Source organism: Pelodiscus sinensis, chromosome Z, assembly GCF_052426305.1.
Source record: "Pelodiscus sinensis isolate ZL-2025 chromosome Z, ASM5242630v1, whole genome shotgun sequence".
Classification (NCBI taxonomy): Eukaryota; Metazoa; Chordata; order Testudines; family Trionychidae; genus Pelodiscus; species Pelodiscus sinensis.
The window spans coordinates 34,175,113-34,318,475 of NC_143085.1; the positions used below are offsets into that span (position 1 = coordinate 34,175,113).

Sequence of the window (143,363 nt, forward strand, 5' to 3'; positions counted from 1 at the left end):
GATGGACCAAAGACAGTGACCAAGCCATTTGTCTCGTACCATCCCTCTCCAGCCTTCCACAAACTTCAGGCAGGGACACCACTCCTACCCCCTGGCTAATACCACTCCATGGACCCAACCTCCATGAATTGATCTCACTTCTCTTTAAACTCTGTTCTAGTTCTAGCCTTCACAGCCTCCTGCAGCAAGGAGTTCCACAGGTTGACTCTTTGCTTTGTGAAGAACAACTTTCTGTTATTAGTTTGAAGCCTACTACCCATTCCTTTCCTTTGGTGTCCTCTAGTCCTTCTATTATGGGAACTAATGAAGAACTTTTCTGTATGCACTCTCTCCACCCCACTCCTGCTTTTAGAGACCTCTATCCTGTCCCCCCTCCGTCTCCTCTTTTCTAAGCTGAAAAGTCCCAGTCTCTTTAGCCTCTCTTCATATGGGACCTGTTCCAATCCCCTCATCATTGTAGTTGCCCTCCCCTTTCCCAGCCTCTCTCTTCCCCTCTCCCACCTCTTTTTCCCAGTCTCCCCCAGTTTTGTTCAATAAAGAGAGATTCTATTTTTGAACACACGTGTCCTTTATTTTGTACATCAGGAAGGAGGGCTAGGGAAGGGTAAGTGGAAGGAGGTGAGGGAGGAATGGGGTACGAGCCCCCGATGGGGAGGACTGGGCTGGCTCTGCGGGCTTCTGGGGGTGGAACCTCTCTTGCAGCCCCCCAATTGCCCCCTCTCCCCAGATGGCAGCCTGCGGCAAGTGCAGCCGGTCTGATGGCCGAGTACTGTGATGTGCCCAGTGTGGGTACTCCGGGCACTCCAAGCCAGGTCTGCTTTGCAAGCGGGGCACCCCTGAGAACTGTCTGTCCAGGGTGGGGATCGGGTGCCTTTAAGCACAGCCCTCGGCTAGCCTGAGACAGCAGCTCCACACTCTAAGTCCTCCTCTGATGCCCTGCTGGCACTGCTTCCAGCCATCCTTAACCGCGGTTCAGGGTCCACTCTGTGTGGACATGCTAGTTCGAATTAGCAAAATGCTAATTCGAACTAGTTTTTTAGTCTGGATGCATTAGTTCGAATTAGCTTAGTTTGAATTAACTAATTCGAACTAAGTTCGAATTAGCGCTGTAGTGTAGACATACCCTAAGATACAATAATAGACTTTGCAACTAGGGGCTAAAATGAATCTTACTTGGGTACAGCATGGCTCATTTGACACACACTTCGGCAGTGGTATCAGAAGATTTTAGCCAGGCATGTGTTCCTTTCCACAGCATTTTACCTTCTGAATTTCTTGCTCTCCATAAACACCCACAAAACTAACTCTTTAGCCTCCTTTCAAACTCTCCTTTTCCATTCTGCCTACAAAAAAAGAGACAAAGTTTAGGCTGCCGATGTTCTGAAACAATTACCTAGTGCATTGACCAATATCATCTCATTGCTTCCTGGTATTTCCTCATTCAGCTACATGCAGCCCTTTGTTGTCTCCTATCTTGAATCTGGATTGCAAACTCTTTGGGGCTGTACAGCTCTGACCCCAGTGGTACTGGCTCCAGCCCTAGTAATACAAACAATATGTATTTTAAAAAACACAATAACCCTGGCACCAATCAAAGTGTTTTACTTGAGATGCAAACCCCAGTGCTGAGCAGATGTGGTTAAAGTGCAATGGCAATAAAAACAATGCAGGATTAATGATTTAGCTCAAGGCAAATTACACTTTGTATAGTCCTGTGTCTCAATTAGTAGCTTCTGTTTGCTAGGAAGCATACGCTCTGCAGTTCCTTAAGGAGCTGGCTGCTGCCGACCACACTCTAGAGATTAAATCCATCTTGAAATGGAATGAATTTGGCATAGCTGGGCTCCAGAGGTCAAAGGGAGAAACATGGCAGCTAACTGGATTACAGGAGGGGAGCAATCACTACAACAGAGCTGGCTGCATCTGCAGCCAAGAAGATTTAGCATTGCTCTTTGACTGTGTGCAGTGGAGAAGGCACCTCCACTATGACCTTTCCTTTTTGACTTCCTCCCTACCAACAAGGGTGGGAGAAAGGAAAAGTGGGTGCTCCCACGGGGTTTGCAGCTCAAATTCGATGCACTTGACCGGTGTAGACACTCTTTTTTGGAAAAAGTTTCTCCAGAAGATTTCTTCTGGAAAAGCTACTTCTGAAAGAAGCCTGAAGTCTAGACATAGCCAGAGTTCCAGCCCCTCTGGCAGGACTTAAGCAGTTTTGCTTCTGCTCCTGGATGAAACTAGAGCAGCACAAAACTGCAAGACAAGGAAGGGGGAAGAAGATGCCTTGGAAAGAAATCAGTCCAGGCAGGGGACATGTGAATAGCAGGACAGCTCAGCTGTGGTGATAATGCAAAGGTACTCAAAATGGCCTCCAACGTGATCAAATTAAGTGCATTTTGAAACAAGTGTCAGCCAAATAAACATGGGCTGCCCCATTCCCCAGTCATTTTGGGAAGAGAAGGTGAATTGCAGGTGAATTCCTTGATCACATCTTGTGCCCAGCATTGGGATACAAAGAAATAGCAGAGTGTTCTGTGCTGCCTGTAGAATATTTTTGTCTGATAAAACAGGTCCGTGATCCCAGCCACTTGTGGACTGGAGGAGCAACACCAAGAAAAGTACAGCCTCTTCCCGACTTACAAACCAGTTATGGACCAAGCAATTGGTTGTAACTTGGTTCATTCATAACTCGGACCCCATAGAGTTACACGCGACCGCGCTGTTCATAAACACAGACCGCGTTCATAACTTGGGGTCTGCCATTTACGACAGCTTCGGTTGCAACTGCGAATGGTCATAAGTTGACCGTTCGCAACTCGGGGACCAGCTGTATTGTGAAACACCTTACAACAAAAGTATGTCTGTGTGCTCAATTTTTACACATTTGTGGTGAACAAGCAACGTCCATAAATAGCACTTTGCATAAAGTCCCCTACCAGGAATATGAAGACTGTAATAAGTCAGCTTAGAGAGTAGTTGAGGATTTGGTAGCTGTCTGTGGTCAGCACCAGGCCACACTAGGTACCATGGCCACACAGTATAGAATGAAATTACCGACCTGTGCAACAAGTCAATGTCTGATGGCATCCTACTTAAAAGCAGTAATGTTAAGCGGTTCTTGTTGGGAGGTGAAAGTATGTATATTAGTTGTACATGGAACAAATGTCTCTAATTCTTCATTATGTGGACCAGTCATCATCTGGATGGCTTTCCATAGGGAATAACTTTGTTGCTACTACTGATTGAACTTCTCTGGTCCAGCTACATCCGTGATCTAGCATGATTTTAATTAGCTAGATGTCCACTTGTCATGGGTGTGGCCAAGTTTCCCACAGTACTATAAAATTTGTTTACAGCCACTAGTCTTGGCTCCCAGTGTTCTGTGCTCTTTTCTAGCTCTAATTTACTCCTAAATGTCTTCTAAGAGTCCAGTAAATAGTGGAAGTGTTGGTAATACCGTTAGACAATATTGACTTCCTGTGGTCCCTCAAATTATCTGGTTTGGCACTGGTCAGGTCCCAAAGATATTGGACTAGAGAGGTTCAACCTGTAGCTACACGATGGGTGTGATGCTAACCCCACCACTTCTGGATCACTTGCAGCATTTTAGTTTGCACTCCTCCAAACTGGTAGAACAAAGGAACAGTGGTGCTTGAAATATGCATGCAGGATCCATGGAGTGCAAGCCTGCTTTGGAGAGCAATCCCCTACAGCATGGTACATGCACCTCAGAAACCACTCGCTGAACCTTGCAATCACATTCTTGAAGGCCATTCAAGAGACTGAGTCTTTTATGAGTGCATCTCCAGACCGGATGCAGAGGGCTTTCAGGTGAAAGTGACACCCAACAGAATATATAGGAGTTTCCTTGTACCTGCTGGTTTCCACATGAGACGTCATCATTTACAAACTGTGGATCATCTACAGACATGCCATGGCTACAGGTGCAATGACACACACATTTGCATCCATAGCCAGACCAAAGGAGTTATTTGACTTTGTGTTCTGTAGTCTTGTCTGCCAGCATAGCAGTATGTTGATCCATTGACAAGGAGTGTCAGAATTCATCTCCTCACCTCACAAAAGCTGGCCAACCAGCTGACAGGTTGATTTCATTGCTTGAGGTCAAAACAAGAGGCTGCACCTATAATAAACAATGGGGAAACTGCTGAGGCTCTAGCTGAGAGAGCTGAAATCACTGTGTTAATGCTTCGTATGGCTAGACTGCAAACCCAGAGACCGAATGTCCCGGCTTCAGCACTTCAGGAACTCTGGCAATTGATAACTATCCCATTTTCAGATTGCTTATCCGACTGATTGAGTATGAAGTCCCTTGACTGAAAGCCCAGTATCTCTTGTCCAGCAAGCTAACCACGCTGATAGGTGGAATGAGAAAAAGAATGAGGCCACACTGCTATGTCTAGAAACAGCCGATGCAGAGCTCTGGAGGCATTCTAGGACTGTCTCATGCAGCAGTGATGTGATGGATGTATTCGAAGACACTGTTATGCTCTTCCCCAACATCCCCAATGACCAAAAAGTGCTGCCTGTCACACCAGCATTCACTGAATCAGCTTTCTTCCTTTTCAGCTGTTTGAAAGGCTCCCTGGGCAGCACTGTGATGGAGACTCGCCTACCAGGGCCAGCCCTGGTGAGCATCACCATGATATGGCCATTGTCACCAATGAAGCATTGCTGGACTTTGATGCAAGAGGTATGCGAAAAACACAGCTGCTCTGTCAGGACCAACCACAGTAAGTGCACCTGTCAAGTGTCACTGGTATTTCCATGATGTCCGTATCTAGTATTAAAATATCTGAAATATTTTCCTGATCAGTAACATTAAATTTCTAATTGTGCTATTATCAGCATCTTGAGTTTGGGTTTTCAATGACCTGTTTTGCGGCTAAGTGTAAGATAACAAAAGGGCTGTGGGTACTAACTGGAAGTGAGAGGGGTTTGGTTGCTCACACTGTGTTAAAATTTTCTCCAGCCTCACCTCAGGGTTTGGTCCATTATGCATAATGCTGATGTGCCTTGATGTTGTTATCTCTCCCCATTCATTCCGTGCTGAGTTAATGACTTTACCCTTCCATTTATCATTACAAGCTGCTCAAATCAAATGGGGCTCCCAGAAATTGCTACTCGATGATTTCCTTGTTTATTCAGTAAAAGAATTTTGTGTATTTTGAAATGCCATCAGTTATTCCCCCCCCTTCCCATTTTCTAACACTCCAACCTCAGATCAATAAATTAATTCAAAATTATCTAACGAGCACTCAGCCTGTAATTTATTTTTCTAAGTGTTAATCTAATTCCTCCTGAACGTTGTGCCTTTGGGACTGTTGTGAATTAGGAAGCTATTCAAGACATTTCTCCAATGTTACTTAGGCAGAAAACAACATCATACTGAAAATAAAGTCAGGCTCTTTTTTTAAAAGATGGCTTTTGGAGACCCAGAACATGTTCCAGTTTAATTGATGTGCTGGATTCTATATTTACCAGTTTACTTTGGGGCCCATCCCTTTGCAACACACTTCTGTCTTTAATAACCATTATAAAACAAAGCTTACCCAAAGCCTTAATGCAATGTGGCTTTTATTGTGATCCAAAATCATACTTATCCGGGACCAACTTCCGTGTTAGCAGTGATAGACTCCAAAAATACCAACTGATTTCAATTTAATCATTAAGAAGCTGTGTACTTGCAATTTCTGCTAAGTCTGGAAAAGATTAAGAGTTTCAATAAATTGTTAAAAGTGGCTCAATTGGATGAGGACTCCAAAGCCACTGAGTTGCAGCTCGGCATGGCATGAAAGGATGCTCACCAAAGGAACACGGAACTATAATATTTTTAGTTATTGAAATCTGGAGTTTATAAAAGCTACAAACCAAGTAGTTCCAGATTGTTCTTCTTCCTTTTCTTTCCTGGAAAACTGTTATTAAATACATATAAATATGATGATGCACTCTCTCTCTGTCAGTGCAACGCAGAGATCTGATCTTTGGAGTAAATGAGTGCCTTGCCATTGGGCTTTATTTTGCCCTTAGAGGGTGCAGCAGGAATGGTGGCAGAGATACATCATAGCTGCTAGAACCTTGCTGCTCAAGAACACACAGGTAAGGAGCATGCCCCAGAAGTGGTAGGCCAGCATTCTGAGCCCCTCACCCCATAGCAGCTGCAGTTTCCTTGCTGATGCAAAAAGGGGTGGAACCATAGCTTAGCCCCACATCCTTTGGGGTCTCTAGCACTGACATTAGTACTATTTCTGCTCTGATCCCTGCATTCAACACTGGTGCTGTGAGGATGGTCAGGCCACTCTTTTCCTATCCCATGGAAATATTTGAGATTCGGGGGATTTTTTCCCCATCCCATGTCAGGATGAAAAGTCAAAGCCATGGAAATTTTTGCAAACTGAATTTCCCCAAAGAAGATCAGATTGGGCTATCTAAGATGGTTCTTTTCGATCATTTTTTTTGTTTTGACACCATCCGCCTTTTTTTTCCCCACACTTTCAGTTAACTTAAATTTCCAGTCATTTGAACCTGAAAAATGGAACTTTTTCATTTCAAAAATAGTTTCTGTAATTTTGAATTTTTTTTCAAAATGGGAAGTTAGTGAAAATGGACATCTTCTTCACAATTTCTTTCAACAAACCAGCAAGTCCTGATGAACAAATGTTACATCAGGAATTCTAGGACAGCTAGCACTCCCTGATCACTACCTAGCCCTGTCTTTGTCATAGAACCAGCACTATAAATCTCACAGGAAATATAGCCTGTGTAGGGGGATGTTGTCTAAAGGACTCCTGGCTTGTGCATTATTTAATTTGCTGCTGTTTCAGATTGCAATGTCTTGGCCCCATATAATGTTTGCTTCCATAAGTAGAACCAATGGGTAGCAGTTCTGTACCCAGCAGCTCAGAGCCCAAGGGCCAGACACGGTTCACTAAGGTTAGCCCGTGGAGAGCCACCAGACACTTTATTTAATGACATGTTCACAGATACAGCTACATCCAGCTCCTGTTGGCCATGGATCACCTTTCCCAGCCAGTGGGAGCTGCAGGAAGTAATGTAGAATGGGACACCACTTCCCACAACTCACATTGGCCAGGAATGGCAATCAGCAGCCAACAAGAGCTGCGAGTGGTTGTACCTGTGAATGTGCAGGTAAGTAAAGCATCTGGCAGTCTGCCCGGCGCTAATCCTGGCAAACTGCATCCAGCTCACACCTGCAAAAGATTATTTCAGCCCGAGTGGTACACAGTCTTTACGAGGACTGTCCTGGAATGGACAGCAAGCATTTCTCCAAGATATATGCACACTTAAACAGAATTCATAGCTCTCTGTAACAGCACCACCTGGTGACTCCCAATGGTATTACCAACTCGACAGATGTAATCGTTGATGAATATATTGTTCTGGGTTTTATTTTACATGGAGCTCAGTTCCACCTTCCCCAGGAAACACCGCAGCAGCTGTTTGACCGTGCACAGTAACACCATGCAAAGAGTGAAAGGAGTTTCTGAATCTGAGTGTTTCCCACCATTTGCTCTGGAATATTCTGCACTTTCATGGGACTCTACAGAGAACCTGGGTGGGTCATTTTCCCTTTTGTTTCATGAATCTCTATACTGCCAAACACCACCTAAATGCAGTGACACCTCCTCCTGTGCAGCCTAGAGAGATCACCCCCCGAGTGCTGATGAGAGCCCCCAAAGTCCCACTGTACTTTCCATTCTCTCCTCCTGTGCTGAGTTAACTGTGAACTCAATAAGAGGTTTTAGAGCACAGAGAAATGCTAAGGAACTCACAGCCAGTCACACCCCCATGCCTCCTCTGCACGGAGCCAAACGATTTACTGCCAGCTCTGGGACACCCCTGAGCTCATCTCAGTGGGTGCAGAGCTGGAGAAAGCTCCATCATAGACAGCTTCACCAGACAAGCCACGGAGAAATGAATCTCATCAGGCTCCCTCCTTACCCCTCCAGCATCTCCTGAACACAAGGAAACACCCGGAGAAACTCAAACGCTCTGTCCAAACCTGGGGGTGGTGAAACCTTGCACACCATGGGGCAGTGGGTATAAAAAAAGCGAAGGGAACTTTTTCAAGCCTCAAAACCAGTTTGGTGGGAGCAGGAAGGGAAGGGAGAGTGAGTATAAGTTCAAACTTGAGTGAAGGGTTTAAGCTGTTTCTTATTTTATCCAAAGATGGGTCCCCATCCCTAGTGGGAGGGAAGGACAGGGAAATCTGTCATGGCTGGGGATAGGACAATGTGGGGTTATAAGGGCACCATATAGAAGAGGGTTATTAGCTTGTTAATCATTAGTGCTGATAGATCTCTTGTGCACATACTGTCTCTCTGACGATCCAATGCAGGACCTACAGGCCATGCTTTACACTAGCAGGCTACTTAGCTGCGGAAGTGAAAGTAAGCAGGTGTGCCCTGGTGCGCAGCTCCAGCAAGAGCTGGCTGAGCTGTAGCAAAAACCAGCAGGGAGCTATTTAAAGTGCAGGCAGGGAGCCAGGTTGCAATAGGACAGAACCTGTAAGAAAATTTAAGTTACTTTCACCACTTATTAGCAGGTACTTGCATGTCAGATATGCATCTATGCCAAGTAAATTTTCCATGCTTGCAAAACTGAGACTCAATTTGCTGAACATAGCACATGCCGGGTGCTTTGCTGAGAGCATATCGGGGGCAGGGAGGAAGATGGGACCTGAAACACCCAGGGCATGTCTACACAGCAGCGTTGTTTCAGAATAATGTCAGTTATTCTGAAACAATGCAGTGTGTATCTACACTGCAAGCCCGTTATTTCAAAATAAATTCAAAATAATGGGCTTCTTACTCCAACTCCTGTAAATCTCATTGTACGAGGAGTAAAGGATGTCGGGGGAAGAGCGCTCTGCTTTGAAATGAGTGCTGTGCAGACGGGCCCAATGTAAAAAAAAAAAAGCTATTTCGACTTTATGCAATTGACGTTGCTCAAGTTGCATAGCTTATTTTGAGTTTAGCCCTGCTGTGTAGACATGCCCCCAGAGCATACAGCAGCAGAGAGAAGAAAGGTTCTTGCCAACCAGACTTACTCTCCCCCTTCTCATTATACCACTGACTTCCAAGAAGCTTCCACAAACACCCGGAGCTTAGCAAGCTGGCGTGCATGTGCACAGCTGGCTCTGGAATCCTGGTATTCTGGTTCCTCGGCCCTTCAGTTCCTTCTGAATGGTGGGTTCAGAAAGGAGGCTGGGCCAGTGACTGGCCAGTCCAGTGCCAGGAAGGGGAGATTCAGTATGCCTGGGCCAAAACAGGAGGGCAGGTAGGCAGGCAGCACAGGGATACTACGCAGCCTGAGTTTTCTGTAATACGTGTCTCCCTCGCTCAGTGGTGGCTGCGTGGCAAGCGCTGAGCAGACAGGCTGGATGGTCCCCGTGACATGGGGTAATGAACACTGAAGGGAAAAGATCCGAGAAGGAACTGGAAAGGGGCTCTATCCACCCAGTTCAAGGATGATGTTAAAATCTGGGCACTGGCAGGCAGATGGGCATGGCACTATCAGGCCTTACTCCTTGCGCTTCTGGGAGTGAATCCAACCCAGTGTGGCGGAGTCACAAGGCTGTTACCCCTCTCAGATTGGGGGAGGGGAGGATCTGAGGGAAATGAGCAGGGCAGGGGGGCCCAGTCCCACTGGTGTCCACCTTCCCCAAACTAGCCTGCTGAGTCCTGCCCAGTACAAGCTGTGCACCAGAAACAACACCTTTACTGCTGATAGCCCTCCCTACAGCCTGACCTCTCTGTCTCCAGAGGTCCACAGCTCTCCCGAGGCGGCCTCCAGGAGGCCAGCCACAGCGGAAGCCAAAGACCCAATGGGCCATGGGGCCCAGGGTGAAGGGCTGGGCTGCAGGGTCAGAGCCGAGGAAGTTCGCTGCGCTGCTTACCAGCGCTATTCGTACAGCACAGGTGCAGCGAGGGGTGTGCCAGGGGCAGACAGAGCTAGCAAGTCACATCCCTGCAAGGCGAGACCTACCCGCGATGCTCTTAGTGGCAGACTTCCCCCAGCTTTGTGCCGCGGGACTCCCCGAAGTCAGCAGGCTCACCGGGAGCTCTTTGGAGTGGGTTCTCTTCCGAACAGCATGGGAAGTGCTGCCGCATCATCTCTGCTGTCATGGAAACCGGGACATCGGGAACTTTGTGTGGGAGCGACGCACCTTTCTGCATCTCGCCGGAGGAAAGAGAAAGCACTCCTCCGCCTCAGAGGCAGAGAGAGGTTCTGTGGCACTTTGGGAGCAAGGGGCCCAGGGCAGAGGGCTCAGCCCAGGAGCCTGCTTCTCCAAAGCTCTGTGGGCCACAAATGGCAGAAACTAGACTGGCATTTTATCCTCCTAAGAAGGGCAGATCTTAGCTCGGCCAAGGACCATCAGGGGTCCAGTTCCTAGAGAGCAGGAGTGTGGAATCTAAGGCCCAGGGGCCAGAAGTGGCCCTCGGCTTGCCTGGATCCAGCCCCCAAGGCTTGGGACTCCCCTCAGCATTGGGGAGCCAGTGCTGATAAGCCAGCCCCCTGCCATCTCCGCATCGAGCTGGAACACACAAAATCTACTAGCGTGGCCCCCTTCGAGGCTCTGTGCAAGGGGAATGTGGGGAGTGTCTTTCTGCTTCTCAGTCAGGGGCCATGTCAACGAGGGAGGGTTTTTTTGTTTTGTTTGTTTTTGTTTTCTTTTCGTTTTTTTGATTTTGCTTCTCATGTGTGCAATCCACGACTGATTTTTCTGTGGGTCAGCAGCCCCTGACCCTAAAAATGTTCCCCAGCTCTGCTGCAGAATTAATGCTCAGTGAATTGCAAGTCACCACACAGCTTGATCTGTTCAGGGATCCATTCTCTAGAAAGGCTGGTGGGTGCTGGGCTTTGAGGTTGTTTTTGGAGACTGCCTTGTGTTGTTCAGAAATCCCAGGGCTTTCATGAAACAAGCTGCAGGACTGCAGAGAAAATCTCAGTGCCAACACCCAGAACATTCTTTGCTGCAAAAAGTAAGCCGTATTATTTCATGGAAATACAATGTCACCTGAAACCAAACTGCCACTAGTTGAGTCCCAAATTTTTGCCTTTTTTTTTTTACAGTTTTTATAAGAACTAAAGAGGAAGAATCATAGAATCAGACACCACTAGAACTGGAAGGAACCTTGAGAGGTCATCAAATCCAGTCTCCTGCATTCACGGCAGGGCCAAGCATCAGCTAGATCTTCCCTGATAGATGTGTATCCAACCTGCTCTTAAATATCCCCCGAGATGGAATTCCACAACCTCCCTAGGCAATGTATTCCAGTGGTTAACCATACTGACAGGAGTTTTTCCTACAGTCCAACCTAAACCTCTCTTGTTGCAATTTAAGCCCATTGCTTGTTGTACTGTCATCCAAAGCCAAAGAAAACAATGTTTCTCCTTCCTCTTTGTAACATCCTTTTAGTTACTTGAAAACTGTTATCATGTCCCCCTCTCAGTTTTCTATTTTCTAAACTAAACAAGCCCAATTCTTTCAGTCTTCCCTCATAGCTCATATTTTTTTAGACCTTTCATCATTTTTGTTACTCTTCTCTGGACATTCTCCAATTTCTTCACATCTTTCTTGAAACATGGTGCCCAGGACTGGACACAATACTCCAACTCAGGCCTAATCAGTGGAGAACCCACAGACCAGCCACACTGTCCGCCTGCTCTTGTGCAAGGAAATGTACAGTCCGGCGTGGTAAGGGAGGGCACAAGTGCTACGCTCTTTTCTAACAAGTATAAGCTTTCTTGCACAAGAGGGCAGTGTGGATGCTCGGCAGGGATTTCTTGCGCAAAAAACCCCTATGGCTAAAATGGCCATCGGAGCTTTCTTGCGCAAGACAGCATCCACACTGCCATGGATGATCTTGTGCAAAAGCACAGAGCGCACATGGCAGCGTGGACATGTTCTTGCACAAGAGTTCTTGTACAAGAAGCCACCAGTGTAGACATAGCCTAAGAGTTTCCTCATATGAGCAAAATGAATTTTGTGTTGTGCACCAGTACTGAGTTCATGGGGCTTGTTTGGATGTGCCATTGTGGCACCCAAGTTATTAATAAATATCTTATAAACCTTTACCTTTCCCTCTGCTGCCCTGTCTCCTCCCCTTGGTCCATCAACTCCCCTGGTGCCTGCTGCCCCCCAACCCCTCACCCTCCTCTGCTGTCCTGACTCCTGCCCTTCTCACTGTCTTCAGCCCTCCTGTGACCTGCCCCCCTCCACCAGCCCTTCTCTTCTCCCTGTGCCCACTCCTCCAGTAGCCCCACTCTGATCATGTGAGCTACCCCTCCTCGTCCCCTCTTCTAACACCTCCCTCTACACACCTGCCCTGCCTCTCTCCTCTGGTGCTGGTCCCTCCCCTGCAGGTGTCTTTCCTTCTGCTTCACCCCCAGAATCCCCTGGCACCTGCACCTTCCCTTACCCCTGCACCCTCCTGATGCCTCCCCCTTCCCTTACTGCCCCTGCTCCCTTTGCCCTTTATTCTGATGCCCACCCCCTCACCACTTTCTGCCCTCATTCCCCTCATGCCCCTGTGCCCTCACACATTACTTGTTCCATCCCCACCTTCCTCATGCCCACCTCTTCCTTAAAGCCTTTTCCCAGCACCTCCACCTCCCCCCACTAGTCCCCAATGTCCTTACCCCCACCTCTCCCAGCATCACCCTGTCCCCCTCCCACTGACACCTCCCCTCCTGCCCTTTTCCTCATTGTCTGGACTTGGCCCCCTGGCATTTGTCTCTCCTCCATCCTGTGTCTTGGTGCCTTCCCCTTTCTTCCTCCTCCCCACAAGCCCCCTCCCCCTCTGCACAAGCCCCTTCCTCTCCTGGCAGAGCTAGGGCAGAGACCCAGCTCCAAATATTGCTGGAGCAGGGCCCGCGGCTCTGAATATTGCTGGAGCATAACCCCATAACCCTGCCTCGCAGCACCAGGAGATGTCAGGCAAAAGTGGTCAGACATTTTGAAAAATCCCTGCTATGAGTGCCCCAGTTCTCAGCCTGTCCCTGCCAGCACACCCAAGGGAGGATGGTGACAATAATGTAGGCTCTGGCAGGTTGGAATGATGAGCACAATGACCCCAATGTAGGAGCAGCAGCCAGCACAGCCGAGCGGTAAGGGGCAAAGGGCCCTTTGGCTCCATAACACTCTCTTTTCACCACACAGCCAGAAGAAGCAGAATCCCTGCCTTGCACATGCCCACCCCTCCATCCAAGTTCAGCCCCTCCTCCGTCCGCCAGGTGAGTGCAAGACCACTGGCCGGTTGTATCCTGCTGCTCACCCAATAGTCACAATGCCCCAGTCCAGAGCTCCCTCACTCCGAGCGCCAGTGTGGCTGCCCCACGTGCAGGGCCAGGCTGGATCTCCACTCAGCACCAAAGGCAGCTGGTGTCCCACTGACTAGCTATCCCCATCTGGCTGCTGCTGCAGCCTCCAAGCACTCGGCCAAGTGGGAAACCACTGAACTGACATAGGGGGTTAAGCAAAAGGGACCAAAGAAATGCTTATCCCAAACCTTCCTGTGTAAAGTGAAAGGGGCTGGAACTTTGCAGCATAGTACTGGGAAGGGAAACATGTATGCCCATTCAACCATGGCACTGGGGAAGGCAATGCACACGCCCATCACACCATGACAGTGGTGAAGACAATGCACACATGCCCATCGTGCCACATCATTTAGAAGGGTGAGACACACCTGCATCATCTGCGGCTCCAAGGAAGGAGGGGTGTGTGTACATCTATCATGTTTCTGGAAAGTTCCTGTCTTGGCCCTGAAGTATCTTCACTGGGGAATGAGTTTGGCTCTTCTATGCTATTTTCAGTGTTGCTGTGGCTGTGGCTGTGCCCAAGCCAGGAAATCAGAGAGTAGGTGGGGAAGGGAATATCTTTTATTGGACCAACTTCTGTAGGGGAGAGAGACAAGCTTTCAATTTCACCATGCTCTTTGTAAGGAATCCCTGAGGCTCTGTGATGCACAAGAGGAGATGGTCCTATCTACCTCCCTCGCCTAGCATAGGCAAGAAGGAGGGTGACCTGGCAAACGCAGGTTTTGCCCCCACCTCTGGCAGTGAGTGCGGGGGCTATAATCTCCCTTTCCACTTTTCTGTCTGGGCCATGTATGCTGGGACAACCGCCCCTTCCAAAGCCAGAGCCTTTGTAATGAAAAGCTACAGTGCTAAATTACATGTCTCCATTCTTCGTCTCCTGACACAGTCCAGGCTCTAATGAGATTCTCCCAGGCTAACACATTTCAGCAGCAGCTGCACTGAAAACTCATATTCTGTTCCAGCAATGACTTACACTATGCAGACGACAAGAGGAGGGATGGCCCCCAAGAGAACTCAGCTCCATTTTCCCAGCACGGTGGGGAAAAGCAGACAATCGAATCAACGCAGGGACATTTCCCTAATGCCTGCTGTGAATGCAGCTGTCAAACACTTTTGCATTAGAATGATATTGATGATGGTGACACTGGCGTGCTGCAAAAAAGCAGAAGGTCCTTGAAATGGGAAGAGGTAGCGCAAGTTGCTCTTTGCTAGGTCCTTTAGCCTGTCTGAATAATATGCAGGATGCAGTCAGCATGGAACAGCGCTTCTGAACAAAGCCCTAGTTAATATCACCAGGTGACAGTCCTCGCTAGCAAACCATCCCAGTTCCATTCACCAGGGAGCCGACATTTTGTCATCCTACACTGACACCTGAGTATGCAGACATTTCTCTGCTGTGCTTTGGGTCTGGACGAGACTGGGACCAGGATTCCTGGGATCTGTTCCCAGCTCTTCTTCTTGAGCATGTCACCTTCCTACTCTGCATATCAGTTTTCCCACCTGGGAAATGAGAATAATACTTACCCTACTTTATAAAGCATTCTAAGATTTTTGGACAAAAGCTCTCGCTAGCCACCAAAAGTTTTTATGATCATGCCTAATGACTCCCATGGCTGGAAAGGAAAGAGCAAGAAGATTAGCCCTAGCCAACAGTACAGAGCTAGGTGCAGGGGAGATAGGTGGTAACAAAGGGAAACATCAGCCATTGCCAGAAGGTTTGCACAGGGAGCAAAGCCATAGTCAAGGTAGCGTTAACACCTAATAGAAAGCCTGTGATGTTCCCCGGGGGAGTAATGGTGGGGAAGGGCATCAAGGGCTTGAGAAGAGCAAAAGCATTCCATTAAAAGCATTTGCGGAAAATTATGCCAGTCTAGAGATAGCCGGAGAGTAAAAGGCTGATACATGCTGGGACATGTGGACACTCAGTCACTAGCAGTGAATGGGTTAAATGCACAGGGTCACTAAAAAAATCCTGATGGTTATTTTCTCCTCCTAGGCTGTGTTTACTCACCGAGGGAATGGCTACATTGCAGGAATAGACCTGTGGCCGGCCTGGCGCTGCTGACTTGGGGCTCGGGTCTGGGGCTATCTAATTGCAGGGTAGATGTTCAGGACCAAGCCCAGACATCTACATTGCAATTTTATATCCCTTTGAGCCAAGTCCGCTGATCTGGTCCAGCCAGGGTCATTTGATTGCAATGCAGTCCTACCCAGACTCCACCCAAATGGAGGGACCATAGCCTGGCATTGACATGCATTGTTTCTACCTGCATAGTGCATGTTAGTTATGCAAAGTTCTTAGGAAACACTTTGATCCCAATCGCCTAAGCACAGCTGTTGCGTCCCTGATTGGAGAGGAAGGAAAACAGGAGACGGGGGTATTAGACTCTCAGAAATGCCTGTTTTCCATTTATTCTTCAAGACATTCAGGCAGGTTGTGCTGCGGTGTGTGGGGGTGGTGGGAAACACATATGCTTTCCCCTCACTGCCTGCATAGCACATTGTTCCTTCCACTTCGCATCTAATGACACTTGCTCAGCACAGAGGAGAGACAAATTGCAGCAATACTTAGAAGCTAATTAGTCTGAGAACTTACTTGGAAATTATTTCAAAGGGGGAGCCATGTTAGTCTGTAAGTTTAAAAACAACACGTAGTCCTGTGGCAACTTAGAGACAAAAGCTCGTGATCCTATATATTTTTGTTAGTCTCTAGGGTGCCACAGGACTGCTGGTTGTTTTGAAAATTATTGTTAGAATTACATTGTTACAATGCAGATTTGTTTAAAAATTCTTGTCGATTTTAACATGGAAATAGTCACTGGAAATTCAGCTGTGAAAGGGATACAGATTATCTGGCTTTATTGCTTGGGCACTCTCTCATCCATAGGTAACTGGAACTAGGGCTGCAAGGCAATGTTCTCTCTAATGGCGTCCATCTATGTGCAGAATAAATTTTGTTCTGTGCACCAAGGTCTGTTCTCGGACAATCCTATGCCAGTCACTGACTGCACTGGGATTTCTTGTTAATGTGCATCAGGTCTCACTGGCTAAACTTTGCATGAACTAGAGAGAAATGGTCCCCTATTGTGATTTATGCTGGAAAGATCTCCACTAATCATAAGGAGGTGATCCAAATGCCCTGTCCTGCAGAGGGAATTCCACTGGATAGCCTGAGTTCTGGACACACTTTCTCTGCTGGGGGAGGGAGGGGGGAATTTAAAAGCCAGAGTAGTAAATGTGTGGTGCTGTCAACACCCAGATTTTGCATAAATCTCTGCAGTCGGACTGGCTTCACTGGTTTCATTTCTTCCCACCCCGAACTGCCAACGTACATATGGTCTCCCCCCTTCCCCACTCCAATTCTCATCTGAATAGTAAATATTATTTTAACTCAGTTTTGCAGCGATAGAGTCACTGGCCATTTCAATGTAATAATCACTCAATGGGGCTTCCTGCTAGCTCAGTAATCACCATATCGCGGGTTAGCAGCCCCTCTGTCTGCGAGCGGATTTAGCTCAGAGTACACAGATCCCTCCTAAGCCAGCCTCACCAAGTTGATGGCTGTGGATCCCAGCATCAGTGTGTTGGGTCTCTGCAAGCAGCAGTGACGCCTGGTGGGCCGTTGAAACACTGCACACTTTGCCCAGGAGTAGAACCAGGAGAACAATTCACTCAACGAAGGTCACCTCTCTTAAGGAGCTCACTGACCCTTTATGGGCTGAGGGCCAGATTCTCAGCTGGAGTAAACGGTCATGACTCTACTGATGCTAGGCTAATGCAGACCAGCGGAGAACCAGCCCTCTGACCTTCCCCAGCCAAGCTGCTGTCAGCAACAGGCCAGTGCGTGTTTTGTGAAAACCAATCGCAGCTCATGAACTTTTCGCTTCGACAACTAATCTGAGATCCCGGGAGCTACAAATCTGAGAGTCTCACTGCCCCATTGCTCATGTAAGTCACATGGCATTGCTCCTGCTCCCTGATTGGACACCCTAACCTTATCTAAGTAGGCCTGATTAATTCAAAGGAGAAGTGATTCCCTCCCAGAGTAGATGGGACACCATGCAGAGAAGCAGGGGTGATAGGCGACCACAACAGGCCAATAAGCAGGCTTAGAAAGGTCAGGATGCATCAAACTGGTTCCATTGTTGGCTTACATAAGGACGAGGATGAGGCTTGGCTCCATCCCTGGAGCTCAGACTCAGAAGTAGCCAGGCTCTTTACTGACTGAGAGGGAGAGGAATTCAGTTCATGAGCATCCTTGCAGGCTCAGTCTTACTGAATTGGTGCATGCATGGGGTGTCCTCATCCCTCCTCCAGTTCCTGTCCTCACTGCCCAGCACAATTCAGGCACAGAACTGGGTGTGAGATTCTGTGGCCCTCATCCAGATGGTTCCCAGTATTGTGTGCGCGCACACACACACTGTGACTCCTCCACTTTCTCACAGCTCCTACTTTCATCTCAATTTTCTCCCGGCCCCTCTGCCGACAGATCCTTCCTCTCTCTTACAGCTCCTCATCTCACAGACTGTGCTTGGGCAAATAGGCTGGTGAGCCAGATGTCACTCCCACAAGTGCTGACATAGAGCCCAGGAGAACAGCCCTGCATGGCACCAATGAAAACACGGGGTTGGCTCCAGGATGGGCACTCCCAATTCCCTTCCACAGTAGCCTCTCTCCTTAACCTCAAGGCTAGAGAAGGGTTCACACCTTGGGACTGCCATGGCCTGCATTACTGCTCTTATTGGTTATTCGGCTCACCGCCAGATGTGGCAGCCCCAGACAAGGACCAGGGCACTCGGTGCCTTACAGATACAGAACAGACAATCCCTGCACCAAAGAACTGCCCATCTACTTCTCTCTCACTGCCAGAATCAAGGCCTCAGGCAGCAGAAAGGAATCAATTCCCATGGGACTGGCATCGTTTTCCATCTGAGCATTGCTCCTTGAGTGGCCCAGTGCCCAAAGAAATGATGCCAGTGGAGAGTGCAACCCAGCCAGAGCAGCCAGGGTGCTCCTTTGACAGTCGCCCACCCCGGCCACCTTCTGTGCTCAGAGCAGCGGGTCATTTCCCTGGCGGTGTTGCTGTCCCAGAAGCACAATTTCATAGAATTATAGAACACTAGGACTGGAAGGGATCTCGAGAGGTCATCCAGTCCAGTCCCCTGCCCTCATGGCAGGATGCAGCACTGTCTAGACTATCCCTGGTAGATGTCTGTCTAACCTGCTCTTAAATATCTCCAGTGATAGAAATTCCACAACCTCCTCGGCAATTTATCCCAGTGTTTAACCACTTTGACAGGTAGGAAGTTTTTCTTAATGTCCAACATAAACCTCCCTTGTGAGAATTTCAGCCATTTGCTTCTTGTCCTATCCTCAGAGGCCAAGGAGAACAATTTTCCCCCTCCTCCTTGTGACACATGAAAACTGCTCTCATGTCCTCTCTCAGTCTTCTCTTTTCCAAACTAAACAAGCCCAGTTCCTTCAGTCTTCCCTCATAGCTCATGTTCTCTAGACCCTTCATCATTCTTGTTGATCTTCTCTGGACTGTATCCAATTTCTCCACATCTTTCTTGAAAAATGACACCCAGAATTGGACATTTCTGCTCATTCTGAGCTGATCTTGTGAGGAGGGGGCTGGAGCTGGCTCCCCAATAGCTACACCTCAGGCCAGTGTCATGCTGTTATGCAGGCGGCTTGTTCTGCAAAGACAGAGGCCCCAAAAACATTCCTGTCTTTTCCACATTTTGGTTCAGCTGCAAGAATATGCATTTGGCCTACGGAGCAGCGGCTGGTGGGGCTGGAGCACTCGGTGTGCAGCTATGAAATTGACCTGAGAAGAGCGAGGGAAGCCACCTGTCACGGAAGCTGGGGAAACACTCTTTGCTCCTTCGCACTGCAGGATAGAGCATGCCTTGAATTCATCTCCACAGGGAGTGTCACCAGAACCTTGTAACTGTTCAGCCCTCATCTGCTCCCAAAGGAGCACCAGGGGCAGCTTTACGGCACAGTCACAGGGGTATAACGTCAGTGGCTTCAGCAAAGCTCTCATTGATTGGCACTGGTATGAGTGCTAAGGAACTCTGCCACAAAACCACCCCCGTGGCTCTCATCTGCAGTATCAGCAGGATGCAGAGAGAATCCCACCTGGAACCAGCCTATACAAACCACAGTCTCAGAGGGCGGCTGGAAATCTATTATTTAAGGAAGGAAGAAGACGATGTCACTATAACTGCCGGAGAGGGGGACATAACCCTTTGATCCTGTCTAGTGCCTCATATCTGAGCAACTCAGAGCATTCAAAGCATCTTGTGTAGATGGAAAAACCAAAACATCGTGAAGTAACTTGCCTTGGAGCACTGAGTGAGTCAGAGACAGCACTCAGGAGTCCTGGGTCCCAGCTACCGCTTCACTTCCCTTCCCCCATACTGGAACTTCTTCCAGCAGCCTCATTAATAATGCTTTTATTAAGAACATAAGAACAGCCGTACTGGGTCAGACCAAAGGACCATCTAGCCCAGTGTCCTGTCTGCTGTCAGTGGCCAATGCCAGGTGTCCCAGAGGGAGTGAACAGAACAGGGAATCATCATGTGATCCTTCCCCTGTCATCCATTCCCCTAGCCTCTGACAAACAGAGGCTAGGGGCACCATTCCTACCCATCCTGGCTAATAGCCATTGATGGACCCACACTCCATGAATTTATCTAGGTTTTTTTTGAACTTGTTAAAGTCCTGGTCTTCACAACTTCCTCTAGCAAGGAGTTCCACAGGCCAACTGTGCACCGTGTGAAGAAAAACTTCCTTTTGTTTGTTTTAAACCTGCTACCTACTAATTTCCTTTGGTGACCCCTGGTTCTGATGCTATGGGAACAAGTAAATAACTTCTCCTTAGTCACTTTTTCCACACCAGCCATGATTTTATAGATCTCTGTCATATCCCCCCTTAGTCTCCTCTTTTCTAAAATGGCCAAATTCACTAGGAGATTGCGCACCAGGGTTGTTTGCCACTGCCCGATCCAGATTCATGGTCAGCAATGTTTGACTGGGACCACACCTGAGCATTGTAGGCAGGTGGGCCCATGCTGTCCAACCCAGAACCCACCCCCTTATGCCTGCAGCCCACACGTAAGCTCCGTTGTACTCCCAGGTCATGAACCAATTATTGACCAACGGGCAAGGGACAGGTTGGGCCATTCCCCAGCATTTTTCCTTCTCTACGAGCCACAATTAAACTGAAGTATCTCAGGGTTTTCCGGAGGAAAGCTGCTTCACTAAGACGTGCCAGACTGCAAGCTCTGGAGAAGAAAGCAACTCTTCCCTGGGACTGGAATGTGCCTCCCTTGACAGGGTGTACAAACACCGCACTGGGGCTGCAGGGGTTAAGCCTGGCTAGCAGGATGAGAAGGCCCCCTCCCCGCAGCCCTGCTTGGCGTGCTCCAGATGTCGGTTGCTTATAAAGGCCCATGGAGCGGCTCCCTCCGGGCTGACCACCAACAAGGAAGGAGGGGCCGCAGGAGCTCCTGAAGGAGAAGCACAGGCGCACCCAGATGCCATCGCCAGTCAGCTGGGAACTGCAGCAGAAGCCCTGGGAGTGGGGGAAAGAGACGGAGCAGATGACGAGGGAGAGACGGGTAGGAAGTAGCCCAAGGGGGGGAGTTGTACCCAGGGTGCACGACATGTTTCAGGCAGATTCCTCACCGAGCCAGTGGTGGGCTATTCCACCACTGACAGGGCCTTGGCCTGGGACCCAGAGGAGAGGATGGGGCCGAGTCCACCTACCCCCTCCTCACCAATTCCACAAGGGGTTCCAGGCTTCCCTGTCCTATTGACTCTGGCTGCTAGGGCACACTGCCCCATGGGAAGGGAACTGAACTAGTGACTCTAGCTGATAGGCCATGCTGCCTTGTGGGAAGGGAGCAGTACTATTGGCTCCAACTACTAGGTCATGCTGCCCTGTAGGAAGAGATCTGGAATATTGATTTTGAACATTAAGACACTCGTGGGGTTGAGCAGCCAGTGAGGGACCTCAGAGGACCAACACCCCCTACACACTCCCCCTGACCTGGAACAACCCCTCCACAAGGTCAAATGGATTTGGGTGTCCTTGACTCATTCCTTGTTCTCTCTGAGGAACAACATGTAATACTCAGAGCAGCGCTGTCATCTTCCCTGTGCTTCACAGACATTCACAGCCTGCTCCTTACCACACCCATCAAACAAATGTTATGGCCTGCTCTAACAGATGAGCAAATGGAGGCAGAAAGTATAAGTCATTGACTTAAAATAAGGGTAGGGAAGTGTTTTTCAGTCAGGACCCACTGACGCACAGTTGGGGACCACACACAAGCAAAACAGACAAAAACCCTTGTTACTCATTTGCTCCCAGTGCTCCCACGGAGGGGGGCAGGGAACCCTTACTCACTTTAACTTGTCTCAGAGGGGTAGTTGTATTAGTCTGTAACTGTAAAAGCAACAAGCTGTCTTGTGGCACTTTAAAGACTAACAAATATATTAAGTCGTAAACTTTCGTGGGTAAAACCCGCTTCATCATATGGTTTGGGGTAGAAATAACAGAATTTGGGGTATATATAACAGCAAAAGCAGTTACCTGTCAGTTGTAGGACCAGTGTTAATTGAGTCAGGCTATACAAGTCCCATTCATAGCTTTTGATGCATAGATGAGACTATCAAAGGCAGAGAAATTGCCTCTGTAATGCATTAACAGTTAAGATCTTTAGTCTAGCTTAAGGTGATAGTATTGGACTTCAGTTGAAGTATCAATACTATCGCCTTAGGCTTGACTAAAGATCTTAACTGGTTACGACACTACAAAGGCAATTTCCCCACCTTTGATATTCGCAACTCCACACCAAATACTGTGAATGAGACTTAATTAGGTGGACTTAATTAGCTTCATTAGCACTGGTCCCACAATTGCTGTTATCTATACCCCGAATTCTGTAGTTTCCAGTGATGAAGTGGGCTCTACCAAGGAAGGCTCATGACCTAATACACTTGTTAGTCTCTAACATTCCACAGGACTGCTCATTATTTTGCTTCAGTCCCACAGCATTGAGAATTGCCATGGGCTGGATCAAATTAAGCTGGGGGCCTATATCTGGCCAACAGCTTGAAGGTTCCCCACCCCCAACTCAAAGCCACACAAAGCAGCAGGGTCAGAGCCAGGCTTAACACAGCCCACTCCTGGCCTTGTGCTTAAGCCACCCCATCCCTGCTGAAACTGCCAACAAGCAACCCACTCCTGGCCCAGGTCTGGATGGCATAGGAGCCTGCCCACTAGGAAGTGTGTCTATAGACACCACGCAGCCCTTTGAGACAGATGGCCCACTAGTAAAATCACCAGTGTCCTGCCCACAATCCCCGGTGGAGTTGCAATGGCACTTCTGCTGCAGGTGCATCCCAGGGGACATATTCCAATGCTGAGAAGCACACATGCTTCACCCCCTCCCCCTATGTTAAAATATGGCTGTGGCCCCATTGCATTCTTCACTCTAAGCTACTAAGAACATCAGGGGCCCCAGGCATGATTGTTTGCCTTGGACATAGCAGAGCTGGGACCTAGATATGGCTACAGCCTAAGTCAGACTGAATCACACAACATTGCCATGGAAAAATGAATGAATAGAGACTGAGCATGCATGACCATGGGATAGGGCAATTGTGCATCTGAGGTATAATAAACAACAATAGATGTTAAGACCCATTACAGTCATCTACTCTGACCCTGCCTAACACAGGCCATAGATTTCACCCGGGGAAATCCTTGCACCCACCTAGGCCAAAGGTAAAGACATACTCCATGCAGGTATTGGCAGGTCACATAGAAACACATGCATCTCTCTCTAGAGGCCCCGGAGAAGCTGCTAGAAATGCAGGCCTACAAATGAGAAACAGTCCTCCCAAATCAATAAAGTGCTGACCTTCTCTGAGCATCAGTGTTTATACTGCTGTCATCATGCATCTTTTATACCAAAGCAAGGATGAAAACAGAGTTTCTGTATACAAAAGCCCCAGGGTAAAAGACTTTCTTGCTGGCCTGATAAAATTCACTGACATCCATAAATATTTCAAGGCAACTAGTTTTCATCTCCCCAGTTCAATAACCATAGCTCTTCATGCTGCAGAAAAGTTGGAGAAGATTAGAAAGAAGTTGTCGTTAAGGTACAGCAAATAATTCTGCTTATATCAGACTGGAAAGAGAATATAGGGATTTCTATGGATTATTTGACCCTATCTAGATGAGAAGCTTGTTAGAGTAAAAAATAATATTGTCAAATAACACTGGCCTATTCCTCCCATTCATCTTGTAATGCTATTACCTTGGAGATCTCTTTGAAATGCATAGCTGATTACCATGTGTATACAAGTTAATACTCCAGTGCCTCACAGCTAGGATATGCATCCAGCAAAAGGGCAGCGTATAGACACAGACTTGCATCTTGCATGAGACTTCCCACCCGACAAAATGCAACGGGGTGGATTCCACAGTCTTTGCACACAAAGGCCACCCTGAATGACTGAGGATTGAAGATTCATGTGTCCTGGTGCAAGAAGGCTACATGAGATTTGCCCTGAGTGGCTACAATAATCACATTGATGTTAGTGCTTTCAAAATCACCAATCATCCACTTCTGTTTGGGTGCGATTGTGCTTTAAAAACTCAAAGGCTGCGTCTAGACTGGCATGATTTTGCGCAAATACTTTTAACAGAAAAGTTTTTCCGTTAAAAGTATTTGCGAAAGAGAGTGTCAATAATGGCATGTGCCTTTGCGCAAAAGATTTGCTTTTGCGCAAAAGCATCTGTGCCAGTGTAGACGCTCTCTTGAGCAAGAAAGCTCCGATGGCCATTTTAGCCATAGGGCTTTCTTGCGCAAGAAATTAACGTTGCTGTCTACACTGTCCCTCTTGCACAAGAATACTTGCACAAGAGGGCTTATCCCTGAGCGGAAGCGTCAGAATATTTGAGCAAGAACCACTGATTTTGTACATTACAACGACAGTGTTCTTGCACAAATACTCGTGGCCAGTGTAGACAGGCGGCAAAATTTTGCACAAAAGCACCTGCTATTGCGCAAAATCTTGCCAATGCAGACACAGCCAAAGATTCTGGCCACAAATGTACATGAACACACAGTCATCTGTGCAGCCATAAATTTACACAGAGCTTTGCACTAAGACATCCAGACTCCAAACAACCTCCAGTCTAAAGCATATGGCCCAATCATTCACTGGGAACACAAGTCCAGGGGTGTCTCTGGATGCCGCTATTCTCCAGGGGGTGTCCAAAGTGCAAAGCCACCCAAGGACTGTGGTTGGACTCCATGATCCCAGAGGAAGACTGAAATCCTGAGCAGAGATATTCCACCTACAGCAGTGCCATTGTCTCTGCTAAGCAGATGTCGTGCTCTGCCACTCTCCCTCCCCTGTAGATGGATACTGAAACTCCATCCCCGTTGCCTTATAAAGGGATGAAAGTCAGAGGATGCTCTATGTTAAATGGGACGAGAGCAAAGGTGGGATTACCCCTTAGGGAGCTGTGCTGTGAGGAGCCCTTAGGGGCTGGCAGAAACTTATGTCACAATGGGAATCAGGGAGTTGGGAGCAGCTTTGACTCATTCTGGGGTCCCTTCACAGTGTCAGGGGCAGTGTCACCAGCAGCTGACACAATTTTCTACACTCTGGGTCCTAGTGGCATCCCCTCACTGTCTGGCACCTGAGGCGGCTGCCTCAGTTTGCCTCAAGGTAAGGCCCGCCCTGGTCAGGAGAAGCCAGCCCATGGCAGCATGTTGTCCAAAGAGGCTACTCATGTCTCCCCTGCTTTAAATCCACAGGGAGGAGGCTGCCTTTTTGAATCACAAACCTAGATCTAAATGTCTCCATCAAAGCCACTTCCACAATTTCCCTGCTGGGCGGGGGGAGGGATGCCTCCCCAGTTACACACTGTCCCTTCCCTTTTCCCCTCTCTCCCCCTGCCCCCCAGTAGAACCACTGAGGGTGCTCAGAACCCTGTGCTTATCCCCACGGCAGCAGGTCTGTGTCTCACCCTGAAGTCTTTGCAGGAAACAGACTTGTCCCTACAGAAAGGGGCAGCCCCTTCACACTGAGAGAAGCACAGAGTTTGCTCCGTTCCGCTGGAGAACTTTTTTCAAGGACACAAGAAGGCATCCATCAATCAGTGGCTTCAGCAGACTGTGTTCTCAAGACATTACGGTCTCATAAATACAGGCAGCCAGCATAATTAGCACTGAATTAGAACGAGGAGAATTTTAATGGAGGTGTCCCCTGCCTGGAGGGCACAGAAACCCCCCAGCCCACACCAAAAACCATTTATTATTGCAAGGCACAGAATAGGGGGTGTGGGGAAGGCTCTGTGATCTGCATCTCAGTGCTAAGGATACCTGCCACTCTCATATCTGGCTAATTTCAGAATCTGTCTAAAACTTGGTATAGCCAGAAAGTATGCAGTATGCAACTTTGGTGCATTCTACTACCACCACCTGCTAGGAAAAGGAAACAAGCCTTTCTACTAAGCCATTTAGATCTTCTAACTCCCTCCGCCAGATAAACGGAGTCCCCTTGTGGCATCAGCATTGAGATATCCACCTGCCCTAGAACCACAGAGTAAAATCCCCCAGGGATGGACTCAACCTCTCACTTTTTAGCTTGGAATGGATTCTATGAACTTTGCAGGATAGATCTGGCTCCCAGCTTCCTGCAGACTCTGTGTGCATGCTGCATGTGCCGGGACACTTTTGGTAATAGTATTAGGAGGCTTGCACCTGGCTCCTCAATGGACCGTCCTCGTTGCAGCATATGAATCTCCTGTTGCGTGGGAGAAGGGTGAGGTCCACTGATGTGTCCTCCCCCAGATTCTGGTGAGCAATTCAGAAAATAGGTGTTAAATGCACACAAGCTATAAAATCTCTTGAATGAAAAATGTTTGGGCTGGCCAGTGCCACCCACCCCCTGCCCTCTGTCTTTCTCTCTCTCAGATACACCATTCTCTGGAGTGAACAATTTTTCATAATCATGGTTGGACGGATATCATTCCATCCATCCACCGCCAAATGCAGCCACTTCTGGGATGGACCAAGCAGCACTATCCAACAGGAGAAGAGCCTATCCAAATGAAACTGCAATAGCTCTTAGGAGGCAAAATTTAATTTCCCACATTATGGAATCCTGTTCATTTTTTTTTAGTAATGGTGCCCAAACCATTGAGTTTATCCATAAGCCTATGGAATTATTGTTGGAAAGAGACTCTTCTTTTGGCCGCAGTGGAACAGGGTTTGAATTTCTTTGCTGGGAATTAGAGAGAAAGGAAAGCCATGAATGAAAAAGGAACCATTGCATTTTATTTATATTTATTTAACAGCTCCTTTTGTACCAATCTCAGCCAACCTGTAATTTACAATAATACATCACATTTTACCGTAAGTAAAACTCTTTGCACCTAGAGTGCAAACCTACAACGAGAAATCACTCACTCCTTCCACAAATTACTCCAGAATGGCACTCTTTTGAGCCTCGCCGTCAAAGGATTTCTGAGCATACACCAAGGAGGTTTTAGCTCAGTAGGCTGGAAGTGAGGCAATGAGTCTAGTGATGGGGGCACAGAGCAGACAGCATTCCATCTGGATACGTCAATTCCAATGCCAATGCCTCTCTGTGTTGGTCCAACAGGCCAGGTTTCCTGGCTGTGGCCAAGAAATACACGGCACTGCTCAAGGAGAGTGGAGGAGAAGTTGGCTTTAAGCCAGCTTTGTGCTCTGTGTCTTAGGCCTTTTGTGTCCATCTCATCTAAATTACAGCAGTCAGAGAGACAGTCAGTTTCTTCCTCTATCCTTGGGGGGATTTTGCCTGGAATTCTGTGTTCAGTTCTGGGCTCCACCTTTCAAGAAAATTATAGCTTGGTGAAAGGTCAAGAACTGGATCACGTGGCTAAGAGATGACTGGAGAGGGAAATGGGTTACATGATCAGATTCTACAATATTCCCAAGCGGCAAACCCCAATGAAGAGGAGGAGTTAATGTCATAATGGAACATTTAGGTGACGACGAGGGAAAGCTTCCCACCACTGAGATGTATTAGGTTGGAGTCTCCCAAAGGACACCTCATTTCTTAGATTGTTTAAAACAATGCCAGGCACAACTCTTGGAAGTCTGTAAGGTGACCTGCCAGGTCTTTTCCATTTCTAATACCTATGAGACAGGAAAGCTAGACAAAGTACAAGGGGCAGGAAATAAAACGGGGCTCAGAGGACCAGCATTAATGCGTTATTTAGAGAAAAAAGCAACTCCAGGGAGCAGGGTCAGAATCTGAGTAGAAAATAGTCTCAGAGGAAAATGGAAATGAAGGAGGGGAATTCTGCACAGCCTCAGAAGAGGACAGAAGTGGAAGCAAAAGCCTGATGCAAAAGACAGGAAATGATTTGCGTCCCAATCCAATTTCCTTTGAAGTCAAAGGGAGTTTTCCCTTTGCAACAGGGAATGACTGGAAGCCCTGTATTAGACATCAGGGGGAGAAAGCCACCCTCCCCTACTATGATGCACTATGTGGGTGCTAGTCACTCCCTCTTTTGAGAGAGTGAATGGTGCATAAGCCTTCACACGGGGCAATTTCACCAGAAAATCTAAACTCCCCGAGGAGGTGGTAGCAGTTCCAGACTGTGTTAGCCAGAGCTTTCACAAGGATGATCCAACATGCAGGGGGATCAGACGGTTACATCAAATGGGCTACTCAAGCCGTGCTCTGTACACTCCTCTGAATAATCACAGCACTCTGATACAATATTGTTCCTTCACCACGGTCTGGGATCCAAATGCTCTTTCTCTGAGGAAGTGGGAGGTGAAAGAGTCCAGCTCGGGTAGTTACCTTCACAGGACAGCCAGAACTTGCATTTGGCACCAGGGTGCATGTGTACCTGTTTCACACCCCTAGACACCAATACAAGTAAGCTCTGAATGTCCCACATTGGAAGAACCCTGCTCCCTTTAGACACACCATTTAGAAGCAATTAGGAAGCGTGGGATTTCTGTGACATCATAAGAGGGGTGCCATATTCAGAAGGGAGCACTTTCCAAAGCAGTAAGGAAAGGCAGCACTTGAATGTGAGCTGCCAGGACACAAATGAATGCAGATTCCACAGGGCCATCTAAGAGGTCTATGCCAGCTGCTCTGATTTACTGTTTGTCAGTCAGTGGCAGTGCTCCATGCCAAGAGATACGTGCACCCTTCCCTGACCCAGTTATCCATCAGAGAGCAGCTCGCTTTCAGAGCGGCAGTCCCCCATCACTCACGAATTATAGATATGCTCAGCAGAGTCACAGGGAAATCATTGCTGGTTTGCTGCTTGGGCCTCAGAAATTGAAAAACCAAAAGGAGACTGGCTTGTTTGCTTTAAGTCATGGATTTTTCCTCTTTGCTGAAGTGAGAGCATGTTTATTTTGAGTTCCTCATCCCACTTGAAACTCCCAGTGCTGCAGAGGAAGAAATGACCATATATTTCCATGTCTCTGGTGCTAAAAGGGAGTAAACTCAGGCTTTTGATGAAAGAAGAACTCCAAGCAGCCTGGCTTAGTGTAAGGGAAGGAGCAGATTGGACTTGAATAAAGGCTGATGTCCCTCTTTAGAGCCAAAATTTAGGGATTTTTTTTAATTCAAACAGAGATGGATTTACAGATTCTAATGAGTGAAATTCATCTCTGCGGGTTTTAAATGGTGCCTAGGTATATTGGGCTGCATCTACACAGCACCCTAAACTCCAAATAAGATACGTAATTTGAGCTACACAAATTGCATATCTTATCTCAAATCTATTTAGAAATAGGCTATTTTGAAATTTGGCGCGTCTATACAGCACCAGATTTTGAAATAACGTGCTCTTTCGAGCCATCCCTGATCCCTCGTGCAACAAGGTTTACCGGGATGGAGAAACAACACTCCTGTTATTTCAAAATATCAGGCAGCTTGTGAAGATGCGGGGTAGCTATTGCAGGATACCAAAATAGCTGTGCAGTATAGACGTACCCTTGTTGACCCTCTCAACAGGGTGAAAATTTCACTCTGGATTCACAGAAACAGTTAATTCCTTTTTAATGTATCAAATCCAATTAAGCCATCATGTGTTTAATTTAATCATTTCCTCAGTACTGGGAACTCAAACACAACAACCCTTACGCATAGAAACTAGGAAGTGAAAGTGCCTGCAAACAAAAATTTCCCTCTCCAAGGAGCAGAAAATGATAGGGAGTAAATGAACACATAGTATAAATGGGGCAAATGTAAGTGGGCACCTCTCAGATCATTTCTCAAGTCAAGGAATTGTTAGAAACAGGGGCGAGGAAAGGACTGCAATCCAATGGCAAGAGTGTACATAATTGCATCTTTTTCTGTTAGATGAAATGAGAACATTTTAAGTGTGTGTGTATCTGTGTGTCATAGGCTCTGCACTGGCTGGCATTTAGAAAGATTCTCCTTTGACCAGTGGCTGGGCCCTATGAGATGAGGTCAAAGTGGGGGGGATGAACAGAAGCAAAGGGAAAGGAAGAAAAGGATATATTAGTGTTTGGATGCATCCCTTCTCAGCAGAGGAGCGGGAGGACAGGAAGAGAAATGCGGGACACGTTACGACTATTTAGACACCGAGATTTACAGTGCTGTGCAAATCCCTTTGCCTTTTGCTCCCATATTGCACCTCAATTCAATTAAATTTAATTGAATTGATTTCTTGGAAGAAGATGCAGCCAAGCAGAGAGTTTATTTACAGCAGAGTATTTCAAACAGCTGCCCTCATAAAAACCAGCAAAGAGAACATGAACGTGATCTAGACAGTGCGTGGTGCAGCGAAAGAACGGCCTAGTTTGTGTTAGAATTGATACCACTTGTTTGCCTTCCACGCCTAGGATTTACCTTCCCGGGCCCCAGGGCATATCCACCAGCCCTTACTAATGCCAGCCCATGCTCCCTGGCATTATTGTGCACTGCTGATTTGCTGCAAGCCCAAACGCTTCTGCCTGGTACATAACTGAGCCCTACCCAGCTATAAGTGTCTGGCACTGCAAGCTTTGGTCCTTGCCCAGAACTGGGGCCTAGGGAGCTGCATCGCCAGGGTGATGCGAAACGCCCTTCCTGCTGGTGCCGGGAGTCAGGCTGAATTTAACTGGTAGAGAGCAGGGGTCTCTGTATCTCCAGGAAAGACACATGGGCATGGGCACAGCCGGGGCAGGCGTTCCCTCCTCTGCCCTCTCCACCCCAGTGTTCATCACCTCTCACCCGGAGGGGCTGCCTGTGAGGGAACCAGGGGATCCCACCACTGCCACTGGCAGCTCAGTGGGGCTAGAGCAGATTCTGGCCATTTGCTCTGCATGGCTGCTGGCACATCCCTCTGTTGCCATGCGCTGCCCCCATCTGAAGCACCCCTGCAGTCAACGGGAGCTATGGGGGCCTGTGCCTGTGGGCAGCAGCACACAGAGAACCCCTACCCCCCTCACTCCCTGCCTAGGAGCTGCTTCCAAAAGGAGGTGCCCCATATAAGTGCCACACCCCAGCCCCTCCAGCCCCTAAGCCCTTAGGCAGGTGGGGTAAAGGGAGTTTGGGTGGGAGAGAGGTGTGGGCCCTGGGCATCCCCAGAATTTCGGCAAACATTACACCCCTGCCAGGCCAGCACACAGCAATGAGAGGGCACAAGCCCGTTGGTCCTTCCAGGCCCTGTCCTACAGGTGCTGAGAGTAACCCATCGTGCAAAGCTCCTTCTTCCACCTTTGGTTCTATTGCAGCTGAGGATCTCAGCACCAGGCAGACTGAAGCCAAGCTCTGCTCTTGACCCTGCTCCCAGGGCAGACAAAGCAGAGCTCCCACGCCCCTGGCACGACTGAGTCCCACAGGGGAATTCATGAAAATGGCCCGATGCCTAGGAGCAATAAACCAGCGCAGCCCCGGAAAGCCTATAATCCACAGCAATGCTTTCTGCTGCTTGTCAGATGGGAAGCCAGTGTATTTTCTGTCCCTGCCTTATTTCTAGCCTGCACTGGAAAAGTCCTTCCTACTAAACAATAAGGAGACAGTGGCCTTAAAGCAGAACACCACCCTGCATTCCAGACGGTCTGAAAACCCCTGTTGTTTGGCAGCTAATCGTGGATTTTGATTTCACAGCCCTGAGTTTCAAACACAGAGAGGTCAGGCTCGCTGTAGAGAAAGCAGCAGCGCATTCTGGGCTTTCATCTCTGCCGGGCTGACAGGCTAGACGTGCAGGACTCCGGATTCCAAAGCACGCGGTAGAGGCGGGAATTGTGCGCTGTTTGTTATGCCTGCACAGGCGTTGTACGGAGAGGTGTCTCATTTCCACCCTCTTGCCCCTCACATCAGCTCTCCTCAGTTATGGTTTCTTGCTATAATCAAACACAGATCAGACGCTGCAGATGTTTGTGTTCTTGGACTCACTTCCATTCTGCCAAAGCAAGACAGAAGAGCCATGCCGTGCAAGGCTGCTTGAGACCGTGGGATTCCATCCCTCGCTCTGCCACAGACTTTGCTGAATGATAGTGGGCAAGTCATGGCACCTCTCTGTGCCTCAGTTTCCCCCCTGTAAGCTCCTTGGTGAATGATGCCAGAAAAGGCAAATTATTACTTGTTAGTTGTGACAGACCCAGACCAGTTGGCTACAGTAGCTTAATAGAAAGAAAATGTACAGGCCAGTGGATACATGGTTTTATGTTTCATGCATCACCATGCATGCAGGGGACTGGACTTGATGACCTCTCAAGGTTCCTTCTATTATTGTTATTTCTTTTGCACAATATTCAGTCAACCTGTGGAACTACTTGCCAGAGGATTTTGTGAAGACCAAAATTATGACATGGTTCAAAAAAGAACTGGAGGATAGGTCCATCAATGACTATTAGCCAGCATGGGCAAGGATAGCGTCCCTAGTCTCTGTTTGTCAGGAGTTTGGAATGGGTGACAGGGGAGGTATCACTTGATAGTCCCCTGTTCTGTTCATTCCCTCTGGGCATATGGTATTGGCCACTGTTGGAAGACAGGATACTGGGCTAGATGGACCTTCGGTCTGACCCAATATGGCCGCTCCTATAGTCTGATGTAGTTCATTGGCAATATTGTTTCTACACATCAGTGATCAAACACGCACACTCACACCTGTGTGGGTGAAGAACTGGATTTGCACTCCTCAGACCTACCCATTATACTTTCAGGGGAAATCCTCATGGGAGACTGCACATTCAAAACCAGGTCCGTACAATTGAGGGCCCTTTGAAAACAGCATACAGAATGAAAGACTGGTGCTCTTCTTCCCTACTGTCAAATAAATCAGACTGTGAACTGAGAACAGCTATGTGTGCAGCTTGTCCAGGTAGATTCCAATACGTGTTATCCAGGGACACGCCAGCATTTGCTTACAGAGTGAGCTATGCTGTGCATCAGAATGACAGCATCCTGCTGCTTTCAGATTTTATACTGAACACTGTCTGGGCAGAGGAAGTAATTTTATTGTATGGCTGTCCAGCACTTGCCACAGCCCAGCCTCACAGGGGCCGCTCCATGCTCCAGCAGACAAACAAATCCTAATTCCATAAGGTTTCCTATGGTTTGATTGAGATGGTGCTAAACATGCTGGATACTGCACGAAGCCTACCACTTCAGGGTTCCCCGCATTGTGTCATTCGGGATTTCTGTCTCCCACTTCTGCTCATTCTGTCCCCATTTTTCAGATAAAATGCGTGGTTGCTGTCCCCGTGCCTAGTCACAAGCAGCACCCAGGAGGAGGAAATGAACCAATCATATCATAACCCACTTCTGAAGCCAGTTTTCTTCTTTGAGGAATACCTGCTGCAACACCTACCAGCTTAGAAATACCAGCTGCAAACTTGACGGAAGTTGATCAAAGAGGAGCTCTCTGAAAGCAGCCAGTTGGCGGCTGCTGTTGTATCATTTCAGAGTGCAATGCCAAACATGCTGTCATAAAAAGGCCTAAAGAGGGTTCCATGGTAGAATGCTACTCCAACTGGTCCAACATGAAGGAAGACAAGCACCGAGAACCAGCCGTCATCCTATAAACAAAGGTCTACTTACAAACAGGCTCCCTAGTGCAGGTGTTAAGCCACTTAAGAGACATGGAAAAGGTTTCTTGCAGCAATTGCCCATGCTAGAGAAAAATGGGGAAAATCAACTTTTAGAAACGAAGTGAGAAGCAGATGTACCGGCAACATTGAGGCAAAACAAGGCTTTTAGAAACCAAATGTGAGCATGGTGCAGATTAGACATTAAAATGAACTCTCTTAATTCCATGCCCTATGCAAATCTTTGCCAGCTGTCAGCTCTGTAATTGTTGGAGACTAGGTGCAAGAACTAAACAAGAACAGAAATGCAGTAAGTACATTTATTACGAGTTTTATAGTCTGGGACTTTAGCAAGCATTCCTGACCTTTATTCAGACATCCAATGTCAGCAAGACCCTCTTCAATGCATCATGCACAAGCAAAGGAAACACAAGACAGGATGTTACATTATTATTCCCAATATTCAAGGAATCTTAGGTTAGTCATAGTTACTGCATTTCTACATGATCCCACCTTCCATACATACAAGATGGGAAGCGACTGTCTAGGAAGGAGCATGGCGGAAAGGGATCTAGGGGTCATAGTGGACCACAAGTTGAATATGAGTCAACAGTGTGATGCTGCTGCAAAAAAAGCAAATATGATTCTAGGTTGTATCAACAGGTGTGTTGTAAGCAAAACTCGTGAAGTCATTCTGCCGCTCTACTCTGCACTAGTTAGGCCTCAGCTGGAGTACTGTGTCCAGTTCTGGGCGCCACATTTCAAGAAAGATGTGGAGAAATTGGAAAGGGTACAGAGAAGAGCGACAAGAATGATTAAAGGTCTAGAGAACATGACCTATGAAGCCAGGCTTCATGAACTGGGCTTGTTTAGTTTGGAAAAAAGAAGATTAAGGGGGGACATGATAGCGGTTTTCAAATATCTAAAAGGGTGTCACAAGGAGGAAGGCGAAAATTTGTTCCTCTTGGTTTCTGAGGACAGGACAAGGAGTAATGGGCTTAAAGTGCAGCAGGGGAGGTTTAGATTGGACATTAGGAAAAAATTCCTAACTGTCAGGGTGGTCAAATATTGGAATAAATTGCCAAGGGAGGTGGTGGAATCTCCCTCTCTGGAGATATTTAAGAACAGGTTAGATAGACATCTGTCAGGGATGGTGTAGACGGAGCTTGATCCTGCCTTGAGGGCGGGGGGCTGGACTCGATGACCTCTCGAGGTCCCTTCCAGTCCTATTATTCTATGATTCTATGATTCCTCACTCTCCCAACTGGCTGAGTGGGTCTCAAAGAGGTCACATTATTCCAAAACAGACCATGAGCCAGAAGGCTAGCACTCAGCATCTCCTAGTATTTCCATAGCAGGCTGTCTACCAAGGAAACAAAATCCCTGTTTGAGGAAAGCATTATTTCAATCTGCAACACAGCTAGGACGCTTGTCCACACAGCAAAATGCCATGCACATAACTCATTTCAGGAACCACGCCACATGGAGGGCTAAACAGTCTTCTTAGCACTGCAACATGGTGAAGATTCACATGGCTGAGCACCTTGTTAGCTGGGAATGGTGCAGAGCACCCTGTGTTTTTAGCCTATCTGTGAGAGCATAGTAAACAGCTGCTGCATTGGGAGGAGAATATAGTAACAGTTCTTCAAAGAAACTCCCAGGGTATGTCTACACTACCCCGCTAGTTCAAACTAGGAGGGTAATGTAGGCATACCGCACTTGCAAATGAAGCCCGGGATTTGAATTTCCTGGGCTTCATTTGCATAAGCCGGGCGCCGCCATTTTTAAATCCCGGCTAGTTCGAACCCCGTGCCACGCGGCTACACGCGGCTACACACGGCACGGAGTAGCTAGTTCGGATTAGGCTTCCTAATCCGAACTAGCTGTACTCCTCATTCCACGAGGAGTACAGCTAGTTCGGATTAGGAAGCCTAGTCCGAACTAGCTACTCCGTGTCGCGTGTAGCCGCGTGTAGCCGCGTGGCACGGGGTTCGAACTAGCCGGGATTTAAAAATGGCGGCGCCCGGCTTATGCAAATGAAGCCCGGGAAATTCAAATCCCAGGCTTCATTTGCAAGTGCGGTATGCCTACATTACCCTCCTAGTTCGAATTAGGAGGGTAGTATAGACATACCCCCAGAGACACATGCACAAACAGTGTGGTGAAAAGATGCACAGAACAAGTTTGCTAGGAAGGAACAAGTGATGATCATAAGACTCCATCAGAGAGATTGGATTCCCTTCCCCTCCCCTACCCCCAAGGAGACAGCAGCATGCAGGCTCATCCTTGAGTGTCAGTGAGCCAGGGCAGATCCCCATCTCCCTCAGAGCAGGCTGAAGGAGGAATTTAACTCAACTGATCCATAACATCATCCTACTGTGAACTGTTAGGTCAGCAGGCAAGGCCTGTGAAGAGGACAGAACCATCCTGGCATGGCACCTAGCCATGCTGCCATCCCAGGAACAAGGAGAGTAAAGGGCTGCAAGCATGAGGCAATGCACTCAGAAGCTTCCACTCCCTATATAGTGCTTGTGAAATCTGTCCCAGGTCCCTCAGAGCTAGATGTGGCTGCTAGGGAACCAGTGGAATATCCTTGTGGGGTGGCTGCTCTCACTGGCCTGAGGCCTGATCTCCATTTAAACAGGACCAACTGTTGAGGTGTGTTGCAACTCATCAGGACCAGTGTAAACAGGTTGTAAAACTGTGTAGCAGAGAAGATAAATCCAGGTGAATATTCCAGCTTTCCAAACTTGAACACCTTCCAGGACCTCTTTTCCTTTTCGAAACTGAAACAGACTGAAAAGTAAAACTGGACTGGATGGATCAAGGTAACATGAGAGCTGATTGGAGGTCATCATACAAACACAATGCTAATCAAACTTTGCCACTGGACAGACTGGACAGTCACTATGCTATGACAAAGGATACATGGATGCAGAACAGACAGAAGAAATGGTAACACACATAAACCTGAAGGGGAAGATTTTAATCTGCTTGGGCACTCAATCATGAATTTAAAAGTAACCATTCTTCTACAGTGGAATTTCACCAGCCAATTACAGAGACAGTCTGCAGAACTGGAATTCATTTACAGATTTGACACTGTTACCCTGGGCTTGAACAAAGACATTAATTGGTTGGCACATTACAAAGCCAATTTCTCCTGCCTTTAATATTTGTGTTTCCACATAAAAAAACATATATGGGACACATCCAGCCCACTTACTTAGCCACATTAACACAGGTCCGACAGTTAACAGGTACTTTTTCTGCTGTTATATATGTATCTTGGTTTCTGTTATTTCCACTCCAATTCATCTGAGGAAGTGAGTTTTACTCACAATAGCTCATGGTTCTTTATATTTTTGTCTCTATGGTGCCACAGGACTGCTCATTGTTTTTAAAGTTACAGACTAACAGAGGGCTAAGAGGTTTTTTTTACCATTCTGGTGCAACTTTCATCAGAAAAGGCCCATCCTTGCTGGCCCAGCCTCTGCATTCCCAAGACTGCCACTGACTTCATCAAGCTGTGGGGTCATGGCAGAAGGGCAGTCAGTTTTGTGGAGTTTGTATACACAGGACAGGATCCTCACCTTGTACAGATCAGCATCCTTCCATTGACACTGTAGAGCCTCCCCATGCTGCTCGGTTACAGTATATCTGGGTATATGGGATCCCTTATCCACGAGATAACTTTTTCCAAACATCATCAGTGTTTCCTCCACCCACCTCAGCACGAGCAGCGCTTATTAGGCTTTAAGTGCCAGAGTGTCCATTTCACCTCCCTGGGATTTTGGCTTTTAAATACCGTGTTTATGGAAGCTTTCCATAGTCAAGCAGCACCCGTGTGGGGCAGGATTAACAAGAGCATTGGCAAGCAGAGACAGGTGACCAAAATATTGAGGAGTCAAGATTCTGAAATGCCAGCGCTTGGGAAAAAAAAGGAATAAGTCCCCATGTATCACACTCAAAACCAACAATAAGCAAGGCCCTGGTGGCTGCTGATTAAAGGGGCTGCAAAACAATTGATAGCGCTCGCTGACACCATGTCTATGATAGTGCAGTGGAGATACACACCAAGAGGGGCTGGGAAAGGTCTTGTTTGCACGGTGTATTGGGGTGGGAGGAGCAGGTAGGGTGTTTACAGGCAGAATGGAAGAATGGGAGGACAGGAGACAGGATAGTTAGTGGAGTGTAGTGGGCAAGGATTGTTCCAATTTATTATCTGTTGGGGCCTGCAGGATGTTAATAACTGTAGCAACCCCATACTGGGGCTGGGCCAGACCGGGGAGCACAGTGTTTATCCCTATGCTGGGCAGATAGGAGCCATGAAGCTGGCAGTTTCCCATTTCACCATGAAGCCACTTGGTGATGCAGGACACAGCCCAGCCAGAACAGTGACCAGCAGCCAGCTGGTAACTGTTTGGTATGGATAGCTTAGTGGTTTGAGCATGGGCCTGCTAAACCCAGGGTTGTGAGTTTAATCCTTACTGAAGCCATTTGGGGCAAAAATTTGTCAGGGATAGTACTTGGTCCTGCTGTGAAGGCAGGGGACTGGACTCAATGACCTTTCAAGGTCCCTTCCAGTTGTAGGAGATAGGCAATCTCCATTAATTTTTATTCTTTTAATTTAATTTATGGTAGCTGTCCGGGAAGCTTCTCAGGGTGAAGTACTGCAGCAGTGAGCCGTGGGAACCCGGGTGACAGAGCATTGCCCCTCCTCCTGCAGCTAGGCACTACAGCTAGCCAATGACTCCTTGCTGGAGCACCACACGAGGGGACACCGGCTTATTTTCACCTGTGGGTGCTAGGAGCAACACCCAAAGCCTTTCATCTCCCCCTTATTTTTAATTTAGAGACCCAGTCTGCTGAGCCTATGAATTTGGGACTGACCTTGGACTGTGTGTTTGCTTATTTCCTTTTCTTAGAATAACAGGGAGAGAACCAGGATTGGGGAGTCTGTGTCTCTCCACAGCATCCTTGCTCATTTCTAATTCTCACGGTTGCTATGGGGACGAAGGCTCATACTTCCAACGGCACCATTTCTTTCTATTTTTTTGGTGCTCCAAAAGCCTTTCAGACCCAGCTAGCACCTGCAGACCCCACCTCATTATGCAGCTGTCTTTGTGCTGCCAAGCCTAAAAGTTTCCATCATGTCAACTCATCTCTCTCTGTTGCTGGGCCCCCCCGGGTGCCAGAGCACCAGGGATCCAGACCTCCGTGCTGCAGGCTCTGTGTGGAAATCTACAACAAGTAGGTCAGAATTTCCAAGTGTGGAAAGGGGGGAAAAAAACTCTTTGAAACTGACAGAAGCTTCCCAGCTGGGAAGGACAGGAACAGTTCCTGCTGAATCGGAGAAACAGCCCCTCTGAAACAAAGAAGGTCCCATTCTCAGAATGCCAAAAACCTCCCACAAATTAATAAAATACAAAGCACAGCCTCTGATATTAACCAGAACTAGGAATAACCCACCCTGAGGAGGGATCAGAGTAGGAGGCAGACTGAATCTGCATTAGAGATAGCTCCTTCAGCTCAGTTGTAGGAGCTTTCTGCTCCCATCACCTGGAGATTGGCCAGTATAGACTGAATCTAACTGGTCTGATTCTGATCTCGTACTGGGCTAAAATCAGAAGCATCTCCCTGAAACTCCAAGAAGCTCTACTGGTACACATGCTGTGCAAGTGACAGCTGCCCTAGGCCATACAAAAGCGGTGTTTGGTCCCCCTCCCTGCCTCCGGCTGAAACTGTGTCTGTGCCAAGGACCAAATTAAACCCTGAAGCAAGTAGAGTCAGCTGCATTGTTGTTTGTATTCATGGGGAAAACTGTCAGCCAACATCTGTGGAGCCACCACCTTGTTCTCCTAGGACTCTCTACTGTTGTGACACCTGCAACATCCTGACAATTGTCAGTGCATTGGCTGAAGCTAATGCTTCTTGAACAAATATGCCCACTGTACTCAGATCTCATCCTCTCTGCTCTCTGTTCCTTCTTCGCCCTCAGTATGAGCCTGCTCCTGCATGCGCTCTGGGGCAGGGGCTCTTTGATTGGTTTGCACAGCACCTCGCACAGTGAATCTCCAAACCTTGAAGGGCGCCTTTAGCCACTACTGTAATCCCGCAGTGTACCACCCATTTCTTGGTATCCAGAGGAGCCCATCTGCTATACAGGAGACGGTCTCTGCCAAAACAGGCTGGCAGCTCCATGGGTGACAGCCTGCTAATCTTTTTCACCAGCAGCACCAAAACCTCTTTCCTTCATATTAATTCTGTCATGAGCTATCTCTTAACCATGGTCTTCTGATCCATGGGTCTCAGGTGGAATCGTTGTGAATGAATCTCAAGCACTCTGCATTAACAACTAAACCTTCCTAGCTCAGTCAAACTACCACAGTCAGCAATGGAGAGAAAATAAGAGCTTGTAAAACCTCTACGTCTACATATCTGTTCATCCCACCAGGTGCAGAAGCAGATTAATTTAGTAGGTGCAGTGGGTGTTCAGCTTTTTGCAGGATCAGACCCCTTGCCAAGGAGATGGGTGAAGGCAATTGCTTCACTTTTATTGACATGCAAATCACCAGCACTAATGGTGGTAACTTACAGGGTTCATATATTTTCAAACAGCCTGGCAGGGAGACACATCAGGGAGGCATATGTGGCAGTCAGTCCAGAATGTCTAGTTATTATACGGTCAGCAACTCTGTGTTCACTTCAAGGGCAGCCCGGAGCCAAACATAGAGGGAAAGTCACTTGGTCGTTTATTCTCTTAAGGCTCATTAGATGCCGTGGCCTCAGTGACCTCGTTTTGTGAGCCACACGAAAGTGATGACAAATGCCCTCGTGGAATGCAGGACAAAAACATTTTGTCATTTTGAGTCAAACCCAGACCTTGTTGGAGAGCCACATAACCATGTCTGAGAAAAAGCCACTTTCTCATCCTGCCAAACTAGCAGAGCTGGGAACCTTTCTGGGCAAAGTGAGTTCTGAATCTGTAACATTTTTCCACTTCAAAACCAGCCTGTTGCTGCATGGAAACAAGGTCTCTCACACTGAAATTGCAGGGGTGGTTCTCCCTACCATGTGGACCCATATTAAAAACACGAAAGCTGCAAAGCTTCATCCTCCTAGGCTTTGAATCAAATTTTCATACTCCTTTGGCAGTATGGGATTGTGAGCTCCCTGATGCCAAGCATGAACAGAGCACCCACACTGCCTTGTAGTTTGAGCTGTACCATGCCAACCCTGCAGAATGCCAGGCCTACGGCCGAGTCACAGCAGGAATCAAGCACTGACCAGCTGCACTATCAGCATAATCCAGGTTCTACATGCTTTTTGACCAGAGTCTGACCGATTTGTGGGTGAACAGAAGAGGAACTTGGGTTCAAACTTGAGTCAGTTTAATGTGCAATGTAAACCTTTCCTTTGTATCTTACTGTCTTTTGGGCACTTGCCAGACTAGCAGCAGCCTGCAGCCAACTGGCAAACTGGGATGACAGCAAGCCCAGGAAGTAAAGGGAATTTCTTCCTCCCCATATGGACTGTCTGTTCCATTTTCTCAAGCTCCGCTGAACTGGATTTGTCCTTACACCAGCAATGGGCTGCATGAGTGACCCTCCATCTAAGTGGGACACAAAAAAATTGTAACCAAGAGAGTCTCGCAGGATAGGGCAATTGTGCTAACTGCGCTTGTGTACCTAGAATTTGTGGAGAGTGCTGACTGAATCATTGTGGCACTTTAATTTAATGCAGAGGGAGCTCTCAACTCTCACATTCAATCTTGTGTGCAATCAGCACATACCTCACTTCACATGTCTTGCTTTAAACGTGTATCACTTTAGTAATACTAGTTGGGGAAAAAAACCTACATGGACAGAAACTAGCAGATGTTGGCAACCCTGTGCATGGGCAACAGTAAACAAAATGTCTTGTAAGTCACACATAGAACCCCATTGGGCTGCAGGTTGCCCACCATTTCCTGAGACTGATATTATAGGGCAGTTTTGTCACTCAGACGTGTTAGGGACTCGCTATATGAAACAAGCCCAGTTTCCTGAAGTTGAAATTGGAAACCACTGAAGATTCTGTGCATGCTTGCTATGATTACACAGCATGGCTTTTGAAGTTTCCTTTTTGTTCATTTATTCCCAGTGTTACAATCCAATCTGCTACAGAACCTTGCTTTGGGCATTTATTAAGAGAGCCAACAAAGACCTCTGTTTCAGTCTCATCCTCATCAGAGCTTTGTTCCCTAGCCACATGTGCATGGATGTGTTTCGCTTTTGTATTTCTTTGGCATTTGTATTGAGAACAACACACAATAGCAAAATTGTTGCTTCCGTTGCATGCCAGGCATGCACTTTTGGTACTAGATGTCTTTGCATTGTATTGTGATTGTCTCCATGTACCACCCCCAGATTTGGCCTCTGCCTTTTATTTACCTTTGTCCTGTCTTGCATACCAAGGTGCTTCACATGTTTCACTGCTTGCTAACGCTTTTATCTGGGAAGTGCCATTTTCACTAGCCTACCAAAGCTTTTTGAGGTCCATTTTCACAAGAACCTTCTTCTGACCTGGTCATCAGCTACACCCCACAGATAATCTGATTTCTTCTTAGTCTGTTTTCTGACCATTCAAAATCATAAGACTTAGATCTGACATGCAGCTCTCTAGTTTTGCAGTCAGCAGTGTCTGAGGTGGCTAGATTCTTGCTGAGAAAATGTGCTTTTTCACCAAATGATATTCTTACATGGATCATCATATTCTGGACAGTTCTGAATGACTTTGCCTGCCAGTTTGCAATTCCTTCACCCCAGCACTGGGATGTATCACAGCCCTTCAAAGGCCTTGATTTCACCCTCTCCAACACTGAGAAATTTGGGGGCATTATTTCCTCCAGTTTTGCAAAGATCGAATTTTCCTTAATACAACGTAATAAATGTATGATACCTAGGAGAGCATGTATGAGATGGCTGCTTTAGTTCCTGACACAGCAGGGGATATGACGATGAATACCATCACAAAATTGATTCTTGTGGCAATCCTATACCAGCTTTTACTTAACAGATACACTTCCAACATAACAATAAAGACAGCCTGTCAGGAAGAGAATTCAAATATGTCCGTTACAAACAGCAGCATCAAGGCAACTTTCAAGCAAATCCAGGCAACTGTCAAGCAATTCTAAGAGTCTCCAAAGCTTTTCTGGTGTTTCTCTCAGCCTTAAACTCTGTTTTTCATGCTGACTGCATCTAAATGCAGAAATATAGACCAAGTCCAGAAGAAAAAAAAATTGCAATATTCTTTACAGGAAGAAAAAAGCAGAATGAATTACTGCCATCTAATGGTTGGAAAGAGCGTTTTCTCCTTTGGATAAACTACAATGATTCTGAGGTAGGGATGAGGAAATAAAATGTTCTGCCATTTAAAACTGTTGCTGACTAATAATATGATCAAGCCTTTACAATTCAGCTAATTGGATATGATCTTAATAGATCTAGCCTATGCATCTGTAATTGTGTAGCTGTCCTGACATGCCTAACAGAGCATTTCTAGGGCAGGGGCACCATGGGAGTCAATGGTGAAATTCAAACCATTCTGAACATTCACACCTGCTTTTGGCTACTTCCTGTCTATAGAGCCTGACTAAAGAGCACTGCCAAGGAAAGTAACCTGTGGGCTGGATAAATGTACAAACATACAGCCCTAGACAATGGAATGTAACATTACAGTAAATGAACTAGCATGTGCATGTATCTATCATGACCCTCTGAATCAATAGTTCAAGTGTCTTAGGCCCTATATTGCTAATGATGATCCTCCTTTAGCTCAAGTCATCATGGCCTGTGCTTCTGGAATTCTTTCATTGCTACCCCTTGTAAAGGTGGAATAATGACAGTATGCAACAGTCCTTAAGCTGTCATGATATGTCATTATACTTGGCATTTATACAGCACTTTATAAACATGGACTCATTAACCCTCACACCACTTCTGAGAGATAGGCTGGTATTTTCATCCATGGTTTACACATATAGCAACTGAGTCACAAAGAATCACTTTTCAAAGGCCAGTGAAGAAGATAACATCAAAGCCACAAATAGATCCCAAGCATGCCTGGCTATGGATGTTCTGCTCGCATTCCACCTGATCAAATCTAACTGGCTCACCACTGACAGAATATAAATGTGCTTCCTAGCATTTACTTTGGGGCTGTTTGGATTAAAAAACAAAACCACCTGTGTCCTGAGATGCAGTTGTTTTCTATTCCTCAGTAATTCGTTCCCCAGTTAGGTTTGGGTACAGGGGCATCAAGGGCAATGCATTAGGTTTTTGAGGGGTCCGTGAAACATTTTGGCCAAGAATCTATAATACAAAGGCTGTTTTATTGTTCCAAAACATGTTCCTCCACATTTTGTCATGGAGGACACTGACATGTTCACAATTAATAGACTACATGGTAATTTCCTGCTGTAGGGATTGCCTTGGGCTCAGTTTGATGCTAAGCAGTCTCTGAGTTGAGGTGCTGCCACCCTGCCATTAGAGATGCAGGTCTGAATGAGCAGATCAAGCTGCTTTTGTCAATCCCAATAAAACAAAACACACACACACAGCGACATCCCAGTTCAGAGAATAAGGTTACTGCATTTTGTATGTATGATCTAAAATGAACCACAAAGAACTGGGGAGATTCTTCATCCTCCATCCGTGTAATGGCAACACCAGGGAGAGGTCTCTGTCTCCCTTCCCTGGAATCATTCAGGTGATAGCAGCAATCTATCTCTATGCTGCAGCTGCCCAAGCCCAGCCCTATGGAGCAGTGGAGAGCAGCCCAGAATCCAGGTCAGTGTGTGATCTCCTGCTAAGAGCAAAATTTCCTATTAATAACATTTTTACGTAAGTGTCCACCATTTGCTTGGTAATATTTAGGACACAGAAGGCAGCACTGTTGCTCTTCACTCCCCCCACCCCCAACAGCCCCACAAGCTTATTGCCCAAGGAGAAAACACAGCAGTGAATGTCCCTGAAAAAGATTGTGTCTTGGACCATTACTGGGAAAGAGAGTCACAATCCCATCATTTTAGTGGGAGGCAGAAAAGTATGAGTATTGGTAGGGGGCATGGGGAGGGAAGCAAGCTCTGAGGAGAGATTTAAAGTAGAGAGGGGGAGCTCCAAGTACAATAACGTAGGAAGGCTGGATTTATGCTTCAGGACTGACAGAGAATACAGGGCAAAATTATCTTCCTGATTCTGACACTGTAAAAAGTCACACTGTGCCTAAGTTCCCCATGTATAATAAGGGTCAAACAACTCTTCTCTATTGCACCAGGTTTGTTTTGAAGGCAAATGTTTTAATGTTTAAAACTTAAAAAACAACAGATAGACTGGTAGCACTTTAAAGACTAACAGAACATGTAGATGGTATGGTGAGGCAATGTTAATGTTTGTGAGGCAACTAAGTGCTAGTGAGATTGGGAAGGAGAGATCTCCAGTCATAAAGGGCATCAAGGAAAAATGCAAGTGAGACAAGGAAGGATCCAAATGAGAATTGCAGCCTGCTCATTGCCAGCAATTCAAGAATTTTCCTCTGCTTTGATAGGATACTTTGTTCTTATAAAGACCATTATAAAATTATAAGAAAAAAGTGAAGCAGGTGAGCATAATTAACCTCATTTCACAGCTCAGAGTCCAACAGTTATGTAATGTGTTTCTGCTGCATAGATGAGAATAGTGAGTGACCTAGCTTAGTACTTCTTGACTCTTCACTAGTGTTGTATCATAGCCCTCTCTCTCTGCTAGAGTTATAGCAGCAATGGGCTATGTGCATTCTGAGTGCAGAGGACTTGTAGATTCTAAGGCCAAAAGGGATTATTGACCCTTTTGTCTGACTGCCTGGGTAACCCAAACCAAAAACCTGCCTCACAATAATTCCTTGAGCCAATTGTCCCAGTCTTAATTTAAGAGTGTCCAGTGATGAAAAAACCACCATTCACCCTTGGCAAGTTGCTCCATTAGCCTTCATTGCTAACACTTTGTACCTTCTTTCAGCCTTCCTTCAGAGGTCATGTTCTCTAGACCTTTAATCATTCTCGTTGCTCTTCCCTGGACCCTCTCCAATTTCTCCACATTTTCCTTGAAATGCGGTGTCCAGAACTGGACATAATACTCCAACTGAGGCCTAACCAGCGCAGAGTAGAGCGGAAGAATGACTTCTTGTGTCTTGCTCACAACACTCCTGCTAATGCCTCCCAGAATCATGTTTGCTTTTTTTGCAACAGCATCACACTGCTGACTCATTCCGCTTGTGGTCCACTGTAACCCCGAGATCACTTTCTTCCTAGACAATCGCTTCCCATTCTGTATGTGTGAAACTGATTGTTCTTTCCTAAGTGCAGCACTTTGCATTTGTCTTTATTAAACTCAGACCATTTCTCCAATTTGTCCAGATCATTTTGAATGATGACCCTATTCGACAAAGCAATTGCAACCCCCCCACCCCCAGCTGAAGAGGCCTTGGGCAACAGAAGCTGAGCTCCATCCCACACAGCTCCCAGCACACCCCTGGCACCCCATGGAGAAGATACAGGAATCACCAGGAAAAGAGAAGGACCCAGGTGCTCATCTCCCCCCAGCTTCCCAGCCACAGCGGGAAAGGGACGCCACACCCACACCCACACCCACACCCACACCCACACCCACACCCACACCCACACCCACACCCACACCCACACCCACTGCCCGCTCTCCAGCTGAGGGCTGGCTGACCCGAGCTTTTAAGCAGAGAAGCGCCCGCCCAGCCTGACCGAGAACTCTGCTCATTGGCTGGTAGCTCTGGGAGTGACGTGACAGTCCCCCTCTCGCTGCTGTCCACGAGCCTCTCCGGCACCGGAGACGTGGAGCTGAACGGGAAACACCGCCGGAAGAGAGGCGGGGCGAAAGGAGAGGGATAGGCCCGATGGCCAATGAGAAAGGGAGGCTGGGGCGGAGCAGCCAATGAGGGTGAGTGGGGGCGGGACGGAACGCCGCTGAGATCAGCCCGGCTGGAGACCCGACAGTAACCGGCGTCTGGGCGGGAGGGGCCGCCAGGTCAGCTGAGCTCTGGGGGCCGCGGGCGGGGCACTCTGGGGGGGGGCTCGGGATGGAGCCGGGGGGGTGTCCCGAGGCTGGGGGGGGGGCTCGGGATGGAGCCGGGGGGGTGTCCCGAGGCTGGGGGGGGAAGGGGGCTCGGGATGGAGCCGGGGGGGTGTCCCAAGGCTGGATGGGGGGGGCTCAGGATGGAGACAGGGGGGGTTGTCCCGAGGCTGGCTGGGGGGGGCTCGGGATGGGAACGGGGGGTGTCCCGAGGCTGGCTGGGGGGGGCTCGGGATGGAGACGGGGGGGGTTGTCCCGAGGCTGGCTGGGGGGGGCTTGGGATGGAGACGGGGGGGGTTGTCCCGAGGCAGGCTAGGAGGGGCCCTGGCATCGCCCAGCTGTGCTGGAGCTATGGGGCAGGGGCTGGTTGTTGGGGCTAAGGCAGAGTCACTGGGAGCTTTGCTGCCCCAGGTGCTGCTCCCCCCCTGCCCACTCGTGCTGGGGACCCGCAGGCAGCCCCTTCCCATGTGCTCTGGGTGTGGACGGGGGGCATTGACCTGGGCACTGCCCCCAGTGCAGCACAGACTCTGCCCCCAGGAGCTTCCAGACAAGAGAGACCAAGGGTGGGATGTGAATCAGCAACACCAGGGCAGGCTGGGGATTTGGCCCAGATAACCCAGCCAGCTCGTGGCAGAGGTGGGAAGAGGTCCCAGACCCATGCCTTAGCTGCTGCATCATGCTGACACAGTTACAAGCCTCCCTGCTAAAGTGCTGTCTGTTCCCAGGTGTGACCCAGGAGAAAGGAGATGCTCCTTGTGTCCATCCCTGAGGCCAGATGAATCTCTTGTCGATGGCAGTGGTGGCGGATCCTGAGCTGAAATGGATGAGTCTATGGCTCCGGGTCCGATGGGCAGCAGTGCTCGTGGTCCTGGTGGGCTCTCTGTTGGTGCTGTTGCTCCCACTGGCTGCAGTAGAAGAACAGTGTCAGGCAGTGCTCAAAGGACTTTCCTTCCTGAAAAATAAATTGGGAACAAGCTATGTAGGGATTACAAGGTACACAGGGCAAACAACTGGACTCAGCGTGACTTCAGGTGGATTAGAGTTGCTGGTGCTGAAACCCAAAGCCTCTCCAGGTGAGAAATGGGCTGTCTGGGAGACTAGGGAAATGTTGTGGGAGCCATGTTGCAGACACAAGTTAGAGAATGACTGTACAATACTCTGCATTTTTACAGCACACTTTTATTCAAGGATCTTCAAGCATTCTGTAAACATTTGGAACCTGCGCCAGACCTCTGCAAGTTAGAGAAGTTGTCCCCATTTTACGTAAGGATTAAACTAAGATCAGACACGTCAATAACAAAGCTGTAAATAAAAGCTAAAAATCCTGATGCAAAGTCCCTAGCTGGATTGATTTGAGCTATGAAAGGAGTGCCTGGTGGTATTCTAATAGCACTGTTTGTCCTTTGAGAGGTTCTTTCCAGATGTTCTTCTGTTCCCAGTAATGTTTCATGACAATCATGTCAGGATCTTGCACACAATGTATTGAACTGATGGAAAGCAGCCTGGATTTTTGGAGCATTTTTCCAAAATTCTGAGATTGATGCATTCAAGAAAGAAGTTAGCACAAATTGTACAACTACATTATTGACTTCTTTAGTCAGAATTTGGTTGTGGTTTTAAAAAATATTCAGAAGAACCACTGCACTTATAGCACTTTAATTTTGGCTACTTCAGAGTGCACTAGGAAGATATTAAATGCTTTATAATAAAAAAAAACAGTGGAAATGTTGCTGCAGACTGATCCCATTATATGCCTTGCATAATTGGCTATATGCATTTTCTAAAGTATCAGCTGTCGGCCATTTCTGAAAACTGGACACTAGGCTAAGTGGACCAGTCATCTTATTGGAATAGCAATACCTGTGCTTGCTTGCTTGCTGTGCTAAGCAGGAAGCCTTCTCCAGAAGCAAGCTGTGTGGGCAAGGCTGGTCCTGATCTACATATACCCTTCTCTTTAAACTAAGGTTGGGGTACTCTGGCAAGGCTTTGCTGGTACCACTGTAGGGCTATGTCTACACGGGCATGATTTTCGGAAATGCTTTTAATGGAAAAGTTTTCTGTTAAAAGCCTTTTTCGGAAAAGCGCATCTAGCTTGGCAGGACGCTTTTCCGCAAAAGCATTTTTTGGGGAAAAGCGTCCGTGGCCAATCTAGACGCATTTTTCCGCAAAAAAGCCCCAATCGCCATTTTCGCAATCGGGGCTTTTTTGCGGAAAACAAATCTCTGCTGTCTACACTGGCCCTTTTGCGCAAAAGTTTTTCAGAAAAAGACTTTTGCCCGAACGGGAGCAGCATAGTATTTCCGCAAAAGCACTGACAATCTTACATGAGATCGCCAGTGCTTTTGCAGAAATTCAAGCGGCCAGTGTAGACAGCTGGCAAGTTTTTCCAGAAAAGCGGCTGCTTTTCTGGAAAAAGTGGCCAGTCTAGACACAGAGTGTGAATGGAGTTCATACCAGCAGAAGTATTTCTGACAGTATAGCTTGTAGGGATGTAATGGTGTAGTTGATTAACAGATTATAAAAAGGTTATAAGTTAATGTTCTAGACCAGTGTTTCCCAATTTTATGGGGCCACAGAATCCCTAGGATTGCCTTTTAAAAAAAAAAAAAAAAAAAAAAAAGCCCCTGCCTTGTTTCATCAAGAAAAAAAAAGCTCCTCCGCCGCATTTTGTCGAACAAAAAAAGATCAGCCACCACAATTACCACCGCGGCTCTGTCTCTTTAGGAGGGGGCAGGGTATGCTGGCTTTTTGCAGAACCTTTGCTTTCCACGAAGCACCAATTGGAAAACACTGCTCTAGACTACACACATTTTTCCCTCCACCCCTTGCCAGTAAACTTTTTAGCAGGCTGGCCAGCAACCCAGCTCAGTCCCGGCTTGCACTTGGTCCTGGACCTACCCTCGCTGTGGCTCTGCATTTAAAGTGTATTAGGAGCCAGGTGAGCAGGCAGCCCATCTCAGTTCCAGCTCATGCCAGGTCTGGGAGCTCAAACCTCTCCATCCCCATGACAGGGGCTGCCTGGGGACAATAGAATAGTTGACTAACCCATAAAAATTAAATGAGGTTAATCGACTATTCAGTTAACTGATATTTAACATCCCTATTTGTTTGTTCCAGCATACTTGACTCCGAGTGAAAGAAATGATTCCTGCTACTGTGCTGTTTGCTAGTATAACAGCATCTACACTAGAGGCTTTGCTGGCACAACTGTGTTGCCCTGACCAACATAGTTGTGCCAGCAAAAGTTTGTAGGGTGGACCTTGCCTGAGCTTCTGGTATTTGCAACCCAGAGTAAAGGCTAGAACAAATTCTTAATATCACTCCAGGCTTGATTAATATCATTTTAATATTAATTAAAGGAATTCTCTTAGGGCTTTCTGTAGTGCCCATTACTGTAGTGTCTAAGTACTGTTGTTGTGCATTTCAGAAGTCAAATTAGAAGCCAAAGCAGCTTTGAACCAAGCCCTTGAAATGAAGCGTCAGGGAAAGCGTGAGAAAGCCCATAAACTCTTCATGCATGCTCTCAAGATGGATCCAGATTACGTTGATGCTCTGAATGAGTTTGGCATATTTTCTGAAGAGGAAAAAGACATCATTCAAGCAGACTACTTGTACTCCAAAGCATTGACTATTTCTCCTTGTAATGAAAAAGCTCTGATCAATCGGGACAGAACTCTGCCTCTGGTTGAAGAGATAGACCAGAGATACTTTAGCATCATTGACAGCAAAGTTAAAAAAGTGATGTCAATCCCCAAAGGCAATTCAGCCCTGCGGCGAGTGATGGAAGAGTCCTATTACCACCACATTTATCACACTGTTGCCATTGAAGGGAACACATTAACACTTTCTGAAATACGGCACATCATTGAGACCAGATATGCTGTTCCTGGGAAGAGTCTAGTGGAGCAGAATGAAGTCATCGGTATGCATGCTGCAATGAAATATGTGAATACCACGCTGGTATCCAGAATAGGCACTGTAACTATCAGTGACATTTTGGAGATACACAGGAGAGTCCTGGGCTATGTAGACCCAGTGGAAGCTGGGAGGTTTAGGACTACCCAGGTGTTTGTCGGACATCATATCCCACCCCATCCTCAAGATGTTGAAAAACAGATGCAGGAGTTCGTACAGTGGATCAACTCGGAAGATGCCATGAGCTTACACCCTGTGGAATTTGCTGCCTTAGCCCATTATAAACTGGTATATATACACCCATTTGTTGATGGCAATGGAAGGACCTCCCGCTTGCTAATGAATCTCATACTAATGCAGGCAGGCTATCCACCCATCACAATCCGTAAGGAACAAAGGGCAGAGTATTATCATGTATTAGAAGCAGCCAATGAAGGAGATGTAAGACCTTTCATACGCTTCATTGCAAAATGTACTGAGACCACTTTAGATATGCTGCTTATTGCCACAACGGAATATTCGGTGGGTTTACCTGAGGCTGATGGCAGCACTACTAGATACAAGCAAACTATTCCAGTCAAAACGTGAATGGTATGGTGACCCAATGACAAAATGAATGAGGGCTACTCAATATTCCTGTTGAGAAACAGCTCCATAAGAAAAGAAAATCACTCTTAACATTTCATTTATTTTATTTAAAGTTTAATAAATTAATATACTTTATTCATTATCTTTATGCCAAGCTAAACTGTGAAGTGTTGGTGTTTAATGTGCACTATGTCCAGCTTGTGTTACTGAAGGGGAAAGGAGAGAGAAATCCAAAGTGAGGCCAATTTAGAAGTATCATCCAAGCCATAGTTATACCTAACTGAATTTCTACAATCCTAGATGGGATGGCTTTCTAAAGCCAACACCTTGTAATTGCCTTGATGCCAAGTCTGTCTTCATTTGTATCTCAAAGGGCAGGCATGAGCATCCTTTCTAAACATCACAAGCTGGGGGGTAGTATTTTGTTTTGCTACCATTGCCTTATTTCACTTTCCAACAAAACCCTTTCTAGTCAGTGTTGTAGCACTTTATTTAGAAGCCTTTTAGAGGGATTATTTTACAATTGTTCAAAAGCTCCAAGTATCCTTTCCTCCTTCATCCCACTGCTATGTGCCATATTGTTCATGTGCAATGAGTAGATTACTTACCAAAACATGTAAAATTAGGGGGTTACTTTTCTTTTTAAAAATTTGTGCAGCCACACTTTCAATGGTTAGTGTTCAGTTCCTTTTCTTTGGTTATGCAGCAATCAAGAAATTTATTTTAAAGTTAGTGTGAGATTGTCCAGGGGAAACTGAACAGACCCTGTCTAAATTTGTCAACTACATTGCAACTTGATTTCTTACACTGTGCATAAAACCCCTCTACTGCCTTCTGCAATTTAGTTAGGACTAGGGGTGTTAAAATGTGTTTTATTAAAGGACAACAGCCTACCTAATGCTGCAAGCAAAAGTTGCAATGCAATAAAAGCGCCTCTTGCAGGGAACACTCCAGTTATGTTTGAAAATAGGTAGCTTGGGTAAAGCAATGGAAAGTAGGATGCAAGCTCCAACCCCATCATTTCAACAGAGAAAATAACAGGTGTGTATACTAGATACTCTATATCCAGCTAGGGCATTTTGAAATGGTGCAAGAGGCTACTAGTCCTGACTGATGGCTTTAACAACGTCTAAATTTCCTGACTGCTATTGCAGGTGAGCTATCAAAGTCATCTCAACAGTATGGAGCGAGCCTCTTTCTGATGCTCTAATTTTCCAAGTACTCAGAAGCACATCAGACAGTTTTCTGCGCTTAGGCTCCAGTAAATCCTAATACTATAGTCTAGTTGTTTGCATAAATGCTTAAGTTGCAGTAATGAAACAATGTCTTAATATACTGCCATGCTCTCTCTGTTGCTTTGGTCAGGTCTACACTATGCAAGAAAGTCAACCTAAAATACACCACTCCATCTACAAGAATAGTGTAGCTTGATTCGATGTACCTTAAATCCAATTTCTTCAGTCTCATCCCTGTGGGAGGTTGAGGGGAAAGATTCTCCCATCCAGTTTCCCTTAATCCTTGTGATGGGAGCACCATCAGTAGTCAATTTAGCAAGTCCTTACTAGACCTGCTAAACTGAACTCCAGAAGAGTAATCACTGGAGTGTCACTCTTGGGGTAAGTGTAGACCTGGCCTTTCATTAAAAAAAAAAAGGAGGGGGGGGCCTTTGAAGTTGAGAGAGGACGCACTGTAACAAACTGGAAATATAACAGCCCAATATATCTTAAATGGATTACCTACAGTAACGTCCTGAGTTTGAGAATTCAATAAGATCTTTCTACTGCTCATTGATATGGATTGGCTATATACGATACTTTTCTGAAGTCACAAGAAGCAGCTTGTAATGTTATGCTGCCCCACCCTCTGACAAATATCACTTAAGGCCTGACACATACCCCATGTAGTAAGTTTCATAATAAAACCAGGAAGGCAATCAAGTATCAAGATATGGTGTTGCCTGTTAGTGTACACTGGTCCATGTTCATGTCATGAATCTTGACTCAATGTACTAGACATTGCTGACTGGGACAAACAACAGGAACTTTTTTAAAAGCATGCTTATTTTTATAGAACAAGATGAGTATATGGATCCTGCACTTTAGCTATTTGTGAAAAATGTTATTTTAGTAACAGATTAATAAAGTATTTTACTATGTAAATCTTTGTTTTGGGATATATCACTTAGGTGTCATTACCTGTTGTTGCATCTTTTTTTCCACAAACGCAGATAGGGATTACTAAACTTAGTTACAGCAAGAATTTCTGGCCAGACTCTGGCTTTTTTTAAATTTAAATTAAATGTAACTAAGTGTAGCTATAATGCGTTGCACTCAAACATTTTTAATTTGCTTCTAGATTCAGAGGTCACATGATGAAAAGTGTATTGTTCCAAGCCTAGGATACATGGATGTTTGCTTCTAGAGCAGTGTGCCTTACCCTTTTTGATACCAGGAACTCTTGCTGTCTTCCTAAACTAGGGAAATCTGGACTGGTATTGGTCCACAAATCAGCTGTTGAGACACACTGTTCTAAAGCACTGAATACAACTCAGGAGATTATACGGAAAACATTATTGTAACACACAAGTTATGATTGACAACTTCTGTTGCAGTTAGTTTTAGGCTACTGAGGTAAATAATTTGATTTAACTTTAAGAAAGCTTAGCACAACTAAAAAAGTACTGAAAATACTGTTTGCTTATAAGAGTGCTACTGTCATGAAACTGACCTCAGCACCTTCTCCCCTATACTCATGTATGTTCTGACATTTGAAACTCCTTCTAGTTTCAGTTGGATAATAGTATTGGTCATTTTCTCTTACAGTAACTTTATACATGACACTGCATGTAACTCAGCTTCTTATTGATCAATGAAGTGGTTTAGAAATTTGTTAAATGAACAGTTCTTGTGAGAAAAGCTAGGTGGTATTGTCACATTGCTACCTTACCATCAGACACCATCAATACATTTTAAAGCAAAGGCACTTAATTTTGGAAGCCCTGAGGGCCACAATGAAACTCTCAGCACATGCCAAAGGCTGCAATTTAAGTGTGGTTTCACATGTATGTAAATATATGCAACTAGCATCTTTCACACTGACGGGCATGAATGCAAAGATTAAGGCAAGACTACACAATATGCAGACCCATTTAAGTCAGTTCCACTGATATTAATAAAACGTAATATTTACCCAATTTCCACCCATATAACAGCACTTTTAGGCTATGTCTACACTGCAGGCTTTTGCTAGCAGAGAGTATGCTAATAAAGTGCTCATTAGCATTTGTCGCACTGTCATTTGCATATTCTCTGCCAATGCTTTTTGCGCAAAAACAAGCAGTGTAGACAGGTCCATTTTGCGCAAAAAACCCTTTTGCACAAGATCCTTATGCCTCAAAAAAGGAGGTATAAGGATCTTGCGCAGAACAGACCCATCTACACTGCTTGTTTTTGCGCAAAAACCTCTTGTGCAAAAAGCCTTGGCAGAGAAGAAGTTACTCACCCTGTGAAGTAACGATTGTTCTTGGAGATGTGCCCCATGGGTGCTCCACTCCTGGTGTTGGGCCCTGTCCCGGAGCCGCAAATCGGACAGCTATCAGAGCCATGATCCAACGGACCGCATGTGTGGCTGCCTCTGGCGGCATTCGCACCTTTAATCTAAGCCCCACTTAGTTCCTCTCACCCGCTATCTGAAATGAGAAAATTCCAGAGCAGGGAGGAGGGCAGGTCGTGGAGCACCCACAGGGCACATCTCGAAGAACAATTGTTACTTCACAGGATGAGTAACTACTACTACTACTTCTTCTTCAAGTGGCCCCGTGGGTGCTCCACTCCTGGTGACTTTGGAGCAGTACCCAAATATTTGAGGGCTCCAGAATTAAGGTGTTTGGGTATGAGAGTGTACTGCCGTAGTCACCGAGAAGTAAACAGCAAATTGATTTACTACAGCATGGTGCTTCATAAAGGTAGTATGGGAGGACCACGTTGCTGCCCAGCAAATGTCCCAAAATGGGACACCTCTTACAAAGGCTGTAGTAGTAGCTATTGCTCTGGTGGAATGAGACCTAGGTGGGCACAAAACAGGTTTGTTACGTAAAGAGTAGCAGGTGGTGATGCATGAAACTATCAGTCTTGCAACACGCTGGGACGTTAGGGGATGCCCCTTGGATCAATCTGCTAATGACACTATGAGACGGTCCAATTTTCTAAACTGTTGCGTTCTTTCAATGTAAAAAGCTAGTGCCCTCCTTACGTCCAGCATGTGTAATACTGCATCTTGTCATGAAGCATGAGGCTTGAGATAGAAGCATGGAAGAACAACCATTTCATTGATGTGAAATTCCGAACAGATTTTCGGGATAAACGCCGGATGAGACCTCAGCGTTACCAATTCTTTAGTGAACACTGTATAGGGTGGTGAAGACATGAATGCTGCTAAGGGTTCAAAGGGTGGATGAGTCAAAACCAGGTGAATCCAGAACCAGGTCCAGGTCTCACAAAGGGGGTGGCAGCCGCCGTGGTGGGTTGAAGTTTGAGAGTCCTTTCAGGAACCTTTGTGGTGGGGTGAGCAAACAAGGAGACCCCTCCTCCAGATGGTGAAACGCACTAATCGCCACTAAGCCTCCTTGTGAGTGCACTATCACAAGGCCTGTGTCGTGGAGATGTAGAATATAATCAAGTGTCTGGGATACATTAGTCGTTTGGGGATCCAGATCATTATTGTCATACTAAGCTTTAAATCTGGTCCATTTGGCTAGATATGTTGCTCGTGTGGAATCTTTCCTGCTATGTATTCATACTTGTTTGACTCTGTGTGAGCATGAGTGTTCGGCAGTGTTGAACCAACTAACATCCATGTCGTGAGGTGCAAGGTTTCAGATGACACAGGGAGCTGTTGTCTTGAGTCAATGGGTCCAGAAGAAGAGAAAGGGTGTACGGTGCTCTCAACAGACATCTGATGGAGCACTGAATATCAGAGCTGTCGCGCCCACGCCAGGGCTATAAAGATTACTCGAGCCTTCTCTATGCTGATCTTTTCTAGGATCTTGGGTACTAAGATGATCGGGGGAAACGTGTATAGCAATGATGTTCCCCAGTGACAGAGAAAGGTGTCTCCCAGAAAGTGACGTCCTATTCCCACCCTGGAACAATAGTTGGGGCACTTGGCGTTGAGTGCAGTCGTGAACAGGTCTATCGTAGGAAATCCCCAGCGGGTAAATATACGATGCAGAATGTCTGTGCGAATTTCCCATTCGTGATCGTTGTCGACACCGGTAAATAAGAGGCTGTCAATAGGGTGTTGTTGCAGATACACCAATTCCACAAATGCATTGTTTCCATACAGAGAGATCGGGATCGGGCATCTCCCTGTCTGTTAATGTAGTACATGGTGTCAATGTTGTCCGTGAGGATTCTGGTTGTCGTGTTTCTTATATGGGACTGAAAGTGTTGGCATGTGTGTCGCACTACTCTTAGCTCGAGTACATTGATATGTAACAGCATCTCCTGCATGGACCAGCGACCTTGGACTGTCAGGTTGCCCATATGCGCTTCCCAGTTGGTAAGAGACGCATCCATCATTAGTTGTTTTGACAGTTGCGAGTGATGGAAGGGAATGCCCGCCATAAGGGTGCGTGGCTTGGTCCACCACTGCAGAGCTTGCCACACGTGTGGAGGTACCACTACCATTTTGTGGACGCTGTGTTTTACCAACATATAAACTGTGGCCAACCAATGTTGGAGGCAATGAAAATGCAACCTTGCGTTTTGAACTACAGTGGTTGAAGCAGCCATGTGTCCCATGAGTTGTAAACAAACACGAATGTGAATGGTTGGAGCATGCGTCAGCGTGTGTACAAGATCTTGGATCGCCCCGAAATGTTCGGTTGGTAAGTAGGCGTGTGCTGTCTTTGAATCGAGTCTTGCCCCTATAAATATCAGGTCCTGTATCGGCTCTGGTGAAGACTTTTGCACATTTATGAGGAGACCCAGAGACTCAAAGATCTGGGAAGCTGTTGTTACCATTTGTCATGCCTCTGTGTATGTTTGGCCTCTGATGAGGCAATCGTCCAAATAGGGAAAAATTGACTCCGAATCTGCGCAGGTGGGCAGCCATCACCGCTAAGGTTTTGGTGAAGACCCTGGGTGCACATGCCAAGCTGAAAGGCAGTACCTTGTACTGAAAATGAACTTCCCCTAATTGGAAACGAAGAAAACGCCTGTGTGCCACATGGATTGTGATGTGGAAGTAGGCATCCTACAGGTCGAGGACTGCAAACCAATCTCCCTTGTTCAACAATGGAATGATAGTATTTAAAGTCACCATCTTGAAGCAATGTTTCCAGAGGTAGCGATTTAACTTGCGTAGGTCCAAAATGGGTCTCCAGCCTCCTGTCTTTTTTCGGATGAGGAAGCATCGGGAATAAAATCCTTTTCCCCAAAACTGCCTTGGCATCCAATGGTGAGTAGGCGCTGAACTACTTGTGTCAACAGATGCTTGTGAGAGGGGTCCCTGAAAAGGGCTGGGGTGGATGGAGTAGTTGGAGGAATGGCAAGAAAGGGGATGGAGAGACCAGATAGTACTACTTCTAGTACCCATCTGTCCAAGGTGATCTTGGACCAAGGTAGGTAGTATGGCTTCAGTCGATGGTGAAAGGACTGGATAGAGTTGTGCTGAACATTGAATGTGGGAGTCATGTTTGCATCCTCGACGGGGAAGTCAAATTTGTTGCTTTGTTGAAGGCTGATTGGACAAACGGTTTTGCTGAGGACTCTTGCATTGAGGACACTGCCGGAAGCGCTGGTTACCTGGGCATGTGGTGGTTGTTTATTAAACATGTAGTCATACCTTCTTTGGTAGGTATAATAGCGCTTGCGCCTATAAGGAGGTGTGTACATTCCTAATGTACATAGCGTGGTATAGGAGTCCTTCCCAGAATGAAGAACCTTATCAGTGTTGGCAGCAAACAGTTTGTGTTTGTCAAAAGGTAGGTCTTCAACCTTAATTTGCAGCTCTCGCGGGGTTCCTACAGAGGATAACCAGGAAGACCGTCTCATGGCCATGGATGGCCATCTGCAATGTGGTATTACAGGAGACATAGCCCTCTTGCACTATGACCTTCAATAAAGGTTTCTTGGTATCCGGCAGGTGTTGCAACAACTCAGCGAATTTTGAATAGCTGTCAAAATTGTGGTTTGAGAGATGGGCCAAGTAGTTTGCAATACATAATAACAACGAAGCAGAAGAGTAAACTTTTCTACCGAAGACGTCTAATTTCTTATTGTCTTTATCTTGTAATTTATTTTGATATTGAGGCACTTTAGCTCTGTGCTACACAGCGTCAACTACCAGTGAGTTAGGCTGGGGATGATTGAAGAGAAAATCCAAACCTTTGGCGGGCACAAAGTATTTTCAATCAACCTTTTTACTTGTTGGAGCGACCGATGTTGGGGCCTGCCATGTTTCATCCACCACTTCCATAATTGCCTCTTCAATAGAGGGGGCAATTTTTGCTCGCTATTGCCGCCGTAGGTTTTTAAAAAGACTGTGTTAATTGGAACATCTGCTAATTGTATGTATCGTGTCTTTGCCACTCTTTTGAACAGGTCCTGGAATTGTTTCAGGTCATCCGGTGGAGGAGTCACCCAGGATCATTGCCTCATCCAGAGAAGAAGAGGAGCAATCAGTTGGGGAAATGCCCTTTTGAGGATCTTCTGTTTCGGACAATTGTCCCTCTTCTGCTTCTGACTGTTCGTGTTCCACGTTGGACTTTTCGATGGAAGAGGCGAATTCAGCTGCTGTGAATTCTCAGGTAAGTATTGCACGCTGGGCGAGCGACAGCTGGAGGATCACCCCCTGTAGGACAGTGAAACGTGATCCCAATGGGAATGGTCTTAGGCAGCCCTATGGTAGTGCCCATAATATCTCAGAGCGTGCTAGAGTAACGGGAAGACCGTGCCCTGCGGATATAGCAGACTCTCCGCAGTGATGATCTAGGTGATCTGTGAGTTGGTGATCGCCTGGGTGAACGAGAATGAGATGGAGAGCGTCGTGTTTCTATGTAGACGGTATCCCTATAGGTGGGTCGCCTATGTGCTTAATAAGTAGGAGAAGTACTGTAATCCTGCTACCGTTGGTGCCTCGGTGGTGAAGGAGACAATCCTGGAGAAAAGGTAGGAGAGGGAGACAATGCCTTAACAGGTCTGAGGAGAATGATTGAAGATGGAAGACAGGGAGCTCCGTCCACGACCAGGGGCGGATGAGAGGAACTGAGCGGGGCTGGACCACGCGCAACAGATCAAAGGCACGAATGCCGCCAGAGGCAACCAAACATGCGTGGTCCGGCGGATCACGGCTCTGATAGCTCTCTGATTCGCGGTGCCAGGATGGGGCGACACCAGGAGCGGAGCACCCATGGGGGCCACTCGAAGAAGAATATGCAAATTACAGCGCAGCAAATGCTACTGAATGCTTCATTAGCATACTCTCTGCTGGCAAAAGCCTGCAGTGTAGACGTAGCCTTACTGTGAAATGACAGTCCATGAATTTAATTACTAAAACACAAATCAACAGAAGACCATTTACTGAATCACCATTGTGGAGTATGTTCCCGGGGAGGCCATGTTCAAAAGGATCCCATTCACAAGCTGCATGATGAGCCCCATATAAACCCAAACCGCACCACAGGCCGCATGTAGTCCATGGGCTGCATGTTGAGTAGCCCTGTTTTAGAGGCAGGTGTCTGAGAGTCTATCTGCAAGTTAGTTTGTTCAAGAACTCCTCTTAAATGGTAATAGTTAGGACCACCCAATTTAGTATGCAGCTTCCTCTTACCTTAACTTAAGGGTCAGGGTTTGGTTGTGGCAGAAAAATAGGATGTGCCTTTGGAAGTCAATTGTTTTTTCCCCTAACATGGAAAAGGAGAGAGCTGACGGGAAGGACGCAGTACTACACTATCACGGCTGGAGGCAGTGAGCATGGGGGACAGCTATGCTGCAGAGTGACCATTGGGGTAGCCGCACCAGAAAGGGAGCAACTAGCTGGGGATGGGGCTCACCCTCTTGCTAGTCACCAGCCCAGGTAAATGACCTCTCTTTCCTAAACTCCTTCTGCTTCTTCCCCTCCCTGAAGTACCACTGGGGCTGGGCAGCATAGCCCTCTCCCAACTGGATCTCAGCATGGCCATGCCAGCAAGCCAGCACAACTCCCCCCTCCCATCCTGGGTCCAGAATGTAAAAAAAGCATTAAAAATATTAACTGTGCAACCAAGCTAATTTCCATCAGTTACACAGTTAAAGGGGCCCCACAGACTCCCAGCTAAACAGAAACAGATAATCATTAGCTCATAGGTTAACCTCTTGCATCCCTAGCCTGGATCTGGGGAGCACTGCTGAAGCTAGACTCTGCGCTGCTACCACCATCCACCCCCAGGAGGCTGCCGGGTCCCGCAGCGTGGCCACGCCAGTGATGATCTATATGGTCCTCCCCATCCCACCCCCAGCTGGACCCAGACAACACCAAGTAAGTTTTCTAGTATTTAAATAAAAGCAACGGTATTTTTTAAAAAAAACCTTTGAGAATTTTTAGTTTAATAAAGCAGTAACTTGCACTTCACATTGTGTACAAAACAAAATTCAAGAAACTGAAGCCATATAGAAACAAACTGTCAAGACATGAAATCGTCATTTAGCAAACAAAATGTAAAATGGTCCACAGTAGCATTTACAGCTTTTACATGAAACAAAATTACCAGGGCTAATATTGTTGATTCAGCTTAAAAATAAGAGTCTGAATGCCATTTACAAATACACAATATAAAAACAGACCATCTTGAGTGGAACATCAACTGAATATATTTTTATATAATTCCCTCCCCTCCCTTAATACTAAAATAGGCCATTGTGGTGAAGTTACTAGCATCTGCCATATGAACTTTTCAGCAAGGAGGTGTATGGGACAATGACTTTGGAAATAAGTCAGTGTGCGTAAGATGTACTGTATGTTACCACAGAGGCTGCCTGCCTACTATCACCAACTGAACCCATGTGAGACCAGTGTGTCTCTACGATCACAGCATTAAGCTGTCATTCAATTGTCTCATTCTTTAAAAAAGTAAAAACAAAAACCAAAAAACCTCTATAAAACTTCATCTTGTAGCCAATCTGCAAAGTGAAGGTTACCCCCTCGCATTACCCTCAATATGAGGGATCATTTAAAGCCATTTTAGCAAAACAAAAAAACATACCCCTTTGCTCTCAGAGAAAAATAAATGACTAGATTTGTACAGCCCCATTCTGAATCTTGGTGAATGCAACAGTCCAGAGAAGTATTTACACAGGAGTGTGACTGGCTGTTTCTCTTGCTAGCATAAGTAAGGACACAACATGGCTTCCAAAAAGGCATTTCTCATTTTATTCTTGCTCACTTTTCCAGTAACAACCTGGCAAAATCTGCATTCGACATCTTTTTAGGCTCCTCCGTGGATTCAGATGAAGTTGCTGGTGAATTCTGGACCATCCCATTCTCAGTCTTTGTCACAAGATTGCTCTGGCGCTGTAATGCACGAGGCACCATTGCCAGCTGAGTTCTGCCCTTTCCCCGTCTAAAAACACAAAAACATGTTTAAGAATATCAAGGAGTACATTTGTTTGAATCAGAAGAGGAAAAAGACAAAGGTTTGTTCACCACAAGGAACATCCAGTTAGCTACTGTTCCTTTCTCAATTGTTTTACTAAACAGGCAATGCAATGTTGACGGTGCTTTCATTTTGTTGCCCTTCAAAGAGTGAATTATAGTGCTGGCAAAGGCACGATGCCTGACAGCTTGGGAGACAGAAGTCTCCTATTTATCCATTGAACAGTTACACAGCAGTAGCACAGCCTCTCTTTACTAGGCTACATCTAGACTGCAAGCCTCTTTAGAAAAAGAGCATCTAGACTGCAAGCGGTACTTTCGAAAAAGCAAGCCGCTTTTTCGAAAGAAAGCATCCAGGCAGTCTGGACGCTCTCTTTCGAAAAAGCCCTGTTTGCATTCAAGAACGCCTTTTTTCGAAAGAGTACTTTCAAAAAAAGGCATTCTTCCTCGTGAAATGAGGTTTTCCGCCGTCGAAAGAAAAGCCACGTTCTTTCGATTTAATTTCGAAAGAACATGGCTGTAGTCTAGACGCAGGTGATGTTTTTTCGAAAAGAGGCTACTTTTTTCAAAAAAAAAACCAAGTCTGGACACAGCCCTAGTGTGCCTGGAATCCTTCTCTGTAAAAACACCTTTCAGACATGAAAGGAGAGCTTGGTCTTTCTACCTATTTCATATTTGGTTGATTATCAAGATCATTCAGGCCAGTTCTGTGCTCAGACATGCCCAGCAGAAATTATCAATGAACAGCTATTGACAATACAGTAAACTTCCGATAATCCGGCACCTTTAGGACCCAGGGGGTGCCGGATTATCAGGTTTGCTGGACTATCGGAAGGGGGGCTATGAGGGGTCTGGGGTGGGGGGGAGGATGCCACCCCCAGACCCCTCATAGCCCCCCCTTCCGATAGTCTGGCTCTGCCCCAAGCATCCTTGATTCAGCCGCTGCTGGTCAGTTTCAGAAGCGGCTGAATCAGGGACACCTGCAGCAGAGCAGCTGGAGTGCTGCCGGGTTGGTCCGGTAGCACCGACCCTTGGCATGGGCGCTCCTTGGCGACTCCTTGGCGCTACTGGACCAACCCAGCAGCACCCCAGCTGCTCTGCCCCAGGTGTCCCCGAGTCAGACGCTGCTGATACTGATCCGCGGCTGACTCCAGGAAGCCCAACCCGAGGCAGAGCTGCTCTGCCCTGGGCTTCCTGGAGTCAGCCACTGGTCTGTTTCAGCACTGGCTGAATCAGGACGCCTGGGGCAGAGCAGCTGGAGTGCTGCCAGGTTGATCCCGTAGCGCTGCCCCTTGGGGCTGCGGGACCAACCCAGCAGCACCCCAGCTGCTCTGCCCCAGGCGTCCCCAAGTCAGCCGCTGCTGAAACTGATCAGGGGCTGATTCCAGGAAGCCGGGGCAGAGCAGCTCTGCCTCGGGCTTCCTGGAGTCAGCCGCTGGTCAGTTTTAGCAGCAGCTGAATCGGGGACAGCTGGGGTGCTGCCAGGTTGGGTCCCGCAGCCCCGAGGGGCAGCGCTCCGGGATCAACCTGGCAGCACTCCAGCTGCTCTGCCCCTGGCTTCCTCGATTCAGCCGCTGGTCAATTTTAGCAGCGGCTGAATTGGGGAAGCTGGGGGCAGAGCAGCTCCAATTGTCTGGCTGCCCGGAGCACTTCCGGGTTCCTGATGGTGCTGGACCATCAGGAGTGCCGGACCATCAGAGTTTTACTGTACTAGCTGTCTAGCAGTGGGAAAGGGTCTACATCACATTGCCACACCTGTGAGTTCACTACTCCCTAAATCAGTGTTTCCCAATTGGTGCTCCGGGGAACCCTGGGGTTCCGCGGAGCAAAACTAGGGGTTCCGCGAGGAGCCGGAGCTCCCCTGCCCCCTCTGAAAAAGAGAGAGAGCGAGCCGGCTAGCCAGCAGAAGCATGGGCGGCGAGTTGTGTGGGCTCGTGGTGCCCATGCTCCAGCAATATTTGGAGCTGGAGCGGGTCCCAACCCCCTCTCCGTGCATCCTCCCACCCCAGCCCCAGAGCGTCTCTCCCCTGTCCCGGACCCGTCCCTGCTATGTGCAACCTTCACTGAGCTCCCCCTTGCTGGCTGCTGCTGCTGCCCTCTGCAGCGTGCTAAAACCAGTGGGTGGGGAGACGCCCAGACGTGACATAACATCACGGCCTGGGATTTTAAACCTGCCGGGCGCTGTGTTGCATCGCATGGCTGAGTTGCGGGTTCGCAGTCCGGGGACAGAGCACAGACTCCGGCCCCGCAAAGTGGAATGCAGAAGGTACGGTAGAGGGAGAAGAAAAGGGAGAGGGAGGGAAGGGAAGGGGCTTGTGCAGAGGGAAAGGGGAAGGGCTGGGAGAGAAAGGTGCTTGTGCAGAGGCGGAGGGGAAGCGGAAGGCACCAAAGGGACAGAGTAGAGGAGAGACAAATGCCACGGGGCCAAGTGCAGACAATGAGGAAAAAGGCAGGAGGGGAGGTGTCAGTGGGAGAGGGACAGGGTGATGCTGGGAGGGGACAGGGTAAGAGCATTAGGGGCTAGATAGGTATGGGGAGGTGCTGGGAGAAGGCTTGAAAGAAGGGATGGGCATGAGGAAGGCAGGGATGGAGCAAGTCATGTGTGAGGACACAGGGGCATGAAGGGAATGCGGGCAGAGGGTGGTGAGGGGGTGGGCATCAGGGAAAAAGGGGGCAGGGGAAGTGAGGGAAGGGGGAGGCACCAAGAGGGTGCAGGGGTAAGGGAAGGTGCAGGTGCCAAGGGATTCTGGGGGTGAAGCAGAAGGGCAGATACCTGCAGGGGAGGGACCACCATCAGAGGAGAGATGCAGGGCAGGTGTGTAGAGGGAGGGGTAGCTCACCTGATCAAAGTGGGGCTACTGGAGGAGTGGGCACAGGGAGGAGAGAAGGGCTGGTGGAGGGGGGGCAGGTCACAGGAGGGCTGAGGACAGTGAGATGGGCAGGAGTCAGGACAGCAGAGGAGGGTGAGGAGTTGGGGGGCAGCAGGCACCAGGGGAGCTGATGGAGCAAGGGGAGGAGACAGGGCAGCAGAGGGAAAAAGTAGAGGTTTAAATATTTATTAATAACTTGGGTGCCACAGTGGCACATCCAAACAAGCCACAGGAACTCAGTACTGGTGCACAACACAAAATTCATTCTGCTCATGTGAGGAAACTCTTAGGCTATGTCTACACTGGTTGTTTCTTGCGCAAGAACATCTTGGGCAAGAGTTCTTGTGCAAGAACACATCCACTCTTCCATGTGCGAGCTGTGCTTTTGCACAAGAGCATCTATGGCAGTGTGGACATTCTCTTGCCCGAGAAAGTGCTGATGGCCATTTTAGTCATAGGGCTTTCTTGCTCAAGAAATTTATGTTGCCTGTCTACACTGGTCTCTTGTGCAAGAATAGTTACACAAAAGGGCTTATTCTTCAGCGGGAGCATCGTAGTTCTTGTGGAAGAAGCCCTGATTTCATACATTAGAATGTCAGTTTACTTGCGCAAGAACACACGGCCAGTGTAGACAGGCAGCAAATTTTTGTGCAAGAGCGGCCGCTTTGGCACAAGATCATGCCAGTGTAGACACAGCCAACAGGAGAGAGGAAGGGAGGAAGGCAGAGGTAGGGAATCAGCACTGGCTCAGCATGTCTGCATGGTTTGGGGGAAGGTGCAGGGTAATTGAGCTCAGCTGGGTTGCAGAGTAGGGAGGTCCAGGGAGCTGGGCTGGGCTGTGGGGTAGGGGATGTGTGTGTGTGTGTGTGTGTGTAACTCAGAGCTCAGTTTGGCTGCAGGAGGAGGGAGGTGCCGGAAACTGGGACTAGACTCAAGGGGAGTGAGGGGCAGAGAATCGGCTCTTGGCTCAGCAGTTTTGCGGGGCTTGGAGGAAGTGCAGGGAAACAGGGCTCAGCTGTGCTGTGGGGGAGGCATGCAGGTAACCAGTGCAGGGCTCAGCTGGGCTGAGGTGGATGGGGGAGGGCATACAGAACAGATGGGGGAGGGCAGCTCAGCTGGGCTGTGAGGGGCTGCAGGGAACTGGTGCTGCACTCCCTTGGATTGTGGGGGATGGTTTTGGGGGAGTTACAGGGAACCAGCAGGGGTGGGCAGCTCAGTTGGGTTGCAGGGGATAGAGGTGCAAAGAAGCCTAGTGGGGATGGGGACGGGGGGGGGGGGGGAACCAGGAGCCCTGAAATGACCTCCCCTGGACCAAAAATTCCTCATCTGGGACCAGTCAGGTCCAGAGGGTGCCAGATCAGGGAGGTCCAACTCCTAACCTAGTCCGCTCCTTGCACTCTTCCTCATAACCAGACACCCTATCCCTAGCCTACTCCTGCTCCCTCCCCCTGGCCAGACACCCTACATCCAGCCTGCTTCTGCACCCTACCTACCACCCAGACCTTACCCCCTTTCGCCCCCCACCTCCTTCCCAGATCCTCTGCACCCCATCCCTATCCCGCTCCTTGGCAGCCCTGCCATCCACCCTAGCACCTAGCACCACCCTGGCCCCAGCACCTTGCCTCACACCCCAAGACTCAGCACCACCCTGGCCCTGGCCCCAGCACCCTGCCATCCACTCTAGCACCCAGCAGCACCCTGTTCCTTGTCACAGCACCCTGCCAGTCACCCTAGTGCCCAGCAGGACCATGTCCCTGACCCCAGCACCCTGCCACCTGCCTGCCCCAGAACCTTGCCCCAGCACCCCGCCACCTGAGCCAGCATCCTTCCACCCAGCAGCACCCTCTCCCCAGCCCCAGCACCCACTAGCACTCTGTCCCCTACCCCCACCAGCACATCTTGGACCACATTAGTGAGGCTTGGGGTTTTTTGGAGGGTTTTTGTTTTGTTTTTTGCATCTCACTTGTGTGACCCTAACTGACTTTTCTGTGGATCAGTGACCTTTGACTCAAAACAGGTTTCTCGCCCCTCTCATAAATAGAGACAATGCTAAAACCTTTTGAGTTTGACATAGTATTTTATTTAAAAATGAAGCCTGACCAACAAGCCCCCAATTGGGATCAAACCCCCATTTCACTGCAGCATCATAACACTCCTGCACCACCTGACCCCAAATCTGAGCCTATCATATACTGGAACCCCTTGTGCTGGGCCTCTTACATCCCCAAACTCCTGCATCCCCACATCCTCAGTCTTCTGCTGCAACACTCCTGCACCATCCACACATGGCAAATCTGTGTCCTGAGCCCATCACACTCACAGCCTTCTTGCCCTGAGTCCCTCACATATCCAGCCCAAACTCCAGCACCCTCACATCCACGAGCCCTGGCTTGCTCAGCACCCCAACCTTCCACCTGAGTCCAACACTCCCCAGCCTGGAGCCCCCTCTCCTGCATCCAAATTCCCTCCCAGAGCTTGTACTTCTCACCCTTTCCCACACCCAAATCCTTCATTCCCACCCCACACCTTACTCTCACTAGGTTGAGACAGGTATAAGGGCTAGGGATAGCAAGTGATGGAGAGGAGGGGAACAAAGCAGATGAGGCCTCACAGAAGGGAGGTGGGGGGGGGTGTCTCGGGGAAGGAATTGGTGGGTCCCTCTTTTCTCCCGCCCCCCCCTTTTTTTGGGGGGGGGTTAACAAACTTAGGGGTTCCTTGAAATTCTGAAAAGCTGAAAAGGGTTCCTCGGCCAACTAAAATTGGGAAACACTGCCCTAAATCATAAGGCACTTCATTATCCTCATCTGTCCTTGGTGAGATTCCTAGATGGGATGTTAATGCATAACCAATTAACTATTTAACCAATATACTGATGCTTATTGGTTAACGGCATTGGTTACAATCACAGTGCCTCCACAGCAGCAGAGCAGTGAAGTTCCTCCCCAGAAGCCAGGCCCTGCTCTCAGGGAGGCTTCACTGTGGGCTCTGCAATATAAAGTTTAGCCCACAGCAGAACCTGCAGAGTCCGCAGCACAGTAACCATAAAGCTGCCAAGATTTTCAGTGATCTTCAAACTTTTTTCCCCCCTCATGACCCAGTGGAGGAAAATTGTTGATGCCTGTGACCCAGCATAATGATATCTTTTGAGTAGACTGAGGACTAAGAGGTGGGGCCACGATGGGGTTGGTATGAAGGGGAGGGAGGATTTAGCAGTGCAGCGGGAGTCCTACGGCAAGATTCCTGCCCATCCTGGCACTGGGGCACAGTGTGGTCCGCAGAAGTGACCAGCAGCAGGTCTGGTTCATAAGTACAGGTGCACAAGTCACCCTGCCCACTGCTTTTGCCCACAGGCACCAGTCCCCAGAGCTGATACCCACGGTGAAGACAGTGCAAGGTGGTCCATCCATCCCTGCCTAGGAACTGGATCAGCTGCTGGCCATTTCTGGGGCACAGCAGGGTCTGCAGTACCAAGACAGGGAAGAAGCCCGCCTAGCAACCCTGCTGGTCACCTGGTCATCCTACAACGAGACCCAGTACCTAACACTCTGCAATCCAAGTACTAAGTTGCGACCCTTAGTTTGAAAATCAGTGCTCTATTACATGATTAACATCCCTAGTTTCTAAGTATCCCTGTGTTACAAGCCTGATATTATCTAAGCATCCCCAAGCAATACATGCCAGAAATACTTACGCTCCATACATCTGTCGTGGTACCATAGACTGCAAGGCTCTCCCAGCCTCAGGTTTGTCCGGAAGTTTTCGGAGAGGTGGGTTACTAATTGCCACCTTGATGATGTTTTCCTTAATTGTCATGCCATCCATTTTCAATACAGCCTGCGAGGCTTGAGCTTCATTTTCATACTCTACGTAGGCCAGGCCCTGAACAAAGAAAACCCAGAGACAATTGCATCAGTGTATATTTTCTGCAGGACAGCTTGTGTACAGAGCTGAGGCAAATGTGATGACTGAAGTGACAATGGTAGGTTACTGACATGACATATGGGTGAGATGAAGTCCCACTGTTAGGTGTGCTGAAGAATTAGCAAGGCTCCGCTTTCTAGCCAGCCAACTCCTGTTCATGAGACCTTTCTTAACATACAAAATATAGTTTCAGTTAAGTCACTCAAGCGCTACACCACAGAATGCTGCCTTAGCTGAGACATCACTGCAGAACTCAAGTATCTCAACCAGGCTGAGACCACAAGGTTTGAAAGAATCATCAGATTTACAGGTTAGCCCAGTGAAAGTTAATGAGTCTAAGCTAGGGATGTAAAATCCCAGTTAATTGGTTAATCACTTAAACATTGTTTAACCGGTTAAGCGATTAAAGAGGCAAGGGCAAAAAGGCCATTCTGGCTCTGCTGGGCTTGAGCAACAGCACCACCGCCTCATCCCCCCACCATAGGCAGGGACTGCACCAGCTTGGCCGGAGCAGCCCCTGCCTGTGAGGCACCAGGGCTCGCCAGGCACAGAGGGTGCTCTGGATGACCAGAACAGCCCCGGTCTGTGGCAGGTCCCCCTGCGGGGCTGGAGTACCTGCCTGCCAGCAGCAGGTGGAAAGCTGCTCCAGCCTCCCACCCATTAATGGTTAACTGAAACTAGTAAACATCACCCATTAAGACACATCCCTAGTCCATGCATCTCTATCTAGCAGCTACAAGGACAAGAATCTGCTTAAAACTTATACTTAGAAAATCAGGTCCACTATCTTATGGCACAAGCAGTTACTTTAGTTTCAAGACCAGCCAATTTATTTTAGGCAAAACAGTCAACAATGAATGGTAGAAATGGCCTCAAGAGTTGGAGAAATATGTCCCACACACAATATGGGCATATTTTTAAGTCATCAGTAGTCCAAAAACAACAGTTCTCTATGCAGGTTTCACTATATAACTATTGTGTTTTGGACTACTGACGACTTAAAAATATTAAACATGGCTAAGGTGAGACTGCCATACAAGGCAGATTTCTAGCAGCTTGCACTACATAGTATTCCAGTGATACTTGCAGTGATTTCACCAAGTGCAAAGCTACGCCTTTCTGTGTTACCACTGCATCTCAGAGACAGTTTCATACAACTCCATAGTTTATGCATGCTTTTAAGCCTTGATACTCTTTGAAGATAGGTCATTCTGGTCCATAAAATATATCCAGTTTTAAATGTGACCTTGTTTAAGCTATGAATGATTAAATAAAGTCTGTAGCTTTTAAAAGCTTTTAAATAGGAATCCCAGCTGAAGCTTTGAACCAAAATCTGTTATAAGATGAGGGGGGCTAATCCTTACTGCCATATCCATTGCTGAAAGCAGTACTAAGATCACTACAAAGAATTAAAAACAATTGAAATAGTTTTAAAAAATGAGTTATGATTACAGCTGTATTTCCATATTTTTGCATCTGAAGGATATGGTCAGATGAGATCAGTTTAACAAAAACATATTCTTCACAGACTATTAGCACCTATTAACAGGGCTCACCAAACCATGGCGAGCTCTGCTCACCAGCCACGCTGTCCAGCAATCTGCACATGCACAGATCATTCTGCGCATGCGCAGATCACCCGAACCCAGCTCTTCTGGGTTACAATCTACTCGCCAAAGGCAAGCAGATTGTATTATTTGTCAAGCCCTGCCAATTAAATTTGACAGTTCTACAAAACATCTTTTTCTCCCATTTGTAACTGTACTTTCTGTATTTCAACTTAATTTGGGCAAGGATGACTCAGTTTCACTTTCAGGTGCTCATGTTGAAACGGATGAGTTACAGATATCACAAAAGAAAGTACAAATTCAAACAAATCTGGTTTTGGATTCAGAGTTGCATGTGAAAACATTCCGACTCCCTTGTTCAATTTTAAACACAAAACCAATTTTTGGACCCAAAATATCCAGGATTTTCCCTCAGAAATGTCTTTTAAAATTTAGATTAATGCAAATATTAGGATTATCAAGAGCACTGGACACTTACCTTAGGTTTCCCAGCTCGATTAGTCACCAGCCTAATGTCTTTCACATTTCCATGTGCTTTACACACCTCCTCCAGCTCTTCTTTAGTGCAGGAGAATGGCAAACCAGAAATAAATAGTTTATGCTTCTCCAGTGCAGTGCTGTACCTGAACATCTGAGGTAAAAAAGGGACATTAATTCCTGTCCAGTGGCAGACACACAGAAAACTTAAGTCAAACTCAGCCCTTAATTTCAGATCATTAAATATTAGCATGATCCTGGGCTGCTTTGTGATTATAACAGCACTTAACATAATAAGGCTGCTGTCCTGTTTGGAGCTCTTGGGCACTACAACAACTAATAGGTACACACTTCTAAGAATTCACAGTTTGAACTCTAAGCAAGCAAAGGTTTCACCCCAATGAGTCTCTACAAGATTATAAGTCTGCTCCATGTTCAGGAACAATATCACTGTGTCTTTCATTAGGAATGTGAAGGTTAATTGGTTTACCTACGGTAACTGGCTTACCGGTTAACCTGTGGGCGCTGGAACAGCTCGCCACCTGCTACAAGCAGGGGTATGCTCTAGCCCAGCTGTGGACTGGGGCTGCTCCAGTGCAGCCCCTACCTGTGGCAAATCTGAGCCCCCTGCATGCAGGGGCTGCTCCGGCATCTTGGCTGGTGCAGCCCCTCCTTGACGCAGAAGGAAAACAGAGGGTGGCAGCAGCCCAGTTCTATGCCCTGGCAGCCTCCTGGCCCAGCAGTGTGAGAGTAGCCTGCAGGAACTCCAGCCCCAGCCATAGCTGGGCAGTGTCCCAGTCATGCAGAGGTGGCACAGGGCAAATCCAGCCACACAGGGCAGGTAGATGGCCCTGTCCCCAACCACTCCAACTTGGCCAGGCAGGCCAGCAGGACCTTCTCCCTCCTACCATGCTGGAGCAGCAGAGGCAAGGCAGGCAGTTAACTGGTTAAATGTTAAAATTTTCTATATTTAATCAGTTAACTATTTAACTATCACTATTTCTTGATAACCAGCACATTTACCTGGCATTGCTCAAATCCTTAAGGAGGGGCTCAGGGCAGAAGGTGTGGGGTGTGTGTGCAGGAGCCAGGGTTGAGGTGAGGAGGGATTCTTGGGCAGAGGATTGGGTGTATACGTGTACAGGGGCAGGCCAAAGGTCCCATCCCCCAAGATTCACACTCGGGATATTTGCTCTTGCACCCTGCCAGGGACAGGAAGGAGAAGGGCAAAATGCCCAGCTTGTCTGTCCCTTGTGCTCCCCAGCCAGAGCGAGGAACACAGCAAACTGTTCACTTTCCTCATGCTCCCTGACAAAGGGGAACAGCCAGCAATGTCCCTATACAAATCTGGAGGGGGGCTTCAGCCCCTTGCCGCCCTCCCTAAAGGGTACCTGGAGGATAGAGGCTCAAGTCCTGGAAGGGGAGAGCACCCCCAGCCAGCCCCATTCACCTAGCTGGTGAGTCTGTCTTTTCTATATGGTTTATGAGAAGCAATCCCATTCCAGGCATATCCCATTTTCCTGCCACAATCAAACCCTGGCCTTACTTTAAGTACTAATAAGAGGAAGCTGCATGCTGAATTGTGGTCCTAGCTGTTACTGTTTAGGAGGAGTTCTTTAACAAACCAACAGATAAACTCTCTCAAATATATTAAAAAAAAATCTATTGTATCAAAAGGTGTCACCAACATGCACTAAGAGTAGCTAGCACAGATAATTCTCAAAATAAATACTGGACTGCCGGTATGAAGAGATTAATGGAGGGCTGATTACTTGGAAGAATTACTGAAGAGACTAGACATACTGACAGCTTTCCTATACAATCTCATCCATAAGGTTATTTGCTCAACAATTAAAAAGTACTATACCTTAAAATCTGGATTCCTGTTCTTATCCACACAGGGAGAAACAAACATTGGCCTCCCCTCCACAATACGGCGATCCAATCCCAGAGCCTGCAGAGCTGATTTTTCATCCATAAATTCTACATAGCAATAGCCCCGGAAAGTCCCCCTGTTAGAAAATATGGGGCGGATTTCCACCACTTCCCCACAGCTCTCAAAGAGCTCTTTCAGTTTCACTTCAGGGTCTGCCATGCTATACAAAAGATTGCTGACAAAAACAGTGACATTATCTTTAGAACTGTCATGGAGAACTCTGGGAGCTTCTTTTCGGCTCGCAGCTGCCTTTTCCTTTTGTTTAGAGGAAGCATTTGGTCTCACAGGTGTACTTCTTCCAAACAGGCCAGTTTCTACTTCCATGTCTTCCGCCTCTTCTTCAGCAAGCGCACTGTCCCCATCACCCTTGTATCTCTTATTGGGCTGCACTGCTGTTCAGTGAAACAAAAGCTTTAAATGATGTAGATATTCTAGCAAACAGTAGGGTTTTATTCACATCTATATTAAGTGAAAGACTGCCTTCCTCTAACAGCCTGATCCAGGAAAGTGCTCAGCACCTGGAACTGCAGATGCAAAGTAAGATTCTAAGACAAAGGAAGAGCAGTTCTCCTTTTACAGCTGGAGAGATAACCTCATGGGTAAGACAGCGAAGGCTTTAAAGGGACACAGGGTTACCAGGCAAATTTTTCCTTTCTATCTCGTTGTACACATTGTAATTCTATGAACGAGCATGTGTTTTTACCTCCAAAAACAAGTGGGTCACAGCATTCTTTTAAAAAATGAGCAATTTTTGGAACCACCCTGTAATGCTGTGTGTGTGCATGTTCCTCTTTATGGAGGACATTCCACAAGAAACCTTTTTTCAACATTCTGAGACGCTATAAATATAGGAAAATGTAGATTTTTTTTAAAGTAAGTGTGAGGAGACACACACAGAGTCAGGAGAAAAAAAACGGAGAGATTTCAGATAACTGCAGCTTAGATAATTTGTATTTACATTCAAAATCATAATTGTCAGCCAGGAAACTTTCCTAGTAAGTGCTCTTTTAAAAAAATATTTTGATTATTAAGGTAAGTGTTCACTCACTACTAGCTCATTCCATGATCACTGACAACCAAAAAATGAAACAGAAGTAGTTTCATGACTGACAAGTGGAGATAAATTAAGATCTTTTTAGAACACAGCTTTCAAAGAACCCCAACACCACCACTTCCTTGACCCATGCTAATTGCAGAGATGCAACTAAAATTCTTGTTGTCATATGTGACGAAAAATGTTAAGGTACAGTTTATACCTTCCTCCTCTTGCCCCCAGTCTCCCTCCTCATCATCTTCGACTTTGCGTTTGTCTCCAGGTTTCATTTTTTTAGCCTTTTTTGAAGCTTTTTTCTCCGCCCGAGCCTGCTTTCGTTGTTCAGCTTTTTCTTCTTCCTGCTTCGCAAAAGCCGCTTCCTTCTCAGCAGCCTGGAAACATTTAGGAGATTTGTAAATCAAATCGTGAGTATATTTTTTCTAAAGCACTTCTTTTTTGCTGCATGTATCTATAGCAATAAGAAACAGTCTTCTACTAAGCTTCTACCATGCCCAAGTAGGAGGGTCACTTAAAAGATACTTCTTAAGTGGATATTTCTATCATTTTAATTGCTATGTTGATACTTGTGAAGAGGTAAAATTAACTAGATGTCCAGTGCAGGAAAAACTAGCCCTATCAATACAAAGAAATTAGCAGTTTAAGTCTTAAACATATCTCAACATTATTTATGGGGTTCGACAGGACATGTTTAAACCAAAACAGTCCTGTAAAGATGACTCTGGAATAACAGTTTCCTATTGATTTCTCAGATAGTTCATATAAAAATACTGACCTTTACTCTTTGTTCATTAACTCGAGCTAGTCTATTTTCTGTTTTTTGTACAGCAGCATCCCAGTCTTCTAAAGTGCCTGTAGGATACAAAAAGTTTTAATCCTCTCTCTTTTTTTTTTTTTTTTTAGAACAAGCACATTTATGAAAAGTAAGAATGAAACTTTTATGAAAGTCCCCTCAATATTACCTATCATTAGATACAGTGCAAAAACAAAATCCAAATCTACCTAGCACTTTTTAAAAGAATTAGAACAAAAATCAAACACAATGGAAGCCTTTTATAGAGTGTGATGCAAAGTGCACTGAAGTCAACTGAAGGAATCCCATTAACTTCCATGGCTTGTGGATCAGCCCCCGAGTAAAAAAATTTCCTGCCCAGAACTTCACTCAAAGTAAAGGTTTCTTTCTAAAGTTGAAAAGTTTGAAACAAATGCTCTGCAAATCAGAACAGTTCAGGGCTGCAATTTCCACAGAGGCATAGCTTCATTAGCATACAGTTTACTACACAGGAGCTCCACTGGGCAATAACTCTGGACTTAATAAACCAAGAAAGTGACACGATAGAGGATTGTAGAAGTTACCTTCTATCCTCTCTAGCGTTAGCAGCACCTCACAGACATGCTCTGGATAATCACTTGTGCACTGCACAGCTCGATGCAAGGCCTTTCTACAATGCTGGGTATCTCCATGGGCCCTGAGAATTGGGGAAATACAACAATAAGGAGCCACTTCTCAAAGCAGTCATCCTAAAATGCTTTCACTCCTAGATAACCTGCATAATTTATTGTTCTAAAACTTTCCCTGGAAGACCTCCAAGGCACTTAGACCTAAAATAAATGTGTCCCAGTGAACCACATTAGATCCACCTTGCAAATGGAGAAACTGAGGCAGAAATTAAATCATTGCACCCTTACCGTTCCAAGTTATAGTATTCTAACCACATATTGGCATATTTGGCATTCCCTTTAGTCATTATGTTGTCCCAGAGTTCTCTGGCCTTCTGCATGTTGTTACACAGGCGAGCCTAAAAAGGCAACATAAAAAAATTAAATAGAGGTTCATCCACAAACAGAGGATGCCAGAAAGACACATTTATCACTGTGGAAACCTTTTGAGAGGCACTTAAGATACTTCAGAGTAAATTACTGCTACTGAAAGCAAACAGTTAGAGCTGTTCTTATCCCACTATTGGCCTTTGGTTGCTAGGCATAGCTAGCTTTATACATTATATAAGATCTTATTTACATACTTCTGAACATCTTTCATTATTTTTAAAGGAGTTCAGTCATAAATAAAATCATTTGAAATGAAACATGAAAACATCTTACTTCAAACAGAGCTTCAGGGGGTAGCCGAGTTAGTCTGTACAGAAAAAAACAACAAATGGTCTGGTCATCTGAAGAAGTAGGCTATGCCCACGAAAGCTCATGATACCATCTACATGTTGTGTTAGTCTATAAAGTGCTACCAGACCATTTGTTGTTGTTTTTTCCAAATAGAGCATATGTTGTATCTCATAAATATGAATGGGAAAGTTTCAAAGCCAATACAATTAAAATGTACTTCATTAGCACCTTTAATTTGAGGAAAGTGCATTATGTTTATAATATTATGTAAGTTAGGCATATATCTCCTTTTATAGGTGGAAAAAATGAAAGAGATAGGTGACTTATTCAATGTTGCATAAGCAATGTGGCAAAGCAAGGAACAGAAATCAGGAGTCTTGTTCCTAACCTAAATCACACTGCTGCCTGCTTAGGGACTTTGAACTCTTCCCTTCAGGTACACCATGAGTGGTTCATCAGTTTGGAGGGGTTGTAGTGAAACAGGGAGAAAGCCTCAGCTATCCCGATCTCTGACACCAGGGGCCAAGTGACACAAAGAAAGGAGGACGTACACCTCTCTAAGCAGATTTCTAAAAAGGGAATTTCCCCTAGCAACACAATTTAAACACAACAGATTGATGAAAATATTACCTCAATTCTTGCCCAGTTCTGCATTATAGAGCAGGATGGATCCCCACTTTCACTAAAACCTGCAGATTAAAAAAAAAAAAAAAGCAGAGTTGTTTGACACATTTAAAAGCAAAGTACAGGCAGTCCCTGAGTTACGCAGACCCGACTTACATCGGATCTGCAGTTACAAATGGGGTTTGCTCCGCGTCTCCCTGGTCTGCTGGAGACCAGCAGACCAGGGAGACGGGGAGCAAAGCCTCGGAGGACGCCGGCAGCGTGCTCAGCAGCTTTGCTCTGGACGCCTGCGGTACAGCAGCTGGGGCGCTGCCGGTTGGTCCTGTAGCACCGCTCTGGGCGCTACTGGACCAACCCGGCAGCACCCCAGCTGCTCTGCCCCAGGCATCCTGATTCAGCCACTGCTGGTCAGTTTTAGCAGCAGCTGAATCAGGACGCCTGAGGCAGAGCAGCTTGGGTGCTGCTGGGCTGGTCCAGTAGCGCCGAGGAGCGGTGCTACTGGAGCAACCCAGCAGCACCCAAGCTGCTCTGCCCCAGACGTCCCCAAGTCAGCCGCTGCTGAAACTGACCAGCGCTGACTACAGGAAGCCCGAGGCAGAGTTGCTGTGCCCTGGGCTTCCTGGAATCAGCCGCTGATCAGTTTCAGCAGCAGCTGACTTGGGGACGCCTGGGGTTCTTAAGTTGAATCTGTATGTAAGAACTGGCATCCAGATTCAGCCTGTTGAAACTGATCAGCGGCTGATTCCAGGAAGCCCGGGGCAGAGCAACTCTGCCCCGGGCTTCCTGTAGTCAGCCGCTGGTCAGTTTCAGCAGCGGCTGAATCTGGACGCCAGTTCCTACTTACATACAGATTCAACTTAAGAACAAACCTACAGTCCCTATCTTGTACATAACCCGGGGACTGCCTGTATTGGTAATACTACAGTAAGACTTGCATTCTAGATTTACTGTATTTGTGGCCCAACCTAACAAAGACATAATAGAAAATAAGCCATACTAGAATGAAAAGAATGAAAATATTTCAAAGCTCTGACTTACGTTCTTCCACTTCTTGTTTTAAATATTCCACTGCACGTGCAAATGCAGACCTCAACTCTTCAAGTTCTTTACTTGAGTCTTTAGAAAAACAAAGAGAAATATCTCTGTACCTGAGAGTAATGATTTCCATTTCTTTTAGCCTATCGTGGTTTCTTCACTAAAAGTCTAGCTCAAAGAAGAAATCCACTTTCATCAATAGAAATGTTTTCAAAAAGCATTTTTCACTTCAGCAGAAGTTATTGCATATGGAGGTTAAAAAGACAAATAAGAGCCATATGAGACCAGAAACAGAGGGTGAATTTTTGGACAAAGCACTCTATTCTCCAACTAGAAACTGATATAGAGAATTGTATAAGATATGTTTTAATAAATACCAAATGATTATTTCCTCCACAATGACATCTTAAAAACAATTATTAGAGGCTCTTAAAGAAGAGTACATTGTCATTTCTAAGGGCTCCCCAGAGCAAAAAATTTAAGGTGAGTTATTCTTATAAGTTTATATATAGTTACCTTGTGTAAAATCCACCCTTCTTCTTAGATAATCAAGATATGCCTGCCAGATCTCTACATAATCTGTAGCCTGAATAAAACCAGCATTCAAAGCCTTTTCAAAGTTTTCTAGGGTGCAAAATAAAAGAAGACATGTATTTGCTTTTGTTCCTTTTGCCAATAACTGGAGTTAGTAGACTGAGGGATAGGAGAGGCTATTTCTATGGTTTTATGAATCAAAAGTTATACTTCAAAAAGCTAAATGATGCAGTGTAACATGTATATACTATATTCTGATTAGTAAATGAGTATGAAATCTGCAAATGTGTTTCAATTCAGTAATGTGCAATAGAGTTATAAAGAGACCTCTGCTTAAATATGAAGTTGTTCCAGAAAAACTACTGTAAAATAGTTTCACAGCATTTCCATTAATCCAGCCTAAGGTTAGAGAGAATTCATAACAGGTTCCTATTCGTTGTGGAATATCATTCACATTACCATTCATCAACAAGAAAACATCCTGGGGTTCAGACACTTTGGAAGCTTGCTATGGACTCAGTCAATAACTAATGACAGCAGAATTTCCTTACCAGAAACAATCTGATGATCAACTTTGTGCCTCTCCATTGCTAAAAGGTAACGATTCCACAGCCCAACAGTCCAGGGACAATTCCTAACAGCTCGATCATGTGCTGAGAGTACCAATTCTTTCACTTTCAACTGCCGGTCCTAAAATAATCACACAATCAATTAAAGGATGCATAACAGTCCTCTCAGACAACCCTCATCCCAGATGATACAATATTACCAAAAAAATGCTGTCTTCTAAAAAAATTTTGACTTCACATAAAAGTTTGAGAATTGTACTTTCAAGCTGACCGCCTCAAAGGGAGAGATGCTATGTGACAGCATAACAGAGTATCACATTACTCCCCCTTTCAATGAACACAATCCATGACCAGTCAAACAACTCATTCTGCTATGCTACTCGATTTAATGAGACAGAATAAAAGCATTGAATGAATCCCCACTAACCTTAGTCATTTAAAGTGCAAGCAAGAAAAAATAATTTAGCATCAGAGTGTGAGATGGCCCCTTTTAGAGAACTTGGTAATGGTACCACCTTGCAAACTTGATGTCATCTAGGAGGTCATGTAGACTAGGAAGCAATTCCATGTGGATACATATTCACTGCAAAATTAACTGGGACTCTTATTTGGGTGTTACCTCTAACTGCCGTCCCATCCATATACGAAACACATTGGGATGGACCAGATGACAATACTCAGTGTACCTATTCTGATCAATGTCAAAGTGACTTTGTGTTTCTATAAATGCATTTCTGAGAGAAGGGAAATGAACACTGATGAAAACTATACTGACACAGCTTAAGGTGACCAGATAGCAAATGTGAAAAATCAGAACAAGGGTGAGAGGTAATAAGTGCCTTTAAAAGGCAAAGCCCCAAATACTGGGACCTGTGGTCCCCCGTGATAGTGTCTGGTTAGCTGGATTGACAGTTTACGTGAAAGTGTGGAAACACAGGCAGAATCCAACACTGAGTCCAAGGAGATACAGCTGCACAATAGGGTAAATGTAATATTATTTTCCTTACCAGATATTGATTGTACCGTGCCCAGAGATCTGGCACAAGGCAGTTCTCAGCGAGGGCACGCTCATAAATTAACTGAATGCGAGCTGGATCTCCTGCTTTCATTTCAAAGTCAATATAGGCTTGATATTCTGCTAGTTTTGGTGTCTCAGCAACCAGCTAGAACACAAACAGGAGTACAAAGACAAAAGAGTTATACTTTGTCAGGAAGATAAGCAAATCAACCTTGAATCAGAACAGCATTTTACAGACCAAGAGCAATAATCTGAAGCACAAAATTTTAGCCTTAAACAAATCAGCAGATCTAGGAGAATCCTAAGCAGTGGATCTGGATTCAGGCCTTTTGATTTTCACTGACTTCTGAATACAGATCAGATGGGTTCAAATATACACTTCTACCCCTACCAGGCCAGAATGTCTGGAAGATCTTGAAAATGGTTCTAATGGGTGCCATAAGAATATTACACAGTGATTCTTGATGCAGGCCTCTCTGCCTATGCAGCACTATTTCAAGCTGCTATAAAATTCTCAAAACTGTCTGTAATAATACAGACAATGGGAAAGTTTCCTTTATGTTGCTTAATGCTGAAAAGGAGTTTCAAAGTCACTAGTTTACTTCTGTGGTTATTTAGGAAAAATAAGTTGTTTAGTTTCATAACACGTTTAAAATAGTTACCAGAGCCTCTTCATACGGCTTACACTTTTCCATCTGTTGCAGTGCTTTCTTGTAGTTCTTTATGACTACTTCCAGCACAGGATCCTCCGACCATTCTTCATATTCAGCGTATGTGACTTCCATGTCTATTAATATAGACAAAGAACCAAATTGACAGAAACAATTATTTTACTAAGTAATATGAACATCATGAGTTATACATCATGAGTTTTCATGTTGTCCTGTCTGTAAACCCTGATTGAGATGGAATATAGCTTGACCACTTGGTTAAAGGGCTGGAGTAACAGTTTCTACATACGATAATCCAATTCAAACTCAAGACAGACTATTACAAATGGATGGTTTTGGACAGAAACACGGCAGAATAACTCCAAGGCTTTAGGAAGAGAATGAACAAGCCAAACTGTTTTCATGTGCAAGTCAAAAAAAGGGAGAGAAGTGTGTTTATTTGGGCTTGGTTAGACTCTTAGAAGGGGACAGACAGGGTACCAAGTGAAAGCATGATGGAGCTGGTACCCTGACTGCACATTAGGGGAAACACCAAAAGCTAAGATAAAGCAGAAACTAGGATATTTTCCTACCATCAACTTAGGTTCATAACTGCTCAGGAATTTTTCAACACAATGTTTATTGAACATGTCCAAATTTGGCAGAACAGGGGCCTGAACACAAGTTTCCCACATTCCAGGTGTGCACCCTATAATCAGCTAGTTTGGGGTACAGTCTTTTTTTATTTTTTATATTTTCCTGAAAAAAAATTATAAAGGTCTCAGTTTCAAGCCGATAGGGAATGGAAAAAAATGGTTGTAACCTCAAAAGCTTTAGAAGGACGAGAAAACTGTTTCCCACCTGGATCTACTCTTGTACCATGCCTATCCCCACGGCACCTTTATGGCTTACTGTCTTCTGTTTAAAAAGCTCCTCGTTTAAATTGTAAGACATGTTCTATCAAAGTATGTAAGGGTATGTCTACACTACCACCCTAGTTCGAACTAGGGTGGTTAATGTAGTCATATGAACTTGCAAATGAAGCCCGGGATTTGAATTTCCCGGGCTTCATTTGCATGTTGCCGGGCGCCGCCATTTTTAAATGTCCGCTAGTTCGGACTCCGTGCCCGCGGCTACACGCGGCACAAACTAGATAGTTCAGAATAGGAAGTCTAGTCCGAACTATCTAGTTCGTGCCACGTGTTGCTGCGGGCACGGAGTCCGAACTAGCGGACATTTAAAAATGGCGGCGCCCGGCAACATGCAAACGAAGCCCGGGAAATTCAAATCCCGGGCTTCATTTGCAAGTTCGTATGACAACATTAACCACCCTAGTTCGAACTAGGGTGGTAGTGTAGACATACCCTTAGTACTTAAAAGGGTTTTTTGGCAATATCTATTTCCTTGAATGTTACAAAATTCAGGTAGGAATTAGAAAGTCAAATATTTCCCAACAAAGCAGGGGCACAGAAAGTCTTTGAAACACTCAGAATGACACATCCATGACTTTAAGGACACACAAACCTTGTACAAGCATTTTCTGAGGCATGACCAAAAGGAGAACTCAGCGGCATAACCACTGCACCACTGAAAGGAGAACCTGTAGCCTTACCCAGGCAGCCTTCCCACGTACAGGGGTTCTTACCTAGCAGCGGGATTCCCAGCTGGCGCCTAAACAGTGTGTGAATCTTCTCAAGCTGTGCACAGAGTGTCTGCTGCTGTTCAGGGGAGGGAATACTGCCAGCAGCTGGCTACAAAGAAAAATATACTCAGCATTACCCAACTCCCTTGGGGCCTGGGTTGATAAACAATAAACCCAAGTGCAATTTGAATAATAGACCTGAGATCCAAATAACAATCTTTAAAAAGCATACGTGGTAAACAAGCATCTTGTGTAATAGAACTGTACAAGCTCACAACAGAAAGCTGCTCAGCCGGAGGTCAGAGGCATGCAAGAAGCATTTCTTTCCAAGAACTAAGATGCACATTTGTAAATTATGTTTACGATCACAACAAGTAATTCCCAGTTTATTACAGCACTTGCTGAAAACAGGGACATAAGATAATGGCAATGCACAAGCCCAATGTCAGTAACTGCAAGACAGTTTCTAACTTGACTTAATAAACTCTTGACGTTCATGCACCTTGTGTGTCCTCTAGAACATCTAGATATCCTGACCACTTTGACTGAAGACTAGATCATTAATATCAAAATCTCTGATTACCCCTATTAAAATAGCTATTAGCTTTCTGAGAGCAGCTCTTTCAATATTTTGTAAACTACCAAGAAACAGGACTGCTGACTATGCTGCTATTATGTTTGTAGGCTTTGTTCTTGCTTAATTCAAACAGAATATACACCTTGGAAACTGTCTGGCATGCAAACATTCATTCACACAGAAGAGAAAAATGAATGAATTCTTAAGGTAGCAAGTTCTCAAAGGCAGAAAACAAATAAAGGTAAATTATGTTGATAAATATTTACTGAGAAAAAATAAGTGTTTGAAAATGATTTTTTTTTTTAAATTTAAAGCTATTTTTCTGAGTGCCAAGCCAATGGAAAAGAAGGAAGAATTCTAATATCTGCACTAAGGTTCCTCCCTGTGCACACCATAAATGACACCACCTTCTTAATGTTAATAACCACTGCAGCAGAGCAGATGCATTGATTTTTGAAAAGCCTACTGACACCACTATTTCCTCGCACTCAAGAGAACAGAAAGTTCTGGATTATACCTGTACTGTTTCCAAGATGGCATTTTCAAACTCCCGGTAAGCTTCCCAGATTGCTGCTCCTTTTGTCACATGTAAGCCAACAGCAGTCAGTGCTCTTTCAAAAATTGAGCGAACTTTCTCAATCCCGCCTTCTTGACCAATGCCACCAATCGAATACTGAGCATACTCGAGCCAGATTTCAGGACCTAAACAAAAGTAATCAGAAACAATGAAGTAAAGTCTTCTCCCAGGAAAGAAACTTTCCCTTCAACTTCCCAAATCATCTAGGGATACAACGTATACAAAGTAGGGATGTTAAATTTTGATTAATCAGCTAATGAAGTAGTCAACGGAATTTCCATTGACTACTTGATTAGTCAATAAGGGGTGGAGTGTGATATTCGCTATCCCAGCTGTGCCTCTGCCTGTTAAATGTAGTAAGCCCACGGCTCTTAATACATTTAAAAGGCAGAGGCACAGCAAGGAATCCAGGGTGAGTGGGGACTGCTTGACTCCCCCCTCACCCTGGTTTCCTACTGTGCCACCTCTGCCTTTGTCTTGCTAAATTTCAAAGGAAAATGCACAGCAGTCGGACCAGTGTGAGCAGGGACTGCTATAGTTCCCACTCACTTCTGCCTCCCCTGCCATCCCTGCCCCCCGACAATGCTGGGGGGAACCAGCTTTTAAGCAAGCTCCCCCATAGCTCTGGGTCCTGCTCCCCTCACCTTGCTGCCTCTAAGGTAACCTAAGTAAATATTTATTAAACAGTAAAAGGAAACAAAAGAGGTTTTACATGGTCAATGCAGAGTAACACACATGCATGCAAATTCCAATCTGATGTTTCAAAAGGTAAGAAAAGAGGAGACTAATAGGGGATATGCTAGAGGTCTATAAAATCATGACGGGTGTGGAAAAAGTGAATAAGGAAAAGTTATTTACTTATTCCCACAACACAAGAACTAAGGGTCACCAAATGAAATGAATAGGCAGCAGATTTAAAACAAACAAAAAGGAAGTTTTTCTTCACTCAGTGCACAGTCAGCCTGTGGAATTCCTTGCCATAGGATGTGGTGAAGAGTAGGACTTTAACATGGTTCAAAAAAGAGCTAGACAGATTCATGGAGGTTAGGTCCATCAATGGCTTTTGGCTAGAATGGGTAGGAATGGTGTCCCTAGCCTCTCTGTCTGGAAATGGATGACAGGAGAGGGATTATGTGATGATTACCTGTTGTGTTCCTTCTCTCTGGCGCATCTGGTATTGGCCACTGTCGGCAGACAGGATACTGGGCTATATGGACCCTTGGTCTGACCCAGAAGGCCATTCTGTAGCAGGGAGGCGGGAAGCAACTAGTTGACTAGTTTCTTACATCCCTAATATAAAGCACCTAATACACTTTCCTAGCATACTACTCTTCCACAGAAAATAACATTTTTTCATGCTGAACTCTGGACCCTGTACAATTTGATAAGGTTATTATCCTGGTAGATGGGGAGCAACAATAGGAACAGCAGGGATGTGAAAGTGTGAGCTCATTGATTAATGTTCAGTTACACACAGGCTCCAGATATTCGTGCTCCAGCTCCTGGGGAGCCACCGGCTCTCTCCCTCCTGCCCCTGCACTGCTACTGCCTCTGTATCAGCAACTACACAGTTACTTAATTGAACACATTAATATACCTAATTTTTGTAAGACTTTTGATACAGTGTCACGTCGGCCTCAAACAAATTTGGGATGTGATCTAAATCAGTGTTTCTCAACCAGTGGTACGAGTACCGTTGGGGTACTTGAGAGAAGACTGCGGGATATGTCAACACAACTGAAATTTGGAGAACATTGAATTTTTGTTTTCAGTTTTACAGCATTTTATTACTTTTGTACTTTTTACATCCAAAAATTTCATCGCCAGCTATGATTATGTTGTTTAAGCAAATGTGTTGCAATGGTAGAAAAAAAATTGTGTCGCTGAAAACTGTAGGTACTGGGGGTACTTTTTTTTTAAGGGTACTTTATTTAAAAAGTTTGAGAAACACTGATCTAGATTAAATTACTATAGGGCAGGAACATAACCGGTCAAAAGTTAGGATGAAGAGGTGCGTAATTTGCTAATCGTATAATCGATAGAATTTGTATCAAGTACATGATAAGCCAATAAGGAAAGGTGCTCAGTCCCGGATCACGCCAGATCCAGGAGCTATCCCCCACTGCAGCTCTGCAGTTTAAATGTAGTAAGAGCCAGGTCACAGGGCTGGCCGCAAGGTTCCCAGGTACAGAGAATGAAGGATACTAGTTCATCATATACCTTAAAAAAGCACTCACTCAAAATCCAAATTGTAATCCACTCTCCAGTTACCCTGCAATCTCAACTACCTCCGGCTTCCCATGATTAACAATCTTCGACCTGACTTATCAACGGACATCTTTAAATGCCAGCCATATTAACTATTACATTCACATCTTTCAACAAATAGTGGGTGGGCATGGATTTTTTACATTTCTGTGCATGGAGTTCCACATTATAGTTTCACTGATGTGTGTAAGTGAGGTATGTTATTAGACTGAAAAGGGTGGATGCACAATTTTTTCATGGGATTGAAAATCCATTTTCCAACCTGCTCTAGTCTGTAATGTTTATAAAAGCTCCAGACTATTAATACCTGTCTGTGTCCTGCAGGAACAGCACAAATAAGCAAGAAAGGACAAAAAAATGGCAGTAAAACTGCAAGGTAGAGCTAGAGAGCAGGGCTGAGCACCAGACCTCCAATGTTACACCACAGACCACAACAAAACCCAATTAGCCTTTCATCTCCTAAATTCCATGTCCCATGCCCCCACTTGTCATTCCAAATTACAAAACCTGCATGCTATCCTTTCCTGAAGTTTTGCATTTTTTTTAATTGCTCTAAATCAAACTATTGCAAAAATTCAGGGAAAACTAAAAATAATGGTCTGTTGGCAATGGGGATAAGAAAAGCTGAGTGAGCAGTTCCATCACTTTTATTCTATATCAATTCCCTGGGTGGTCAGAGAATAATTCCTTTTGTACATGATTTTTAGAAGTTCAAGAGTGGCTTTGAAGAATTAACAAATAGCTACTACTGACTAGGGATGTAAGCGACCAGTCAACTATGCCATAAGCATGCGCTTATCAAGTATCTGAGTAGTGACTCTACCAGTCGCTTTCCTCCCAACCACCTTGCTTCCTCTACCAGAGGAACAAGGAGTGGGGGGGGGGGGGTCAGTGCTGCGGGAAGCTAGCTTTAAAGCCGGTTCCCTGGAACCATCAGGGACAAAAAGGACAGAGAGGCAGAGGTGTAGCGGTGGACCAGGTATGAGCCAGGAATCAGCTGTCCCAGCTCACACCCGGTCCCAGACACTGCACCTCTGCTTTTCAAAATGTATTAAGAGCTGCTAAGCTCTTAATATGTTTAAAAGGTAGAGCCACAGCAGGGTTAGCTCCTGGGGCCGGGAACTAACCCCATTGTAGCTCTGCAGTTTACCCCCTTATTGACTGCCTGAGTAGTTGATGGAAATTCCATTGACTAACTGATTACCTGATTGCATACAAATTTAACATCCCTACTACTGACACATCAATAATATCTGCCAATTCATTTCACAGCTAGCTCCACCACTATAATACATGAAGCAAACCTGACTGTTCAGCCTAATAATTAGGTACTTAGCAGCAGCCATTGCTTGATGAATAGGTGTGAACAAGTACCAGATATTTGTCTCTCTTTTAATGAAAGTCCCAGCGGCCCAGTGCTGTGAAATGTGGGTTAGCTTGAGTATTTAAGTAGGTAGGTTAATAAAGGATTATGTCTTTTTTGTAATTAATAGCAACTCACTCTTAAAAAGCTTTTACAGACTGTGGACATAATAGAAACACATGAAAGAGAGCAGGAACTAAAAAATAAGGTCTACAGAAAAATGCAAGGTACTGAAAATAAGCCTTTTAAAAACACTTTCTAAAAACAAGAACAGAAGAATTAATTATAGGATACAGGATTCAATATCTGTAAGGACAGACTCCTCATCAGGTAACAGCAAGATACAAAGCCAGGAAATGTAGTGTTAATCAGCTGCTCTCCACTGAAATCAATGAAATGATACAATAGAGCTGAATCCTTCAACAACTTCTCTCCAATTTGCATAAATTTCAAATCTCCATCTAAGTATCATCAACAGATTGTGAGTTATTACTTTTAAAACAGCTATTCTTTACCGCACAGATCCAAAACAAATTTGGGGGAGTATTTTTCACAGTATTAACCATAAGAAAGCAGTGAAGAAGAATGCAAAACTACAAATGTTTATTTTGCAGGGGATCTTTGCAACTTACAGATATAGTCTTTCACAGCTCTCTCAAACAGCTCATAAACCTTCTCACGATCAGTGTTTTCAGAAGCCATCCTTATCTCATCCTTCAACCAATCTAGCCAAATTTCTGAAAAAGAACAGGAACTTCAGAGGTACATTACCAAGAATATTCAAAAGAATCCAAAAGATAAGAAATTAGTTTAACTTGGCATCACTACATAGCATAGTTTGAAAATGTGGTTATTTTTTGTAACACTTTTTTGAACTTTTACAGTTAGCTATAACAAATTTTACTAAAGCTTTGGCCAGTTTTTACAATCCTACCACCAAATATTTAAGTAAATATCTATCTATTTGTAAAGGTAGAGCATTACCATGATGCTTATATGATAAATGTCAGTTCAATTCCCAGGGAACAATGGCCCATAGCACAAGTGATTACTAGCACAATTTGTACCCTTCTAGATACACAGCAGATGCCAATCACTGAACAGCCACAAAGGCGGTTCTCTCACCCTCTTTCTGGGAAGAGGCCCTTCCATGTCAGGTCAAGGCACGTCTGCCAGGCTGTACAGGGAAGTTTGCCCAGATGCTGTCTGTCCCGTCAATAAAAAAAAAATTAGGCTAATAGGCTATTTGTAACTTTCAACAGCATCCTTTTACAACATACAGTAAACCTCCGATAATCCGGCACCTTTAGGACCCACGGGGTGCCGGATTATCAAATATGCCGGACTATCAGAAGGGGGGGGCTATGAGGGGTCTGGGGTGGGGTGGGGAGATGCTACCCCAGACCCTCTCATAGCCCTCCCTTCTGTTAGTCCGGCTCTGCCCCAGGAGCCCCTGATTCAGCCGCTGCTGGTCAGTTTCAGCAGCGGCTGAATCGGGGACGCCTGCAGCAGAGCAGCTGGAGTGCTGCCGGGTTGGTCCGGTAGCGCCGACCCTTGGCGCCGCGAGACCAACCCGTCAGTACCCCAACTGCTCTTGGGGACGCCTGGGGCAGAGCAGCTGGGGTGCTGACGGGTTGGTCCCGCAGCGCCGCTCCTCGGCACTACTGGACCAACCCGGCAGCACCCCAGCTTCTCTGCCCCAGGTGTCCCCAAGTCAGCCGCTGCAGAAACTGATCAGCGGCTGACACCAGAAAGCCAGAGGCAGAGCTGCTCTGCCCCGGGCTTCCTGGAGTCAGCCCTGGTCAGTTTCAGCAGCGGCTGAATCAGGACGCCTGGGACAGAGCAGCTGGGGCGCTGCTGGGTTGGTCTGGTAGCGCCAAACCTCGGCGCTGTGGGGACCAACCCAGCAGCACCCCAGCTGCTCTGTCCTAGGTGTACCCAAGTCAGCTGCTGCTGAAACTGACCAGTGGCTGATTCCAGGAAGCTGGGACAGAGCAGCTCTGTCTCGGGCTTCCTGGAGTCAGCCGCTGGGTTGGTCCCGCAGCCCCGAGGGGCAGTGCTACTGGACCTACCCGGCAGCACTCCAGCTGTTCTGCCCCCTGCTTCCCGGATTCAGCGCTGATCAGTTTTAGCAGCGGCTGAATTGGGGAAGCTGGGGGCAGAGCAGCTCCAATGGTCCGGCTACCCAGAGCATTTCCGGGTTCCTGATGGTGCCGGACCATCAGGAGTGCCAGACCGTCAGATGCCGGACCATCAGAGTTTTACTGTATTATGAAATATTAACCTTTTGGCAGGAATTTGTATGCTCAACACTGGACTTCATCATCAGAAGCATCCACTAACTACAATCCCCAAAAATGTCTGATTTGTACTTCCATGTTAAAATTCAACACCACTATTTTACAAAATGTTCAATTTAGCTGCTAAAAACAGTGGGAGGAGCTTACAGAAGGATAACCAGTGTGAACTAAAGTAATCCTGTACCTTCAGTCAGGGGAAAGAGTTCACTCATCTTCTGGCGGGCTCTTCTAAGCTTTACCAGCTCTCCTTCCTGGCGAAGCAGTTTTATTAGGTCCAAGTGACAGTTATAGTCAAATGCATTGATGGAAAGCTTTAAAAAGGAGATGAAGAAATGTAAGAGAGTATATCCAGCAATTGGTTACTAGGGTAGAACTTCAGAGTTCTATTTTGGACTGTGCCATCAATTCCTTCAGTGTCTCAGGTAATGGCTACACTATAGAGCTTACAGCAGTGCAACTGTAAGCTCTCTAGTGGAGCTGCTCTCAGTGGACTGGAGAGAGCTCTCCAATTAATCCACCCCAACAAGTGGCAGCTGGAGAAGATCTCTTAACAACATAGAGCAGTTCACAATGGTTCTTATGTTGGCGTAATTTACATTGCTCAGGGAGTGGTTTGTTCACACCCCGAGCAACATAAATTACACCAGTCAAAGTGCTAGTGTAGACCTACCCCCAGACTGCTCAATGTGAAGTGAAAATAATACACGCCTTTCACCAGTCTGCATAAAGGTTGTGCAATGTTTCATTGTTTTCAAAGCCCACTGAGGGTACAAAATGAAAGATTCTATTTTGGCAGGTGACTGAACTGAGCCCTTGGAGCTAGAAGCCACTGTTTAATAATGTGGATCCTCAGGTGATAAGCATAATAAGCAGGTGCCTAAATCTCACTAAGCAGTTGTGCACATTTGTCTAATCATCATTTTAGTGGTAAAACTGATGGTTTGTATCCAAATTGCAGTAGATCCCACTTTTCAATAACACTGTACAAAAACGGAGAATTTGCTCCAGTAAACTAATATAAATATCCAAAAAATGTTAGCTTCCCATCTAATAACTGGAAATAGCAAACATAAGCAGTTCTCAAGATAAAATAGTAGTTTCTGAGATGTGAAAAGATCGAAGTTCTTTTCTAATTAAGGTTCTGCCTCCCTATTCTCAATGTACGTCAAGCTCAGAAAAACATTTGTTACTGCATGGTCCACCTTGCAGTTCATTTCAACAACAGACACGCATGCTTTCCAATTATATTAGTCCTCAAGAAGTTCTATTCCTGGTTGCAACCATCAATTATTTCAGTAATCAGTGCATAGAGAAAACCCTCTGAAGTTAGCACTATTCCAGTTTGCCATAGCAATTAAAACACCAAAGAATTACACAACAGAACTATTTCATAAAGATATAACATTTTCATAATTACCATGCTGAAATTAAAAGCGAAGAGCACATTTTTGTAGAAATTCTGAAAGTGTCTCCAACTGAAAGGGTTGTGTACCAAGACGGCTAAAAAAGGTACATATTTCAATTCTCGACCAGAAACCACACATAGTTTATGAATAGTATAATGTACATACATTACACATGATTATGAAACTTTGAATTTGTTAGCAATATTAGGGTTTAACTGATTAACTGTTTAACCAATCAGCTGATGCTTATCAGTTAATGGTACAGATTACACTCAACCAATTCCAGGGGGAGGTGGTTTCACTGCAGTAGGGAAAAGAAGTTTCCTTCCCAGGGAGGACAAGCAGCTCTCTTCCTCCTCCCAAGCGAGGTAGGCAGCTTCACTGAAGGCTCTACAGTACTGCTGAACCAGTAGCACATGTAGCCACTAAGATTTTTAGCAGTTTCACAGTTACCCTATTACACGATTTTTAACATCCCTTGTTCCACTGTGTGTTCAAAGAATTTGAGACTATAAACAAACAGAAAGGATTTCTTGATATTTTACAACAGACAGCAGAATTATACAATCCTGGATTAACACTACAGAATGAATGGGTGTGAATTCCCCACACCTAAAAGTTCACCCATCTATACTATCACATGTTCCTTATTCTCTTTAATCCACTCGTTCCAAAAATCTCTCCCTTTCTTCACATGTTAATTGTGCTCCAACATTTAATGGGGGGGCCACGATACAGACTCCATCACCTATTGATTCCTTTGCTCTATCAATATTAATGATGTGTACGGCCCTAGCCCCCACAAAATGCAACTCTGCTTCCTGTGCACACACAGACAATCCCTGGCCTATAGCTCCTAACAGATGAAGGCAAGCAGCGATAAGCAAGGGCAGAGAAGGATTCTGTTCTTCTGTGCACCCTACAGAAAGCGTGGGGGCTCCTGCTGAGCAGTGACTCGCCCCCAGTCTGGATGCTCACACCCCCCAAGGATGAGGGCCCGATGCTCTGGCCTGGGCGCTACTCGCAGAGCCCCCAGGGCGGCGCTTCCCTCCTGCACACCCCGAACCGCAGCCGCGGAGCCGCCTCCCCCGCCCCGCGCGCTGCGGGGACCGAACCGAGGGTGACCCCGCCGGCCGAGGCAGGGCTGAGGGCGGCTCCACGCGCGAGGCAACGGGCTTCGCGGGCGCACCCGGCTCGCGCCCCGCCCCCTCCCCCCGCGTGCCCACGAGCACCGGGCCGCGATCCCCACCTGCTCCTCCAGCCGCTGGATCTCGGCCTCGTTCTCCTTCTCCTCGTCCTCGCCATCCGCCGACGAGCCCGAGTCGCTCTCGTCCCCGCCCTGCTCCTCCGGCCGCCGCTCTTCCGCCGCCGCCGCCGCCGCTACTGCCGCCGTCTCTTCGGGCCCGGCTGCCGCCGCCTCCGCCATCTTGTGCAGCTACGCGCTGCGCACTGCCTGCCGACCTCGGCCAAGCCGCGGGGCTGCCGCTGGCGCGCCTGACTCGCCCGTCCCCGCGCAGATGCTGAACGCACCCCCGACAAGAAGATTGAAGGCCCGGGTGGAGCTCGCTGTACTCAGCTCTGCAGCAACGGCTGTTTCCGATTAGGGAGTCACGGCCTTCTCGTGATGGATTCTTACAGGCACCTGCGTGGGCTGCTGAGGTCCTCCTGGGCATGTCGGGGCCCTGAAGGAGGTCCCCCTGGCCAGGGCTTGTCGGTAGGGGAAGGACCCAGGCTTGGCCGCCATATTGTGTGTGGCAACTCTTCTGTACGCAGGCTCAAAGGCTTGCTTGGGCTTTGAGCACCTCTGTCCATAGCAAAATGGCTCGGGTCTTGTTGCTGCGTCCCCGCTCATCCTCCCACAACCATAGCAGGATGAGAGCCATTGTAATAACTGGACATTCAGTACACGATGTACGTGTATCATGGATGGTGCAGGGGCTAGTGCACAAGAAATTAAATATTCTCGTCTTTATAAAGTTCCCGTAGCTGCATCACTAGAGAATGGGATATGGCATGGGAATTAAATATGGTGAAATGTATTTGCAAAGTCCAGCCCTCCATCCCTCTTACCTCTTTCTGGTGACCTTGCACAAGAAATTAAAACAGATATTTTGCAAAACTCCCTCTGACCTGTCCAACCTCAGTGTTCAGGATGCTGTCTAAATATTTGATAAAACTGTAAAGCATCCTAAGGCAGCAAGGTCTGGAAATATGCAAATGGGAATATGAATAAAAAAACTTGCACCTCTTCTCTCTCTCCCCCCCCCCCCACCCCCATTAGAACTCATTCCCTCAGAAGCCAAATGAGAAACCAAGTACTGATCACAACAGAGCAAGACTATTATTAGCTCTCTGGTCTGGAATCCTGACTAGCTAATTGTCAAACTACAACACTGTATAGGACAAATTCAGGCTTTGGATAAACTGCCTGGCTACATCTAGACTGGCATGATTTTCCGGAAATGTTTTTAACAGAAAAGTTTTCCGTTAAAAGCATTTTCGGCACAGAGCGTCTAGATTGGCACGGACACTTTTCCGCAAAAGCACTTTTTGCGGAAAAGCGTCCGTGGCCAATCTAGACACACTTTTCTGCAAAAAAGCCCCAATCATCATTTTCGCGATCAGGGCTTTTTTTGCGCAAAACAAATCTCAGCTGTCTACACTGGCCCTTTTGTGCAAAAGTTTTGCACAAAAGGGACTTTTGCCCGAATGGGAGCAGCATAGTATTTCCGCAAAAAACGCTGATTTCTTACAGTAGGAAATCAGTGCTTTTGCGGAAATTCAAGCAGACAGTGTAGACAGCAGGCAAGTTTTTCCAGAAAAGCAACTGATTTTCCAGAAAAACTGGCCAGTCTAGACACAGCCCCTGAGAGTGGATCATCTGTCAGCCAGCTGTTAGGTGAGTCCTGTAAATGGTTCTGAACATGGTGCAAAACACAGTTGGCTTTAGAGATGTAAGTGACTAGCCTAAGCAACTAGTCAACTACTAGGTGGAAGGGAGCAGGAGCCTGTGCTGGGAAGAACCAATTAGGTTCCCACCACCATGTCTCCACTGTGGGATGGAAACAGAAGCATACCAGTTCCCACTCCTGGCACTTCTGCTTTTGAAATGTACAAGAGTCCTTTTTTGAACCCTGATCTTCACAATTTGCTCTAGCAAGGAGTTCCACTGGTTGCAATAAGCCTGGCAGGCATAAACACATATCTCAGTGGGCTGGGTCTTCCCCGCTTGGAGGGCTTGTTGCTCCCCTAGGCAAGTGGGTGTGTGCACAATGTGCACCGGGCCCAGGCACAGAACAGCTGTTGGTTAAGCCTGGGTTGGTTTCTGCCGGCAATACTCGGGTTCATCCAGACCCGGCTATTGGCTCTCTCAGGCCTGGGCAGCTCTCCCGGGGCAGCGATGCCGAGCAGGCGTGGAGGGTCCATTTCCCAAGCGCAGAGCAAAAGGATGCAAAGCGCCATAAACATGTCCTGGGGGCGCGCCCTGCTGCACGCGGCGCTGCGCGGCCCCCGCCGGCACCAGCAGACACGTGACCGGCCGGGTTGGATACCACAGGGGGGAGGGGCCGGACACGCGCCTTCTAGCTGCTGCTCTTTGAGCCCCGCAAGTCACTGCCCTTTGCCCCTCGCGAGGGGGCGGGGCCAGGACACGTGCGGGTCACGTGGGGGGCGTGACGCGACGCGCTCCTAACAGTGCGCGGGGACAGGGCGGGACATCTCGCGCTGCCCGCTGCCGAGAGAAGATGGCGGCGCTGAGGCTGACGGGGGGCTGGGCTGCCGCTGCGCTGCTGAGACCCGGGCCCGGGGGGTTGGCAGGCCCCGCCGCGGGGTATCACAAGAAGGTCAGTGAGGGGGCCGGGAGCAGCACCGGGGGCGGGGGGGGCCTTGTAGGCGAGATGTGAGTCCTTAGGGGCGGGGCGTGAGGGGGCAAGAGGCTGACAGCAGCGATGGGGGCGGGGGAGTAGAGAGGGGTGGGGGCAGCGATGGGGGCGGGGGAGTAGAGAGGGGGGAGGGGTGGGGGCAGCATTGGGGGCGGGGGGAGTAGAGAGGGGGGAGGGGTGGGGGGAGTAGAGAGGGGGGAGGGGTGGGGGCAGCATTGGGGGCGGGGGGGAGTAGAGAGGGGGGAGGGGTGGGGGCAGCATTGGGGGCGGGGGGGAGTAGAGAGGGGGGAGGGGTGGGGGCAGCATTGGGGGCGGGGGGGAGTAGAGAGGGGGGAGGGGTGGGGGCAGCATTGGGGGCGGGGGGGAGTAGAGAGGGGGGAGGGGTGGGGGCAGCATTGGGGGCGGGGGGGAGTAGAGAGGGGGGAGGGGTGGGGGCAGCATTGGGGGCGGGGGGGAGTAGAGAGGGGGGAGGGGTGGGGGCAGCATTGGGGGCGGGGGGGAGAGAGAGGGGGGAGGGGTGGGGGCAGCATTGGGGCGGGGGGGAGTAGAGAGGGGGGAGGGGTGGGGGCAGCATTGGGGCGGGGGGGAGTAGAGAGGGGGGAGGGGTGGGGGCAGCATTGGGGCGGGGGGGAGTAGAGAGGGGGGAGGGGTGGGGGCAGCATTGGGGCGGGGGGGAGTAGAGAGGGGGAGGGGTGGGGGCAGCATTGGGGCGGGGGGGAGTAGAGAGGGGGGAGGGGTGGGGGCAGCATTGGGGGCGGGGGGGAGTGGAGAGGGGGGAGGGGTGGGGGCAGCATTGGGGGCGGGGGGGAGTGGAGAGGGGGGAGGGGTGGGGGCAGCATTGGGGGCGGGGGGAGTGGAGAGGGGGAGGGGTGGGGGCAGCATTGGGGGCGGGGGGGAGTGGAGAGGGGGGAGGGGTGGGGGCAGCATTGAGGGCGGGGGGGAGTAGAGAGGGGGGAGGGGTGGGGGCAGCATTGGGGCAGGAGGTTGTTGGTTGTGAGATCAGCATGGAGGGGAGGTAGAGCAGAGAGGGGTTGGGAGGAAAGAACTTGGCAGGGGTGAAGAAGAGGATGGGATCCTGGGAGTTGTGTGGGAAACTTGGGACTGGGAAAGGAGAAGGAGGTCTGGCTATTGTGGGACTAGGGGGCTTATGGACTCCCATGCCCTTGAAGCTGGGGCAGCGTTGGGGAGGTTCTCAGCCGTGCCACGCACTGGGCTTTCTTGCAGTATGTTTTAAACTGCACAGACGTTGTGAGCGCTTTCCTAGACAGGGACTGTAGATACCATAATCCTTGCCAATAAAATTCCCTTTTAGGTAGTGGATCACTACGAAAATCCTAGAAACGTGGGCTCCCTTGATAAGAGTGCAAAGAACGTTGGCACTGGATTAGTGGGTGCCCCTGCCTGTGGAGATGTGATGAAATTACAGGTGAGTTATCAAATAACAAACATGATTATTTCTGTGTTCACTGAGAGATCTCTAGTATATTGAATATTATGAACTGACCACGCTGGTTATGTTGACAATCATATAAGCTGTTTGCCAGGAAAAAAAGAGAGGACATGCAAGTAACTTTACAAAATGAAAAGTTACAGAATATGAACATATTAGTCTTAAATGAGAACTGCCTTCACATGAAACTTCTGGTGGATAATTCTGATTTAATGGTATTACAGGTGGTAAAATAAAAAATATAAAAGAGCCTCTATTTCATTTATATATCTGATAACACTTTGCAAATCTTGATTGTTTCCCATACATTGTCATGTTATCCACTGTTAAAATGTTCTGGTGAAAATCAACAAGAATATCAGGAGGATTCAGAGGCAGGTGTCAGCTCTGAAGACTACATTTAACTCACCTTTTGAAACAAAAGTAGACCTTAAGTGGATGATGTCCATTAAAGTCTACTTGTAACTGCTGTCTTAAACCACTAGTAAAATGACTTTCCGTTTCTAGAACTAAAATGTAAATGTTTTACAGTATTCCTTGCCTTACTCTTAGGTCCTATTCTGCTACCATGGATACCAATGTGAAGGATACTTTGCCTTGATTTCTGTGAATAGGTTGAAATCAAATCATTATCAAGCTGAGTCCTCTTCAGTTATAGTACCACAAGAATGTTATGTAACCAAATATATAACACAAATATTATATACCAAATCAATGTCATTGGAATTCTTGCAGGTTGAAGTAGATAAAAATGGAAAAATTGTTGATGCAAGATTCAAAACATTTGGCTGTGGATCAGCAATTGCCTCAAGCTCATTGGCCACAGAATGGATTAAAGGAAAAACGGTAAAACTGACTTCACATCTGTGAAAGAGCATATTACACAAAAACTAGCAGCATAAATCGCTATTAATGCTACACCATTCATTATTAGAGGCTATATGTGGAACCATGAGAAGCATAGTATGAAGTTTCCGTTTTACCTAGTGTGAATTTTTTCTACAATGAAGCAGGTTAAAAATATTTCATCCCTGTCAATGAAATGTGATCTAGTTTACTAATCTTAATTTCCATTTCTAGAAAAGCAGACCTTACTTTGATAGCTTAATTTTCAAAGTGGCTTTGGCCTACATAGCCAGAAATAATTTATGCATATTTTCCTGACAGAGGATATTGTGAAGACCAAGTCTTTAACAGGGTTCAAAAAAGAACTAGTTAAATTCATGGAGGATATATCCCTCAATATTTATTAGCCAGGATAGGTAGGAAGGGTGTCCCTAGCCTTTGTTTGTCAGAAGCTGTTCATATGAAAATTTTTTGCTTACGTCTGGTATCTTGGGATGGAAGGAGAATGGGAAAGATGTTGATAGGGTGGTCAGAGCAATTTGTTTATACACAACCCTTTTAAAATGCTTTTGCACTATCAGTAAGCATACCAAAATAATTCTTTGTATGTTTCTCTCACAACCCCATCCTGAAGGTTAGTCCTCAAAACACGTCTTTCACAAATCTGTGGCTCAAGATGACCACCTCAGGTGATTGATGACTAGCAGCCATAATCCTGTATTAATAGGTTTATAAATTTCAGGTTGACGAAGCCTTGAAGATCAGAAATACTGATATTGCTAGAGAACTCTGTCTTCCTCCAGTTAAACTCCACTGTTCTAGTAAGTTTGAGTTAAATGCAGCTTGTTTAAACACCGAACTGTCTTAATTTTTAGAATCTATATTGTCTAACCTAACCCAGAAACAACATAGTATAACTTACTGTAGTTTGACTCTACAATTCTTACTGAGGATTCTAGGTATTTGCAAAAGACATCAGTCAACAGGATGTCATTAGTGTTACCCACCTTTTGAGTCTGCCATAAATTCTCATGAATTAAATGCATAGCCCTAGTGATCTCTTTTAAGGTGACCTTCAAAAGAAACAAACAGGGTTTGGCTATTTTGGAACATATGATGAAGGCCTGAAAGACTTTGTTATATTTTTGTTAGAAGCCAGATCTTTCATCTAAGAGTCAGTGGTGACTAGAGAATTAGTGGTGTGACATCAAAGAGTCAAAAAAGGAAAGCTGAGCATTTAATCAGAAGGAAAGTCTTGTCTGACCAGTTTACCTTTCTCCAGAACATTAGTCAAGATTCAGTATCCCTTCTCCCTCAATGTAAATGTGAATTCAGACATAAATGACAATGAGAGCTGAAGTTCCTGGTGCTGGTAAGGTGAAGTAGCAACCCCCACTTAAAGAAAAATCCTCACTAATAAATGCCAAAAAATGACATAGGCCCCATTTTTAAATCTTTGTGGGCTCCCTTAAAAGGAATGTAACATATATTAAGGGTGTTGAATAAGATAGATTTCAATTAATTCCTGAGAGAAAATTAAGAGCATTCCCTCAACTAAGGAACAGGGCAGGCTTTGCTGTTGAAACACTCCTTGTGTGTATTAGTCGTAACCTGCAAAAAACACTAGCCTTCTCTTTTTCTATCAGTGTCTCTGCTGCATAGTACTATAGATACTCAATACAAACACTAATGCCTGTTTTTGCTGTTGTTGTTTAAGGTGGATCATTTTTACTCCCTATTTACAAACAGGGTTCTAAACACTTTTTTTTTTTTTTTTTTTTACTTTTCAGTGCTTGCTGAAGATGCAATCAAGGCTGCTCTGGCAGATTACAAGTTGAAACAAGATCCTAAGAAAGAGTTGGAGAAGAAAGCAGCCAATACTTAAAACTAATGTTTGAGACTGTAGAGCTTGCTCTCATTCCACTTAAATCTACAGTGCAATTACTTTAGATGTTAGACATGAGAACCAGTGCAGTACTAAAAAAAGCTGTATAATACGCACATAAGATACGCACAATGTTTCACTGTTTCATGTGTATTAAACCACTGATGTGGTGCTCAAATTACTGGAATGTTTGAGCTTATTTCAGCACAGACTACTGGTCTATTCTGACTTCATATTATGTGTACGGATATGGGTGGCAGTTAGTTCTGGAGTGACAGTTGAGTTTTCAGCAAAGAAAATCCTGGTGTTTCAAATGTTAGAAGGTCTGAAATCCATCGACTAGCTGTACAGTTTTGTATAGTAAAAGGTAATATTGGAAAGTGTTCTGCCTTAGTCTGAATGTCTTATCCATGAAATTGCAGATCAGTTTTATTGCATATGCTGTACATAATTTATTAAACAATCTATGGCAATTCCTATTGGGTATAATTGTGTTAAGAACATAAGAATGGCCATACTGGGTCAGACCAAAGATCCATCCAGCCTGGTATCCTGTCTGCCGACAGTGGCCAATGCCAGGTGCCCCAGAGTGAGTGAATCAAACAGGTAATGATCAAGCGATATTTCCCCTGCCATCCATTTCCACCCTCTGGCAAACAGAAGCTAGGGACACCATTCCTTACCTATCCTGGCTAATAGCCATTAATGGACTTAAATTCATGGAGGTTATCTAGTTCTCTTTTAAATCATGTTATAGTCCTAGCCTTCACAACCTCTTCAGGCAAGGAGTTCCACAGGTTGACTGTGCACTGTCTGAAGAACTTCCTTTTATTTGTTTTAAACCTGCTGCCCATTAGAGGCCACCAAATGAAACTAGTTCTTATACTATGGGAACAAGTAAACAACATTTCCTTATTTACTCTCTCCATACCACTCATGATTTTATATACCTCTATCACATCCCCCCTTAGTCTCCTATTTTCCAACCTGAAAAGTCCTAGTCTCTTTAATCTCTCCTCATATTGGACCCATTCGAAACCCCTAATCATTTTAATTGCCCTCCTCTGAACTTTTTCTAATGCCAGTATATCTTTTTTGAGATGAGACCACACCTCTATTCAGTATTCAAGGTGTGGGTGTACTGTGGATTTATATAAGGGCAATAAGATATTTTGTCTTATTCTCTGTCCCTTTTTTAATGATTCCTAACATTCTGTTTTGCTTTTTCAACTGCCACTGCATGCTGCATGGATGTCTTCAGAGAACTATCCACGATGACTCCAAGATCTCTTTCCCAATTAGTTGTAGCTAAATTAACCCCCATCATATTGTTTGTATAGTTGGGGTTATTTTTTCCAATGTACATTACTTTACTTTTATCCACATTCAATTTCATTTGTCATTTTGTTGCCCAATCAGTTAGTTTGAACTTTTGGAAGTTCTTCAGTCTGCTTTGGTCTTAACTACCTTGAGCAGTTTAGTATTGTCTGCAAATTTTGCCACCTCACTTTGTCCAGATCATTTATGAAAAAGTTGAATAGGATTGGTCCTAGGATTGACCCTTGGGGAACACCTGTAGCTACCCCCCTCTCCATTCTGAAAATTTACCCTTTATTCCTACCCTTTGTTTCCTGTCTTTTAACCAGTTCTTAGTCCATGAAAGGATCTTCCTTCTTATCCCATGACAACTTAACTTACGTAAGAGCCTTTGGTGAGGGACCTTGTCAAAGACTTTCTGGAAATCTAAGTTCACTGTATCTGCTGGATTCCCCTTGTCCACACGTTTGTTGACCCCTTCAAAGAACTCTAGGATATAAGTAAGACATGATTTCCCTTTACAGAAACCATGTTGATTTTTGCCCAACAAATTATGTTCTACATGTCTTGAAAATTTTATTCTTTACTATTGTCTCAACTAATTTGCCTGGTACTGATGTTAGACTTACCGGTCTGTAATTGCTGGGATCACCTCTAGAGCCCTTTTTAAATATTAGTGCTACATTAGCTATCTACCAGTCATTGGGTTCAGAAGCTGTTTTAAAGGATAAAGGTTACAAACCATAGTTAATAGTTCCGCAATTTCACTTTTGAGGTCTTTCAGAACTCTTGGGTGAATGCCATCTGGTCCCGGTGACTTGTTAGTCAAGTTTATCAATTAATTCCAAAACCTCCTTTAATGACACTTCAATCTGTGATAATTCCTCAGATTTGCCACCTACAAAGGATGGGTCAGATTTGGGAATCTTCCTAACATCCTCAGACATGAAGACTCAAGCAAATAATTCATTTAGTTTCTCCGCAATGACTTTATCATCTTTTTAAGTGTTCCTTTTGTATCTCGATCGTCCAGGGTCCCCACTTCCTGCTTCTGATGTACTTAAACATTTTATTACCTTTTTGAGTTTTTGGCTAGCTGTTCTTCAAACTCCTTTTTGGCTTTTCTTATTACATTTTTACACTTAATTTGGCAGTGTTTATGCTCCTTTCTATTTTCCTCACTAGGATTGGACTTCCACTTTTAAAAAGGTGCCTTTTTATCTCTCACTGCTACAGGTTTTTAAGCCATGGTGGCTCTTTTTTAGTTTTTACTGTTTTTTAATTTGGGGGTATACATTTAAGTTGGGCCTCTATTATGGTGCCTTTGAAAAATGTCCATGCAGCTTGCAGGGATTTTACTTGAATCACAGTACCTTTTAATTTCTGTTTAACTAACCTCGCTTTTGCATAGTTCCCCTTTCTGAAATTAAATGCCGCAGTGTTGGGCTGCTGAGGTGTTTTTCCCACCACAGGAATATTAAATGTTGTTATATTATGGTCACTATTTCCCAGCAGTCCTGTTATAGTTACCCCTTGGACCAGATCCTGTGCTCCACTCAGGACTAAATTGAGATTTGCCTCTCCCCTTGTGGGTTCCTGTACCAGCTGCTCTAAGAAGCAGTCATTTAAGGTATTGAGAAATTTTGTCTCTGCATTTCACCCTGAGGTGAAATGTACCCAGTTAATATGGGGATAGTTAAAATCCCCTACTATTATTTCTTTATTTTGATAGCCTCTCTAATCTCCCTTAATATTTCATAATCACTATTACTGTCCTGGTCAGGTGATTGATAATAAATCCCTGTGGTTATATTCTTATTAGATCATGGAATCACTATCCATAGAGATTGTATGGAACACGTTGATTCATTTAAGATTTTTACTTCATTTGATTCTATATTTTCTTTCACATATAGTGCCACTCTTTCCCCACACACCACCCTCCTGCACAACCTGTTCTGTCCTTCCGATATATTTTGTACCCTGGTATGATTGTGTCCCATTGATTGTCCTCACTCCACCAGGTTTCTGTGATGCCTATTATATCAATATCCTTTAACACAAGGCACTCTAGTTCACCCATCTTATTATTTAGATTTCTAGCATTTGTGTACAAGCACTTTAAAAATTTGTCACTATTTATTTGTCTGCCCTTTTCTAATGTCATTCTTTTTTGTGATTGTTTCTCGTCTGATCTGGCACATACTTTCTCCTTTTCCATCCTCTCCTCCTGACTAAAACCTAGAGAATCTCTATCAATAGACTTTCCTCTAAGAGAAGTCTCTGTCCGATCCATGTGCTCCTCTGCACCAATCAGCTTTCTCCCATCTCTCAGTTTAAAAACTGCTCTGCAACTTTTTAAATATTAAGTGCCAACAGTCTGGATCCACTTTGGTTTAGGTGGAGTCCATCCTTCCTATATAGGCTCCCCCTATCCCAAAAGTTTCTGCAGTTCCTTATAAATCTAAACTCCTCCTCCCTACACCATCATATCATCCACATATTGAGACTCTGAAGCACTACCTGGCCCTGTGCATGGAATTGAAAGCATTTCTGAGAGTGCCACCACAGAGGTCCTGGATTTCAGTCTCTTTCCTAGCAGCCTAAATTTGGCCTCCAGGATGTCTCTTTTACCCTTCCGTATGTCATTGGTACCTACATGTACCATCACCACTGGCTCTTCCTCAGCACTACACATAAGTTTATCTAGAATATGCCTTGAGAGATCTGCAACCTTCATACCAGACAGGCAAGTCACCATACGGTTCTCCCGGTCATCACAAACCCAGATATCTATGTTTCTAATGATCGAATCTCCAGTTACTAACACTTGCCTCTTCCTAATGACTGGAGTTCCCTCCCCCAGAGAGGTAACCTGAGTGTGAGAGGATACCCCCAACATCATCTGGAAGAAGGGTCCCAACAATAGAAGGTTTCCTTCTGCTCCCGTTGACTGCTCTCCTTCCCTGAGCCTTTCATCCTCCTTAACAGCGCAGAGGCTGTCTGACTAGAGGTGGGACAATTCTATAATGTCCCAGAAAGCCTCAACATACCTCTCTGCCTCCCTTAGCTCCTCCAGTTCAGCCACTCTGGCCTCCAAAGCCCGTATGCAGTCTCCAAAGCCCGTATGAGGGTCAGGGGCTCCTTGCAGTGAGTGCACACATATGCCACCCGCCCATAGGGCAGGTAATCATACATGCTACACTGAGTGCAATAAACAGAATAGCCCCCACTCTGCTGCTGGGCTTCTGCCCACATTCTCTCCTACAGATACCTAGGTAATTGATAGGGTTTTTATTTAAATCAGGAAGTTTTGATTATAGTTGAGTTTAAAGGTTTTAAAGATGGGGAGTGTACCTCACCCCCTTCCTAACTCCCTCTTAAAACTCCCTGTTTGAGGCCCCTGGAGGCAAAGCGTCCTGGTTGCTGACTCACTGCTTTATAAAGCCCTGGCCTTCTTGATAGCCTCACCCCCTGATTAAGGCTCAACCAATGAACAGAAGTTTCTAGATTTCAAACCTTGTTTAGAAGCTCACAGCTTCCATCTGCTGGCCACTGCACACACTCCTTCAAACAAACAAACAAAGACAGATAGACACTAGCTCAGCACACAGCAAGAAACCCACAAAAACACACACTATAGACAGCCATTTCCCTCAAGGATCCCATATTTGCTCTTCCTTCACCTGGAGAACTCCCCCTCGAAACTCCATTTCACTTTCTGGGTGGTAGTAATATCTGTCTATACTCCAGTTTGATTCCTAGCATTTCAAAACTGAGGAAATATCTGTTTACAGCAGGGGTGATCCACTAGGGTTCCATAGGTGGCTTGCACACCCCTGTATGCTCCCCTCTTCCCCACACCTCTCACACCTTTGGGCACTGAAGCCTTGCATTTCCTCCTATCCCCCTTCCTACCTAGCATATTCAGAGCACCATGAATCCGCTGATTAAGGCTCCAGCCCGGCTTCTTCCCCCCTACCTCAATCCCCAGCTGAATTGGCTGTTTGTGGCTGTTTCATCTCTGGTAGAGAGGGGAAGAGTGGGTCTAACCCATGAAAGCTCATCACCTAATAAACCATCTTGTTAGTCTTTAAAGTGCTGCATAGTCCTGTCTTTTGTTTCAGCTAGCACATCATAGGCATGGGGGAATGTAGCAGAGAGGGGGTGCACAGGATGCAAGTGGAACCCCAGTGAGATGTGGGCTGCAGGTTGCACACCACTGGAATCATGTGGCCCACTGAGATGGAGGACCACTTGTGGCCCACTCAGTAGTCTTGGTTGTCAGTCTCTGGTGTAGAGGCTACTTTAAAATGATCTCTCTTCATCCTGTGGCATTTAAAATCATCTCTCTTCATCCTGTGGCATTTAACAACCCAAAACTGAATTGAAAGAACAGGTAATGGCCACAAGAAGGCAGTACGTTCATAAAGCTGTTAAGAATAGGCAGGCATGATAAACTGATGTGCGAATTCAGATACTACTTTTGCCATCAGTGTATTCCGTAATTTAAACAACGGGTACTAGATGTGAAGGGGGCTATGAACTCATTTAAGAGGTGGAGTCTATCAAATATTTGGGTCCCTCCTATTAACATAGATTCCCTACCGAGTTTAAATGAGACATTCTTCTTTGGGATGACAGAACTGCTGTTTCTAGCCTGTAACCCTAATTTAAAATGTAGAGAATAAACAGAACTCTCCATATGATTCCTATTCCCTATCATTAAAATTATCAAAGACCTTGATAAAGTCTAATGGAAACTGACAGGTTTCATAAACAGGGTACTACAACAGACTTCAAGAAAACACTTAACTACCTATGACTTTCATAGATTATGACTTGAAACAAATAGAAATCTAGCCACCTTTTGCACCTTCTTGGATGATGTGCTGATGTTCGAAAAAAAATCCAGTTTATAAAGGCTTGATTTGTGTTAGATCTGTGATGAGTGTCTCCTGTTGGTATCAGAGGCCACAGTAGAATATCTTTAGTTTTTGTACAAACTGGGCTTGTATGCAGTAAGTTTGTTAATGCTGGTTTTTATGCTGCATACAGGAAGAGATTTTTCATTAATTGCAAGAGTCATTGGTTTGGGACTCAGGGCCCCATTTTGCTAGGCCGTATACAAACTTTGTCTCTGCACCAAAGCATATACTTTGGGGAAAACAAGCAGTAAGATCATATTGATCAACATGATATGAACTTGAAGTGATACCAATGAGTTGCTGAAGGATTTCTAAATAGACGACATGGCTAAGGAGGGAGTTAAATAAAAAGGTACTCGTGTGGAGACATAGAAGGAGCTATTCCCAAACACGGGCCAATTTGGAAGAAAGTATGAAGGTCCTTTTTTGAAAAACTTAAATGAGTGGGCAATAGAGACAGTTACTGATGTTTTGATAGCAAAATGATTGGGGCAGGATGGGATATTGTAATAGTGCACAGGAGGCAATGGGAAGATTCCTAGAAGCTCAGCAGCGGCTTGAGAGAATGATCTTGTGCAGTGTATAAAATAGCTCTATATTGTTTAGTCTCCATAAAATGGAGAGTCTCTCTAAAATAACCTCACTGACAAAGATGCATTTAAAAAAAAATGTTTTTAAGTTAAGGTTACCTATAGAATATTAATTCACCCCCTGTATCCATTACAGTCTAATTGCATCATTGCTCAAGTCTAAGGCAGCTTACATTGGATACTCAAAATTAGCATATTTTCTTACTTTACTCTTTGTTCCTTTGTTCCCTTTCTAAAAATGGAGCAATGCTCCCTCTAACAGAGTTGTGAAAACAAATGCATATTTGCAAAGCACTCACATACCACTGATAAGGATATAGGAAAGCCTTTGACAAAATTAATTCTGCCCAGAGCAGGGTTTGAACAGTAAGTAGTAAAGCACCCTGGAAAAAAAATACTGAATAAATGCCTATTAAATGATTGCCATCCATTGGATGAGACAGTGGTCTTATGGGGGAAAATAATTGTGTGATCAAGTAATTCAATGTATCAGTGCATCTGCACAAGGAAATTGAATTAAAGATGCACAGGCTCTGCAGCAGCACAGACTGCAGAGAGCTTGGGAACTGGAACTCCCAGACTTAGCAGCCTGCATGATGAACTCTCCTACTTTATGGGGAAGAGGCAAGACAGCTCCTGCCCTCTGCAGGCTCCCCAGAACTCTGGACTGACAGATGGGGCCAGGAAATGGGCCTAGTTCGGAGCTTTCAGGTTCCCTGACTGGCCAGCCCACCTAGCAAACAGGCAGGCAAGTCACATGGCATGAAATTTTTCCAGAAATAACTCTTTGGGTTGTTTTCTTTCTTTCTTTCTTTCTTTCTTTCTTTCTTTCTTTCTTTCTTTCTGCAGAAAATGTCTCTTAGCTTTTCATTCAAATCTAGAAATTAAAAATGTTTCACAGGAAGGAAATTTGGGTTTGCTCCCACCTTAACCAGGAAAATTAAAAACATGTATTAATAAATCCTTGTTTGATGAGGCTTTGCTTCATGAGTTTTGAGTATTGGAGCCTGGCATTATTCTAGCCACTTTGTAAGCCTTATTTAAGCCAGGAACACTTTGTTCATAGACAGTATTATATCAAGGAGTAAGGTGGCCTTTAGTATCAAATATTACACATCTCCTACTTTGTTTTATGAAAGGAACGGGTCACTAGGCTATTTCTTCTCCAGTCTAATGCAGAAGCAGCTTGGAATGAGTGACAGGAGATGGATCACTTGATGGTTATTTGTTCTGTTCATTTTCTCTGGTGCACCTGGCTTTGGTCACGATCGGCAGACAGAACACTGGGATAGATGAACCTGTGGTCTGGCTGTTCTTATAGCTCATTAGTCTGGCAGGGGCTGAGGCTGTTCGGGGGTAAAACCAGATAAAGCCTCTGAGGGTATGTCTACGCTATAAAGTTTTGTCAGAAAAATGGCCGTTTTTCCAACAAAAGCTGAGTTATGTCCACACTGCAATTGCATTCTTTCATAAGTAAATAAAAAGAACAGAGGGCTTTTTGAGCAATTGGTAATCCTCATGCTATGAGGAAGAAGCCTTTTTGCAAAAGAGCTCTTTTTTTGGTCTTTGTAAGTAAGAAATTGGTAAGTAAGAAAAAGTAAGAAATTGTGGACGGGGAAGAGGTTTTTTTTTGCAGAATAAGAGGCCTGCAGGGAAAAGCACAAGTGCCCTGGTGGCCACTCCATCCAAAGTAATCACAACTCTATAGTTCCTGTCTCCTGGCCCCTCTTAAAGCTACAGGCACCCAGCACAAGCCTTGTGGCAGGAAGCCGGCTTCAGAGCAGAACCTGACCACGCGGCTCTCCCTGCAAGAGACCTGTCCGCACCTCAAGCCCCTCACAATCCTCCTGACCCTCGCCAGGAGCGGCCCCAGGGATCCCAGGACCGGCCCAGGGACGAAGAGACGCACCCCATCCTGGTCAGGCGAGAGATCCAGTCCCTCCTCAAGCGAGGAGGAAACATTACAGGATCCTCAGGCCAGGCGTCGCAACGCCAACATTTATGGCCAGCTGGCCACGTCCCTAGCGGAGCAGAGACTCCCACCCTGTTCAGAGTAAGGTGAAAGAGTTCCACCAGGGATATGCAGAATAGTACTAGAGATGCAGCCGTGTTAGTCTGGTGTAGCTGAAACAAAAGACAGGACTAGGTAGCATTTTAAAGACTAACAAGATGGTTTATTAGGTGATGAGCTTTCGTGGGCCAGACTAAAATGTTGATCCGAGGAAGTGGGTCTGGTCCATGAAAGCTCATCACCTAATAAACCATCTTGTTAGTCTTTAAAGTGCTGCATTGTCCTGTTTTTTGTTTCAACCAGGGATATGTCTGAGCTACAGAGCGCAGCTCAGGGGCAGCACCTCACGCCTGCCCCAATTACCAGGAACTGCACCAGATCCTGCGGGGTGGAGAAACATCTTTCCCACCCATTCTGGTGGACTCCGGGGTCCAGACCCCCATCATCGTCTGGCCGGGGAGGAGTGTTGCACAGGATGCTGCCCCCTCAGCCTACGGACAAGCAGCCAATGGAAGTGTCTGGCCACAGTAGGATTCCCTCGTGGGTGGCAGAGGAGCTGGGAGCAGCCTGGGCCTCTCTGGGGTCCACACACACAGGTGCGGGTCGCTGGGCTGTGTGTGGGAGCAGCTGCTGCCTCGCACCTGCAGGCATGGCTGTGTGCAGCACTCCTCGGTCTGTGTGGGGTCGTGCCTGCGCAATGTGGCTAGCCTGCTTCCAGCCTGGGCACACCTCCCTGGTGGCGGGACATGTGTGGCCTCCCCTGGGCCTGGGAGCAGGAACCCAGGCATGTTCAGGGGCTGCCTGCTGCTTCCACGTGCCGCACAGTAACGCAGCACATGGTTGCACGTGCACAGACCCCAGCACAACGTCCAGCCTGAGCATCCCGCACAACACTCCCCTCCCTAAACCAACCCCCTCCCCCATTGCAGGGACTGCAGCCTGAGAGTGCCTTACCTCCATGAGGAGGGCCCCGATGGTGGACTTCCCCACGCCAAACCAGTTGCCCACCGACCGGTAGCTGTCACAAGTGACAAGCTTCCAGAGGCGATGGCGACCCACTTTTCCAAAGGGATGGCGGGCCACAGGTGGGTGTTGCATCTCCAAAGGGCGGGGGCAAGCCAGGCACCCAGCTCCATCAGTGGTGCTGGAATAATTTTTAGAGTGGGTGCGTGGACAGCAGAAGCTATGCATGTGGGCTTTTGTTATTGCTTCAAGCCAGGTGTGTGTGTGGGGGGGGAATCACCCTCAGCTCCTCGAGGTCCAGAACCTCTACCAGCTATGCCCTGGCTGGGCTGCATTAGGGTGTGCACTAGGGTCCCTCTCACCTGTTGTATATCCACATGGCTCAGTACCTGGCCGCAGACAGCTCTCCCATGGCCTGTCCTTTCAGGGGACAGGTCCTGCCACAGTCTTTTAAGCTGCAAACGTGCCCCATGTACTACTTAAACAGCCTGGCCTCCTGGCTCCGGCCTCTGCCTTCTTCTTGGTGCGGTGGTTTACAGCACATGGCCGAAGAGAGCTGTAACCAGTGGAGTGCCATGGCAAACACTTCCACACAGCTTCCCAAGTCTCACTTTTCCTGGCCTCCCTATGAAATAAGCATATGGGAATTATTTGGCAGGATTTCAGGTGGGGGTGTACAGTATTGGCAGCCTCACCCATTCAAAAACCACACATCATCCTAAATCCATGAGACTGGCTGTAAAATCAATTTTTAAAAAATGCTAGGTTGAGATTTTCAGTATGCGTTTTGCTTATTTAGCCCCCCACTGCCCACCCACCACCGCAGTAAGTGTGGCTGCCAATCTGTATTGATAATGCTCCCAAACACATGGGGAAAGATTAATTTGGCCCCAGCTTGAGAAGCTGCCTGCTGCTGCCTGACAGCACGATGTTCCCTCTAATCTTTTCCACCCATGTGCAGAATAAATTTGTATATGCACCGAGGCAAGTGCAGATGAGCACCATCAGTAGAAGCGCAACCCTAGCTGGGCAGCATTGGAACCTCTCCTGAGCAGCCGCACAAGCGCCCAGCTCACAGGAAACCCTGGGCATGGAGTGTCCGCTTCTCCCCAAAATTCCACTTATGTGCCCCTGCCCTCACTTCTGCCCATCTCCCAGCTCAGCAAATAATTCTCTTAATACCAGCTCTCCCTTCCACAGCTCACACATCAGTTGTCCCCCCCCACTCACAGCCCACTGCATCAATTCTGCCCCTTTGGTTACTCCATCACTTCTGCCTGGTCTCCAGAACCCAATAGATCAATTCTCCCCCCAAAGATCAATAATATCTTCACCCCCCGTCAGCATTTAACATTTGCCCCCAGATTCCACATCAGTTCTGCCACCACATCTGCCTCCTTCAGGCCCCAACATTAATTCTGCCCCAAGTCACATCAGTTTGCCTCTACAAACTGCCCTACATCAGTGTGCCTTTTCTCCAGATCTGCCACCTGCCTGTCCCTCCAGCCCCCAGTATCACTCCTGCCCTCTCCTCCAAAAAGTACACGGTGGTGATGTCCTAAACTAGTCTAGGGAGCAGCACTTTCCTCAGCCCAGCTGAGCAGCACTAAAAACTGAATGGGGCTGATGTCCAAGGATTAAATCCTGAAGATGCCAACCCATGCTCTGGGAGAGACCAGATCTCTTCACCCCATCCCAGACCCTTGAGGAACCAATCCGGTCTGTAGGGCACCCTATGTTGGCAGCACAACTGGCCCAGCCCGTTGATAACAGCAGACTGTGATGCTCCAGCAGGGGACTGGAATTACAACATGCGGGCTTCACCCTCAGACCCGTGTAAGGGCAGCTGGAAGCCAGCACATGGGCATCTTCGGGCCCCTTCATGCCATTGACTGAGGCTGCTGGAATGGGGCTAAAACAAATCTCTCTCTCCCGCTACTGCAGTCACTGTACTGACACCCCGAAGGTATTTCCCCAACCACTTGTCCCTGTGTACGTTTCCCAGTGATCTTAACAGGTCAGTTCGGTGCAGGCTTGGGGAACAGGATGGGCAGAAAGCCAATGCAGCACTCTCAGCCCAGTACCATTGCTACGGGTTCTTGCCCTTCTCAGGCTCAGCTGGTCCTTGCCCTCCCCTTCACGGGTGTGTGTGACAACACTCCCGAAGTTATGATGGCCCATTGCGAGCACTCTCAGCCCCGTCTGTCTATACCCCTGGCCAGCAACTCATTCTGCTCCCAATTTCCTTCTTGCCCTCCACCTCTGTTTCTCCTCCACCTCTTAAGGTGCGTTCCCCTCCTCCCCACCTTTCTACAATGAGTGTGGCAAGGTCACCGGAAAAAAACAGAGGAAACATCCGGTCCCCATTGTCCACAGGCAGGGCAGAGCTCAATTGGCAACTGCTCTGATTGGCTGCTCTTGTGGAGGGGGCAGGACATTGGGAAACACAGAGGATCAAAGGAGGCTGAACCACCAGCCTGCATCACAAGACTGGCACAGAAATGGTGAGAGCTGACAGTAGGCATTGTGGGATTTGCAGTACTGTAAAAACCTCATGACATAATTCATACTTGATAAAACAATAATAATACAAACTAGCAAAGGTCAATCCCTTTCAGGAAATAAACCCACAAAAGTAAAGACATTCTGAGCTGAAAGTCTCTGCAGCCTCCAGACCTCGGGCGTGGAGAAGGAAGCATGATGTGTTTCCAGAGATCCTGCATCTGAACATTTTTCTCCTCTTCACTCACTGGAAAGTCCTGGGATAGGCCAAGCCTCTTCTAATTGAGGAAGCACAAGCTTTGGCCAAAAGGAGTCACTCACTGCTCCCTGCACCTTCCGTCCTGTGGCATTCACTATGCTGCTCCTATAGTGCATCTAGTTCAGGGTGACTGGCAGAAGGGGCTGGGCATGGGATCTGAACACACTTCTGAAAGGGGGCAGGTGTCTCTTTGCCACTCTTCCGCTGTGGTGTCTGCCATACACAACATTTCCCCCAATCGTTGGAGGATTCCGGTGGCCAGCATAGCAGTGATGTAGCTAGCACTGTAACAGTGATGTAGTCCTGGGAATTCTTCTTCCTGAGTTTCTGTCCTGACAGTTTCCTAAAGGTCTAGCAAAGGCTGCAAACACCCTGCTGAGAGCTCCATTACCCACCCTGAAAGGGCCTCTCCTTCCTCTGTTTCAGTTATTATGAAGGTGCATCATTTTGACTCTGACTCCATAGTTAGGGTGGTCTAAAAGAGAGATTAAATTCTTGCTTCTCTCTGGCAGTGAGAGGACACTGGTGTGGAATTTCATACCAGGTTCATTTTTGTGCCCTTTGGATTTTCTGTGGAGTTTTCAGTTTGGTTTCCCTTCATTCATTTTTAAAGAAAGTCTTTGAAACTGGTCCCTGGATCAGATTTTTGCTTTGTAGCCTGACTTTTCATTGTTGACTACAATTGCTTTAAAGAATTTCCTCTCTCTGAACAAACTTTACCGGAGAGGTGGATCCTGAGTAGTCTTGTTTCCACTACGGGATTTAGGGTAATTTTTAGCCACAATCCATGTTATAACTGAAAGCATATGCCCTGTCGTACAAACCAGAATTGATAGGTTTCTATCCCTCAGGTTTGCACACACAGGGCATATGCTTTCAGGTTTTTTGTGGGGTTTTTTTTTTTTCAGATTTTGCATAAATTTGAGTGATGCATCAAGCTAGAATACATCAAGCCCACACAGGCCTCTGGGGTAACAGGGAAACTACCAGTTGGGAGAAGAGAAAGACTTTATGGGGACAGAGGCCTGTGAGACTTGGTGGATCCTCTGTAGGTTTGGATAATCACACAAGCTCTGAATCTCCTGGGAGTTATATGGAACCTGGTTATGAAGACAGGGTTTTGGATGCTAGTTTTACATGCAGCGTGCCTGTGCTGGCACCAGAATTTTATATTAGTCCCCTTTATGTCTCAGGTCAGAAGAGTCACCCATGCTTTGGGTATGTATGCGGTTATGGTACAAGCCAGCTGACCTGCTACTACACCCACTATGCCCTCACACCCACCGCCCAAGCTTGTGGCTTAGAATTTTTCCATTTCCTTCTGTGGGAGCAGGAGAAGGCCCTCACTGAAGGCCAGTGCTGCATGCATTATAAGGAGATGCAAGATGCAAGGGCACTACAAGATATTATAGAGAAATTAGGCCATGTCTCAATGCTTTTACAAAGCCCTCCACTTACAAGGCAGGGGAAATGCGCATAAATATCAAGCAAAGATCGTTAATCTGTATCCCAGTACACATAAATCTTACCAAAAAGCTGAGTGCAGCTGTGTTGCCTTTTCCCAGACTTTGTTTATAGGCTGTATCCATTAGCAAAGATTTCATCTACCACTTCCGCTCTGTGTCATCAAAGCCATGAGCTGATACACAGAACTGAACTAGCATTCCGTACTGCCAGATTGCCTCGTGGTAACTGTTAATTAAAAAAAAAAAAGCAATCAAGGCATTTTATGTGCAAAGGACTGCTGGGTTTCTTTGCAATTTATCCGGTCCCCCTTGCTGTGTCATCAGCCTTTGATCATTTCTACAGGATCAACCACCATGTGCTGGAGGTTTGCGCTGGACACAAGTTCCAACCTTTTCCTTCCCTCTCTCTCAAGTATTGCCTGGTAGCCTTTGGTCCTGGGGTGTGGTTTTAGACGATGAAGGATTCAAATTGCTTCAAGCCATCTTTTCCCTCTCTGATCTTAAAGACATAGTAGAAAATCTCACCCCCGGATCTTAACTTTGGGAGTGTGAACCCACAGAGGGTCACCATGTGTCCAGGGGGGTGGGGGTCACAGCCCAAATCTCCCCTCCTCCAGACAAAAACAAAAATCAGCCAGTGACTAACACTCAAGACCTCCCTTTCCCTCCTACCGCCCTCCCCCCCCCCACACACCTAATACTCCCTCAGGCCTAACTCCCAGTATCCTGCTGGCCTCTCCCCAAATCCAGCAGCCATTACACGTTCAAAAATAAAAATGTGCAAAGGGTTATAGGCTATGAGTGCAAATTCATACAAAGAATTGTGGGAGGCAGCACTGTAGCTAGGTATTTTTGTGTCTGGGGCAATATGTTTATTATGTGCCCTCTCTTCTTAGGTTAGCATGCACCACATTCTTTACTTTTGCAACTTATTATTTTTACTCATTGCATCTTCGCGCCTCTGATTTTGATGCACACAGGGCATGCGCCTCTCTTGCGCTGCCCTTCTAATGGCCCTGGTGGGAGTAGGATAATTATGTCACTAAACACCAGGCTTTGGGCTCCCGGAGGGATAAGTCTGAGAGCTCCCCATAGCATAGGAGGCGCTACCCTATATGAACACCAGCAGTGCATTGAGAGGCGCAAGACCCATTGCAGAAGTGAGAGTCAAAAGGCGGGAGAGAACTCGGTGTTTAAGCAAAAGCCTTGGAATAAAACCAAGCGAATGTAAAGAGATGAGAAAAGTAGGTCAGGAGAACACGTTTGGGGAAGTGGCCTTGTTCTGTTTTCTTTGGCAGGACACAAAGGTGGCATATGAAGAGCATTCTGACTATTAGCAATTTAATTGTATTGCAGCTGTTTAGTAAAGCAACCACAATTTGCTTCAAATAGGTTCCCGGTGTTAGAGGGAGAGTGGGAAAGGTTTGTACCACCCAGGAAGGGAAAGTTTTTATACCACGCATCAAAAAGTCATGTCATCTCACCTTGAACGGAGATTCTGAGTTGCTATTTCAAGCCAGCAAGGAGGAGAAATTGAAAACATACATGAATGTCCTCACAAACTTACTTAGCCACACATGTGCACCCATGCATGCACACCCTCACATATGAGGATATATATACAACCCACAAGGCAGCATGAACACCCCAAATACATACTCATATTCATCCTGCTGCTACACACGGCCCCCATCCCACACTCTCCTAACAATGGGCCAAAGAGGTGAGCTTTCTGAGTTGTGCAACAACTTGGTTAAGACTCTAGGCAGGTTTAGTTTAGCCAAACCAGTGAAGTCCATCTTAAAGAAGCTATTTTTTTGCAGAGATAAAAGGATATTTCCAAAACATCCCCTTCTTCGTAAAATTTTACTTTTATCCCCCTACTACTTTTGTGCTTTCCCATGTGACAAAGAGTGCAGTTGCCATCAACCTACACATACACACACATGCATGCTCACATGTGATTTGGATGGAACAGGAGCCAAACTTTGCTGGGCTCCCTCTGCGGGGCTCAGGTGTGGTTTCTGTTCTTGTTTCAGCTCCTGTTAGCCCTCATTTCACAGTCCAAAGGCCTCGACCAGCTCCATTGATGTTTTATTTGCATTCATTATTGCCCTCTTCTGAAGACCATATCAATTAGAGGTAGAAAAGGCTTATTCCATCCCTTCTAGCCCACATCCTGGAGAGAGGGTGAGACTCAGGATGTTTCTTACTCTAAGCATTGGTGCTCCTTATCGTTGGCACTTGAGAGAGGACCCACAGTTCAGAAGGCCTGATCTCTGTGGAGTTTATCCTGATCTTTTCATGCCAGGGTTGGTTCATTTCATCCTACTCCTGCTAGTGGTGCATCTTCCCTCTGTGATTTACACTGTGCTCTAGTTGGCAGGATACGCCAACCCACTCCAAACTGTGTATTTTGAATCCAGCGCCAGACACCTTTAGCCTCACTGCAGAGAGGCACATCGACAAAGAAAGCCCCGCTCCTGATACCCCCCGTAAGCCGCAAAAGGGCTTTGCAGGGTTTTGCTCTCTGCCGGTAGAATGCTTGCCCCTGGGATGGAGGCGAAAGCCCAAATCCCCTAACCAAGGAGCCTAAAAAGCTCTGAAGATCTAGGCCTGAACCCTTACTGTCTAGTCCCGCAAGGCTCCCCCATGTGGAGCTCACTGCAGGTTCAGGGCACTGGTTCATCCTTCCCGGTATGGTTGTGGCAGAACTGTAGATGGAGGAAGCTGTGGGTGTGAGCAGAGAGGGCAACCGGACCACTGAGGTCTCTGAGGAACACAGTGCAATGCAGAGGGCTACTCTCTGCTCTCAGGTATACTGCTGTGAATCCCCCCTACTAGGGAAGCCAGTGAGCTGATGTGGGGGTGGGGGGAGGGAGGAGTCACACCAAGGAAACAGAGCCGAACATTGCCCAAAATCTGGAGAGTAGAAAAAGAGCCGAAACAGAAATCCATCTGAAAACCTCTCTTCCTGGGAAGAGGCCTACCTTACTGCAGTGACTAATGGCGCGCCAGCAGAGAACCAAGCAGGTCAGGGTAAATGCACAGGAAATCAGCTGTTCCCACTCTGCTCTTTCCTAGGGCCAGAGCTATGTCAGCTATTTCCTGTTTTAATCCCAGGGGAGAAATACATTGACGGCAGCTTTTTCCAGACATGGCATTGAGACTTCTGCTTAAACCTCAGAAAGTCGCCATTAAAATTGTTTGTTTCTATTGAGCCCGTCTAGGAGACGTGGACAGATAACAAATCACAAGGAAGGGGTGGAGTGGCAGTTAGTAGGCAGGTTGCCTGATGTGGTTTTTATGCAACATATGCACTAAATCTTGAGCCTTGCTCACAGTTGGGAGCTGAAACACTAGTAAACAAAACTGCAGGCATTAGTTAAGAACTGGCAGACTCATAGCTGGAAACCAACCCACCCACCCACTCCTGTACATTAGTTTTGTTCGAAATAGGTAAGAGTCTTATCAGAACACTTATGAGTGTTTCATTTCTTTGAAAGGCTGGTAAATTGCTGTGTGTCTTAATATCACTTGTAATATCTTTGTTCCATGCTATAAAATAAATGCTGGTTTTGATTTATAACTGAAATTGTTTGTTCTACAATTGTGAACCCAGGCATGGGAATTTTCCCTTTTCTTCCATTCAAGAGGACTACCAAAAATTAAATGAGCCATTATAAAACAAAAGCTTTGTTTATTGCCTCATCCACCCAGGGGGGATTAGTACACACAGAGGGCCTTGTCCTATCCCTTTGAATGCTGGAAGAGGGACATAAAAAGTTAAAATGAAGACTGTTCATATCTATGCTGTCTGAAGTCATGGGGCCACAGATAGTAAACTAAAACAGTGCTCCCTAGGGTTACCTGAGGGTCCGACCTGAAAGACGTTTTGAATTGACAGATTATCATGTCTGTCATCTTTAGTTATTCATTGGTGTGTGATTGCTTGCTTTAACCTGTGTTTTTTTTAAAAAAAAACAACACACACACACCCTCTTGCTTTTTTCCTAGTTAGTAAATGTTTAGATAACACCTGTAGCCAGTCCTATCTTTGGTGTAAGATCTAGGGTACCAGTTGACCTGGGTAAGTGAATGATTTCCTGGGACTGGAAGCAATCTGAATACATTGTGATTTTTGGTGTAAGTGTGCATTTGTCACTAAGTCTAGCGTGCCCGGCTGGCCAGATAGCCAGATTCTCCAGTCTATGACTCCATGGGAACTCCTGGAACCCTATTTGGAACTGACTTGATGAAGTCTAATTACAGTAATTCCTCATTTAACATGTGCCCGCTTAACATGTTTTTGCAATAGCACAATTTTTTTTTAAGGGAATGTTTTTTGAATTACACGACCATCCCCAGAATAACATGATTTCCCCAGCCGGCCAATTGCCGGTAGCTGCGCGGGGCTTCCCCCGCCTCCCTGCAAAGCAGCGGAGGGTTCGCTGCTCACCGTGCCGTTCCCTGCTGACTCCCCTTTGCCAGACTCAGTTCGGGTCCCAGCAGACCCGTCACAGGGGCATACTCCCAACCCAATCTCCCTCCCCTCTTCTTCCCTCTCCTTCCCCAAAGGGAAACACCTCCCCTCCCTGCTCTAACCCAGTCCTCTTTCTCCCCCAACCTTATATCCCAGTCCCAACAGACACCACTGCTTAAAACACAACCCCCACCTATTCCATTATTTTCAATGGGAAAATTGACCCCGCATAACACGATCATCTTCTGAAACATATCTATAGTGTTAAATGACGAAATCCTGTACAGGACATACACCAGTTTGGGGTGTCTGCCCTGTTTTGGACAGTCTACCGAGCTCAGCACTCATGGTTGTGAACCAGTCCAGTCAGCTTGACAGGGGCTTCAAGGCAGCTCCATAAAACAAGTTTACAACACCACAATTAAAAAGCCATCCTCCTCATTTTCATGGCCATGGAAACACAAAACACATCTGCATAGAAACAATTTTTATTAATAATTTGGGTGGAAAAGGGAGGTAAGAAAAACATCCTGAAATAATTGCAAACAGGAATTTTCTTTAAGAAATCAGTGGAATGTTGGCATAAAATTTAACAGGTAACTTATTAGATTTCTCTTTCTCCTCCCTGTCCATTCCCTAGTATCTTTAGTCAAGTTGTTATGGTTGTAATTTTTTAATGGAAACCCTGAGTAAAATATATGTTTGTGGGTCATAGTAACCTCTGTAAGGAACAGTTAATCAGTGGATATAAAGAAGCTTACTCTTTTTAAATCAATAATTATTATTATACACTGAAACAAAGTATGGAGGCCAAAGAAAACAACTGTAAAACTCTATCAGTTGTGGAAAGCTACAAAGAGATACATGTTCTTTCTTATAGTCCTTTGAAGATCAGGATATTTGGGGGAAAAAAATCACAGAAGGTCATAAATATCAGTAATACAATGCCAGACAAAAAGTCTGAGGTTATATTTAAAAGCAAGATTCTTCGCACTAGATGGAATTACATGGTCCAGCTGCCCATTATATAAAGCACCCTTCCCTGCCCCCCCTTCAGACCATTTGAGAGGGTGAGGTCCAAAAAGCCCATCTAGAGTCGCTCACTCCACATACAGAATTTCTTTTATACCAAAAGTCCTCCATCAAATAGTATAAAAATGAATCAGAAAAATAACATTTGCAAGAAAGCCCAGCAACAGCTTATATTACAGAGAACAAAGACTTGCCTGGAAATTCTTCTGTCACTATATGTTGACCCTAATAATGAATAAAGGCCCTAGATTTCCCACCAAGTAGAGTTCAAATCCTTAGATGCTCACACAGTTTTTAATTCAGGCAAAACGTTCATTGATTTCCCCTAGATACCTAGGTATGAACCCGCAGAAGTGGTGCCATATAAATGACTGGTCCTACTCTATATAATTAAAGGCCACAATTCAAGACAGGCTTATGCCCCAAAATTTCATTCCAGATCCTGAAAGTTAGGTCATGGACTCTGACCGTATCCATCCCTAACCACTATATATGGATTGACTGTAAGTGAGAGCCACTAAGCAATTACACAGTAACTGAATGGTCTGCTAATGCAAAATAGTGTACTAAATTGAATAAGTTTTGATATTAGAGTTGGGCACCATGCCTGGTACAATGACAGAGGTATCTATTGTGCCCACTGAATATAAAAATAGCCCATTGCATGTTGAATCAGTTTCCAAATCAATGACGCAGTCAGCTGATGAATGGTGATTGTTCAGGAATGCAGGTTTGTTTTTCCAGCGCCCGAGTTCCTATGTTAGACACCTGCAGCACTGGTATCAGGACCCACTGCAACAGACACATCTTGTTTCTCCCCTTCAGTGGCTTGCACAGCAGGATCGTCAGCCCCAGGGCATTCTTTGGGCTCCTCTGGCGATGATGCATTCACTTGCTGCACAAGCTGAACTTCCTCAGTGGAGGCAAGTTCTTCTCCTTTGACCTCCATTTCCACAGCGCAACTTGGAGCCGGCATCTCTTTTGCTGGGTCAGCTTTCTCCTGTTCTTTAGGAATGCACTCAGCTGTGTGTTTGCCTTGCTCCTCTTCATCCCCTTCCTCCTGTTCTTTGGGGGCTTTTTCCTCGACTTTGCTCCCATCCCCATTTGCCATAGAGATCTTAGCTGGGGATTTCAAGTTCTGAGCAGCAGCTAAAATGTCTGCTTGTAGCTGTTTGGATGAATCCACGGGTTCCTCTGGGTGGGTCTCAGGAGCCTTTTCAGGAACTTCGTTGAAAGCTTTGGCACCCCCTGACCTGTCATTCTGGTCCACGTACTTCTTCTTAGGAAAAGATGATGGGTAATAGGCTGAGGCCTTGTGTGTCTGCCTGACAATGACGGCTGCACATAGAATGAAGAACAGCAGAAAAACTAGGGACCCTACCACAATGATTAGCAGCATGTACTCTTTGAAGATATTCACAACCCTGTCCAAGATGCTGATTGATGTTGAGGTGCCGTTGACAGCAACAGTCTCGGATGTAGGACTCACCCCCAAATTCACACTGATGGAAGGGAAGATGGAGGCAGCACCTGGATTGTCTCCACTCCCACTGTTGTCCTCCAGGACAGCCTGGAGGTGCGCTGAGCGTGTGGTGCACAGAGGTACCAGCAGGAAAAGGAGCCCACAGACTGTAGTTGGAGAAGCCATTTCTCACATAGGAACCTGCCACAAACAGAACAAAAATGGGGGACAGGTTAATATCCATCCTGGGCAACATCCCAGGGCCTGGTCTGGGGTGCATGGGAATTGTGACTATGGCAAGGTGCCTGCTTCTGGGTCAGAGAATGAAGGATGTGATTCAGCAGGCAGCTTCACTTGTCATGTCCCTGATTTTGAAGTTTGACTTGTGTAGCAACCCTCACTGCTTCTCAACCACCATTTTGGTGCATTAATTTCCTAGATAGATCTTAATGCTTTAATGGCAGGAGGGGGTGGGTAGTTTGAGGAATGGGCACAGTGGGTCCATCTTATGCAGCTAGAATATGGTGGGGTTTTATTTTGGGACATGGTTCTTTAAAAGAAAGCGGTCACCCTTAAAACTGGGAGGGCTTCCAGTCCAAAGAGAAATTACAGCCACCGCCCAATTTCAGAGACTTTCTATTACACATGTATTATTACAAAAAAACAAACAAAACCCCACCCAGAAAACTCAAAGGATATAAAACAAATCCAGAGTGAAATTTCAGATGGACTGGCCTTCAGCTTTTGGAGAGAAACAGGAATTTATGCTCCCTCAACAACCCACTTTAAAATGTTGCCTTTTCTCTGCTATTTATTATAGAGGTGCTGGAGTTAGTGTGGGTATGGGGAGGGAAGGAGATCTCAGGACGTTATTGTTTTAAACATCAGCAGGAAATGGTGAGGATGTGGGATGCAAAGGAAGAAACTGTACTTTCTGGAGCACTCTCTCTTAGCTGGACTTTGATCAGCCCTGAGGACAGTGTTCCCTCTAATTTCAGTCATGTGTGGAATAAATATTGTTTTGTGCACTGTGATTTCTACAGATGTGCACCATCAATGGAAACACGTGCTGCTGGCTATGGGCATGCTGCAAGTCAGCAGGGAGACATTTAACTCTCTCTTGGGTGGCCTCACAAAAGGCCCACGGTACTCAACACCTGCTGAGCCTGCATGTAATTGTCATGATCTGGAAGAGAGCCCATGGCTACTGCTGATATTCCAGCAGTGCCCCTATGAACTCTGCACCCCTATGCCAGAGGGTTTGTGTATTCTTCATGTTGCATGTCCTGCCCTTAGGAAATTGCCAATGATGAAGGGCCAATACTGCATATGATAGATGCCACTGCAGAGCAGTGGCAAGGGGGACACCTGTCCCTCACTAGAATGGAATTCAGATCCCATGCCCAGTCTCTTCGGTAGGGTGAGGACTGCGAGGACCTACCCTGCCCTTGCAAATGTGAATTTCCACTCAGAGGCAGGTGGATGTTCATGCAGAGAATCCCACACACCTCCTACCCAACAAGCTCCAAATCCCCACACTCCGTTTTGCTTCTTTTTTTCTCCCCCTCCATACAGAGAACACCTGGGGCCTGTTATCAGAAGTGCAGCTCAGAGGTGTCTCTGAGGGAGCACCACGTGAGCCTGTAACTTTAAAGAGAATGACCAGTCCTGCGGCACCTTAGAGACTAACAAATATATAGAGGATCATGAGCTTTCATGGGCAAAACCCACTTTTACAAATCAGCTCCAATTTTCACCTCCAAGAAAGCAGAGCTGGGCTTCAACCCCTCAGCCCATTTACCTGGTACTTTCCTAGCCAACCCACTGGCTACCAACAACATTCAGCCAGAGGAAACATGTCCCCGTCCGGAGATGCAGCATCACCAACCAAACCCAAGGAGTCTCACGATGGAGCATCATTAACTCCTCCCTGAGTGGCCTGCCACTTTTTTTTTAGCCCTGTGGACCCCTGCTAGGAGGAAGCCAGCTAGTAAAGAGGCTGCACAGGTTAGTAGCAGTTTGACGCAAGACCTCCAAACACATTGGATCTTGTTTCCTTGACAAAGTCCCTGTTCTGGAGGGGACATGTTTTTGCTTCTGTTTCTCAAGCTCACCTTTCAGGAGGGGAATGGCTGTCTGGATGGGAGGGGGAGACTGTGCAGCTGTCACAAGACGCTGGAAAGCTTTGTGTGTTCTAGCAGCTATAAAGATATTTCTGGTGGAAACCAGGCCTGGTAATAAATTACTTGAAGCGCCAGGCAGCCTGGGCATATCTTATAATAGAAAGTGTGTTTGCAAAAGATAACACACCAGCACACCCCGAGAAACTGATAAATAATTCCCACGCGCTTATTTTATGCGGAAGAAGCATATGCTGCAATCCCCTGTCAGTTACAGTTCTTCCTAGCCATATGCTGCAAACGTCTTTACCAAGCAGAAGCCAGACTGTTTAAATAGCTGGTGAGTTAGCAGCCTGAGGGACTCTGGAGACCCCCTGAAAGAAATGGGCCCTGGGAGAGCTGTCAGTGGCCAGGCGCTGGCCATGTTAGGAGCTTGCACTATGTGGAAGTATGCCTGGATGGGAGGGGCCTCAATGCACACCCATCTGGCCATGATTTTAGCCCACAGTCCCTTTAATTAAAACCTCGGCAGCAGCAGGCCATGGCCCTACAGATATAGTGTCTTGAAGGCCTTGATAAGGGATCTATTATCAAGAACCTCCAGGCACTAGGCTAAAGTGCTTGACTAGTTGCCCATAAAATTGAGCAGAACATATGCTTGGTCCTAACAGCAGCTGGTGGCACTGAGGAACAGCATTTATTACCCACCCTAGAAGTCACAAAGTGGTCCTGAAAAAGTGGGGGAGTGTATCTTACTGTGGGAGCAGCATGGCACCCTATGGTGACCCAGCTCAGTAAAAAACACCCTTTTTATTTCCAGATCTGCAACCCCATATGAACTCCCGTCTCCTCCCCCACTTCACACAAGCACGCACACCTTGCTGCAGGACTCTCTCAACGGCCACGTTTCAGTAACCACATCCAAGATTCACAATGTGATGCTTGCACAGAATTGGCTGGTCACATCAATCATCCAATATCTGGGGCCACAGCAAACGTCAATGACTAATAATGTATTTGATTATAAGCTCCAGTGTTCATGCAGCCCTGGCTGGCTCAAATCTTTCACTCAGGAAACACAAACACTACCATGTGATTTACGAGGGTATCCAACATAGCGTAAGCTATACGTTGTGAATATTTGCAAGGCACTGCAGAAGAACTGCTTGCTTTGGCCTACCAGAGAGCCAATGGTTCATTTAAGAGCTGCAAAGGGGATATTTTGATGTATTTCACAGACAGTTTCAGATTCTGCCACTGGGACTGACTAGCACTTTGTTTGGTGAGATGCTCAACAGGGAGGGACTTTCACATAGGAATTTATGAATATATTCAAATCACTACAAGAATTTTGCAGTTAGTTCACCTATCATATTGGTTAGAGGATACTAACCCTATAAGATCCTATCCATCTCCACAGAAACCCATCTGAGCTAGCCACTAAAGACTAGTGAAATGTTATTCAATAAACCCAAATGGAGTGAAAAAATAGAGTGTGTTTTTTTAATTAATGTTGAAGAGAGAATTGCATGTAAAATATAAATTGTCTAGCAAGAACCCAACAGGAAGGAGGCATCATCATACTCAGAACAGGCACAGTAGCTACTGAGCAGCCCTTTTAAAAAGCATAATGGCCTTGGTCTCCAAAATAACGCAAGCAGATTGATTATTGGCACTGTGTTATTTGCTATGTTTCATTTCTTAAAGAAAAAAAAACCGAACTTTGATTTCATTTTTGGGTTTGCAAAGAAGTAGCATGAAGCGCAACATTCCGTGTGGTTTACACTGGCATACTCAGAAAACCAGATGAAAAGCAGATGAAGTGATTTTTCCCCTAAGTTTAAGTGTTATTTATAAATGCCCTGCTGGGGTAGGAGTGCTGAATGCCAAGATTCTGGTGCAAGCGAAATTAGTTTGGCTGATTAACAAATTCCTGACAACTGAGGTTGACAGTGGAAACTTTGACACAGCCTTAACTACAGACGGGCAAACGTGCAGCTCCATTGATCCATTCCTTCCTTTGTTTACCGATTGTTAGAGCCACGTGTGTAGCTAGCACGATGGCATGAGGCCTGTCAGCCTCCTGCACGGTTAGAAATCGATTCTGAACTCCCCATGAATATTATTGCTGTGAATAGCCCCAGAATGGCTCCACTCGAAGAACATGCAGAGCGTAGGGTCCGCTCAAGTAAGCAGCAGGGCAAATTTCTGCTCATTCAAGTTTGCAAGGTGACAAGTCAGGACAGCACTTAAACATCTGCTGAAGTCCAGACCTATTCAGGAAAACATTTAACCAGGTGCTTAACTTTAGCCTGCACTTAAATCCCATTGAATTAAATTGTGCTATATTGAATAGGGATGTTTTCCTGACCTGGGGCCACTAGGAGCTAACGGGAGAGCCAGTAGCTCCTTTCACATGTTCTATAATTTATAACATTTTACACAGCTTGGTAGGAGGAACAGATTTCAGTGCTGTGGCAGGAAGAAGCAGACTGAGGAATGGAGAGCAGGGGCTTCTCAGGGTAAGATTACGCCTCTCTGGATTACTGCCCCAGTAGCATCACTTGATTGCAGATTGAGAGCAGGAGCCCAATCCACAGCAATTCAGGGTTTGGAGTGTGGCGCTCTACAAGTCTGGAAAGCACAAGAACGGGGAGGAAACCGCAAAGCAATAATTTTAAGTGGAGGGTAACATTGGTGCTGGAAGATGTGGGCTGCACATCTGAGTCTGGTCAGTTTCTGATAAGTCACTGCTGGAAAGATCACAGATGGCTCCCTCCTTTGCCGAAACTCCAGGCCTCAAAAAGAGAGAAGAAACTTTCAGCTCTATTGGTGGCAAACCAGAGGAGGAGGGAAGGTTTCAGGTACCTCCTCCCCGATCTGCTCTATTCAAATGGGTTGCAATGTGTCTGCATTGTGTGTAGAAGTGATGCTACAGGGGCAGGCTGGCACAGAGTACTGGGAAGGGGACCCGGAGTATGTCCTGGTTTTCACAGCCTCCTCTGATAAGGAGTTCCACAGGTTGACTTCACACTGCCTGTTCTAAGCTTGCTACCTATTCATTTCATTTGGTGACCCCTAGTTCTTTTGCTATGGGAATGAGTAAATAATGTTTCCTTACTCATTTTCTCCACACCAGTCATGATTTTATAGACCTCTATCATATCTCCCCTTACTCTCCTCTTTTTGAAGCTGAAGAGTCCCAGTCTTTTGAAGGGAACTTGGAGATCTGGAATAGCTAAATTTTAACATGAGCTGACTCAAGGACCAGGGCACACAATTACCTCAGCCCTAGGAATAGCTACACAAAACCAGCTGACTGATTAGCTCAGGGAAGGGATTCCCCTCCATTGTTTCAGCTCCTTTGTTTTATCTTCCCCCTTCTTTTTGCTGGGATGGATTTAACTTGAGACCAGGCTAATCTAGACAGACTCAACATGCTCCAAGCCACACCGGGACCTTGCTATGTTCTCACTGCCATACACTCCTGATCTGCGTGGCTCTCCTGGGTGTAACCCAGTATCCTCAGGGTTGAGTCAGCCTTCAGCCTGCCCAGCCTCTGGTCCTTGCTCTACTCTTACCACTGAGCGCTGTAGAAGGAAGCGATATGTTGAGCTCACCTCTCTAGCCAGCTCAGTAAACATGCTCTGGGAAAGAACAGCCCAGTGGTTAGAGGGCTGGTCCAAGGCACAAGGATTCATTTAATTTCTCAGCTCTACTTTCTGCCACTTTAGGCAAATCAATTCATTGCTCTCCTGCCTCAGTTTCCCACTCTGTAAACAGAGCTAGTGTCCTCTCCCACCAGGGTGCTAGGAGGCTAAAGATCTGGTTGGGGGGGGAGGGGTCAGAGAAATAAAAGAACTGAGACCCTTGCTTTGCTGTCATATTTGTGCATCTCTGCACAGTACGGGCTATGAAGAACAGTCACACAGTTACCCTGGAACACATCCATGCTTCAGGGAGGAGCAACAGCTGACTTCCTTGCTTTTCTTGTCCCAGAAATCAGTTACCAGGGAACTCCTGGGGCCCAGCTGCACTCAGGTCCCAGCGTGCTCATCCCCAGGCTCAATGTCCCCCTCCATTCTTCTTTAAAAAAACAAAAACCCGGATGTTAAAAAAGCCTATTTTTGAACAAATTAAAAGGAAAAAAAAACTTCCGAAAACGTCCCATCTAAGCTCTAGTTCCCATTCTAACTCCCTGGCTCCCTGAAATCTGGTTCCCGTTTCAACACAGAGCCAATGACCAGCGTCCAGCAGTGAAAGTAACCTTATATTTCTTACAGGTTCTGTCCTATTAACAAGCGGCTGCCTGCCAGCTCTTTAAATAGCCCCCTGCTGGCTTTTGCCACAGCTCAGCCAGCTTTTGCCAGAGCTGTGCTCCAGGGTACACCTGCTTACCGTCACCTCTGCTAGCATCTCTCCTCTCCCCCACACTGCTGGCTCCCATTCTGTGCAAAGAGGCTTTGCAGCTTGCCAGACATGTGCTGTGGTGGTCACCCAGGGGCATCCTTCAAATCAGCTCAGACCGCACGTTAGCCCCAAATCCCCATTTCTCGCAGTCCCAGAGGAGCCAGGGTTTTGGTTTGAAGGCCAGAGAGTATGGCAACCAGAGGAGCCAGCAGCTGCTCTCCGGGGTCCTAGAGTCTTTACCTGCTATTCCTTTCATTCTTTTGTCAAAGGTGTTCATTTTAGGAACACTTGTTTTGTAGCGGTTGCCTTTTCCCCAGTCCCACCTTCTCCAGGAGCTGGGCTGTGATCTGCAACTCCACAGCAACAAAAATCACAGGCTTGACCCACTCGGAGAAACAAGGGGGCTAACTCCTCAGTGACTATGAACACTCAGCATTACCCAGCCCCTGAGCAAAACGGAATTAAGGAACTCCTGCGATTCTGTGAATGAGCTGGGGCCCCAGATCAAAATGAGAACACACATGTGAAGGAGCTTCAGAGCTGGAGCTAGACTTTATGGCTTGCCCCACTACCACAGCGATACTCTGCTCCACAACTCACAAGCCAAAATCCCGCACCAGGAGTCAGGCCAAACTCCCACTGGACTTCACCAGGAGGCTGCAGCAAGTTAACCCGGCAGCAGCATGGATGCCTGGATGTGGCTGAGGCTGTAAGCAGGCTGGTGAGGCCCAGATTTTGCTCAGCTGAAGTCTGCACTGTTCCGTGGGTTCGGTAGCCCAGCGAGATGGCTGCACAAGAGACGGTTACTTTTCTGGACCTCCTGGTTTCAATAAAATCAAGACCCTGTCTAGTAGCTTTGAGCAACAAGTTGCAGCCACTGAAGCTTAATGAAAAGAGAAAGCCCCATTCCCCCTTCCCTTGCCGCCTTTTAAAAGGCATCAGACTCTGTTGAACAGTTAGCCATGGGCAGCTTGAGCAAAAAGCTTCAAATGTTCCCTCCATTCTCCTGACACTCCAAAACCTGCCTGCATCCAAATTACTCCCTGTGAGGCAGGTCAGTTCTCCCCATCCGTCGTCCCCTAGCACAAGCTGTTTCGCCCACGTGCTGCTGACCACAAGGAAGTGTGGAGACATGGAATGCCAACATTTTGCACATCCAAAGCCAGAGTACATTCCCTCCCCCACCCTCTTGTGTAAATCCCCAGCATGTTGGGCCCCCAATGCCAGTTCAATCACACTCTGTACATCTCCAACCCCTCCCCACTTCCTGTCATATTCACTTCCAAATGCTTCCCAGAACCATGATGTATCCCTCCAAAATTTTCCTCTGAATCCTCAGCACTTTTCTCCCCCAAAATGCCTGCTTAAAGCCACAGCAGTGGGTGTACTTGTAAAGCAAAGGAAGCCAATCAAATGCAATTTTTCTCTTTTTGGCAAACCCTTCTCCTCCCCTCCCCCCCAGAGCCCACTGATGTTTGCTCCCTCACACGAATGTATTTCTGGCCTCTCGCCCTCTCTCTCTCTCTCGCACACACATGCACCCTGCTTTGCCCAGGCAAGCTCACTCAGCTTGCTTCAGAGGCACTTCAGAACTTCTTGCAAGCATTCAGGGCTAACTCCCTGGCTCCCTTTATCTCTCCGTAAAAGCAACTCCAAGATGAAATTTTTATTCCAAAACTGAACTCCACCAGCCCGCCCGTCCAGCTGAGTACTCTCAACTCAGATCACAAAAGAGCATGCAACCTTAACAGCAACACACTGGGAGGGAAAATACCTATATAGCAAAGACACAAACAATAAAGCCACACAAGCACTGGGCTGCAGTGCAAGCTGCAGTGAGGAGTTTGAAAAAGTAGAAGAAAAGGTTGCGGGGAAAAAGAAAGGGGGGTTCCTCCAATGCAATTTTCTTGCAGATTAAATATTGTAAAGCACAGGGAAGAAGCTGAAAGATGGGGAAGTTGCATGTACTCACCAGCTTAACGTCTCCCAACACCCTCCTGCCAGAGAGGCCTGTCTACAGGGCTGGAGAGACTGAATGCAAAGTTTGCTTGTCCCGCACTCCTAGCTCCTTGCCTAGTTTCCTCTGGCTCCTTGGGACTGTATCTCTGAGCCCAGCCTGGAGTCCTCCTCCTCCTCCGCAGCCTTGAGCTCACTGGCTAGGATTGCTGCAGAGCAGCTTGTTTTCATTAAGGCTGGTTTCATGTGGGGATGGGGAGGGAGAGAAGAGGGGGCAGGGAGACCCTCAGTGTCTCCCCCGCCCGCTGGCAGCTCCCACCAAGCTTGGGAAGCCCGGAGTTTTCACTCCCACATCTGTGGGAGAGGCGGGGGGAGAAACAGAGAAGCAGGCAGGGCAAGGATCTTGTTCTTTACTGCAGAGATTTGTCACAGGCAAAGCCCCAGTCCCATCCATCTGCAGCTCCAGACCAGGCCAGCTGGGGAAAGTTTTGTCTTTAATTTCTTCCAGCAAATCTCTCTTGCTCTGAGGTCCCCTTCCTTGCCCACTATCCTGTAACAGGAATCAAACACTGTTTCAGAGCTCTATCCTGGAACTGCTGTAGGAGGGGAGCAGAGTTCTAACAAAGGCTTAAGTGTGTGTGTGGTGGGGATATACAACCCTGGACTGACTTACCTGGTCACCACACACCACTGTTCTGCACCTTGACCATGCAGCTCTAGCCAGAACACCTGCAATCACAGCAGACACCTGTGGCATCTTAAATGTAGCTGGTATCATGAGCTTTTGTGGGCACCATGCACCTTTTCAAATGAGATGCACTTGAGTGGAGGAAAAAAGGGGACCTTCAGAGTAAGAAGGGAGAGGACGGAAAAAATTGCTTGTCAATTGTAGTGCCAGTGCTAATGAGGCTAATTGAGTGGGCTGGAAGCGTCCCATACTTAGCTTTTGATGTCAATGGGGTGTTGTATGTAAGGTTTCCTTATACAGGCAGTTAGTTCGAACTAACATTCATAGGCGCTACACTAGCGCTCCGCTAGTTCGAATTTGAATCGAACTAGCGGAGCGCTTAGTTCGAACTAGGAAAACCTCATTTTACGAGGCTTAAGCCTCGTTCGAACTTACTAGTTCGAATTAAGGGGTGTGTAGCCCCTTAATTTGAACTAGTGGGAGGCTAGCCCTCCCCAGCTTTCCCTGGTGGCCACTCTGGCCAACACCAGGGAAACTCTATGCCTCCCTCCCAGCCCCGGACCCCTTAAAGGCACAGAGCCACCCACCCGATGACCCCCAGCCCACGCCCTCTTCCCGGGACCAGGCTGGAGGCTCCCGGGAGCTTGCCCGGGACCGCAAGAGGCGGGCACCTTCCTGGGCTAGTGCAGACATCGTGGACCTCGTCCACGATCTCTGCACTAGGCACAGGAAAGTGGCCGTCTAGGGCAGGAGAGCTGCCAGCCTGGCCACCCAGGAGCAGGTGTGCATGAAAATCAAGGGGGTCCACTGAGACCCCCGACCCTGAGCCCTGAGCTTACAATGGCCGTACTGGGTCAGACCAAAGGTCCATCTAGCCCAGTAGCCTGTCTGCCGACAGCGGCCAACCCTAGGGACCCTGGAGGGGATGGACCGAAGACAGTGACCAAGCCATTTGTCTCGTGCCATCCCTCTCCAGCCTTCCACAAACTTTGGGCAGGGACACCACTCCTACCCCCGGCTAAGACTACTCCATGGACCCAACCTCCATGACTTGATCTCACTTCCCTTTAAACTCTGTTCTAGTTGTAGCCTTCACAGCCTCCTGCAGCAAGGAGTTCCACAGGTTAACTATTTGCTTTGTCAAGAACAACTTTCTCTTACTAGTTTGAAGCCTGCTACCCAGTCCTTTCCTTTGGTGTCCTCTAGTCCTTCTTTATGGGAACTCATGAAGAACTTTTCTGAATGCACCCTCTCCACCCAAACCCTGCTTTTGGAGACCTCTATCCTGTCCCCCCTCCGTCTCCTCTTTTCTAAGCTGAACAGTCCCAGTCTTTGTAGCCTCTCTTCATCTGGGACCTGTTCCCAACCCCTGATCATGTTAGTTGCCCACCCCTCTCCCAGCCTTTCTCTTCCCCTCTCCCACCTCATTTTCCCAGTCTCCCCCAGTTTTGTTCAATAAAGACAGAGTCAATGTTGGAAGAAACGTTATCTTTATTTTGTACATCAATAAGAAGGGGGGCTAGGGAAGGGTAAGTGGAAGGAGGTGAGGGAGGAATGGGGTACGAGCCCCCGATGGGGAGGACTGGGCTGGCTCTGCGGGCTTCTGGGGGTGGAAGCTCTCCTGCTGCCCCCCGATTGCCCCCTCTTCCCAGATGGCAGCCTGCGGCAAGTGCAGCCGGGCTGATGGCCGAGTGGTGTGATGTGCCCAATGTGGGCACTCCGGGCAATCCAAGCCAGGACTGCTTTGCAAGCGGGGCACCCCTTAGAACTGTCTGTCTGGGGTGGGGGTCGGGACCCTTTAAGCGCAGCCCTCGGCTAGCCTGAGACAGCATCTCCACGCTCTAAGTCCTCCTCTGATGCCCTGCCGGCACTGCTTCCGGCCATCCTTAAGCCCTGTTCAGAGTCCACTCAATGTGGACTTGCTAGTTCGAATTAGCAAAACGCTAGTTCGAACTAGTTTTTAGTTCTAGACGCGTTAGTTCGAATTAGCTTAGTTCGAATTAACTAATTCGAACTAAGTTAGTTCGAATTAACTAATTCGAACTAAGTTAGTTCGAACTAGCGCTGTAGTGTAGACATACCCTAAGGTACTACAGGACTAGTCATTTTTAAAGTTACAGACTAACTCAGCAACCCCTCTGAAAGTTTTAAATACTCCCAGGAAAGCCAAGGGCATTAGGAGAACTGCCTATGGATTCCTAGCTACAAAGAGATCTGAGTGGTAGGGAATGTGCCTGGCTCCCATGTGGCCAGATGTTCCTGAGCCCTAGTGTCAGGATGGGGAGGAACCCCCCTAAGATAGTGCTGAGTGGAGGTTCTTTTCAGAAGGGGGAAGAGGAACGGGATTTACTGTCTATCTACCTAGCCCCTGAAGCACCTGTGTGGCCCCATGCAGCAGATGCATCTCTGGGACTGATCGCACTGCAATCAAGGCCTGGACAGCTTCCCTCTTCATGCACGTTTGCTCTGTCTCTGGGGTGCCAGTGCAGCCTTCAGCTGAGCAAAATCTGGGCCTCGCCAGTCTGCTTACAGTCTCAGCCACATCCAGGCATCCATGGTGCTGCCGGGTTAACTTGCACCTGCCTGATTCTTTGCACCCTCTCCAGTCTTCCTCCCTGTACAGGACTCCCCCACTCCATTCCTGGGATGCTTCCCCACATCTGTCCCCGCCAACCTTCGGCTCCGCTCTCCTCTCCCAAGTCGAGGCTCTGGCCTCCTCTGGGGCCTGCGACTCCACTCCAAGCCTGATCTGGTGAGTCTGACGGGCTCAGGTCAACTGGGGGGGGGGGGGGGGGGCGGAGGGCCAGCCTCTGAAAGGGCCCCCTCAAGCTCTTGCTAAAATCAATGGAAGTTCACTAGCGTGAGGCTCCTCCAGATCTGGCCCCTCATGAAGCCCCTTTCTGCTGGTCCTTTGCTGGTAAAACCACAACTTACCACAGACCGAAGGGAGGTCAGGCATCCGGCTTGAGCACTGAGGCTGGATTGGGTCCAAAATTCCAGAAGTCAAAGGTTGGCCTTTGACCTACTTGCTCGGGACTGCTTCCAGCCAGTCCGTCTCTCTTGCTTTCCACTTCCCTCTTGTTGCTGGACTTGCCACTCCCCTGTGGACGAGTTTAGCCTCAAGCCACTGATGGCGTTCAGCAAAGTGTATCTCCAGTTAGCTCAGTGATGTCCCGGAGGCCACCCAGGTTGTTCCCAAGGGCAACAGCACTGAATAGAACATGGGGGAGGATGGGGGGGAATTGCCCTCATGGGCCAGATTTGCAATCTCCAGAGATTTGCCTGGAACACAAAGGAGAAACAGAGAGTTAATTTCTTTCTACATAGGCCTTACCCCAAGGCAGGGCCAAGGGAGCTCCATGAAACTCCCAATAGGGAGAAGCGTCTTGTATTCTATCAGAAGCACTGCTGGAAAAGTCACTCCTGGCACATGCAGCAGGATACCATTTAACAGGCTTTGAACTCCTTATCTCCAGGAGGCCATTTTTGAAACACTCAAGCTCTGTCCTAAACATACATTTCTCTCCCGCATCAGCCGAACGCACTGAGATGCTCATGGAAAGGTGGATGCAGAAATGGCTATCTATGGGGCCTGATCCTCTTCCCATTCACATCACTGGAGAAACTGGCATAGATTAGGGCCCATATTATGCAGACCAAAGAGATTTTCCCCATCACCCATCTGTGGCTTGCTCCGCAGCTAATCCAAGCTGGGCAGTGCCTGTATTCATTGTTGGGCTAAAAACCCACTTGGTTTTACCCCAAGCACAGTGTGCTTACACATGGTGCAAACTCAGTTAAAGAAGCCTTTGATTTATTAGAAATTGGAGTGTCCACAGTCCTGTTTTAGAGCTTATCTGGGCAGATGGCCTAAGACTTGTAAACAGGCGGCTGTGTTGTGAAGGCACACATAGGCCTTCGGGCTGAGGTTAGAGAGCCCTAAATAAAAAAGCCAAAATAGTAATCAACCCTGGGGTGTATAAATACTACATGTAACCTAAGCAACATTCCATCTACAGGCGAAGGGACTCTTCAGCTATGTCTAGACGACAGAATTTTCTCAGAAAAACGGCCATTTTTCCCACAAAACGTGAGTTACGTCCACACTGCAAATGCATTCTTTCGACAGTAAATCGAAAGAACAGAGGGCTTTTTGCACAATTGATAATCCTTATTCAATGAGGAAGAAGCCTTTTCGCGAAAGAGCTTTTCCACAAAAAGGCATGTATGGATGGGGAAGAGGGTTTTTTTGCGCAAGAAGAGGCCTCCAGGGAAAAGCACAGGTGCCCTGGTGGACACTCCATTCAAGCTAATCACAACTGTGTACTTCCTGTCTCCTGGCCCCTCTTAAAGCTGCAGGCACCCTGGAGAAGCCTTGTGGCAGGAAGTCGGACAGACAGCAGCATTTCACCATGTGGCTCTCCCTGCTACAGCCATGTCCACCCCTGAAGCCCCCCGTGACCCTCCTGGCCCTCTCAGGGAGCAGCCCCAGGGGTCCCAGGACCCACCCAGGGGGACCAAGAGGCACGTCCTGTCCTGGACAGGCCCGGAGATCGTGTTCCTCCTCGAGCTGTGGGACGAAGAGGAGACTTTACAAGATCCCTGGGCCAAGTGGCAGAATGCTGAAATTTATGGCCAGATGGCCACCTCCCCAGCAAAGCACGGACACCCAGCCTGGACCACGGAAAAGGTCCAGAGTCAAGTAAAAGAGTTCTGCCAGGGATATGTCGAGGCAGGCACACAGGGGGTCGGAGGGGAGTGTTGCGTGGGATGCTCGGGCTGCACATCATGCTGTGGTCTGTGCCCATGCAACCATGTGCTGTGTTACTGTGCGGCACATGGAAGCATGAGGCAGCCCCTGAGCATGCCCAGGATCCTGCTCCCAGGCTCAGGGGAGTCCACACATGTCCTGCCACCAGTGGGGGGGGGGGGGGGCAGAAGGCACCCAGGCTGGAAGCAGGCTAGCCAAAAGGATGCAGGCACGACCCCGCACAGACAGAGCTGTGCCGCACACAGCGCATGGGCATGTCTGCACACGCAAGGCAGCAGCTGCTCCCACACACAGCCCAGCGACCTGCACCTGTGTGTGGACCCCAGGGAGGCCCAGGCTGCTCCCAGCTCCTCTGCCACCCATGAGGGGATCCTATTGTGTCTGGACACGTCCCTTAGCTGCTTGTCCGTGGGCGAGAGTGGGTGGGGTGGGGAGCAGCCAGCACGGTCCTCTGGGCACATCGGGGCCCCTGTGAGACAGGGCCTTGTACCCAGGTCATCCCCTTCCTCTGGGCCGAGGAAGGGGATGACTTGGGTGCAAGCCCATGTGTCGCTGCTCACAGATGAGGGCACGGCCTCAGGGACAGTATCTGCAGGGATGACTGACCACCTCTCCCTCTGTGTGTTCTCCACAGCCAGACCAGCTGGGACTGAGGGCTGAGCCACACCACTGCAGCCACCGTCCAGAGCCAGGGGGACCTGCAGGCACACCAGGGCGCAGGAAGAGCTGATACAGGACAAACACCAGACCCGGGCACACAAGGTCTGCACCAACCTGGAGTGGCAGGAGCATGCATGGGACCAACTAATGCAGCAGTGTGACACCATGTGTGGCCTGGTGGCACACCCGCCTGAGGCTGCTGCTCCTGGCTTCCAGCCTCCTGCCCCCCCTGCTATGCCCATTCCCCCTCCACCTGCCCCCCGCCATGCCTCTGCTCCCTCCCTAGGTAATGGACATGCCTCCTCCCCTAGCAATGCCCATGCCCCCTCCCCAAATGATGCCCAGGGCCACCTGTCCCCCTGCCAACGATGACCCCGCTCCAGCCCCCCCATCCCTCCTCCTGTGCTCCCAGACCCTCACAACCCCGACGAGGTCCCCGCACCTGAGGGGGCACCTTAAGCCGCCCCCTCCCACTCCCAGTTGTGAGACTCCCTCCCCCTGCCCATCGTTTCCCAATGTTTCATTGATAAGAGTTCATGTTTTATAAAACCAAACAGGGCCTACCAGATGTGTACCCCAGCCTGTGGGCCTGTCATGACCGGCATCTGCCTCCCACCCTGGGAGAAAGGCCTCCCCCTTCCTCTCCACAATATTGTGGAGGACGCAACATGCTGGTGAGGAGGCACGGGAAACATTCCTAGAGGCAGCCAAATGTGCATTCCACCCAGATCCTGGCTCGGTTCAGGTGGGCATTGAATTGCTCCCTGCTGGGATCCTGGTGGCCAGTGTATAGGTTCATTAACCACAGCATGAGGGGATATGCTGCATCCCCCACTATGCACAGTGAAATGTGCACGTCCCCGACTGCAAAGCCCCGACAGGGAAAGAATGTGCCCGTCTCTAGCTTCCTGTACAGGCTTGAGTTCCAAAAGACTTGGGCACCGTGTGCCCTGCCTGACCACCCGACAAAAATGTCCTTAAATTGTCCCTGGTGTCCCAGGGCCTGCAGGACAACGGAAAAGTAGCCCTTTCGGTTAATATGTTGGGCCGCTCGCTGGTCCAGTGCTCGGATGGGGATGTGGGTCCCATCTGTTGCTCCCCCGCAGTTCGGGAACCCGGGCTGGCAAATCCAGCCATGGTCGTGTCTAGGTCTCCCAAACGGATGGCCCTCTGCAGCAGGAGGGAGTTGATGGCCCTCACCGCCTGCAGAAGGAGACAAAGAAACACACAACACAGAGAATGAGAGAGGGGAGTGCCCGAGCCCTTGTAAGGTCCCCTCCCTGCTCCTCTCCCCTGCCCCCCCAAACACCCCAGGAGCCACCTCCTAAGAAGCTACCCGTCCCCAGCAGCAGGGGTCTGTGAGGGAGACGGCACAAGCCTCCAAGGACGGGGCTTTCCCCCACCCCCATGCCACCCTTACAGTCCACAGCCCCGCTCCCCTGAGGATCCCCCTAATCGAACACTCTGCCCCCTCCCCCATTGCAGGGACTGCAGCCCGAGAGTGCCTTACCTCCATGAGGAGGGCCCCAACGGTGGACTTCCCCACCCCAAACCAGTTGCCCACCGACCGGTAGCTGTCTGGGGTGGTGAGCTTCCAGAGGGCGATGGTGACCTGTTTCTCCAGGAGGATGGCAGACCACAGGTGGGTGTCGCGTCTCCGGAGAGCGGGAGTGAGCCAGGAACACAGCTCTAAAAAAGTGGCCTTCCGCATGCGGAAGATGATGAGCTCCTGCTGGTCATCCCACTGCTCCAGGATCAACCAGTTCCACCATTCTGAACCAGTGTCAAGCCTCCAGAAACACCTCTCCACTGTGGGGTGCGGTTGCCAGAGTGGAGCAGCTGCAGTAATGGAAAGGGACCCCAGAATGAGCTTGGGATCCATGTCCTGAAGGAGCAGGAAGGCAGCAGACACGAAGTGCTGCAAAAACTGCAGCATGGCCGTGTGGGGCCATCTCATACCCAGGGGCAGCTCCGGCTCCAGGGCACAGACAGGAAAAAGCTGCGGCATCCAAAAAAGAAGAGGGCAACCACAGCAGGCACTGCTAAAGCTTTGCTGTCCCTCAAAGAGGTAGCAAGCACGCAGCAGCAGCAGAGAAATGGCTGTCCAGGGGGTTCCCTTTAAACGCGTGTCTCTGCAAGGCTCCAGCACCAGCACTCGGAAGCAACTGGTGACCTCAAGCCCCAGCTGAAGTGACACTGGGTGGCCTTTGATGCGAGAGAGCGTCCAATGAGTGTGGACAATGCACTTTTGCAAAAGCACATTGCTTTTTTGATGCACTTTTGTGTGTGGACGCTCTCTTGCGCAAGAAGTTTTTTTTGGAAGCTCTCTTCTGAAAAAAGCTTTTTGCAAAAGAAGCCTTCAGTGTAGATGTAGTTTCTATTGTAAGGCTCAGACGCTGCCCTGGTTGCTCTGGATTTTAACAATAGGTTCTTAATAATGCTATACTTTTCCCCAAACCAGACAATAACATTACAAGGAACTATGTATTTTTTAATTGTCCCGTGCAAGTAGCGAGATTTGCTTAGGACACATGTTAATCCCATCAAGACGCTATTTTGATGTTGATCCCATCAAGACGGTATTTTATTTCTGAACTTTTCTCCCAACATTTTTTTAAAATAACCCTCTAAAATGCTCATGGATAAACCTTTCATTTAATTCCCCTTTTCTTTTCCCAAAGCAATGGAGTGAACATGCTGCCTTGAAGGGATCTAGGTTGTGAGAACATTGCACCTGGGACTTTTATTGTACTGCTAGGATGACTGGAGATGGAAATATGAGCCCTGTAAACTCTGACCCTCCCTCCTGGAATTTTTGCAGTGCTATACTGTGTCCCAGGGTAATTCAAAAGAAAGCCGTCAGGTCTCAGATTTCACCCATGTTGCCAAACTGAATCAAATTCATTTCTTTCTGAAATAATTAGTGTATTGTCCAATTATTGCATCCAGCCACATAATTCACCCCAGCTGCCAGGAACACTCTTCTGTGCGTCAAATAACTGGGCCAGACCCTTCCAGGAAAACAGAGAAGGCGAAAGTAAGATCTGTGGAGAGTTTTCCATTGCTCTGAACTAATTTGGCAGGGTTCCAAAGACCCTGCTTCCAGAAATGTATTGTTAGGAATCCACTGCTCTAGCACTGCTGGGATAGAACGGGGAAATCAGCCGACTTGGCTTTCTGTAGTAGCCAGTATGATGTAGCTTCCGTGGTGGAGCTTGGCTCGAACTCCAGGGATACTTGGCATTGATGGGAGATTTTCTGTGCATCCTGTGTCCAGGCTGGGCTGCCTGGGTACCTCTGTGATAGCACCCACTGAGATCAATCCCTGTAGCACCACGTGGACAGATGGTACCATTCAGGTCCCTTGGGTCTGGTTCATGATGAATGAGAACAGGTTCTGTGGTTTGGTCCATCTGGGCTACAGTTTTCCAGATGGTAGAGATGTTTCTGGTGAGCCTAATTTGTGAGCTTGTTTAAACACACACACACACAACTCAGGAACAGGAAACCTCAGCCTGTAAAAGGGCCATTGCTGAAGAGGATCTCTCTCCCTTGCTTCTCGCTGGAGGATCTAGGCGCATGGAGCAGAGCTGGGTACAAGCCTCCCTGAAACATCCTGGAATGACACAATGCTCCCATCACAGCCCATGTGAACAGGATCACCTGTTTCAGTTTGGCGAATGTTGCAATCCCTAGTGGGCAGAGAGGGAAGGTCTGTCTTGTGGTTAAGGCATGGCCTGAGACTCAAGATGCCTTGTGTCAGGTCCCAGTTCTGCTACGGCTCTACCATGGTATTTGGGGGGAGCCGTATCATTGCTCCCTGCCTCAGTTTCCCCACTTATAACACCACGTATCACACTGGGACAAAAATAGTTTCCCCACCTATAACAAAAATAAATATCTCTTTCACAGAAGCATTGCAAAATTTATTTCTGAGTTCTAAAGTGCTGTGAAAAGCACTACATATTTTTAATGTGCTCTCCCAGTTGTGGTCTGCTGAACCATTAGCCTTTCTCCAGTCAAGTCATCCTTAAGAGTCACCTCTGTCTTGAGGCCCACAACAGGTGACTCAGTAATGATCTGGATTGATAGAGAGTAACAGAGAGAGAGAGAGAGAGAGAGAATCATGAGCTGTAGTGGGCATAGCCCATTTCATCACGAGACGATCTTGCTACTATATAAATATATATATTTGTTAGTCTCTAAGGTGCCACAGGACTACATGTTGTTTTTAAAATTACAGACTTACATGGCCATCCGTCTGAATTGATGGAGTATGGCTCCTCCAAAATACATTGAGTAACGGCACAGTCTTATTTTTGAAAGCCATGTTCCCCTCTCCCAGTCATATTTTAATTTCAAGCATCCTTTGTTGTTGGTTTGCAGCCTCAGGTTCTTAGCACACTCATGACAGTGTCATCTTCTGATTCCAATCCAATCTGTTTCTAGCTGCTTAGAAATAACCCACTGAGCCCTTTATGCCACAGGGAGGACGTGGCTTGCATCATGCATGGCAGAGGCTAGGAGTCCAACTTGACAGTTCCACAGCTGTCACAGGCAAAAAGCTCCCACCAACTGGAGAGGCTGGGGTGTTGAGCCATAATTTTGCTACAGTCTGAACAGCAAAGCTTTTCACTGCAGAATGGTCTCACCCTCCTTTCCTCCTGGGCTCTTTGGTAGTCTGAAGTTTGTCCTCTTTGCTTGCCAATAACACAAGTTTTTCTAGGCATTCGATCTAGAATTAAACTAGGTTACAATGGAGAACTAACTGACAATCCCTTTCTGAAAGCAGCCAGAGCCAAGGGTGAAATTTGAGCAGTTTACATTGCAGAAACAATTTGGTTCCAGATCTGTGGATCAAATTAATCAGTGACGGAATTAAGTGGCTAACTCTATGTATTCAAAAGAGGACTGGGCTGTTAACATTCTAAATACAAGAAGCTATCACTCCTCTGCAGAGGGGGAATTCTAAAGCAGTTCTCAACCCAACAAGGGGAATTCTCCCTGGCTTTTGGAACAGGGATCGTTCTGTGGCTCCTCTTTAGTTTCCCAAGTTTAAAGCTGCCTTTGCCAGCTGCTGTGATACCGAAAAAACTTTAGACTTCAGAGGCTGGGATTAAGGACTTATTTGTACTGGCAGAGCTAAACTTTTTTTAAGATTGTGGTGTTGCTTTCAGTGGAAGTGAAGTGACTCCAGATCCATTCTACAGCATTGAAAAACTCTGGTCCTAAAGGAGCAAGCCAAAGGGACCTCTAGTCATAGATAAGTATGGTGGGCTTTAAAATCACAGGCTGGTCACTAGAGCATATTAGTCTTTACCTTCCAAGTGGCATGTTTTGCTGTCTGAACACCATAGCTCTGCAGCAGTGGAATGTTCACATGCTCTCCAGGCTGAGCAATGTGTTTCAGTAGCTGAATTTTCATCTGCTATTCCTAAGATTCATTTTTCAGCAGTCACAGGATCTGTGTCATACACCTGATTTATACTTGTTTCCATAACCCACTGATTACACTACTTATTTCCCCTCCTGATCTGTTCTCTTTGCTAGTCCCCACTTTGACAAAGGTGCTTTCATAATCAACCTCCACACATCCATGCATGGGATTTGGAGCTGACGTTTATAAAGCCAGATTTCCCTGCATTTAACACCTCATTTACATCAAAAGGTAAGTATGGAACCCTTCCGGCCCACTCAATTAGTCTCTTTAGCATTGACAGGTACATTTTTTCCCCTTCTTTTTCAGATATAAATTCCGGGTTCCTGTTTTTCCACTCCAGCTCATCTGAAGAAGTGGGTTTTGCCCACGAAAGCTTATGATACTACATATTTTTCTGTTAGTCTTTAAGGTACCACAGGACTACTCATTGTTTATTAACACTTGAAAAGCAGGAGCTGGCTTTATCTCAGGATTCGAGGCATAATTTTTCCTTTCTGCAAAAAATTGAGTTGGTTTTAAATTGACCGGCACTGTAGCATGGATATAAATTTGGCTTCGCTTTCTTGGTTTTACCATGATCACAGAACAAGGGAAACAAGTGCGGGAAGTCCACAAATTCCTGCTTAGTGGAGTTACATGTTCATCTGTTTGAGAAGCTGCAGATGTTGCAAGTTAAGTTGCAGTTTCACTATTTAGGGTGTATGCCCTGGTCAAAATCCTCAGATCCTTTCTCAGACACACTACCATGGTGTGATGATGCCATTTCTCCATTAAGTTGCAGATATTCCAGTTCTTGTTGGTCATTCTGGTGTGGGCAATGTTTGGGGTTTAAAAAGAGAGAAACGGCTTGACCAACGGAGTGTATCAAAATGAAGCACCGCAGATCAGTCACTGAAGCTTAATATGCTGGGTACTGTTTCAGCCACTAAAAACGAAGCCCTCATTGTTTATTAAGGGAGCACTGCATACTTTGGCAATTGCATTGCAAATCAGTTATAAACTCTCTGCCCCAGATCATCAAACCATATGTCTGGAGCAGTTAAATATACAGTGGAGCCATCAAAGCACTATAGAGTTTACACATCTCCTAGTGCTATGGCACATGGATGAGAAACTGATCCAGGTGTGAGTGAAGAATAATCACTTATTTCTGCTGAGCCTGTCCTGTTCCACCCACCCATCTTCTCTTCTCACAGTGAAAGAGGGTCTCCTTGTCTCAGGCCGGCAGGTGGCTCTCATGTGGCTCAGCCCACAACTTCTTTCTATACTCCCCACCTTAGCTCACCTTGAAGGGCGGTCCCTTGGAATTTTCATGCAGAAGCTTAGCTGAAGCAACTCAGTGGACATCGCATCAGGCCTCAGGCCACCACAGAGATGTCTTCTAGGGCCCTATTCCACCTGCTATGACACGAGGCATAACCACGGACACCAAAATACCAGACATCAGTTTATTTTCCTGGTCTCTTCCCTAGGAATCCAGACCTTTTACAATAGGAAGGGAATGGGACGTGTCTGGTAAAGGACAAATAAACATCTTCAGACAAGCAAGACATGTTCCATCCCTCCCAAAAAAGAAAGCAGGGAGACAAGCAAGATTGATTGGTGGTGGGAGGGTCTCAATCTATCACCAGAAGAGCCTGCATTTGAAACTCCCTATATCAGAGTATCTTAAACTTTTTAAGACTGAGGAACACCAAACAATATTTTTTTTATGAGGAACACCAAGGATTTTTTGTTGAGAAAAAAAAAAAGAGTTGGGGGAAAGTTATTGAAGGAAAAAAAAGGTTGCCTGCCTCTTTAAGGGTGTCCATTTTGAATTCTGTTGTTCACACACAGTTTAAGAAACACTGCCCTATACAGATGCCCCCGAATATTAGAGGGTTTGGACGCAGCACAAAGCTCTGGCTCTGAATGTTTGGGCTCATTTTAGATTAGCACTAATTGGCCCAGGAGGGAGTTGACTCAGAGGCCGAGGGATTGCTTGCGGGCTAGGGATGTTAGAGATCAGGTAATTGAACAGTCATGTAATTGCACAAAATATTGTCAGTTACACAACTACTCGATAGTCCCTGGGAGCAGGGCCAGCAGCCAGTGCCCTCCTGCTCCCATTCCGGGGGAGCCCCCCGTCACTCCGTTCTGCTGCCTCTAACTTAGTCCGTGAGGGAAGCCAATTTAAAAACCAGCTCCTGCCATGGACCAGCTGCCTGCCAGCCCGTGCTGCTGCCTCTGATACATGGAGGGGCCCAGGCTCGCCATGGTGGTGCAGGCCAGGGAGAAGAGGCATGTATGAAGAAGCTCATTGGGCTGCTGCAGCTCTGTCCACAGTCAGGCGATTCCAGCCCCTAGGGCCCTGTCCCTACCACTAAAGTCATTTCTTTCCCAGCCTTTAATAAAGAGAAGCTGTATGGGAAGCTGAAAGGCCATTTCAGCGTAGTGCCAGCCGGGCCAGATGCTCAGCCGGCCATATTGATGCCACCGTAAATCAGCCAAACCACAAGCCCAAAGAATGCTGGGAAGCCGGGCCACAGAACACGACAGCGGGAAATCTCCGCCTGCTTCTTCCTCCCCACCAGTGAGAGCTACAAACACTCCCAGACTGCGACAGTTCCACTCACACGGCTCTTTGTCGGGCCAGGTGCGACTCCTCCCCCCACTCAAGTCAAAAACGTTTTTATGCAAGGCATGTCCCAAATCACTGACTCCCCTCAACCTCCGCTCCTAGTTTTCTTTCCCTTTAAAATAAAAAACAGTGTTTGTTCCCCAGGGCTTTTGCATGGATTTCCTTGCCTGATGCTCAAGGGAATGTCAGCTCTGTTCTGGGTCTCGCTGGCCCACGTCACAGGGGGCTGGCATTAGACACACACAGCAGAGTCACAGGGCAATTGTAAAGGGGAAGTCCTGAGTCTTTTTGCAGCATGTACTGCAGGGGCCTCGACACAGTCCTGTTAATTATTTCCAGGAGAACTTCTCCAAAAGATGCCCCATGGAGGATACACATCGATGAAGGTGACATTGCATCCAACTCCCCCGTCTGCCACCTGGGGGACACAGATGTTTGCCATGGCTCACTTGCTCCGTGGATTTGGCTCAGAACCTTACCAGTATGGCTCACTATAGGTCACGGAACAGGGCTAACACCACTGGCCCAGCTGCCAGGAGCCAGTGAGGTCTCTGCTGGGCTGTAGAGCCCATGTATGGAATGAGCACTAAACAGACACCTGGTACAGAGAAGAAAATATTCCTCTTCTGTGGCATGTTTCATCAGTAGCTCTCAGCGTGCTTTACACAGGAGCTCAGCAGCAGCATCACCACATGACCAAGAGCAGGCAGAGATTTGCACAAAATCACTCCAAATGACACCGGAGTTTCCGTGCAGGCCAACACCGCACTGAGAGGATGCTGGGGCTGGAGCTGTGACATGAAGTTGCTCCACAGAGCCCTTTGGCTCATCATCCATTCGTTTCATTTACCCACGTCCCTAAGCAAAGGTGATGGTAAGCAGGTGTGCCCCAGTGCACAGCTCTGGCAAGACCCGGCTGAGCTGTGGCACAAGCCAGCAGGGAGCTACAAGAGCTGGCAGGGAGCTGGGTTACAATGGGACAGGACCTGTCAGAAATTTTAAGTTACTTTCCCTGCTGCCTCTAAGTCACTCCCTCTCCCCCGCTCTGCATCTGGAAGCAGATCCCAGGAGCCGTGCTTTGATTCTGCGGCATCTGGCCGAGGGCCCGTCTGACTGGTAGCCCCTGTCAGCCATTTGTGACAGGCGGGGCATGACCTGAACAGCAGTCCTGCTGAAGCCACATATTAGGATGCCGTTTTAGCTTGCGGGATGGGGCGGCTCCATGTTCTGATGCTGGGCAGCGCTGGCTGCTCTGTGCCTGCTTTGTAATTTAGCCCAGATGAATGTGGGTGCCTCAACTCTACTGTGCAATTTTACAAATGCTAGCCCCTCTCTGCTTCTCAGTGGCTTTTCACAGGGGATGTTTGCTGGCACAACTCACTGCAGAGCTCCGTGGAGA

General features: G+C 46.9%; 4 protein-coding genes across 5 annotated transcripts; 2 read left to right on the plus strand and 2 right to left on the minus strand.

Annotated features, from left to right (window-relative positions):
- Positions 1-46,454: 46,454 nt before the first annotated feature.
- FICD (FIC domain protein adenylyltransferase) lies at positions 46,455-53,244 on the plus strand. The gene is made up of 3 exons (XM_075898773.2): positions 46,455-46,537; positions 47,308-47,655; positions 50,010-53,244. Exons 2-3 carry the CDS (start codon positions 47,358-47,360, stop codon positions 51,083-51,085), a joined length of 1,374 nt encoding a protein of 457 aa, XP_075754888.1. The 5' UTR covers positions 46,455-46,537; positions 47,308-47,357; the 3' UTR covers positions 51,086-53,244.
- A 7,407-nt stretch (positions 53,245-60,651) lies between these two features.
- Positions 60,652-92,154, minus strand: SART3 (spliceosome associated factor 3, U4/U6 recycling protein). Of its 2 annotated transcripts, none has more exons than XM_075898772.2 (19): positions 91,474-92,154; positions 89,003-89,129; positions 87,151-87,255; positions 82,828-83,012; positions 81,737-81,842; positions 80,104-80,228; positions 79,431-79,586; positions 78,406-78,544; positions 77,837-77,944; positions 77,324-77,401; positions 76,292-76,350; positions 75,230-75,339; positions 74,897-75,009; positions 74,316-74,392; positions 73,746-73,914; positions 72,421-72,878; positions 70,555-70,707; positions 68,279-68,466; positions 60,652-61,685 (listed from the first exon to the last, which is right to left on the minus strand). In XM_075898772.2, exons 1-19 carry the CDS (start codon positions 91,648-91,650, stop codon positions 61,505-61,507), a joined length of 2,814 nt encoding a protein of 937 aa, XP_075754887.2. In that variant the 5' UTR covers positions 91,651-92,154; the 3' UTR covers positions 60,652-61,504. The 2 variants fall into 2 exon arrangements, with proteins under 2 accessions (XP_075754887.2, XP_075754886.2); XM_075898771.2 differs by having other exon boundaries at positions 72,421-72,881; positions 91,474-92,150.
- Positions 92,155-93,908: 1,754 nt separating this feature from the next.
- ISCU (iron-sulfur cluster assembly enzyme) lies at positions 93,909-98,761 on the plus strand. Its single transcript, XM_075898774.2, has 5 exons — positions 93,909-94,066; positions 95,418-95,531; positions 96,291-96,401; positions 97,144-97,222; positions 98,192-98,761. Exons 1-5 carry the CDS (start codon positions 93,968-93,970, stop codon positions 98,284-98,286), a joined length of 498 nt encoding a protein of 165 aa, XP_075754889.1. The 5' UTR covers positions 93,909-93,967; the 3' UTR covers positions 98,287-98,761.
- Positions 98,762-117,277: 18,516 nt separating this feature from the next.
- TMEM119 (transmembrane protein 119) lies at positions 117,278-128,135 on the minus strand. The gene is made up of 2 exons (XM_075898775.2): positions 127,802-128,135; positions 117,278-119,500 (listed from the first exon to the last, which is right to left on the minus strand). The coding sequence occupies exon 2, from the start codon at positions 119,483-119,485 to the stop codon at positions 118,598-118,600; it is 888 nt and encodes a 295-aa protein (XP_075754890.1). The 5' UTR covers positions 119,486-119,500; positions 127,802-128,135; the 3' UTR covers positions 117,278-118,597.
- Between the last annotated feature and the right edge of the window lie 15,228 nt (positions 128,136-143,363).

Bases quoted from the DNA above. Each gene is read 5' to 3' on its own strand.
- FICD (XM_075898773.2), top strand. From the start codon at position 47,358: ATGAATCTCTTGTCGATGGCAGTGGTGGCGGATCCTGAGCTGAAATGG. The intron at 47,656-50,009 runs GTGAGAAATGGG...TGTGCATTTCAG, and splicing joins GAAACCCAAAGCCTCTCCAG to AAGTCAAATTAGAAGCCAAA.
- SART3 (XM_075898771.2), bottom strand. From the start codon at position 91,650: ATGGCGGAGGCGGCGGCAGCCGGGCCCGAAGAGACGGCGGCAGTAGCG. The intron at 83,013-87,150 runs GTAAGTTGCAAA...ACTTTTGTTTAG, and splicing joins AGCTGTGAAAGACTATATCT to GTCCTGAAATCTGGCTCGAG. The intron at 77,402-77,836 runs GTAACTATATAT...GTTTTTCTAAAG, and splicing joins AAGGGTGGATTTTACACAAG to ACTCAAGTAAAGAACTTGAA.
- ISCU (XM_075898774.2), top strand. From the start codon at position 93,968: ATGGCGGCGCTGAGGCTGACGGGGGGCTGGGCTGCCGCTGCGCTGCTG. The intron at 94,067-95,417 runs GTCAGTGAGGGG...ATTCCCTTTTAG, and splicing joins CCGCGGGGTATCACAAGAAG to GTAGTGGATCACTACGAAAA. The intron at 96,402-97,143 runs GTAAAACTGACT...TATAAATTTCAG, and splicing joins AATGGATTAAAGGAAAAACG to GTTGACGAAGCCTTGAAGAT.
- TMEM119 (XM_075898775.2), bottom strand. From the start codon at position 119,485: ATGGCTTCTCCAACTACAGTCTGTGGGCTCCTTTTCCTGCTGGTACCT.